We start from the raw sequence: 139939 nt of genomic DNA on the forward strand, positions 1-139939 counted from the left end.
ACTCCTAGGTGGGAAATTCACAAACACATGAAAACTGGAACTGAATGGAAATGGAGCTGAAGCCTTGCTTTGAATAACACAGAAACACATATTACCGTATGTATGAGAACAACTCTACGAAGACTTCTCTTCAGCAAAGATCTTTTGCAAAAATCTCTGAAGCTGGAGACTCTTATCTCCCTCACTAACTTTAAGCATCAGTTGTCAGAGCACCTTACCGATCACTGCACCTGTACACAGCCCATCTGAAATTAGCCCACCCAACTACCTCATCCCTATATTGTTATTTATTTTGCTCTTTTGCACCCCAGTATCTCTATTTGCACATAATCTCTTGCACATCTAGCATTCCAGTGTTAATACTATTGTAATTATTTTGCACTATAGCCTATTTATTGCCTTACCTCCATAACTTGCTACATTTGCACACACTGTATATATATTTTCTGTTGTATTTTTGACTTTATGTTTTTTACCCCATATGTAACTATGTGTTGTTTTTATTGCACTGCTTTGCTTTATCTTGGCCAGGTCGCAGTTGTAAATGAGAACCTGTTCTCAACTGGCTTACCTGGTTAAATAAAGGTGAAATAAAAAAATTAAAAAAGAATAGAATGACTGTGGTTTTGTCAAAACCCGCAATAATGACACATTCTTCTCATTTCATCATAAAGCAATTTCTGAGTCTGAACTATAAAATGACAAAAATGATTACTGACTTAAAGCTGCAGAAGATGAGCAAACCCCAACCTGTTTCAGACCTCATGCTGTTCAGCCAGCAATTACATGACTCATTCAGAGCCCACACCTCCCTCCATCACTCCTTCCATCCTCCCTCAGAAGTTGGAGCCAAACCAGCCTTTGATAGCAGCGAGTGCTGCTTTAATCCCAAACCACGTCAAAACTGCAAGAGACAATCTTTGCTAGGACACACAGAGAGAGCAAGAGAGAGAGCGAGAGAAAGAGAGAGAAAGAGAGAGAGACAGAGAAAGCGAGAGAGAGAGAGATACAGAGAAAGCAAGAGAGGGAAAGCGAGAGAGAGAGAGAGAGACAGAGAAAGCAAGAGAGAGGAAGAGAGAGGGAAAGCGAGAGAGAGAGGGAAAGCGAGAGAGTGATTACACACACACACCAAGTCCTCCACTAAGCGTTTGTGTTGCCTCCCTCAAGCTAGTGCCTGACCTAGCTTCACACGAGCACACACAGAGCCTGGCTCCCTATGGAGTTGTGTGTGCTATGCACGTGCCCACCTCAAGGGCTTGATGAGGAACGACTTTCACCATGATTAGAATGTGGGGGGAGATGGAGCCATCAGGCCTGCTGCTGTGTGTAATTGATGTGCTTTGATTTGCTCAGTGGTAATGGCCTTAGGAGGAGGGAGATCCAGGCCGGGCCAGGCTGGGGTGACACACTATAGGAAGCAAGGAATCTATTGACGCGGGTAGCCTAGGTCTGTGGCAGATGCTGTGCATCTAATGTAATTACTGTGATCAAGAACACTCTATAAATGGGCTGATAGTTACTGCTCATTACCGAAAGGATCACTCACTGCCCATTGTCATTCAATGTTCTTGGTGAACTGTGATTAAATTGTGTTTTCCTGTTCTTCTGTGGAAACACCCTGTCTTGTTACTGCCAATAGGATCAGATCATTATTGAACTTTTTGAAGGATTGCACTCCATTTCTTTATTTGTTAAGGAACACGCTACACGAGTACAGTATTGCAGCAGTTAGCCACATATAGCTATTCTCCATGTTACTTGTATTCCCTGTTTTGAAGATGTAGTGCTTTTGTGATGCTCCTTTAAGTCTGCCTGTCTCTACACAATATTACAGAAGCAGGGATCTTGTTAGTGTTTGCACGTCTGTGTGTGTGTGTGTGTGTGTGTGTGTGTGTGTGTGTGTGTGTGTGCGCGCATTAAGTTGAACGCCTGTGTGCTTATGACTTAACGTGTGATGCAGCTTACAGCTTGTCTATCACTGTGTCCGAACGGCCCTCAGTATATCAGTGTTTCCCCCATCCCAGTGCTCTGCATCCTGTGGTGGCGGCGTGCAGCGGAGGCTGGTGAAGTGTGTGAACACCAAGACAGAGGAGGAGGAGCATGCCCAGTGTGACCCTGAGCCCTGGCCAGAAAACAGCCAGAAGTGTAACCTGAATGAGTGTGACAGCGCTCCCGCTGGTGAGTAAACCAAACAACAGCTTTTCTGTCTTAAATAATGTATATCATAATATACGCCATTTAGCAGATGCTTTCATCCAAAGCGATTTTATTGTCATGCGTGCATACATTCTACGTATAGGTCATGGGTGGCCCCGGGAATCGAACCCACAATCCTGACGTTTCAAGTGCCGTGCTCTACCAACTCGTTTCATTTCCCAGAAAATGCTACAACTGCTCTGGATTTAGCTGAATGGGTTCGATAGATAGACAGGCATGTAGGCAGTCACGCAGGAAGGCAACCGGGCAGAGAGAGAGAGAGAGACAGACAGACAAACAGACAGACTCCATTACCAAGTTACGGAGTCCGGTACCAACGATGTCAGTACAGTAAGCCAATAAATCATGAGAAGAACATCACCACTCTCATTTCATGGCCAAATTGCTCTTTGCCGTCTTGTAGATTTGTGCAATACAAAGAACTAGTTTTTCTGGCGCACTTTGTCAGTGTTCAAGGCTGTGGCTGTTATCACTTCCATACTCATAATTGACATTTTCATGCTCTGTGTAGGAGAACTCTTATGTCAGAGTTCTTTCACGGCTATACATTTCATAAAATATTTTATTAACAGTCGTTTAGTATCTACAGGTAACTGCCTAAATAAAGGGAACACCAACATAAAGTGTCTAAATAGGGTATTGGGCCGACAGAACAGCTTCAATGCACCTTGGCAAAGTGTCTGGAACTCTATTGGAGGGATGCTACATCATTCTTCCACAATAAAGTAATTTGGTGTTTCGTTGATGGTGGTGGAAAACGAAGTCTCAGGCTCCGCTGCTCCAGAATCTCCCATAAGTGTTCAGTTGGGTTGAGATCTGGTGACTGAGACACACACCCTTTAAACACCGTATGTTCCTTTGAGACCCCTCTTTCAAAGTCACTGAGATCTCTTCTTCTAGCCATGGTAGCAAAATGTATGGGCAACTGGGCATTTTTATACATGACCCTAAGCATGATGGGATGTTAATTGCTTAATGAACTCAGGAACCACACCTGTGTGAAAGCACCTGCTCTCAATATACTTTGTACTTTGTATCCCTCATTTACTCAAGTGTTTCCTTTATTTTGGCAGTTAAATGTTGGTTGCAAACTCATAAGGTGGTGAAATGCAATATTGTGTGCTAGCCTGTGAGGCATGCCAGCAAACTCAATGTTTCCTAGTTAGTTGAGAAAGACTGACTCAACAGCCATGTCTGATATAACTTCAAAAAGTTGGATGGCTAACTACATTTACATCATTTAGCAGACTCTCTTATCCTCAGCATCTTACAGTAGTTAGTGCATACATTTTTGTACTGGTCCCCCGTGGGGATCGAACCCACAACCCTGGATTGCAAGTGTCATGCTCTACCAACTGAGCCACGCAGGACACATTCATTGATCCTGTTTTGTCATATACACCTCTGAGAGAGTGAGAGAGTGAGAGAGAGAGTGAGAGAGAGCGAGAGAGAGTGTGAGTGAGAGGCCATGCTCTCACAAGAAGCATGTTACAGTCCATGGAAAAATCCTAGTCAGAGGAAGGTGTGTTGACTTGCATGTGTACATCTTTGTGAATCCCTGGGGTTTAGTGGAGGGTCAGTCTGAATGCCATAAACAGCCTCCAGCATGGATTGGACGCTTCAACAGCTCTCTGACCCTCCTGTTCCTCCTTCCACTTCAGCCTCTCTCCGATGTGGTCACTGGCTTTCTCGCACCCTAATTGAAGTGTGCCACCTGCTCCCCACCAAACACCACCCTAACAACAAATGTGATCCTTGTGAGAAAGGCGGCTGGCTCTTCTCTGTCGTCTGGAAAGGAAAATAGAACCTAACTGTGCTAAAGATGGACCTTTAGTACGTATCATGCTAATGCAACATGACATATATTATTATTATTATATAGATAGTAAACATACTGTGAAATAAAATGGTCAACTGCTAATTAAAAGTCAACCAGTTTTAGGGCTGACCCAGGTTTTGTGCGCCTCAAGACTGTTAGCCCACTGAGCTAAAGCATTATCTTGGAAAGCTAACACACGTCTAACTAATCATGCAATTAGAGTTCACCGAATCACCTCTGCTACAGATGCGTCTAGAACGGTGGTTCCCAACCTTTTTTGAACAGTGGCACACCTTGATGGGATGAAGAATTTTCCGGCACACCTAAAATGTCCCTATTAATTTATTTAGTGGTAATGACCTCCATCTCATCTGATCCATACTGAAAATCATCTATTTTCTGTGACAAACGTTTTTTATAGATTTAAATTGGGTTTATTTGAACTATTTTCATAGTTCCTTAGTCATGATGATTAATTTGCGTGTACACCTTTTAAGAGCGTCCCGCAAATCCCTGCTAGAAATATGTATTTAGTTTTAAACCATTTGGGCTACAGACAAGTGGTTTTCTGCATTGTAATGCTGCAACCATGGACACAAAGCCATGCTCCGTTTGTTTTTTGTTTCTATGGCAGAGGCTGTAGTACAACTAAACCTAGTCCCTGTGCTAATGGTTCTCACAGGCTAAGGAAAATGACACAAATGCTCGTGATGCAGGCCCCACAAATGATAATCAACGTAACAACAGCCTTAGGCACTGGATTTGAAACAACCAAACAGATGTATTCATGTGCCATTCAAGTACAAAATTCCACCTGCATTCCATAGGTCACGTTTATAATTGAGTGTTCCAAGAAATAATCAAGATTAGGAAAGTTTTGCGGCACACCTGAGAGTTCCTCAAGGCACACCAGTGTGCCGTGACACCGGTTGAAAACCGCTGGTCTAGAGCTCCACATAGTGTCATTCATTTTTGGCCCAGTTTATCTCTGCTTCTCTCAGCCGGTAACACATATTACAACTTTAAAGACTTTATCGTCAAGAGATTATCAGCAACTCGTTTGACTTAAAATTAACTTGAACCAACCTTTTGTCTTATTTCTACCTTTCTAGTCACGTCCATCTCACTCCAGTCACACAGGGACCTTTGTCTTGCGGTGCATAATTACCTTGGTCACCCTTGAAATGGACTAACTGGCCTGTCATTTAAAAAACCCAGAGAAAATTGCCTTGGCAGTGCTTGTTAATTAAAATCTGATTTACACTGATGGGTGCTGTCACGGATGCCGCCGAGGCTGCTCCTCCTCCTTGCTCGGGCAGGCTTCGGCGTTCGTCGTCCCCGGAGTACTAGCTACTACCGTTTGATGTTTTCGATGTTTGTTTTGTCATGTCTAGTTAGTGCACCTGTTTCGTATTCTGTATTGATTATGTCACCTATAAGTTCCCCTATGTTATGTTTGTATCTTGTGTGTGTACTTCAATAAAAGATGTACGGTTATCACGCTGCGCCTTGGTCCGCTTCATCATGTAACGATCGTGACAGAAGATCCCACCACGACTGGATCAAGCAGCGTGAAGAGGAGAGAGGATGGACTTGGGAGGAGAAGAGTGAGAGTCTGGCGAGAGCCATGGAGGCCATGTTCACGGGGGAGAGACAAGCCCAAACATTTTTTAGGGGGGGGCTCCCGCCGTGGACGACGAGGCAGCGGGAGGCCGCGATAGAGCGGTTCAGCAGGTTAGCAGAGGAGGCCGCCAGGTTACGGGGGCCACTGGTCACGAGGGAGAAGGAGAGTGTGGAGGCACGGCGAGAGGAACTGGTTAGGCAGCAGAGGGAGCGGAGGTTTATGAGGAAACCCAGTCCCGCTCCTCGCACCAAGCAAGTGGTGTGTGTCACCAGTCCGGTCCGGCCCGTTCCTGATTCCCGCACAAGGCCAGTGGTGTGTGTTCCCAGTACGGTCAGGCCCGTTCCTGCTCCCCGCACTAAGCCTGTGGTGCGCGTCGCCAGCCCGGTCCGGCCCGTTCCTGCTCCCCGCACCAAGCCAGTGGTGCGTGTCGCCAGCCCGGTCCGGCCTGTTCCTGCTCCCCGCACCAAGCCAATGGTGCGCGTCGTCAGCCCCCGGTCCTGCCCGTTCCTGCTCCCCGCACCAAGCCAGTGGTGCGCGTCGTCAGCCCGGTCCGGCCTGTTCCTGCTCCCCGCACCAAGCCAATGTGCGCGTCGCCAGCCCGTCCGGCCTGTTCCTGCTCCCCGCACCAAGCCAATGGTGCGCGTCGTCAGCCCGGTCGGCCCGTTCCTGCTCCCCGCACCAAGCCAGTGGTGCGCGTCGCCAGCCGGTCCGGCCTGTTCCTGCTCCCGCACAAGCCAGTGGTGCGCCGTCGTCAGTCCGGCACGGTCCGTGCCTGTTCCACCGGTGCCTGGTCCGGCACCGGTCAGCTGCTCCACACCGGAGCCAGAGCAATCCGCTCCATCGGTGTCCAGTCCAGCTCCGGCCAGCGGGGCCAGACCAGACCAGGGGCGCTACGGGGGGTGTAGAGATAGAGTGGTGGTCACGCCCGGAGCCGGATCTGCCTCCGAGGCGGAATGCCCACCCGGCCCCTCCACTCAATCAATCAATTTTATTTTATATAGCCCTTCTTACATCAGCTAATATCTCGAAGTGCTGTACAGAAACCCAGCCTAAAACCCCAAACAGCTAGTAATGCAGGTGTAGAAGCACGGTGGCTAGGAAAAACTCCCTAGAAAGGCCAAAACCTAGGAAGAAACCTAGAGAGGAACCAGGCTATGAGGGGTGGCCAGTCCTCTTCTGGCTGTGCCGGGTGGAGATTATAACAGAACCATGCCAAGATGTTCAAAAATGTTCATAAGTGACAAGCATGGTCAAATAATAATCAGGAATAAATCTCAGTTGGCTTTTCATAGCCGATCATTAAGAGTTGAAAACAGCAGGTCTGGGACAGGTAGGGGTTCCATAACCGCAGGCAGAACAGTTGAAACTGGAATAGCAGCAAGGCCAGGCGGACTGGGGACAGCAAGGAGTCACCACGGCCGGTAGTCCCGACGTATGGTCCTAGGGCTCAGGTCTCTCAGTTGGCTTTTCATAGCCGATCATTAAGAGTTGAAAACAGCAGGTCTGGGACAGGTAGGGGTTTCGTAACCGCAGGCAGAACAGTTGAAACTGGAATAGCAGCAAGGCCAGGCGGACTGGGGACAGCAAGGTGTCAGCATGCCCGGTAGTCCTGACGTATGGTCCTAGGGCTCAGGTTCTCAGAGAGAAAGAGAGAACGAGAGAATTAGAGAGAGCATACTTAAATTCACACAGGACACTGGATAAGACAGGAGAAGTACTCCAGGTATAACCAACTAACCCCAGCCCCCGACACATAAACTACTGCAGCATAAATACTGGAGGCTGAGACAGGAGCGGTCCGGAGACACTGTGGCCCCATCCGAAGAAACCCGGACAGGGCCAAACAGGAAGGATATAACCCCACCCACTCTGCCAAAGCACAGCCCCCGCACCACCAGAGGGATATCCTCAACCACCAACTTACAATCCTGAGACAAGGCCGAGTATAGCCCACAGAGGTCTCCACCACAGCACAAACCAAGGGGGGGCGCCAACCCAGACAGGAAGATCACGTCAGTAACTCAACCCACTCAAGTGACGCACCCCTCCTAGGGACGGCATGAAAGAGCACCAGCAAGCCAGTGACTCAGCCCCTGTAACAGGGTTAGAGGCAGAGAACCCCTCCACTGTTGTGTTTGGTTGGCGCGGTCGCAGTCCGCTCCTTTGGGGGGGTTACTGTCACGCCCTGGCTCTGGGGACTATTAAATGTTGAGCCAGGGTGTGGATTTTCTATTGTTTAGTTTTCTAGGTTTGTGTTCTAGTTTGTGTATATCTATGTTGGCCAGGGTGGTTCCCAATCAGAGGCAGCTGTAGCTTGTTGTCTCTGATTGGGGACCATACTTATTTTGTGGGATCTTGTTCCGTTAAGGTTTGTTGTATAACCTAGGACTTCACGTATCGTTTCGTTTGTTGTTTTGTTCGTGTGGTGTACTGCAATAAAATATGTACGTTTATCACGCTGCGCCTTGGTCCGCTTCATCGTGCAACGATCGTGACAGGTGCTGTGACCAATTTAGGTCTCTCAGAAATATCTCCCCATATACTATCTTCTAAGGACATGTTTTTATGTGTTGAAATTTTATGTTTTCTAAGAAACATAATTATTAGACCAGTTTGGGGGCTCACAGGAGGTGCATTTAGACTTGTGGAAAGTTGTTTTCGTAGATACCCACTGGGCACAGACATCAATCAGTTCATCATCTAGTTTTGATTTACATTTGGTTGAGTTGTCAACTACTGTGAATTCAATGTGAAAACAACCGAACATGTTACGACGTTATTGGATTTAGGTGTTTTACATTGATGACTTTTTACAAGTCCAAATAGTTTTCCAAGTTGATTCAACGTCATCACATAGATCTTTTTGGGGGAAATGACGTGAAAGCAACGTTTATTCAACCAGTTTTTGCCCAGTGGTTAATAGGAAAGTAATACATAATAATTCCCTTCTTGATTCAAACATATCTGAGTCATTCGCTGATGTCGGGTGAAATCCTGAAATGATACCTTGATATTACAATGTCTTGCATTTGATTGACAGTTGTTACCTTGTCTAACCTTTTTACCGCTCTGTGTAAACCTATCTTCCAATGCCTGTCACTGTTGAAATTGCGGTAGAGGTGAAAGTCTTTTAAAGATGGGCTTCTCATCCAGAATACATATTTTACAGGGCATCATCCCGGTGCAACTACAGTTGATAATCCCTACGGCTTTTCGAAGACTGATATGTGTTGAAATTGATTTTACGAGGCAGTGCAGTAGCAGTTCATATGATTTATGTGCAGTAATTAAGCAAAGAACCTTGATACTAAGTCTTATTGGGAATAACACAGCCCTTAACCTATCCTGAAAGGATTTGATAGCTTGAGATGGAATGTCATCACTTCTCTGCATTTTATTATCAAGGACAAACCACAAGACAAAAAGGAGTGTGAGATCAGTGTCTGGGTTTTGTCTCTTGTGCTTGAGTTTGATTTGTAAGGTAGTGAGAGAGAGAGAGAAGAAGCCATCCACTCAGAGCAGGACCAGTGCCAAGACTGTGGTTAATGGTGGCCATTTTGGAAACCACTGCCACACAAATGAGTTGTTGCTTTTAAAATACTGGTTGAGTACCAGATTTGTTAAGTTAAAGCGATTAGTTCATCCACATTTCATTACAAAATGTCTTATTTGTTTCCTTACCCAGAAAGCAGCCTGGACAAAGAGAGACCGTAACCCACGCGTTTGTTTTGTATACGTAGCCACTGACAGCAACCGCTATCCTTAGCATTTTCTAACTAAAAACATAACATTTTAGTCATTTAGCAGATGCTCTTATCCAGAGCGAGTGTTAGTTCACAAACGTTTAAAAAAATTTGTGAGAGGGGCGGGTGCTGTGGGGTTATTAAAAAGATTTAGGGAACTATCCCTTTAAGCTCATGAATGTTATGACCAAGGTAGGAAAAGCTATATGGTCCGTTTTTTACTTAGCTGTATAAAGTGTCCAAGAGAGAGAGATACTGAAGAGGATAGCAAGGCGGACTGACTAATTACCCATCCATCACCCAGACTGGTGGTTTATTGCTACAGCTGCTGGGTTTGGCTGGTATTGACTTGTGTGTATCCTAAGGCTAACAGATTTGAAGCGTAATCCCAGAGCCCTGTTGAATAGGCTGCTATATAGACAGTTCAACCGCAGGTAATGGGAGATTTATGTTGTCTACTACTGTAGGAACGTTTTCTAAGGACATACATTGTTGCTTGTCATCTACCAGACATTGCACCATCCCGTCTGTCTGTGAGGGATACAAAAGAAAGGGAAGTCCAGGATTTCATCCCACATTTCAACCCTACATTTCAACCCACATGTCAACCCACATTTCAACCCACATTTCAACCCACATGTCGACCCACATTTCAACACACATTGTTCAGACCCTTCTTTGCAAAAAAATATGCACCTCAGTTTACCAGTCCCAAATTTTTTGGGATTGCGCTGGTCGCTATTGCAAATTATCTGATTTAAACACATATTCAGAACGGGTCCTCGCCATTACATAGAAAGTACAGTATGCAGACTGTTTGTTTTGTATTAACATCACGGTTCAGGCCTTGTGGTAATCAGGCTATTAATTACTCAGTTGTAAGCTATAATTAGTGTAGTTGTCAACATCGTGCTTGCTATGTTTTGATTTGGAGCTTCTGAAAGGGGTTGCTAAGCAGAAAAGATACAGTGGCTTGCGAAAGTATTCACCCCCCTTGGCATTTTTCCTATTTTGTTACCTTACAACCTGGAATTAAAATGGATTTTTTGGGGGGTTTGTATCATTTGATTTACACAACATGCCTACCACTTTGAAGATGCAAAATATTTTTTCTGGTGAAACAAACTAAAAATAAGACAAAAAAACAGGAAACTTGAGCGTGCATAACTATTCACCCCCCCAAAGTCAATACTTTGTAGAGCCACCTTTTGCAGCAATTACAGCTGCAAGTCTCTTGGGGTATGTCTCTATAAGCTTGGCACATCTAGCCACTGGATTTTTGCCCATTATTCAAGGATGGGTTCCGCTGGTGTACAGCAATCTTTAAGTCATACCACAGATTCTCAATTGGATTGAGGTCTGGGCTTTGACTAGGCCATTCCAAGACATTTAAATGTTTCCCCTTAAACCACTCGAGTGTTGCTTTAGCAGTATGCTTAGGGTCATTGTCCTGCTGGAAGGTGAAACTCCGTCCCAGTCTCAAATCTCTGGAAGACTGAAACAGGTTCCCCTCAAGAATTTCCCTGTATTTAGCGGTGTTATGATGAGTTTCTCAAGTATCAAAGAATCAAGGATGCAAGGATATACTTAGACATTCTGTGGAGATTTCATACCAAGTATTTATTGAATCACGAGCTCGTGGGTTCATCTAACAAACGGACATGGCTTTGCCCTTCGTCAGTTGAACTAACTTGAACAAAGACACACAACCTTATATACCCTTTATTACCATCTTCCTGGCATACATCTGGCAAGTCTCCATGGGCACTCCCTGTCTTTGATGTTCATCACTCTTTACCTCAAGTCACTATCCTAAACATCACTCATGCTATCCTAAACATCACTAATCTCCTTTGCATAATGGAATGTAGACTTCATGGCCCCAAACCACTCATCTCTTAACTCTTCCTCTGTCCTCACAATACTATGACATGACATCATTACAAGCGGCATCCATCATTCCATCAATTCTGACCAGTTTCCCAGTCCCTGCCGATGAAAAACATCCCCACAGTATGGTGCTGCCACCACCATGCTTCACTGTGGGGATAGTGTTCTCGGGGTGATGAGAGGTGTTGGGTTTGCGCCAGACATAGTGTTTTCCTTGATGGACAAAAGGCTCAATTTTAGTCTCATCTGACTAGAGTACCTTCTTCCATATGTTTGGGGAGTCTCCCACATGCCTTTTGGCGAACACCAAACGTGTTTGCTTATTTCTTTCTTTAAGCAATGGCTTTTTTCTGGCCACTCTTCCTTAAAGCCCAGCTCTGTGGAGTGTACGGTTTAAAGTGGTCCTAAGATACTCCAATCTAAGCTGTGGAGCTTTGCAGCTCCTTCAGGGTTATCTTTGGTCTCTTTGTGGCCTCTCTGATTAATGCCCTCTTTGCCTGGTCTGTGAGTTTTGGTGGGCGGCCCTCTCTAGGCAGGTTTGTAGTGGTGCCATATTCTTTCCATTTTTTTATAATGGATTTAATGGTGCTCTGTGGGATGTTCAAAGTTTCGGATATTTTTTTATAACCCAACCCTGATCTGTACTTCTCCACAACTTTGTCCCTGACCTGTTTGGAGAGCTCCTTGGTCTTCATGGTGCCGCTTGCTTGGTGGTGCCCCTTGCTTAGTGGTGTTGCAGACTCTGGGGCCTTTCAGAACAGGTGTATATATACTGAGATCATGTGACAGATCATGTGACACTTAGATTGCACACAGGTGGACTTTATTTAACTAATTATGTGACTTCTGAAGGTAATTGGTTGCACCAGATCTTATTTAGGGGCTTCATAGCAAAGGGGGTGAATACATATGCACACACCACTTTTCCGTTATTTATTTTTATGAATTTTTTTTAACAAGTTATTTTTTTCATTTCACACCAATTTTGACTATTTTGTGTATGTTCATTATATGAAATCCAAATAAAAATCAATTTAAATTACAGGTTGTAATGCAACAAAATAGGAAAAACGCCAAGTGGGATGAATACTTTTGCAAGGCACAGTAACAGCATCACCATTGTGGAGATTTCTTCTCTAACCATTCCCCTAATGGTCTGGAATGTCTGTTGCTATTTTGCAAGGCCTGTGGTGTACCAGACCACAGTTTGCCACCGTAAAAGCCTTTTTGTTTTGGTGGATGATGGTTGATCACAAGAATAAGAATGAGATGTTTTGGAGTCATTGGCTTTGAAAAGTCAAAGCATCAAGTGAATATGGGAAATGATCATGACGGCGGTGATGCCTCTGTCTTTAATTGAAGCCTTGAAGTCCATCGCCCACATGGGTTTGAGCCTGGAGCTCCAGTTCTGTTGAAACAGAGGAAGGTTTTGACTCATGGCCAAGTCCACAAAAACTCTTGGCTCTTGGCTGTGCATGTAATTCCATTTATATGGGCGTTGATAATGGCCCACTGTGTGTCAGTTTAATTGCTTAAGAATGTCTCATTATTCTTCGGCCGAGGACTAACACAGCTGATTGTGAGATAGGGACCTTGCGTAACTCTGTTATCAACCCAGATAAAAAACATTACTCCGACATAAATGTAACGTCATTCGGAGACAAATTATTTTGGCACCTTTGTGGTGTTTGCGGAATCTCTCTTGCAGCTCAATTCTGCTTTAGTGATCAATCAACAAGGCCTGCTTTTGCAGATTTTTTTCAATAAGATTTAGGAATGCAAAATATTTCCCTTCGAAACACTCAAGGCCAAGTTATTTTGCTCCTTTGTGCGGTCTGTGGCATTGGTACTCATATGCCCTGTGAAGCCAATTGGTTGGCTTGTAAGAAGCTTCTTTCTTTGTGTTTGCAGATATTTTATTATTTATGTTGGTCTGACTTTAGGATGTTGACTGGATAATTTTTCCTGTCGCAATATTGCTGTGGCATTTCAAATGTTTCTATCCCCAAATAATGATGTGGCATAAAACCATAATCTCTGTAATCCCATCTCGGAGAGCGGTAGATGTGAGACAGAGGTGATGCGGCACAGATCCTGTCTTAACTGCTGACATTCACAACTACCCAGAGAGGTGTTTCTTCAAATCATTGAGGCGTGTTGAGAATGGCAGCTATTTTGTATTTTAAAGCCTCTGTGTGGTCCATCTCCTGGAGGCTTTGACCTTGATATGTGTCCTTGTCCAGATGACATCATGGAAACAAACTTGATGGTTGAGGACGGTTGTTAATCACTGTTTATTGAGCTTGCAGCATAAACTTTGTAGCTAACAAGTTAAAACCATGTTTTTATGTTGCGCTGAATACTTTTTGGCTTTAATAGTGTTTTTTTACTGCAGCTGTTCAGTTTTTCCAATGGGGTGAGGGTGTACACTGTGTGTGTTTATGCATGCTGTGTTTGCTTGCGTGCGTTAGAGGTCTTCATGGATCCACCTGTACCCGAGCAGATCCAGAATTCTAAATAATGTCACGGGTCTGGGACGGATTTGATATTCTTGTCCGGAATGGCCCGTACAGTTCCAAATGGAGGGAGAGCGAGAGAGAGAGCGAGAGAGAGTTTTCACCAGAGTTGTTGTTGGCCAATCATAAGTCATCAAAGCAGCAATAGGCTACAGTCATAGAGCCTCGTGTGGCAGAAGTTAGGAGATATCAAATCAATGGAAAATGGAATTAAAAGTTAAAGGAGAAGGATGGGCTACAATGACCAAGAGCCAACAGGGAGGCTGCTACTTTATATTCTGAATGGAGTTGTTGCTATTTGTAACTGTAGGATGAGAAAGTACATGCAGCCTCAATTAGCCTAGCTAGCTAATGTTAGCTGGCTTACCTAGCTTCTCCCTGTTTGATGCAGTCAAGACAGGTACTACGTAATCATGTTTGATGATCAATAACCAAGCTAGGCCTCCTGTAGCTCAGTTGGTAGAGCATGGCGCTTGCAACGCCAGGGTTGTGGGTTCGATTCCCACGGGGGGCCAGTATGAAAAATGTATGCACTCACTAACTGTAAGTCGCTCTGGATAAGAGCGTCTGCTAAATGACTTAAATGTAAAAATGTAGAGCAGTACATCTCTCTCCCTCTTCTCGCGCGTTATCAGCCCTGGTTAATAAAGTTGCTTTTCTGCTGCTTCCATCACTCTGATCGGATCGGGTCTGGATCCGACCAGGTCTAGTTGTCCTCAGGTCCGTTCGGAACAGGTCTCTACATTATTATTTTTTATTTATGCATATCGGGTCCGGGTGGGAAATCTTCAGGACCATTTCCAACTTTTTGCACCCGTGAAGACCTCTAGCATGCGTGCATGCATGTGTGTTCATGCATGCGAGTGTGTGTCATGCCTATCCCCCAGAGGGAAGTGTGTGTACTGGGGCTTTACAAGGTGTCAGGTGTGTCACACCATCAAGGGCTCATGGGAGAGACCCAGTCGAACTCAGGATACCTTTCTTACCCAGAAACAGAAACATACAATCCCCAGAGTATGTCCATGTCACTGCCTGGCATGCTTGTCTTCAGGGCTGGTACTGACGGACTGGGGGGTACTGGTACCGACGGACTGGGGGGTACTGGTACCGACGGACTGGGGGGTACTGGTACAGACGGACTGGGTGGTACTGGTACCGACGGACTCGGGGGTACTGGTACCGACGGACTCGGGGGTACTGGTACTGACTGACTGGGGGGTACTGGTACCGACAGACTGCAGGGTACTGGTGGGTGCATGGTATTGGATCTCATTAGGGTTTGTTCATGCTACACAAGCAGCACTACAACACACCTAATAACAATAGCAACCTGAGGCGTCATAGATTGAAGAATACTGGTGTGGTGACCGTTTTATGGAACATTTGTAAAAGCTCTATCCTCCACTGAAGTGCTCCACACCAAGAGTAAAAGTAGGGCAATATGTTCATATGCACACAACATGGCCTCTCTGACTCAATAACAGTTGTGAGTGAACACCAGGTGTAGTGCGTCTGGTGTAGTGAATACGCTGTGCCTTGTCCTTCCATTAGCCCTGTATAGAGCCAGATATAATACCCCATCAGTGCTTCTTCCCTCAAATTGGACCAATCCACACAAAGCCTCAGTTCTTCACATTCTGGGCCTTGGATGAAATAGTACATCACAGAGAATTCATGTGGTTTCTCTGCCTGGAACACCCAGGAGAAAAAGCTAATCAGACGGACAAAGGCTTCTAAACATGTATAAACCGGGTTGGATTGGCACTGAGCAGGTCTGTTATCACACGTGTCCACCTGTCTGATACACGTGGTAGGGGACATTAATGGAGCTTCTCTGGTGTCATTCTGCTGTTGTCCCCTCTTTACCATGTGAATCATATAAGCAGACAGCGGGACTAGTCAATAAAGGGCTAAGAATAAAACAAAATAAAAGGCCATTTCCGTCAACCTTCGCTCTCATGCTTCAAACAGGAAGTATGTGTGTGCGCTACATAGTGAAGAAGAGAGATGTAAAGCAGGGAGAAAGGAGGGGAGGATGAAGGAGGTAAAAGATATGTGAGCCAACACATGATAAACGATTACATTTCTCTTCTATAATTCACAACAGGGAAATCACTGTAGGCTTCAGGCTCCCGAGTAGCACAGCGGTCTAAGCACTGCATCTCAGTGCTAGAGGCATCACTACAGACCCTGGTTCGATCCAGGCTGTATCACAATCCAGGCGTGATTACAGTCCCATAGGGCGGCGCACAATTGGCCCAGCGTCGTCCGGGTTTGGCCGGGGTAGGCCGTCATTGTAAATAAGAATTTGTTCTTAACTGACTTGCCTAATTAAATAAAGATGTAAAAAAATATATATATATATATATACTGTATATATATGCTTCAGGCTTCCCTCAGTATGCTTCAGGCTTCCCTCAGTATGCTTCAGGCTTCCCTCAGTATGCTTCAGGCTTCCCTCAGTATGCTTCAGGCTTCCCTCTATTATACTTCAGGCTTCCCTCCACTATACTTCAGGCTTCCCTCCACTATACTTCAGGCTTCCCTCCATTATACTTCAGGCTTCACTCCATTATACTTCAGGCTTCCCTCCACTATACTTCAGGCTTCCCTCCACTATACTTCAGACTTCCCTCCACTATACTTCAGGCTTCCCTCCACTATACTTCAGGCTTTCCTTCATTATGCTTCAGGCTACTCTCCGTTTCATCATCCCATCACTCTCTCGTCACTGCTTGACAATTAAAAACTGACTTCATTTTGCTTCCGACTTGGAAATGTTGAATCTTTCTGTTTATCATTTCATATCCTGCGATCAGATGATATTGCTGTTGAGTGATCCAGGAAATTGTTCTTCTTCTAACATTCTCTAAACTCACAACTTTGTACTATTTCATTGTTAACTCCTTTTGCACACTCCTCGACTCCTCCTCCTCTCTGTGCCTTTCTGTTTCTGTCCAGCACCTTGAAAATTGGATGTGTATATGTTTCCTATTTCACTACCTGGTTAATTACTATGGACAGTGATGGGATGCTGTCAGGCTGGGGGCAGGACTACCTGGTTAATTATTATGGACATTGAGGGGAGGCTGTCAGGCTGGGGGCAGGACTACCTGGTTAATTATTATGGATAGTGAGGGGAGGCTGCCTGGCCTGGTTTATGACTAGGGACAGTGATGGGATGCTGTCAGGCCTGGTTTATGACTAGGGACAGTGATGGGATGCTGTCAGGCCTGGTTTATGACTAGGGACAGTGATGGGATGCTGTCAGGCCGGGGGCAGGACTACCTGGTTAATTACTATGGACAGTGAGGGGAGGCTGTCAGGCCGGGGGCAGGACTACCTGGTTAATTATTATGGATAGTGTGGGGAGGCTGCCAGGCCGGGGGAAGGTAGAAATGCCTTGCAGCCAGATGTGTGAAGTGGGCTGTGACTGAGGCGTACTCAAAGCCTTCTGTCTCAGTGAACTCAACGAGTCTAGCAGAACCAGTGGCACAACCTCTCTGTGATGGTATCCCAATCTCACTTTCTCTTCTCCTCTAATTCTCACTCTCCTTCTCTTATTTCTGTCTCATTTTCCTCTCTTTCTCTCTCTCTCTCTCTCTCTCTCTCTCTCTCTCAACTCTCCCCCCCCTTCTCTGTCTCTGTCTCTCTCTCGCTCTGTGTGAAAGTTGCCAGCAGTGGGCAGCTTCCAAAAGTCTGTAATGAGGGTACTCTGGGGAAGCCCCTGACCAAGGAGAGACTCACTGATCCAGACAGACCGACAGGCCGGCTAGTAGCTCCTAACCCCACAGCTTCCTCTCCAAAAGCTCTTTCCCCCCGAGCACACAGAAACAGGTTCGGTATAAAGTTTTAGGTTTGAAGTTGGAATTGATAGATCAAGACTCTGGTATTTACTTGGGAGGGAAAAAAGGAACTTATAAACTGGGTGGTTCAAGCCCTGAATGCTGATTGGCTGACAGCTGTGGTATATCAGACCACACACCCCTCCCCCTGGGCCTTATGGCTTAAATATGCTTTGTCTGAAATGTCGTTGGGTTGTTTGGAAGATGAACATTCATGTATCACTGTTAGTTCCTCTACATAGACTATATGCATTATGTCATGGTTTAATCTTTTGTAATGGTCCTTGTTGATCAGTGTTCATTTTGGTAGTTATTTTAGATTTAGTCTTAGTTTTAATCTTAAAATACCTTTTAGTCTTAGTCACATTTTAGTCATTTCATCCTTCCTTAGTTTTAGTTATCAGTTTTAGTCGTCTAGTTTTAGCAACAGACATTTTAGTCACATAATCAGTGCATTTGTTTCAATTAAATAATGAATATTCAGGCTACCTCCAACTTCCATCACTTCATATCAAATTAAATCTCCATTAGTTTCACGTGGAATTCTCATCTCGTCACATTTTCGTAGACTAAAATTAAAAGCAATTTGTAATCGTTTTATTTTTTTTCCCCCAGGGCATCTCGTCTCGTTATCGGCATAGTTTTAGGCAGGAAAAGTAGGCAGTTGAGTATTTTTTCGTCATAGTTGTTGTTTGACGAAATCGAAACTGTTGTTGATGTAGCTTTAAACCAATGCGTCGTGGTCCTCTCCCCAGGTCCAACCTCTCCCTGGTCTACTGACCTGCATTTCCAATGTGAATGAGGTCATCCCATCTCTCCCGGAGTCAGGCCCCAGTAGTACGGTAATGAACCCTGGCTTTATATTAAGTCACTATGAAGACGATGCAGAGAAATGCACCCACTCCTCAAACAGTGCAGTACAGCGGCGTGGGACGAGAGTACGAGGTTTGAGAACAACAGGCTCCAGTTGCTTCAAATATACCCCCGGTGCTAAAATAGACCATGGATACTGCTGCTTCCAGTACAGTTGGAGAGTGGAAAGCCAGAGGAAGTCCAGGTCAAGCAGGCCTACAGGATGTGCCTCTAACCCCCCCCCCCCCCTCTCTGTGTACTGTCATGTTGTTCCATGTGAGGGGGTTGGATGGTTAGTGCAGGAAACAGTGCGGGATCGCGTTGCAGCTGTGACCTCTGACCCCTGTGATGTTAGGGCGCTCTGTGATCTGGGGCAACATGGGGAAATGATGTTGCACTGACTGAAGCTTCTGAGAACTGGGAGATTAATTGGTTTCTCTGTGGTGGAGCTGGATGTTAAGACAGGAGGGTAGTGGACTTGACTGAACCCTCTGTGGTGGAGCTGGATGTTAAGACAGGAGGGTAGTGGACTTGACTGAACCCTCTGTGGTGGAGCTGGATGTTAAGACAGGAGGGTAGTGGACTTGACTGAACCCTCTGTGGTGGAGCTGGATGTTAAGACAGGAGGGTAGTGGACTTGACTGAACCCTCTGTGGTGGAGCTGGTTGTTAAGACAGGAGGGTAGTGGACTTGACTAAACCCTCTGTGGTGGAGCTGGTTGTTAAGACAGGAGGGTAGTGGACTTGACTGAACCCTCTGTGGTGGAGCTGGATGTTAAGACAGGAGGGTAGTGGACTTGACTGAACCCTCTGTGGTGGAGCTGGATGTTAAGACAGGAGGGTAGTGGACTTGACTGAACCCTCTGTGGTGGAGCTGGTTGTTAAGACAGGAGGGTAGTGGACTTGACTGAACCCTCTGTGGTGGAGCTGGTTGTTAAGACAGGAGGGTAGTGGACTTGACTGAACCCTCTGTGGTGGAGCTGGTTGTTAAGACAGGAGGGTAGTGGACTTGACTGAACCCTCTGTGGTGGAGCTGGATGTTAAGACAGGAGGGTAGTGGACTTGACTGAACCCTCTGTGGTGGAGCTGGTTGTTAAGACAGGAGGGTAGTGGACTTGACTGAACCCTCTGTGGTGGAGCTGGATGTTAAGACAGGAGGGTAGTGGACTTGACTGAACCCTCTGTGGTGGAGCTGGATGTTAAGACAGGAGGGTAGTGGACTTGACTGAACCCTCTGTGGTGGAGCTGGTTGTTAAGACAGGAGGGTAGTGGACTTGACTGAACCCTCTGTGGTGGAGCTGGTTGTTAAGACAGGAGGGTAGTGGACTTGAATGAACCCTCTGTGGTGGAGCTGGTTGTTAAGACAGGAGGGTAGTGGACTTGACTGAACCCTCTGTGGTGGAGCTGGATGTTAAGACAGGAGGGTAGTGGACTTGACTGAACCCTCTGTGGTGGAGCTGGTTGTTAAGACAGGAGGGTAGTGGACTTGACTGAACCCTCTGTGGTGGAGCTGGATGTTAAGACAGGAAGGTAGTGGACTTGACTGAACCCTCTGTGGTGGAGCTGGTTGTTAAGACAGGAGGGTAGTGGACTTGACTGAACCCTCTGTGGTGGAGCTGGTTGTTAAGACAGGAGGGTAGTGGACTTGACTGAACCCTCTGTGGTGGAGCTGGTTGTTAAGACAGGAGGGTAGTGGACTTGACTGAACCCTCTGTGGTGGAGCTGGTTGTTAAGACAGGAGGGTAGTGGACTTGACTGAACCCTCTGTGGTGGAGCTGGATGTTAAGACAGGAGGGTAGTGGACTTGACTGAACCCTCTGTGGTGGAGCTGGTTGTTAAGACAGGAGGGTAGTGGACTTGACTGAACCCTCTGTGGTGGAGCTGGATGTTAAGACAGGAGGGTAGTGGACTTGACTGAACCCTCTGTGGTGGAGCTGGTTGTTAAGACAGGAGGGTAGTGGACTTGACTGAACCCTCTGTGGTGGAGCTGGTTGTTAAGACAGGAGGGTAGTGGACTTGACTGAACCCTCTGTGGTGGAGCTGGTTGTTAAGACAGGAGGGTAGTGGACTTGACTGAACCCTCTGTGGTGGAGCTGGTTGTTAAGACAGGAGGGTAGTGGACTTGACTGAACCCTCTGTGGTGGAGCTGGTTGTTAAGACAGGAGGGTAGTGGACTTGACTGAACCCTCTGTGGTGGAGCTGGATGTTAAGACAGGAGGGTAGTGGACTTGACTGAACCCTCTGTGGTGGAGCTGGTTGTTAAGACAGGAGGGTAGTGGACTTGACTGAACCCTCTGTGGTGGAGCTGGTTGTTAAGACAGGAGGGTAGTGGACTTGACTGAACCCTCTGTGGTGGAGCTGGTTGTTAAGACAGGAGGGTAGTGGACTTGACTGAACCCTCTGTGGTGGAGCTGGTTGTTAAGACAGGAGGGTAGTGGACTTGACTGAACCCTCTGTGGTGGAGCTGGTTGTTAAGACAGGAGGGTAGTGGACTTGACTGAACCCTCTGTGGTGGAGCTGGTTGTTAAGACAGGAGGGTAGTGGACTTGACTGAACCCTCTGTGGTGGAGCTGGATGTTAAGACAGGAGGGTAGTGGACTTGACTGAACCCTCTGTGGTGGAGCTGGATGTTAAGACAGGAGGGTAGTGGACTTGACTGAACCCTCTGTGGTGGAGCTGGTTGTTAAGACAGGAGGGTAGTGGACTTGACTGAACCCTCTGTGGTGGAGCTGGTTGTTAAGACAGGAGGGTAGTGGACTTGACTGAACCCTCTGTGGTGGAGCTGGTTGTTAAGACAGGAGGGTAGTGGACTTGACTGAACCCTCTGTGGTGGAGCTGGATGTTAAGACAGGAGGGTAGTGGACTTGACTGAACCCTCTCATGCCATGGCTTGTCTTCCAGCCCCCAGCTACAATAGGGGGCGAAAAACACTGAGGCGGATTGTTGAGTACTTTCCATGCGCCCATGTCTGTTCCATGATGAAGTACAGTAGGATTACTAAGGATTACTGTGTGTGCAGTGTCAGTTGGAACATTTGACACACAATCATGTACTTGTTCCTAACTTGTACAAGTCTGAACAACCTTAGTTCATCACGCTGTTTATTACCTCAAGGTTGGCTGTATACTGTTGTATTAGAGCAAGATGCTCTTTGTATGTTTTTGTGATTTGTTCGATATTCATCATTTAAAATGGATTAAAGTACATTGTATGTCTTGGATGTGTGTCTGAGATTGGAAAGATAGAAAATGTGCACACGCCATATTCTGCTCCCACATGCTTCAATTGACCTCGCTCCGCAATATACTGTCTTTATTCATTTTACATTTTAGTCATTTAGCAGACGCTCTTATCCAGAGCGACTTACAGTTACTGAGTGCATAAATTTTTTCATACTTATTATATTATTATTATATTATATATTATTATTCCTATCACTGTGTATTGTGGAGCTGGCTAATGGAACCATATGGGAGCAGAATATACTGCTACAGCCACTATCTGGTGCCGACGAAGATGGCGGCCTCGCGACTAGCTCTTAGGAAACTTTGCAGTATTTTGTTTTTATGTATTATTTTTTAAACGTTATTAGCTCAGAAAGTGTTTTGCATCATTACATACAGCCGGGAAAAACTATTGGATATCAGAGCGGCGGTAACTCACCAGCATTACGACCAGGAATACGACTTTCCCGAAGCAGATCCTTTGTTTACTCTCCCCAGGGCAACTGAACTGATTATAGCTGCTGACCCAAAACATTGCCGGCGGAGGAGAGGCACTCGGAGCTTAGGAGGCGCGCACAACACCCACCGCTTCCAAGTATCCTACTCGCTAATGTTCAATCTTTGGTTAACAAAGTCGACGAACTACGGGCAAGGATTTCTTTCCAGAGAGACATCAAGGCCTGTAACATACTCTGTTTCACGGAAACATGGCTCTCTTGGAAGTAGAAGGGAGGAGGTGTGTGTTTCATGATTAATGACTCATGGTGTAATTGTAGTAACATACAAGAACTCGAGTCCTTCTGTTCACCCGACCTAGAATATCTCACAATCAAATACCGACCATATAATCTCCCAATCTTCTTTGGTTATAGTCACGGCCGTGTATGTCCCCCCTCAAGCCGATACCACGACGGCCCTCAAAGAACTTCACTGGACTTTATGCAAACTGGAAACCACATATCCTGAGGCTGCATTTATTGTAGCCGGGGATTTTAACAAAACAAATTTGAGGACTAGGCTGCCGAAGTTCTATCAACATATCGACTGTTGTACTCGCGCTGCTAAAATCCTCGACCATTGCTATTCAAACTTCCGGGATGGTTATAAGGCCCTCCCCCTCCCTCCTTTCGGCAAATCTGACTCCATTTTGCTTCTCCCTTCCTATAGGCAGAAACTCAAACAGGAAGTACCCGTGCTAAGGACTATTCAACGATGGTCTGATCAATCGGAATCCACGCTTCAAGATTGTTTTGATCACACGGACTGGGATATGTTCCGGGTAGCTTCTGAAAATAATTTAGACGAATACACTGAAACAGTGACTGAGTTTATCAGGAAGTGTATAGCTGATGTTGTGCCCACTGTGACTATTAAAACCTACCCTAACCAGAAACCGTGGATAGACGGTAGCATTCGCGCAAATCTAAAAGCGCCAACCACCGCATTCAACCATGGCAAGGTGACTGGGGATATGGCAGAATACAAACAGTGTAGCAACTCACTCCGCAAGGCAATTAAACTGGCAAAACATCAGTATAGAGACAAAGTGGAGTCGCAATTCAACGGCTCAGACACAAGACGTATGTGGCAGGGTCTACAGACAATCACGGACTACAAAAAGAAAACCAGCCACGTCGCCGACACCGACGTCTCGCTTCCAGACAAGCTAAACACCTTCTTCGCCCGCTTTGAGGATAACACAGTGCCACTGACGAGGCCCACTACCAAGGACTGTGGCCTCTCCTTCTCCATGACCGACGTGATTTAAGGCATTTAAGCATGTTAACCCCCGCAAGGCTGCCGGCCCAGATGGCATCCCTAGCCGCGTCCTCAGAGCATGCGCAGACCAGCTGGCTGGTGTGTTTATGGACATATTCAATCTCTCCCTTTCCCAGTCTTCTGTTCCCACATCCTTCAAGATGGCCACCATTGTTCCTGTACCCAAGAAAGCAAAGGTAACTGAACTAAATGACTATCGCCCTGTAGCACTCACCTCTGTCATCATGAAGTGCTTTGAGAGACTAGTCAAGGATCATATCACCTCTACCTTACCTGTCACCCTAGACCCACTTCAATTTGCTTACCGTCCCAATAGATCCACAGACGATGCAATCGCCATCACACTGCACACTGCCCTATCCCATCCGGACAAGAGGAATACCTATGTAAGAATGCTGTTCATTGACTTTAGCTCAGCATTCAACACCATAGTACCCTCCAAGCTCATCATTAAGCTCGAGGCCCTGGGTCTGAACCCCGCCCTGTGCAACTGGGTCCTGGACTTCCTGGCGGGCTGCCCCCAGGTGGTGAAGGTAGGAAACAACATCTCTACTTCGCTGATCCTCAACACTGGGGCCCCACAAGGGTGCGTGCTCAGACCCCTCCTGTACTCCCTGTTCACCCATGACTGCGTGGCCAAGCACGCCTCCAACTCAATCATCAAGTTTGCAGATGACACAACAGTAGTAGGCTTGATTACCAACAATGACGAGACCGCCTACAGGGAGGAGGGGAGGGCTCTGGGAGTGTGGGGCCAGGAAAATAACCTCTCACTCAACATCAACAAAACAAAGGAGATGATCGTGGACTTCAGGAAACAGCAGAGGGTGCACCCACCTATCCACATCGACGGGACCGCAGTGGAGAAGGTGGAAAGCTTCAAGTTCCTTGGCGTACACATCACCGACAAACTGAAATGGTCCACCCACGCAGACAGTGTGGTGAAGAAGGCGCAACAGAGCCTTTTCAACCTCAGGAGGCTGAAGAAATTTGGCTTAGCACCTAAAACCCTCACAAACTTTTACAGATGCACAATTGAGAGCATCCTGTCGGGCTGGGGGGGGGGGGCGGTCTCACTACCTAGCATTACAGCAATATTAGAATTTGACTGGAGAAGGAAGCTTTGTGCACACTAAAAGCACACTGTAGACAGGATACCCCCACACCAATCGCTGCTGACAAAGGTGAGTCATGGTTAAAAATAAAGGTTTGCTTTTCGGTGACTCAGTTAGTGTATGTGGGTATCTTGTCTGCATTTATTCACAGGATTATGTCTTAGAAGATTCACCTTCCTCTCAGTCGCTACGCTAGCTCACCCAGACTCACCTTCCTCTCAGTCGCTACGCTAGCTCACCCAGACTCACCTTCCTCTCAGTCGCTACGCTAGCTCACCCAGACTCACCTTCCTCTCAGTCGATACGCTAGCTCACCCAGACTCACCTTCCTCTCAGTCGATACGCTAGCTCACCCAGACTCACCTTCCTCTCAGTCGCTACGCTAGCTCACCCAGATTCACCTTCCTCTCAGTCGCTACGCTAGCTCACCCAGACTCACCTTCCTCTCAGTCGATACGCTAGCTCACCCAGACTCACCTTCCTCTCAGTCGCTACGCTAGCTCACCCAGACTCACCTTCCTCTCAGTCGATACGCTAGCTCACCCAGACTCACCTTCCTCTCAGTCGATACGCTAGCTCACCCAGACTCACCTTCCTCTCAGTCGCTACGCTAGCTCACCCAGACTCCCCTTCCTCTGTCGCTACACTAGCTCACCCAGACTCCCCTTCCTCTGTCACTAAGCTACCTCACCCAGACTCACATTCCTCTGTCGCTACGCTAGCTCACCCAGACTCACCTTCCTCTGTCGCTACACTAGCTCACCCAGACTCCCCTTCCTCTGTCGCTACACTAGCTCACCCAGACTCCCCTTCCTCTGTCACTAAGCTACCTCACCCAGACTCACATTCCTCTGTTGCTACACTAGCTCACCCGGACTCACCTTCCTCTCAGGAAGGCGTGGGGTTTCATTTTTACAATGTCCCCACTCTCCGCCATCGCTCCTGGTTCTCAGGCAGTCCTGCCCCCAGAGCACCACTTGAGAATGAGGCAGAGAACAGGAAAGGAAGGTTTCGGTTAAGTCCCTCCACTCCCCTGCAGTGGGATGATAAAGCTATCAGGCAGTGGGACAATTAAGTCATTTCTAGTCCAGATGCTGAGAGGTTGGTTTTAAGAGACTATGGTGAACACTGGAGAACTGCTGAGATTTAGCACCTCTGAGATCTCTCTTTGTTTATAGTAGATCTCAAGACCATCTCAACTTGAGCCCCTGACCATGACTTTGTTACATAATGCTCCTGTAAAGATTTGTATATAATAGGTTACGATAGATTAATTCCATTGCACTTTTCCATCATTGTTGGCCTTGTTTTTAGTTGGCACTTTAAACCAAATTGGTTACAGATTCATCACAATGTTAATGTAGCACTCAAAAAGACGTCTACCTCCATCGCTTAATATTCATTTTTCAATTACATTTCTCTTTTCAATGCAAGAGGGGATCGATCATGCACAATATCCCAAGAAATCAACATCCTCATCTCTACTTCTAAGGACATATCCTTGTAAACAGTGTTGGGGGTAACGTTACAAAAGTAGCGCGTTATGTAATCCGATGAATTGTTATGAGTAACTAGTAATATAACGTTTTACTTTCCATGCAAAGTAATATTGTAAAGGAACATGTTACTTTTGTTAACGTAATGAGTAATATGTCATATACTTTTTGAAGTAACTAATCCCAACAACTGCCTTCAATTTATTTTCATAGTTATTCAAATCACTAAGATATGGCCTTGCATTATCAGTTGAAAACAATGTAAGATAAGATGAAAGATAAATCTTACTGTAGACTTGAAAAGAGAGTCACTTCAAGACCGTGTGCGAGCACAGTGTTGCTCATTATTGTTATTATTTCTGTTAGTTTTCAATAAACCTCAGGCAATGTTTTTATTAATTGAATAATATATTCCTTCTTTTCCATTTCATATTCTCTGATGTGGTTTTAATAGTGCTGCGAGAGAATAAATATTCTATAGAACTCCTGCCCTCATTTTCCCTCTGCAACCGTGGCTTAAATCTATTATTCCCTCAATACATCTGCAGGCGCTGAAAACGTTTCCATCCATTTTAGAAGGTAATCTACAGTCACAAGCTCTATCATTTTGCACCCAATGGGAATATTATTTGGTTATTAAACCCCCATGATATTTTTTTTATCTGGAATTTCTCAGGGGAATTATTTGAAGTGTTTTAAGTATAACTATATTGTTTTTCATCACTTTAATGTATCATTTTTATTTTTTTTAGCAGACGCTCTTATCCAGAGCGACTTACATTATTTTTTTTATTTTTCATACTGGCCCCCCGTGGGAATCGAACCCAGGGTTGTGGGTTCGATTCCCACGGGGGGCCAGTATGATAAAAACAATTATGCACTTACTAACTGTAAGTCGCTCTGGATAAGAGCGTCTGCTAAATGACTAAAATGTAAATGTCAAAATGAACATCGTCAGCAACAGACTCACTACTATCACTAAGATCTGGTACAGCCCTGAGGCCCCAGCAGACTTTAATTTCCCCTTTGTCTCTCGGTCTCAGATCATACCCCTATATGCTTTACATGTATATTTTAGCATAGGATTTGTCTTAATTATATCATGCATACAGATGATAGTGAGTTAGCGTTGTTAGCATCTCATACTAGCTATACCTTGTTTAAGTGGCCTTGGATGATTGGCTAACTCCTCAAAGGAGGTCTGTGACATTAGTGATGAAAGAATTCCTCATCTTCTTGTAAAATGCACAATAGCTGATTTGGCTGTGATGTTGATGTTTCTCATTATGTAACTTGTGAAAGGTCATTAAAATATTGTGCCTTGAGCAAATCGCATTATAATGAAGCAATACCGTTATAATGAAGTCTTGTTTCATTGTGTCAATTATTTAATTTTTTTTGTGATCCAATTGACATTTTAGTCATTTAGCAGATGCTCTTATCCAGAGCGACTTACAATTAGTGAGTGCATACATTTTTCATACTCTTATGAAATCGATATAATGTGAACCATCTGCTGCTTTGCTATCGGTATTTGTGGCTGTAGCAAGTCGTTGTCATGCTGGTTGGTCCCTCTCAGCTTCCCATATATGTGAAAACCATGCTTGCATTTGGGTTATTTCGCAATCACATAGTTACATTCTCAGCACACATGTAATGTGAACCATGACTCTGACAACAACATACTGTATCATATGAGCGTTGCTAGTGTCTGTGCTTTTGTACTGCTGCAAAGCTGTGATTTATGCTTTCAGATTTGTTTAAGTTGTCGTCCCCATGGTACACGTCTTTAATGAATTCAGACGTCCCAGTGCCCTGACCTGAAGGAGCCTGTCAAGCATTGATAACACAAACAACCCTCGTTAGCACGCCTCTGTGAGCGCAGGGTAATAGAGCATGAGCAGGAATGCCTATGAGACATCTGAACAGTGACCTTTGAACTTAAGGGGCTCAGTCGTCCTGGTGTGTTATTATTCAACCTTTAAAATCCATTCTTCATAATACAAAGTCTGATTTGGGTCACAGTCTCTATTGGTCATAGGTAGCAATTATCTTTTCTATTAAGGGAACTTAATTATGCAAAATCTGTTGTTGTCCTTATTATACAGAATTGTCTCACAGAAACTCTCTGTCTCTCTCTCTCTCACAGGGCTCACGTGTCTTCGTGACCGCCTCACATTCCGTTTCTGTCAGACCCTCCAGTGGCTTGGCCGATGCCACCTGCCCACCGTGCGGGCGCAGTGCTGCAAGACCTGTGGCCGGCGTTCCCGTGGCAGCGAGCGCACGTCCCGTCGCTGAGGTCAGCGATCAATATAGGGTGGACACTGTCACCCACGCTCAGTCGCACACACTCTTACACACACACACAGACATGGGCGCACACACACACAGATGATCAGGTAGCAGCTCTGGACCTGCAAAATTGCAGTATCCATCTTATCCATCTGTCGTTGAAGGGTGAATCTTCAGCTGGATACACACACAATTTCTCATTCAGGAGTCTACTGTCAAATTGGTAGCCACACTCACCCTGCTGTTCTGACTGCTTGGTCAGAGCTGCTGGGTCAGAGCTGCTCAGTGCTGTTGGGATAGAGCCACATTCTGGTGGTAGGAAAACCATACCTGAGCTGTGCTTGATTAGTTTGCCTGGTACAATGGAACCAATAGAATAGTCCCAAAAGTGCTAACATAATTTATATCAAGCGCTCCTCAAACAATAATTTACCACATAGTAGGATGGGACCACATGACAGAACACAAACTGGAACACGTGGTTTAGTCAGACGACTGGTTCAGCCAGTAGCAACGTCGACTGGAACACGTGGTTTAGTCAGATGACTGTTTCAACCAGTAGCAACGTGGACTGGAACACGTGGTTTAGTCAGATGTCTGGTTCAGCCAGTAGCAACGTGGACTGGAACACGTGGTTTAGTCAGATGTCTGGTTCAGCCAGTAGCAACATGGACTGGAACACGTGGTTTAGTCAGATGACTGTTTCAACCAGTAGCAACGTGGACTGGAACACATGGTTTAGTCAGATGACTGTTTCAACCAGTAGCAACGTGGACTAGAACACGTGGTTTAGTCAGATGTCTGGTTCAGCCAGTAGCAATGTGGACTGGACCAGCGTACTGATTTAGCATACAGTTGTTACACATTCGTTAACTACAAGAACACCTTGTAGCTTGGACAATGCTTTCTATTGATAGCAGCTGATGTAGCGACTAGGACATTAGCATAAGCAACACCCCCTGTCAAGTTGGTTCCCAGCTTGTGAATAATGCCTTATAAAACAGCTATGTAATGTAATTTGAGTTTCATGAATGCTTATGAAGTGCGTCAAAAAAACGCCAAATTCTTTGACAATGGTGCTGCGAAAATAACCTGGTGCTAGAGACGACCTTGAGCTTCAAACTCCGTCGGGTCAGGTGTTGGCTGACCAGTGTCTTATCTACTTGAATCCTTCCTTCCATTTTAGTATTTGTCTCTAAATTCTACCATTTTAGTATTTGTCTCTAAATTCTGCCATTTTAGTATTTGTCTCTAAATTCTGCCATTTTAGTATTTTACATTTTAGTATTTGTCTCTAAATCTCAGTAGAATTCAGTGTACAGGGGAATAGAATCATTAGAATGTCACTGTTAGCCGTTCATAGAATTACGGACGGCATAGAGGTTTTAGAAAAACAGCACAAGGGAGGAATATATGAATTGCTAATTTAAGTTATCAGTGTATTGCTTCTATAAATGAGAATTAGTAATTTTGTATGGCTCCAACAATGAGTATTTCTTCTGTCATTTTTATGTAGTGGGTGGCTGTAATATTTTTATTTAGGTAATATGCAAACACTTTACCCGCCTCTCCTAATGTATGCACTCAGATGTGTAATTATTACTAATGATGATGCATTGTTCTAAGAAATAATTTCCTGTCAAATGTTTAGCTTTTTTAATTAGTTCTTTCGGAATTCTTTTGTTTTTGAAGATACTCCGTTAAACAGCAACGTATTTTCATATCATGGCACTGATAAACCATCAATACTTACAGTAGTTTCAACTCTGAGCCCTTATTCTTACTCACCTTGGTTTTAACCACTTTATCTGACGATTTAGTTTATTTTGTTAATCTGTGACCACTGTGATATACTGTGGATGTGTCACTTTTGACTTTGAAATGTCATTTTTTTTGTTTGACCATACACATTAGAGTTCCCCATGATGATAAATCTTCATCAGTCCTTTACGTGTCTAGAGACTCAGAAGCAGTTTATATCACTCCTGATTCAGGGATCCATTTAGTCATGCAACCTGAGGAAATTAGGATTTACCACAAGGTTTGTTCTGACAGATGAATGATTAGTCTTGTAAATGTTTTGCTTTATAAATGATGTATCCTCTATGTACAGTCATATTTTTCCAGCAGCTTCCCATTCCTGTAGTGGTGGGACAGAGGTTATTCTGGGCTCTGGGCTGTATTGGCACCATCTGTAAGCTCTGTGGTGAATTAATGTTATGATGAGGTTGAACTCTGACTTCCACCTGAGGTTGATGGTGAGAAAACCAGGGCAGAGTAGCTGCCTGAGAGGCTTTGCGGCAGTGGATATGTGGCGTACTACTGTTCATGAAACAAAGTGTGTACAGTACCAGTCAAACGTTTGGACACCTACTCATTCAAGGGTTTTTCTTTATTTTTACTATTTTCTACATTGTAGAATAATAGTTAAGACATCAAAACAATGAAATAACACATATGGAATCATGTAGTAACCAAAAAAAGTGTTAAACAAATATATTTGATATTTGATATTCTTCAAAGTAGCCACCCTTTGACTTGATGACAGCTTTGCACACTCTTGGCATTCTCTCAACCAGCTTCATGAGCTAGTCATCTGGAATGCATTTCAATTAACAGGTGTGCCTTGTTAAAAGTTAATTTGTGGAATTTATTTCCTTCTTAATGCGTTTGAGCCAATCAGTTGTGTTCTGACAAGGTAGGGTTGGCATACAGAAGATAGCCCTATTTGGTAAAAGACCAAGTCCCTATTAAAGAGAAATGACAGTCCATCATTACTTTAAGACATGAAGGTCAGTCAATCCGGAAAATGTCAAGAACTTTTAAAGTTTCTTCAAGTGCAGTCGCAAAAACCATCAAGCGCTATGATGAAACTGGCTCTCATGAGGACCGCCACAGGAAAGGAAGACCCAGAGTTACCTCTGCTGCAGAGGATAAGTTCATTTGAGTTACCAGCCCCAGAAATTGCAGCCCAAACAAATGCTTCACAGAGTTTAAGTAACATACACATCTCAACATCAACTGTTCAGAGGACACTGTGTGAATCAGGCCTTCATGGTCAAATTACTTCAAAGAAACCACTACTAAAGGACAACAATAATAAGAAGAGACATGCTTGGGCCAAGAAACATGAGCAATGGACATTAGACCGGTAGAAATCTGTCATTTGGTCTGATGTGTCCAAATTTGAGATTTTTGTTTCCAACCGTCATGTCTTTGTGAGACGCAGAGTAGGTGAACGGATTATCTCTGCATGTGTGGCTCCCACCATGAAGCATGGAGGAGAAGGTGTGATGGTGTGGGGGTGCTCTGGTGGTGACACTGTCTGTGATTTATTTAGAATTCAAGGCACACTTAACCAGCATGGCTACCACAGCATTCTGCAGCGATACGCCATCCCATCTGGTTTGCGCTTATTGGGACTATCATTTGTTTTTCAACAAGGCAATGACCCAACACACCTCCAGGCTGTGTAAGGGCTATTTTACCAAGAAGGAGAGTGATGGAGTGCTGCATCAGATGACCTGGCCTCCACAATCCCCCGACCTCAACCCAATTGAGATGGTTTGGGATGAGTCGGACCACAGAGTCAAGGAAAAGCAGCCAACAAGGGCTCGGCATATGTGGGAACTCCTTGAAGTCTTTTGGAAAAGCATTTCAGGTGAAGCTGGTTGAGAGAATGCCAAGAGTGTGCAAAGCTGTCATCAAGGCAAAGAGTGGCTACTTTGAAGAATCTCAAATATAAAATATATTTTGATTTGTTTAACACTTTTTTGGTTACTACATGATTCCATATGTGTTATTTCATAGTTTTGATGTCTTCACTATTATTCTACAATGTAGAAAATAATAAAAATTAGGTGTGTCTAAACTTTTGACTGGTACTGTATATTCATCTCTTGTCGTTTCATCTAGCCTCTTAACAATGCCCAGCATTTTCAACAGCACTCAAACCCATCTACCGTACTTACAAAAGCCATTTAGTCATGCTTTTTTGTGTTCATCATTAGTACATTTATTTTGTAACATAAATGTTTGTTCTTTACATTTTGTATTTATACCACTTCAAATAAAATCTTTGAAAATAAAAAACCCAGTTTGATGCATTATTCTGCTGTGTTTCATGATAAAAAGCATATTCAATGAAAAGTATTTCCATTCAAACAACAGGGAGGCTGGTCGTCTAGTGTTTCATGTCTCTTTGTCTCCTGTCAGAAAGTCACAGATCTGAAACTCCAAATGATTTATGCATGCAGCTCTTCACTTGAGCCGATTCTGAACAGAAGCCAACGTCCTCAGAGGAAGCAAAGCACTGCTGAGGGTTTTTATGTACACCAGTTTATTTATTATTATTTTTTTTAACAATACAAACATCCACATACAAACGACAACATACAAGACACTCACAAACATCCCCAACATCACCCCTGCCCTCCCCAACATCACCCCTGCCCTCCCCAACATCACCCCTGCCCTCCCCGCCATCCCCAACATCACCCCTGCCATCCCCAACATCACCCCTGCCATCCCCAACATCACCCCTGCCCTCCCCAACATCACCCCTGCCCGGACCCACCTTCTCTGACCTCCATCTCCAGCGCCTCAAACATCCCCAACATCACCCCTGCCCGGACCCACCTTCTCTGACCTCCATCTCCAGCGCCTCAAACATCCCTAACATCACCCCTGCCCTCCCCAACATCACCCCTGCCCTCCCCAACATCACCCCTGCCATCCCCAACATCACCCCTGCCCTCCCCAACATCACCCCTGCCATCCCCAACATCACCCCTGCCCTCCCCAACATCACCCCTGCCATCCCCAACATCACCCCTGCCATCCCCAACATCACCCCTGCCATCCCCAACATCACCCCTGCCCTCCCCAACATCACCCCTGCCCTCCCCAACATCACCCCTGCCATCCCCAACATCACCCCTGCCCTCCCCAACATCACCCCTGCCAACCCCAACATCACCCCTGCCCGGACCCACCTTCTCTGACCTCCATCTCCAGCGCCTCAAACATCCCCAACATCACCCCTGCCCTCCCCAACATCACCCATTGCCCTCCCCAACATCACCCCTGCCCTCCCCAACATCACCCCTGCCATCCCCAACATCACCCCTGCCCTCCCCAACATCACCCCTGCCATCCCCAACATCACCCCTGCCATCCCCAACATCACCCCTGCCCTCCCCAACATCACCCCTGCCATCCCCAACATCACCCCTGCCATCCCCAACATAACCCCTGCCATCCCCAACATCACCCCTGCCCTCCCCAACATCACCCCCTGCCATCCCCAACATCACCCCTGCCCTCCCCAACATCACCCCAGCCCTCCCCAACATCACCCCTGCCATCCCCAACATCACCCCTGCCATCCCCAACATCACCCCTGCCCTCCCCAACATCACCCCTGCCCTCCCCAACATCACCCCTGCCCTCCCCAACATCACCCCTGCCCTCCCCAACATCACCCCTGCCATCCCCAACATCACCCCTGCCATCCCCAACATCACCCCTGCCCTCCCCAACATCACCCCTGCCATCCCCAACATCACCCCTGCCCTCCCCAACATCACCCCTGCCATCCCCAACATCACCCCTGCCCCCTCCCAACATCACCCCTGCCATCCCCAACATCACCCCTGCCCGGACCCACCTTCTCTGACCTCCATCTCCAGCGCCTCAAACTGCACCATTTGGTTTCTCTCCGTCGCACACGCACTTTCAACATTTAGATAAAGCATCTGACCTTTCCATTGTGTTAACGATGGAGGATTGGTTGATTTCCAGTTTTTAAGTATACGTTTTTTTCAAGATTGATGAGAAAAGTATCGTCCAACCCATCGGGTATCTCACTGCACCCTCCATATGTCTTGAAATATGCAGACGGACTAATTAAAAGTACATTTACGTTGTAATACATCTGACAGCCAACTTTGCCCACCATTTTAAAAAAAACACTTCACTCTTTTCCACCCAGCCTTCCTTATCTCAGACACATGGACTGGAGGGGGATTTACGCTTTTTTCAATTAAAAATAATTTAGATAAGTAAAGAAGTGGTGGAGTTTTGAAGAAAGGAGCCCCCTCTGAGATGTGCAATACAGAAGTTCAGAGTAATTTTTCTACTGTTGCTATGAATGAGCTGTTGCTATGAACAGCTTCATTCTGTAATCACATGGTGTTGTTTTGTGAGCTCTCTTCAGTAGTAAAGCCTTGACGATGAGCTAGTAACAGTTATTTCGTTTGTTAACCACTGACAACATTCCTAACCATTAATTCTTGTATGCAGTTAGACTCAAAAAGCCCCACCAGTTTGTATTAGCAGATCATTATGATTGCTACCCAGAGAATGCCATGCTTCGGTTCTGGCACTGTGGATTCCAATGAGGCTTCACTAAGGGTCTTTTACAGCCTGGGGCCACAGCGGCAGTTAAACCACTTCCATTGGGCCTTTGTTTTGTTATGGGTCTCAACAACTTGTTAAAGGTCTCCCTTATATAAGCACAGTGGAGCTAGTCTCTGCTCTTTCACAGAGGATCACTTTGCCTGTGTCATGATACCCACAAACACAGCTCTATTCAATCTGGAAAGCTGAAGCGTTGCAGATTCCGCGATGGGAATGTAAAGGTAATTTCCTATTGAGCCGACATATGCAGCGTTTACCGTGAATGCGGTCTCCGCTGAAGCAGGAACATTGCCTTTAAAATTTCAATCATGCTGAAAAAGCTGAATTTCTGCGATGCAGATGGAATAGAGCCCAGTAAGAGGTGGGGAAAATAATGTCTGGGTGGTGTCCGTATGTCCACAGTTATGTCCATTACTTCTGAATCAAAGGAAACATGCAATGCTAACATACACAGTACTGGGGTGGGTCGAAATAGGAGAGGCAGGAAAATAACAGCTTTGGTTGACCAGATTGAGAGCTTTAACAATGACTTTGAACTGTGTTAACAATGGCTTTGCACTGTGTCAACAATGGCTTTGCACTGTGTTAACAATGACTTTGCGCTGTTTCAGCCATGACTTTACACTGTGTCACCAATGACTTCCACTGTGTCAACAATGACTTTTCACTGAGCCAACAATGACTTGCATTGTTAAGCCATGACTTTGCACTGTGTCAACAATGACTTTGCACTGTGTCAACAATGACTTTGCACTGTGTCAGCAATGACTTTGCACTGTGTCAGCAATGACTTTGCACTGTGTCAGCAACAACTTTGCACTGTCTCAAAAATGACTTTGCACTGTCTCAAAAATGACTTTGCACTGTGTCAAAAATGACTTTGCACTGTGTCAAAAATGACTTTGCACTGTGTCAACAATGACTTTGCACTAAGTCAACAATGGCTTTGCACTGAGCCAACGATGACTTGCATCGTTTAAGCCATGACTTTACACTGTGTCAGCAATGACTTTGCACTGCGTCAACAATGACTTTGCACTGTGTCAAAAATTACTTTGCACTGTGTCAACAATGACTATGCACTAAGTCAACAATGGCTTTGCACTGTCAGCAATGACTTGCACTGTTTTAGCCATGACGTAACACTGTGTTAACAATGTTTTGCACTATGTCAACAATGACTTTACACTGAGCCAACAATGACTTGCACAGTGAATCCCTCCACAGCCTCATAGAGGATCTAGATACATTTTCTAACCTCTCTGGATTACAACCAAATTATGACAAATGTACTATATTACGTATTGGATCACTAAAAAATACAATTTTTACATTACCATGTAGTTTACCAATAAAATGGTCTGATGGTGATGTGGATATACTCGGAATACATATCCCAAAGGAAATAAATGATCTCACTTCAATAAATGTTAATAGAAAGTTAGCAAAAATAGATAAGATCTTACTACCATGGAAAGGAAAATACCTGTCAATTTGTGGAAAAATCACCCTGATTAACTCTTTAGTATTATCTATTTGCTTATGGTCTTGCCTACGCCTAGCGAACAGTTTTTTAAATTATATGAGAAAAAAATATTCTATTTTATTTGGAACGGCAAGCCAGACAAAATTAAAAGAGCATATTTATATAATGAATATGAATTCGGAGGACAGAAATTATTAAATATTAAAGCATTAGACCTATCACTAAAAGCTTCAGTCATACAAAAGTTATACTTAAATCCGAACTGGTTCTCAAGCAAATTAGTAAGATTGTCTCACCCAATGTTCAAGAAAGGCCTTTTTCCCTTTATTCAGATTACAACCTCTCACTTTCAGTTATTTGAAAAGGAAATAATCTCCCAAATGTCACTATTTCTAAAACAAGCCATAGAAAGTTGGTTGCAATTTCAATTTAATCCTCCAGAAACGACAGAACAAATAATGCAACAAATATTGTGGTTAAATTCAAATATACTAATTGACAAAAAACCTTTCTTTTTTGACAGAATGTTTAAAAAAGGTATAATCTTCGTAAATGATATCATCGGTAGGACTGGTGGAGTTATGTCGCACATGCAGCTGACAAAAACATATGGAAATGTCTGCTCTACCCAAAATTACAACCAAATAATTGCAGCCTTACCGCAAAAGTGGAAGAGGAAAGTGGAAGGGGGAGAAAGTAAGGAACTTGTCTGTCGGCCTTGCATTAAAGAACATAATTGGTTAAGGAAAACTGTGATAAATAAAAAAGTATATCAGTTTCACTTAAGGACCAAAGGATTGACAGCCGTCCCATATAGATTGCAAAATAGTTGGGAAGAGATCTTTGACGTACCGATCCCATGGCATAGTGTTTATGAACTGACAAGCAAAACGACACCGGATTCAAAAATTATTATATAAAATTCTTGCTACCAATAGAATGTTATTTATATGGGGGATACAATCTTCCCAGCTCTGCAGATTTTGCTGTGAAGAGACAGAATCATTAGATCATTTGTTTTGGTTCTGTCCATTTGTAGCTTGTTTTTGGACACAGGTCCAGGAATGGCTAAAGGATTGCAATATTTACCTGGAACTAACCTTGCAGATAGCATTACTGGGTGATCTGAAAAGTCATAGTCAATCAATCAATAATATAATAATACTTTTAGCAAAAATGTTTATTTTTAATTCACAATCTGTAGAAGCAATGAGAATAGAAAGGTTCAGAACTTTTGTAAAACATCACAGTACGGTTGAAATATATATGGCAAATAGAGATCCTATATGGATGGTGTTAAGAGATAGATGGGAGCTATTGAATAGAGTAGAAGGATGGGACTAATAACAAATAACAACAAATAATAACAAAGATAGCTAATAATGTAAGCATACTGTGTCCATAATAAGTATATAGGTTGTATGTTGGGAGCTTTTGGGAAAGAGCACAGTTAGAAAGATATGGCATATAGAAGCAAACCGGATGGACATCATGAAAATGATCGGAGAGGTTGAGAGTAGAATAAGTTCAGGAGCAAAAAATATATATATATATAATAGAATTATTGTAAAATTAACTCTGTCCATAAGGTGTAGATAGTAAGTATAGACCGGAAGTAGAGGCCTGGGCATTGTTGTTCACTAATTTACTCCAAGTAGGGAAAGGATGGTGGGGTTGAAAAGTAATAAAGGGGAGTATATATATAAAAAAAACGATTAAAAAAAAACATGGGGGATTGGAAGTGATGCAGACAATTACATTGATAGAAGATACAATCTATCTACAATATTAAGCTGATCCATCCCCCCCCCCCAAAATAAAAAAAATAAAAAATAAAAATAATGAAAATACTGCATAAATAACGACTTTGCACTGTGTAAAAATGACTTTACACTGTGTCAACAATGACTTTGCACTAAGTCAACAATGGCTTTGCACTGTCAGCAATAACTTTGCACTGTGGCAACAACGACTTTGCACTGTGGCAACAACGACTTTGCACTGTGTCAAAATGACTTTGCACTGTGTCAACAATGACTTTGCACTGTGTCAACAATAACTTTGCACTGAGCCAACAATGACTTGCACTGCTTAAGCCATGACTTTACACTGTATCATCAATGTCTTGCACTGTGTCAAAAATGACTTTGTGTTGTGTAAACGACAACTTTGCACTGCGTCAACAATGACTTTGCACTGAGCCAACAATGACTTGCACTGTTTCAGCCATGACTTTGCACTGCGTAATCAATGACTTGTACTGTGTCAACAATGACTTTGCACTGTGTTAACAATGACTTTGAACTGTGTCAACAATGACTTTGCACTGTGTCAACAATGACTTTGCACTGTGTCAACAATGGCTTTGCACTGTGTCAGCAATGACTTTGCACTGTGTCAACAATGACTTTGCACTGGGACAACAATGACTTGCACTGTTTAAGACATGACTTTGCACTGTGTCATCAATGACTTGCACTGCGTCAAAAATTACTTTGTGCTGTGTAATCAGCGACTTTGCACCGAGTTAACAATGACTTTGCACCGAGTTAACAATGGCTTTGCACTGTGTCAACAATGACTTGCACTGTTTTTGCACTGTGTCAACAATGACTTTACACTGTGTTAACAATTACTTTGCACTGCGTCAACAATGACTTTGCATTGAGTCAACAATGACTGCACTGTGTCAAGAATGACTGCACTGTGTGAACAATGACTTGCATATTTTAAGCCATGACTTTGCACTGTTTTAGCCATGACTTTGCACTGTGTCAACAATGACTTTGCAATGAGTCAACAAGGACTTTGCACTGTGTTAGTGTAACAGATGTACCAACCCTTTTACATTAGCAATGACTTTCCACTGTGTTAACAATGATTTTGCACTGTTAACAATAACTTTGCACTGTGTCAACAATGACACGTAACTAGTCCTGTTGATGCTGCTCCAGCTGATGACTTCATCACAATTGAACTCTTCAGTTTTGACCTACTTCAATTCGGGTTGCAGCAGGTATCTGAGGATTTCTTGAAAAGGACAGCAAACAAAATGTCAGACACCAAAACATTGCTATCTGACCATGTCACAAAGCTTGCTGTCAAAATGTGAGTTTAACCAACCCTAACCTTTTAATCAACCCTACCTCTATCTCTATCAACAGCCGTGTATCCCACAAACAATGCAAAGTGGTGTGATAATTGAAAACAAGCTTTCTTTTATCTTCAACCTCAAGGCTTAACCTTTACCATTTATCCACCTTGCTACCATGGTAACAGACACAAGGCTGTAAACCAATCAAAGCAAACAATGTCTGACTTTAGACATCAAAGTCTTGTGGAAGTGTACAGTTCCCAGTATAATCGGATTGCAACAAAATAAATCTACCTGTTTTATCTGTTTTATCTCTCCTGTTGCACCAAACATTTGTTTCTTTGTTGGTGATTTCCTGTTGAAAGATGTGGCTGATACAATCAACTACAGAACACATCTGGTTTCCAAATGTTACATAAGCTAGTGACAGGATCTGCTAACAGTTAGTGGGATGCAGAGGAAAGAAAAGTGTATTTTATTGTCTATTGAGTGTAGACAAATGAATGCAGATTGTATTTTCCCTCGGGTGATTGCCAGACTACACTGTTCACAGAAACTAATTTCATTAGAGAAACTCCACTATGACGCCGTTGCTGGTTGGATCTATCTCTGGCCTGAGGGCATGAAGTCCCACTCTGAAGCTCTCTTGAATTAGTGTCAGTCACTCAGCACCATACTAATGCCAGTCTCATCCTACCAGTCTTGAGATGGACTCGACTTGATTACCAATAGGAAGGGTCTCTAGGTGCACTGTACACAGCCTCAACACTCCTCAAGAGAAATATAGAGCCCTAGACATGTCTCCCTTCAAGCCAAGTTCAATCAATTCCTTCATTTTAAACTGCCATGAAGCCACATGAGATTGCTTGGAGGAGCTGGGTTCAATTTGATACTCAGACAGTGATTGTTGTTTTGTTGCTTTGGAAATGATTCTGCTGCCAGTGGAGCACAATTACAATAGAGCCATAACAAAAAGAAACATGAATCTGAATGGCTTTGTGTCTCCTGGAGGTTTAAAGTAATCCGTTATATTATGCTGTGTCTCTAAGGCCTGTCTATTGAGCTAGTTAATTTTTAAAAGTATGAATGTAGCCTATTATCACTTAAATGTGAAATCCATCTATGGAACTTAATACTACTAATTACCTTGTTGTCCTAAGTGTATTATGTAAAACTCAAGCATGTTGTTATGTCATCTTTTAACAACGGAATAGCAATTTGAGGGTTCTGCGTTGCAAATGATAGTGTGTATGATTGTACCACAACTTAACTTCATTGTTGTCACATTCAATGGTCAGTGAAAGAACCAGAACTAGAAATACCATTCACAACAAAGCAACCCCTCCACTAGTTTATAACAAGATAGGTACTCCGTCATAGAAGATTTCTCCATTGGTACCATAACTTATCAAGCCTGTGGTAACATAGCAGGCCATTCACACTGGTTGAATCAACGTTGTTCCCACGTCATTAAAATGAAATTACGTTGAACCCTACGTGGAATAGACGTTGAATTGACGTCTGTGCCCAGTGGGTTCCTGCCATTAGAATAAGTTGTAGTAGGAGACCCTACAGTGCCTTCAAAAAGTATTCACACCCCTTGACTTTTTCCACATTTTGTTGTGAATATATTGAGATTGTGTGTCACTGGCCTAAACATAATACCCCATAATGTCAAAGTGGAATTATGTTTTTAGAAATTGTTTCAAATTAATAACAAAATGAAAAGCTGAAATGTCTCGAGTCAATAAGTACTCAACCCCTTTGTTATGGCAAGCCTAAATAGGTTCAGGAATAAAAATGTGCTTAACAAGTCACATAAATGGCATGGACTCACTCTGTGTGCAGCAATAGTGTTTAATATGATTTTTGAATGACTACCTCATCTCTGTACCCCACAGATACAATTATCTGTAAGGAACACAGATTCAACCACAAAGACCAGGGAGGTTTTCCAATGCCTCGCAAAGAAGGGTACTTATGGGTAGAATATCCCTTTGAGCATGGTGAAGTTATTAATTACACTTTGGATGGTGTATCGATACACCCCCAGTCACTACAAAGATACAGGCATCCTTCCTAACTCAGTTGCCGGAGAGGAAGGAAACCACTCTGGGATTTCAACATGAGGCCAATCAATGGTGACTTTAATGGCTGTGATAGAAAACTGAGGATGGATCAACAAGATTGTAGTTACTTCACAATACTAACCTGTACAGAAAACAAATATTCCAAAACATGCATCCTGTTTCCAATAAGGCACTAAAGTAAAACTGCAAAAAATGTGGCAAAGAAATCAACTTTATGCCCTGAATACAAGGCGTTATGTTTGGGGAAAATCCAACACAACACATCACTGAGTACCACTCTTCATATTTTCAAGCATGGTGGTGGCTGCATCATGTTATGGGTATGCTTGTCATCGGCAAGGACTAGGGAGTTGTTTTTTTAGGATAGAAAGAAATGGAATAGAGCTAAGCACAGGCAAAATCCTAGTGGGAATCCTGGTTCAGTCCGCTTTCCAACAGACACTGGGAGACAAATTCACCTCTCATAAACTAAAGCACAAGTCCAAATATACACTGGAGTTGCTTACCAAGATGACAATCAATGTTCCTGGGTGGCCTAGTTACAATTTTGACCTAAATCGGCTTGAAAATCTATGGCAAGACTTGAAAATGGCTGTCTAGCAATGATCAACAACCAACTTGACAGAGCTTGAATAATTTTTAAAGAATAATGTGCAAATATTGTACAATCCAGGAGTGCAAAACTCTTAGATTTACCCAGAAAAACTCCCAGCTGTAATCGCTGCCAAAGGTGATTCTAACATGTATTATTGACTCAGGAGTGCGAATACTTATGTAAATGAGATATTTCTGTATTTCATTTTCAATAAATTTGCAAAAATGTCTAAACACATGTTTTCACTTTGTCATTATGGGCTATTGTGTGTAGATGGGTAAATAAAAATATATATTTAATCCATTTTGGATTCAGGCTGTAACACAATAAAATGTGGAACAAGTCCAGGGGTATGAATACTTTCTGAAGGCACTCTATGTTTAGAGAAGAGAAACAGCGCCCCTCAATGGCAAAGTTTGTACATGACATGGTAAATGATCATCTCTAAGGTAACAGGAAAGACATCATATGGGACCCAATGACCATAACTGCTGCCTCTCTCTCTAGCTCTCTCCCTCTCTCTCTGTCTCTCTGTCTCTGTCTCTCCTCGTGTTCTTGTCTTCTTCCATCAGTTTTTTCTAGTGGCCTTTAAGTGGTGAAATATTGTAGCTGTAAGTGTCGCCCCAAGCACTGGTTTTCATCCCTGAGCGTTGCTTTTGACAGTAAATCTGTGAAATCTATTCAGGGATTTTAGAAGTGAGACTTTAATGGTCTATAGGGTAATATCTTGTTTGACTTTGGGAACTAAGTGATGGTGGGTTGTCACTTAAGGCTATATATAAAGTCACCATAAACTGTTTTGCAATGAATGCCTTTTAGGTTTTAGCTCGTAGGCTATTGCAGTTTTAAAACGCATAGACAACCTGAACTTGTTTTCCTGGTCCATCGCACATTCCTGAACATAAACCAAATTACACTTCTCTGTTTCTGTTTTGTTTCAGTTTGATTGAATTTGTCCTCATCTCATTAACACCAGGTGGAGTATCTAGTCTCACGCTGAATTCATTACAAAGTTCTCAAAGGTATAATAATTAACTAACCCCTTACACTCCTGGGAATTGGCCTATATGGATAGGGCTACATTGAAATGTTTCTGAAAGATGGAATGCATATGCATAACCATGGTAACAATTAAAAGGCAACAGTTTTGCGATTGAAAACATTATTAGACTAAAGGGACTGAATCCAAACCTTACACTGTTCATTTGATGTGCATTTTACATTAACTGTACTTTTCGCCGCATTTGTTCATAACGAAATCTGAAAACACTCTGGATACGTTCAGTAACGTGATAAGAATATTCTTGGAAAATGTGGGGTAGGTGCAACATAAGACAAATTAATGACAGGAGTTTGAGTGAGAGGTCTAACTGGTGTCTCCAAGTGGACACAAACTTCTCCAAAATGTGCACATTTCCTTAAAGGAAAGATTCACCCATTTTTTATGTTATATCGTATGTGTGCATCTCTGAGCGATATTCTAGAGATTCCCAGAGTAATTTCATGTTTTCAAGTGTATCTGAGCTATTCGCTGTTCAAGCAGGCAGAAATACAGCCGGTATGATGAGTTTTACATTCTATGACGGCTCGGATATAAAAAACAATAGAACATCGCTCAAAGATGCACAGATATGATATAAGATTCAAAATGAGTGAATCCTTCCTTTTAAGGGATGCAAATATTCTGGTGGAAATGTTCCTAATGCAGTGTGCAGTGTAAACATTCCAATGTGAACCATCTGCTTCAAGCATGCAGCTGTTTAACATGGGAGATGAGAGCATCATTCGCAACTAACCGGAACACAGCCCTAGATATGGGGAAGGAGAAGTGTTGTGTTTTGTGAATACACTCTCAATATCACAGTTCTATTGTACACGTTGTGATGTTTTGCCGACAGCCTAACTCTTGTTAGATTAATTAAATGTCAGCTGATGTTTTAGCCCAAAGGCCAACACCTCTACTTTTCCAGCTAATCTGGGCACTGTGAAATAGATGCACTGTGTCAGCTGGTTTCAATAGTTCAATTGTGTCCAGATGAATGAGCATACAGTACTGCTCTTAGATACTGTACAACAACCACAATATGATGGTGGATCATTTCGGTCTTGGCTGGGAAGACTGCAGTGTGAAAAACACGAGGGAAGCAACATAGAAAATAGCGTGTTTACTGACATGCATGAGAAGTTCTCTATAGGTCTGATCTATGAAATGTTATTACTGTTCCATTTCTCCGTAGTTCAAATACTTAACCATTTAGTTATTGTGGTGGGTCATTCTTGAATTGCGGTGGAAATGCTGTCCCTCGACTTTGGCACCATGTAAAAATGACAAAAACATGACAAATACTGCATTTTCCATTTTATTTAACTGTTGTTCGATAAGAAAACATGTATTCGTCCTGTATACTGCAACACATCTATTTGTATGCATTGTAGAAACTACTGGGGGCCAGCAAATTGGCTTGTGCCACTGGTGATGTGTAGAGGTTTAGTGACGTGGGATTTAGAGCCAAGGCAGCAGCTACTCTTCCTGGGGTCCAAACAGACTTAAAACAGTTACATCACAACAAAACACAACAGCAGCCTACATCATACAAGGTATTACTTTAATGTAAGTCGGAGGTGTCAGGGAGGGAGAGAAGGATCTGTCAGTGATACACCCAAACCCATTTCTGGTGTTGTAATAAGGACACTACAAAAGGAAAACCACTGTCAAATACTTCCATTTTACAGAACTTTTATATTCCCACAAACAGCTCTTTAAAAAAATGGCCTTAAAGGGGCAGTCTGCAGTTGCTAAGTCAATGTTTGGATGAATAAATGAATTATATGTACCAACTGATTCTTGAAGAACATAACTTATAAATGCCTCATGAGCTTAGTTCAACTGTCATATTCCATCTGAACCCAACATATAAGCTTGTTTTACTCCAATGTTTGTAAATAAAGCAAATGTAAACAAACACTGTATAGCCTCAAAACGTGGTATCATGGATGGTGAGTCCTTTCATCCATAGCTTTGTCTATGAATTCGAGGGTGGTTACATTTCTCCATTCCCATCCCTCAGCTTTTTACCGAAACAGGGGCAGGGAAAATATTTTGGTATTTTTCAACTGCTGATTGCCGCTTTAACATTTTGGACTGACCAACCAGAACAATTCCATGCTTAGGAGAGAATCGACAAATAATAATACATTTTCATATACAGTTGAAGTCGGAAGTTTACATACACCTTAGCAAAATACATTTCAACTCAGTTTTTCACAATTCCTGACATTTAATCCTAGTAAAAATTCATTGTCTTAGGTCAGTTAGGATCACCACTTTATTTTAAGAATGTGAAATGTCAGAATAATAGTAGAGAGAATGATTGATTTATTTCAGCTTTTATTTCTTTCATCACATTCCCAGTGGGTCAGAAGTTTACATACACTCAATTAGTATTTGGTAGCATTGCCTTTAAATTGTTTAACTTGGGTCAAATGTTTCGGGTAGCCTTCCACAAGCTTCCCACAAAAAGTTGGGTGAATTTTGGCCCATTCCTGCTGACAGAGCTGGTGTAACTGAGTCAGGTTTGTAGGCCTCCTTGCTCACGCACGCTTTTTCAGTTTTGACCACACATTTTCTATAGGATTGAGGTCAGGGCTTTGTGATGGCCACTCCAATACCTTGACTTTGTTGTCCTTAAGCCATTTTGCCACATCTATGGAAGTATGCTTGGGGTCATTGTCCATTTGGAAGACCCATTTGCGACCAAGCTTTAACTTCCTGACTGATGTCTTGAGATGTTGCTTCAATATATCCACATAATTTTCCTTCCTCATGATGCCATCTATTTTGTGAAGTGCACCAGCACCTCCTGCAGCAAAGCACCCCCACAGCATGATGCTGCCACCCCCGTGCTTCACGGTCGGGAAGGTGTTCTTCGGCTTGCAAGTACCCCCTTTTTCCTCCAAACATAACGATGGTCATTATGGCGAAACAGTTCTATTTTTGTTTCATCAGACCAAAGGATATTTCTCCAAAAAGTACGATCTTTGTCCCCATGTGCAGTTTCAAACCGTAATCTGGCTTTTTTATGGTGGTTTTGGAGCAGAGGCTTCTTCCTTGCTGAGCAGCCTTTCAGGTTATGCCGATTTAGGACTCGTTTTACTGTGGATATAGATAATTTTGTACCTGTTTCCTCCAGCATCTTCACATGGTCCTTTGCTGCTGTTCTGGGATTGATTTGCACTTTTCGCACCAAAGTACGTTCATCTCTAGGAGACAGAACGCGTCTCCTTCCTGAGTGGTATGACGGCTGCATGGTCCCATGGTGTTTATACTTGCGTACTATTGTTTGTACAGATGAACGTGGTACCTTCAGATGTTTGGAAATTGCTCCCAAGGATGAACCAGACTTGTGGAGGTTTACACTTTTTTTTCTGAGGTCTTGGCTGATTTCTTTTGATTTTCCCATGATGTCAAGCAAAGAGGCACTGAATTTGAAGGTAGGCCTTGAAATACATCCACAGGTACACCTCCAATTGACTCAAATGATGTAAATTTGCCTATCAGAAGCTTCTAAAGCCATGACATCATTTTCTGGAATTTTCCAAGCTGTTTAAAGGCACAGTCAACTTAGTGTATGTAAACTTCTGACCCACTGGAATTGTGATACAGTGAATTATAAGTGAAATAATCTGTCTGTAAACAATTGTTGGAAAAATTACTTGTGTCATGCACAAAGTAGATGTCCTAACCGACTTGCCAAAACTATAGTTTGTTAACAAGAAATTTGTGGAGTGGTTGAAAAACAAGTTTTTAATGACTCCAACCTAAGTGTATGTAAACTTCCGACTTAAACTGTAGCATGTCACTGAATCCTGCTTTGTAAGCAAGCTGCATGCATGTAAGCTTATCTGTTGGTGAACACTAAGCCAGTCACAGTTGTAGGTGTGAAGAACCCCTGAGGATGTTTCTTCACACCGTATTATATACAGACCTTTTGATTTTCATCTTAGGAAAGCTTTTTATGTTTGTTTCTCTCTGTGCATCCCTGAAGCCTCATTCAAAGGGTACGAGAGGGACAATTAGTGTTTGGTATTGTGTTAAATACATAGATAGAAAATAGTGAATTTAGTATCTCAATATGTCACCTCAATCATGAACACAATAGGTCCACTCACTACATTATTGAAAAAAATACAAAACTGTAATTCTATTGGACGATCACGATATGTCACCTCATGTTTAAAATAGAACATCCGTACATGTGTACATATCTGAGCATACTTTAGAAGAAACGAATGCAGTTCTGTCCAGCTATTCTGTCGAGCTGATATGTCATAAGAGCAGGTATGTCAAAAGAGGCTGAGCTTTCATGAAGCTATCAGCATATGGAGGATGATCAGTGCCAGTTCGAAAATGAAATGCTTAAATGCTAAATAGGAATGTGAATATCATCAAAGCGTTTATATTTTCATATCAGTGTGCATGATGCCATAGCAATATAGCTAAGTTAAAATGATATATAAAATGGTTAATTGAAAATTGGAAATGGTTAACAGAAATTCTAAATGAAAATGGTAAACAGAAAATTGTACCTGCAAAGTGAAATTGAAAGTGGCTGTTTTTCATTTCCGTTTTAATTTTCAAAATGTATGCAAATTGCTTCCTGGAGGAACCAGGAGAGCAACACCACACCCCCATGTAGTAGTACATCCTAGCCATGACATGATTTACTACACCCCCATGTAGTAGTACATCCTAGCCATGCCATGATTTACTACACCCCCATGTAGTAGTACATCCTAGCCATGACATGATTTACTACACCCCCATGTAGTAGTACATCCTAGCCATGACATGATTTACTACACCCCCATGTAGTAGTACATCCTAGCCATGCCATGATTTACTACACCCCCATGTAGTAGTACATCCTAGCCATGACATGATTTACTACACCCCCATGTAGTAGTACATCCTAGCCATGACATGATTTACTACACCCCCATGTAGTAGTACATCCTAGCCATGACATGATTTACCACACCCCCATGTAGTAGTACATCCTAGCCATGACATGATTTACCACACCCCCATGTAGTAGTACATCCTAGCCATGACATGATTTACCACACCCCCATGTAGTAGTACATCCTAGCCATGACATGATTTACTACACCCCCATGTAGTAGTACATCCTAGCCATGACATGATTTACTACACCCCCATGTAGTAGTACATCCTAGCCATGACATGATTTACTACACCCCCATGTAGTAGTACATCCTAGCCATGACATGATTTACTACACCCCCATGTAGTAGTACATCCTAGCCATGACATGATTTACTACACCCCCATGTAGTAGTACATCCTAGCCATGACATGATTTACTACACCCCCATGTAGTAGTACATCCTAGCCATGACATGATTTACTACACCCCCATGTAGTAGTACATCCTAGCCATGACATGATTTACTACACCCCCATGTAGTAGTACATCCTAGCCATGACATGATTTACTACACCCCCATGTAGTAGTACATCCTAGCCATGACATAATTTACTACACCCCCATGTAGTAGTACATCCTAGCCATGACATGATTTACTACACCCCCATGTAGTAGTACATCCTAGCCATGACATGATTTACCACACCCCCATGTAGTAGTACATCCTAGCCATGACATGATTTACTACACCCCCATGTAGTAGTACATCCTAGCCATGACATGATTTACCACACCCCCATGTAGTAGTACATCCTAGCCATGACATGATTTACCACACCCCCATGTAGTAGTACATCCTAGCCATGACATGATTTACTACACCCCCATGTAGTAGTACATCCTAGCCATGACATGATTTACTACACCCCCATGTAGTAGTACATCCTAGCCATGACATGATTTACCACACCCCCATGTAGTAGTACATCCTAGCCATGACATGATTTACTACACCCCCATGTAGTAGTACATCCTAGCCATGACATGATTTACTACACCCCCATGTAGTAGTACATCCTAGCCATGACATGATTTACCACACCCCCATGTAGTAGTACATCCTAGCCATGACATGATTTACTACACCCCCATGTAGTAGTACATCCTAGCCATGACATGATTTACTACACCCCCATGTAGTAGTACATCCTAGCCATGACATGATTTACTACACCCCCATGTAGTAGTACATCCTAGCCATGACATGATTTACTACACCCCCATGTAGTAGTACATCCTAGCCATGACATGATTTACCACACCCCCATGTAGTAGTACATCCTAGCCATGACATGATTTACCACACCCCCATGTAGTAGTACATCCTAGCCATGACATGATTTACTACACCCCCATGTAGTAGTACATCCTAGCCATGACATGATTTACTACACCCCCATGTAGTAGTACATCCTAGCCATGACATGATTTACTACACCCCCATGTAGTAGTACATCCTAGCCATGACATGATTTACTACACCCCCATGTAGTAGTACATCCTAGCCATGACATGATTTACCACACCCCCATGTAGTAGTACATCCTAGCCATGACATGATTTACCACACCCCCATGTAGTAGTACATCCTAGCCATGACATGATTTACTACACCCCCATGTAGTAGTACATCCTAGCCATGACATGATTTACTACACCCCCATGTAGTAGTACATCCTAGCCATGACATGATTTACTACACCCCCATGTAGTAGTACATCCTAGCCATGACATGATTTACTACACCCCCATGTAGTAGTACATCCTAGCCATGACATGATTTACTACACCCCCCATGTAGTAGTACATCCTAGCCATGACATGATTTACTACACCCCCATGTAGTAGTACATCCTAGCCATGACATGATTTACTACACCCCCATGTAGTAGTACATCCTAGCCATGACATGATTTACTACACCCCCATGTAGTAGTACATCCTAGCCATGACATGATTTACTACACCCCCATGTAGTAGTACATCCTAGCCATGACATGATTTACTACACCCCCATGTAGTAGTACATCCTAGCCATGACATGATTTACTACACCCCCATGTAGTAGTACATCCTAGCCATGACATGATTTACTACACCCCCATGTAGTAGTACATCCTAGCCATGACATGATTTACTACACCCCCCATGTAGTAGTACATCCTAGCCATGACATGATTTACTACACCCCCATGTAGTAGTACATCCTAGCCATGACATGATTTACTACACCCCCATGTAGTAGTACATCCTAGCCATGACATGATTTACTACACCCCCATGTAGTAGTACATCCTAGCCATGACATGATTTACTACACCCCCATGTAGTAGTACATCCTAGCCATGACATGATTTACTACACCCCCATGTAGTAGTACATCCTAGCCATGACATGATTTACTACACCCCCATGTAGTAGTACATCCTAGCCATGACATGATTTACTACACCCCCATGTAGTAGTACATCCTAGCCATGACATGATTTACTACACCCCCCATGTAGTAGTACATCCTAGCCATGACATGATTTACTACACCCCCATGTAGTAGTACATCCTAGCCATGACATGATTTACTACACCCCCATGTAGTAGTACATCCTAGCCATGACATGATTTACTACACCCCCATGTAGTAGTACATCCTAGCCATGACATGATTTACCACACCCCCATGTAGTAGTACATCCTAGCCATGACATGATTTACCACACCCCCATGTAGTAGTACATCCTAGCCATGACATGATTTACCACACCCCCATGTAGTAGTACATCCTAGCCATGACATGATTTACCACACCCCCATGTAGTAGTACATCCTAGCCATGACATGATTTACCACACCCCCATGTAGTAGTACATCCTAGCCATGACATGATTTACTACACCCCCATGTAGTAGTACATCCTAGCCATGACATGATTTACTACACCCCCATGTAGTAGTACATCCTAGCCATGACATGATTTACTACACCCCCATGTAGTAGTACATCCTAGCCATGACATGATTTACTACACCCCCATGTAGTAGTACATCCTAGCCATGACATGATTTACTACACCCCCATGTAGTAGTACATCCTAGCCATGACATGATTTACTACACCCCCATGTAGTAGTACATCCTAGCCATGACATGATTTACTACACCCCCATGTAGTAGTACATCCTAGCCATGACATGATTTACTACACCCCCATGTAGTAGTACATCCTAGCCATGACATGATTTACCACACCCCCATGTAGTAGTACATCCTAGCCATGACATGATTTACTACACCCCCATGTAGTAGTACATCCTAGCCATGACATGATTTACCACACCCCCATGTAGTAGTACATCCTAGCCATGACATGATTTACTACACCCCCATGTAGTAGTACATCCTAGCCATGACATGATTTACTACACCCCCATGTAGTAGTACATCCTAGCCATGACATGATTTTAGGCTAGTGAAACCAACAGATCTCCTGTGCACCAGAAAAGAGTTGGCCTGCTAAGCTGAAGCCTAGGCATTGACTCGGAGGCCAATGCAACTATTCAGGTCTCATGCATATGTGATCACTGAACCACCTCAGTTACAATTCACCATCCTTTGTCGGCCCCCTCCTCCTCACAGAGATCCATCTGAGTCACACTCAACATGTGTTGGTTTCATGAAATAAAAGATCCCAGAAATGTTCCATATGCACAAAAAGCGTATTTCTCTCAAATTTCGTGCACGAATTTGTTTACATCCCTCTTAGCGAGCATTTCTCCTTTGCCAAGATAATCCATCCACCTGACAGGTGTGGCATATCAAGAGGCTGATTAAACAGCATGATCATTACACAGGTGCTCCTTGTGCTGGGGACAATAAAAGGCCTCTCTAAAATGTGCAGTTTTGTCACACAACACAATGCCACAGATACCTCAAATTTTGAGGGAGCGTGCAATTTGGCAGTACGTCCAACCGGCCTCACAACCGCAGACCACGTGTGACATTGCCAGCCCAGGACCTCCACATCTGCCTTCTTCACCTGCGGGATCGTCTGAGACCAGCCACCTGGACAGCTGATGAAACTGAGGAGTATTTATGTCTGTAATAAAGCCCTTTTGTGGGGAAAAACTCATTCTGATTGTCTGGGCCTTGCTCCCCAGTGGGTGGACCTGGCTCCCAAGTCAAAAACAAATCAAATCAAATTTTATTTGCCACATGTGCCGAATACAACAGGTGTAGACATTACAGTGAAATGCTTACTTACAAGCCCTTAACCAACAATGCAGTTTTTAAGAGAAGAACAAAATAATTAAAAAAGTGTTAAGTAAAAAATACAAACAAATAGCAAATAATTAAAGAGCAGCAGTAAAATAAAATAACAATAGGGAGGCTATATACAGGGGGGTACCGGTACAGAGTCAATGTGCGGGGGCACCTGTTAGTCGAGGTAATTGAGGTAATATGTACATGTGGAGGAGTTAAAGTGGCTATGCATGAATAATAAACAGAGTAGCAGCAGCGTAAAATATGCCCTCCCAGGCCCACCCATGGCTGGGCCCACGCCCAGCCATGTGAAATCCATAGATTAGGGCCTAATTCATTCATTTTAATGGACTGGTTTCCTTATATGAACTGTAACTCAGTGAAATCATGGAAATTGTTACATGTTGCGTTTATATTTTTGGCTTAGCAGGCTAAGATGTTGTTCTGGTGTACAGGACACCAGGTTCAAAACCTGTCATTACACTAGTCTAAAATCAATGCACACAGCTTCCTGGCGGCATGTCTAGGATGTACCACTGCATGGCGGTGTTGTGTTGCTGTCCTGGTTCATGCCGCCAGGAAGCTATTTGAATACATACAACAACAACAAAAATTGGGCATTTGGAAAATGGAAACAGGCACTTTCCATTTCACTATGCACATTGCATATGCCATTTTATGTGTACCATTACCTGTTCGCTTTACAGTTTCAATTTTTTTATTAACCATTTCCTATGTTAATTTTCTTAACGTTGCAATTTTATTGTGGCATGAATCATGCGCACTAATATGAAAATATACATGCATTTATCATTTTCACATTTGAATTTAGCATTTCATTTTCAAAGTGGCACTGATTATCCTCCATATCAGCATTGTGTCAAAGAACAATCCAATCAACTGCTTTACTGAAAGAAATCAGAAACATTCATAAACACTTCAGATGTCATGTTTTAATAGCCCGTGCATTTACTTTTACATTTCCCCATTTGAAGTCACATGTAGACATCATTTGGCAAGCAAAAGTGCTGTGCGTAATGTTTGTCCACTGTCAACATTGCTGCGCGCGTAAATTGTATAACTAGTCAAGTGGCACATTGTGTCCGGTATAGTGACAACGGTTTACTTTATTGCACTTTTGCGAAAGGCAACAGCAAGTCTGTCACTGCAGCGCCGTGTAGCTGCAAATCATACTGAGAGACCAGACCCCTCTCTTGTCAAACATATTTAGTAGGAGGGGCGGCGGCGGCGGTGCTATCTAAGTCCCCAGTCCCACTACTCCCTCCCCCTCCGCTCACATCTCTTCCAGCCTTCACACTTCAGTGAGGAAGGCTATGGAGGATGATCATTGATGTTTGATATTTCTGCGGGTCTATGCCAGACACTTCTATTCAACGCAATGATGGGTCCATGGAAAACTCTCCTCTACATTGCAGTCACTGCCTGCCTATTGAAGGGTGAGAAGTAATGCATGCCTTTTAATTTCATGTGCACCTGAGAGCATAAGCGTAGGTCATTATTATGTGTTGTTCTAAATGTTCATTAGATGTTTTAGTGGTTCATTAGATGTTTTATTCAGTGCTGCTTTCAAATAAAGTTGTTGGTCAACATCAGTGAATACATTTTCACAGTTGCTGTGCTGAACATACTGTATCAGTCCATGTTTTCAATGCATGTATCCTAGCAACCACTGTCTGATCCTAATCTAGCCATGCATTACTACTGTCTATTCACATGTTGATTCGCAGGACTGGTTCAACAGGCTTGATTCAGGCTGCTACTCAAAATCTGACATAAAAAGTTTTAAATTAATAAATCATATGACAGCTTATAAATATATGTTGTATTTGCATCTCCAACATCACTATGCAGATGGCTTTGGCAGGCACAATGAGAATGAAAAATGACTTCTGTGCCATGCATATACATGTAGTTAAGACCAGTAAGCCTAGTTAGTTATTCCCCATTAGAGCTCTGAAGCTTTGATGAAGCATGCACTCCATATAATAATGTGCGGACATGATCTGCATATTCAAGCCACTGAGAAATAAGTGAAGCAACAATTATATGTTGAGAAAATGATGAGAAACAACCTTTGTCATGCCATTACATCCTGAGTGACAGTATTACCCACTCCCCTTCCTGCCTGTGCTTACGTTGACAGCATATCTACTCTCTGTCTTTCCTTGGTCATGTTCAAGTTTGTTTATATATATGTAAATATTCAGAATACTTTCCGAATGCACTGTATACATGGAGTACACAGTGCAATGAAATGCTTACTTGCAGGTTCAGCTCTCGTCAGGTTCACCTCTCATCAGGTTCACCTCTCATCAGGTTCAGCTCTCGTCAGGTTCATCTCTCAACAGGTTCACCTCTCATCAGGTTCACCTCTCGTCAGGTTCACCTCTCATCAGGTTCACCTCTCAACAGGTTCACCTCTCATCAGGTTCACCCCTCAACAGGTTCAGCTCTCGTCAGGTTCACCTCTCATCAGGTTCACCCCTCAACAGGTTCAGCTCTCGTCAGGTTCACCTCTCAACAGGTTCACCTCTCATCAGGTTCACCTCTCGTCAGGTTCACCTCTCATCAGGTTCACCTCTCAACAGGTTCACCTCTCATCAGGTTCACCTCTCGTCAGGTTCACCTCTTATCAGGTTCACCTCTCAACAGGTTCACCTCTCATCAGGTTCACCTCTCAACAGGTTCACCTCTCATCAGGTTCACCTCTCGTCAGGTTCACCTCTCATCAGGTTCACCTCTAGTCAGGTTCACCTCTCGTCAGGTTCACCTCTCATCAGGTTCACCTCCTGTCAGGTTCACCTCTCAACAGGTTCTGCAGCAAAAATAGAAGAAAGTAAATTGGTAAAGAAAGAGTAATAAAAAAGAAAAAATGTCTGCTGAGGCACTGCATTTATTAAGACCTCCACTCTGGAGTCTCCAGTCTATTTGCAATACCTAATTGAATTCTCGGAGGGAGAGAGAGATCAAGATATTAAGAGAGAGGTAGAGATGGAGAGGGAGAAGGAGAGAGAGAACGTGAGAGGGGCAGAGAGAGCAACTAGCTCTCACAGTCTCACGTCAGAATTAGACGTTCATCCATGATTCTCAAATGTCAAATTTAGAAGTTATTGCAAACGTCAGATTTCAAAGTGTTTAAGGTTAAGTTTAGTCATTAACTCTGAAATCGTAAGGTTTTAACTTGAATAGTTAAGGTAAGGGTTAAGGTTTGGGATAGGCTTAAAACAAAAATAACTTTCTATCGCTGGATTCAACCTTTAGAATCAAAGGCAGATGCTTACGCCCTTCTGCCATCCTGTCCACAACGCCCTAGCTAAACAGAAACCTACTTGAAGGAACCAACGCTCACTGTTGCCCCTAGTGGCTGGTTTCCACATCATCTCCCAACGTCCTCAGACATGAATGGACGTCGAATACTGACTTGTATCACAGGTGACCTGGCTGGAGAGAGATGGAGAAGTAGAGAGATAAAGAGTGAAATATAGAGAGGGAGAGAGGGTGAGAGGGGTAGAGAGAGAGAGAGAGATGGAGAGAGGGATAGTCTTGGCAAGCTCTCTGCTTTATCCATCTAACTGACATTAGTGGGTCTCCTAGATTTAATCAAGAAGTCCAGGAGATGCTTTGTCTCTATCCTCCCCAGCCTCCCTTGGTATTGGCAAAAGCATCAGAAAGCTACTTTGTATTGCCGCGTCAGTAATATTACTAATGTACCCTGATGAATGACTGATACATCTTTACACAATAACACAGTGATGTTATCCCACTGATGGTAACACTGAAATTAGATTATGAAGAGGGTCCGAGATCCGGGGGGGAATCAGACCGGAGACAAAGAACAAGCTTTTATCTGATCTTCCAGTTCTGAGAGCCTCTATATGCGACCTGGGTAACTGATGAGGGACATAGATGTTTTTTTACAGAACTTAGAAAACATTTCAAAATAGACAGTGAACCCTTGAGCTCTCCTAGCAACCAAATCAATGGAGTAAAGTGCTTTTCCAGAGATGTCTCTGGGTGGTTGGGCTTTGGCTATTAGAAAGGAAGTAGGTGTCTAAAGCGCCTTCAAACAGAGTGAGACCTTTTCAGAGAATTAAAGAGGGAGGACTCTGAATGGACTGAATACACTGTGTTGTTATGGTCCATGCATAGCTGGGAGAAAACACCTGGGTCCTGTTCAGTGCAGCACACGTGACTAAATACTTTTGCAACGGAAAACAAAAATCTGTGATCTCATTGGACAATTTTAGGTAGTTTCAAAACGTTTTCTCTGTACTGAACACAACCACGGACATGCAATTCCAATGACTGGTACTGTAGAATGGCTTAGTAAGACACGTCAGAGAGTACTGAAGTACTGAGAGTTATAGGGTGTCGGTGTGCTTCTAGCTGAATCTAGCTGGAGATCGTTTGATGAGCCTCTTGGATCAATAAGCAAGCATCCAAATGAGCTGGACCAGCTGTCCACCTGGTGGTTTATAGTCTCTCTCATTCTCTCTCTCTCATTATCTCTCTCTGCATGCTGGGAGTGTTTGGTGCATGCTGGGAGTGTTTGGTGCATGCTGGGAATTGTATGAGCGAGTGGTATCTGGAGGAGTTAGATGGCCTGTGTTTTCTTTTTTGTTTCTTTTTCTTGGTGGTTTTCCTTTTTTTATGCATGATGAAGGTTTAAAAAAAAATTTGTAATAGAATTAGGTATATTGTATTTATTGTTGGAATTGCCCTGGTTTTGGTGGGGATGGCGACCCACATTGGGACGCCGTCCCTGTCACTTCGGCACGGCTTCAGGTGTGTTACTGAGGCTACTGTCACTGTGGATGAGTTTCTGGTCGCCGTAGGAGAGAAGGTAGGCTATGAAAATGTTGCTTATGCGTCGCGGATGAATAAAGCGGTGGTGGTTTTTCTTAAAGAAGAGCGTCTTGTCGATTGGATGGTTGAGCATGGCGTACTTCTTAAAGGTATGTTTATTCAAGTTACGCCGCTTTTCTCTCCGTCGACAAGGGTAACGATTTCGAATGGACCGCCGTTTATTCCCAATTAACTATTGGAGCGCAAGTTATTGCGGTTTGGAAAGTTTGCAAGTTCAATTAAAATTGTCCCGTTAGGTTGCAAACACCAGGCTCTGAAACAGGTTATGTCATTTCGGCGACAGGTGTTTATGTTTTTGGACTCACTGGAGCAGACTTTGGAGTTATCGTTTATCGTTATCGGAGGGAGGGACGCAGGTGGTCCTCGTAACGCCTGGGCCCACTGATGTAGGGAGAGGTGGGCTGACAGTGGTAAAGCAGGCACAAGCACCTGTTGCTGAGGAACAAGTTGTTTGTGTTGAGGGTACTGAGTTGCAGCTTGGACCAGAGGGGAACATAGCGTCGGATGTGCAGCAGAATATTGTTGTAGGAGGTAAGGACGGATCTCGGGAGCCATTTCCCCAGACTGGTAAGGAGATGCCCAGTACGAGTGATGGAATACAGGAGGGGGTTCAGGTGGAGCTTGTCTCCCAGGTAGTGAAGGAGATGTCCATTATGAGTAATGGGGTACAGGAGGGGGTTCAGGTGGGGCTAGTCTCCCAGGCAGTGGAGGAGATGCCCGGTACGAGTGATGAGGTGAAAGTGGGTAGTGTTGAGAGGGGAGTCAGGGGTCTGTGGCCTCAGTTGAAGAGGATCAGGAGAAGGATATGGACATTTCTGATATCACTGTTGATGGACCAGACTTTTGGGAAATCTGTTAAATTGGCAGATTTTTTAAATGTTGATGAGTTTGTGAGGTCAGCTGTGGTGTTACAGAAGCCGGTGGGATTAGACCAGTTGAGTGTGAAGAAGCGTTTCCGCTGGAGGAAATGTGTTACTGCTGTCACGGCAGCAAAAGGAAGTGGGAAACGTGGTCAGGTTAAGAGAATTAAAACAATGATGACTATCATGCCTCAAAGGGTGCTTTTTTCTCTTTGTCTGTTTTCTCATTGGACAATTTTAGGTAGTTTCAAAACGTTTTCTTATGAGGGTTCTCGTCCTGTATCCTGTCAACGCGCTGTGCTTTCATTGTTGCCAAAAATTATGCTCTTTTAAAAAACTGGCAACCTGTTGCATTGCTATGTGCAGAATATAAAAATTATATCTAAGTGTCTCACAAACAGGTTGAAAGAATATCTGGGGCTGTTGGTCCACAAGGACCAGTCTTACTGTGTACCTGACAGCTCCATTGTTGATAACTTGTTTCTAATAAGAGATGTTTTAGACATTTGTAAATTGTCTGATGTGAATGTGGGTTTGCTTTCTTTGGATCAAGAGAAGGCTTTTGACCGTGTGGACCACCAGTACTTGTTCAAAACAATGAACGCCTTTGGGTGTGGGGATGTTTTTTTTGTCTTGGATGAGTTTACTGGTGGTCCTCTGTAGCCATGGTAATGGGTTGGATCCCCGGGACTACCCATACGTAAAAATGTATGCACACATGACTGTAAGTCGCTTTGGATTAAAGCGTCTGCTAAATGGCTTATTATTATTATTATTATTATTATTATTATTATTATTATTATTATTACTGTATGCTGGTGCCTCATGTATGGTGAAGGTGGGGGGTGGTTTGAGCTGCCCCATCCCCGTCCAAAGGGGTATTAGGCAGGGATGCCTAATTTCATGACAGTTATATGCTGTCTTATAGGGGAAGGGTGCTGGTAGCCAATAACCTAGCCGCCTCTACCCTGTGGCACAGACTAATGATACAAGAGCTTCAGAGGAACTTTGTCAATTTCTTCTGGTCTGGACAACATTGGATTAAAGCTTCAGCCCTGTACCTGCCACTGCACCAGGGTGGGCAAGGCCTGGAGGACATTTCCTCTAGGGTTATGGCTTTCCGGCTTCAAGCAGCCCAGAGACCGTTGTACAGTAATGGCTCTAGCTGGGTCGATACAGCCTACACATTGATGAGGAGAGCGGGCTGTTTGGGCACCTTTTCCTCTTAAAGCTAGATGGGGTGGTTTGTCTGGCCTGACTCCATTCTATGAGTCTGTTATGCAGGCTAGGAGAGTTTTCGACATGTCCTGTAAGGGATGTGGCTTTTTTGAAGAGCCTATTTTTTATAACACTTTCATCCAGTCCTGTGCTATGGGTTCAGCCAGCCTATGTTCATGCCTGTTAGGTGTGGGGTGTACCAAGCTGGGTCATCTGATGCGGAGCTGGAGCAGATCGTTGGAGGAGCTGAGAGAAAGAATTCCTTGCCAGTACTTCATCGGCAGTATGTGACTGATACTTCCAATTCTGATCGGTGGACGGAGGGTCTGGATTATGTGTTCCCTGCGCTGAATGTTAGTGCTGCGGCGGAGGCATTAGAGGAGGACGTGGGGATGCTGCTTTACTTCGATACCCCGGAGCTGGGGGAGTTCAAGGAGGTGGGAAAGAAGGCCATGTACATAATATGTGTAAAAGTGCCCCATGCTTCTTCCCTGGAAGGGGTAAAATCAACGAGGTGGGCGGGTGTGTTTGGTCCAGCTGCCTCCCCAAAAGGCTGTTGGCAGTCTTTATATAAACTGCCTATTGATAAGAGGACAGCTGACCTCCAATGGAGGATAATGCATGTAGCCATAGCCACCAATATGCATCTGGTACACCTGGATCCTACTGTTAGGGAGGGGTGTCCATTCTGTGCTGAGTCTGAAACTCTGTCACATCTGTTCTTACAGTGTCCCAGGTTGGTCGGGATGATTGACCTGATCACTAGTTGGTTCTCAGCTCTGGGAGAGGTTTTCTCTTCCCAAATGTTTATATTTGGGCCAAAGTACAGGTTTAGTCGAAGGGGTGTAGTTCTCTTGCTTACAGTGAGGGGAAAAAAGTATTTGATCCCCTGCTGATTTTGTACGTTTGCCCACTGACAAAGAAATGATCAGTCTGTAATTTTAATGGTAGGTTTATTTGAACAGTGAGAGATAGAATAACAACAAAAACATCCAGAAAAACAAATGTCAAAAATGTTATAAATTGATTTGCATTTTAATGAAGGAAATAAGTATTTGACCCCCTCGCAATCAGAAAGATTTCTGGCTCCCAGGTGTCTTTTATACAGGTAACGAGCTGAGATTAGGAGCACACTCAAAGGAAGTACTCTTAATCTCAGCTTGTTACCTGTATAAAAGACACCTGTCCACAGAAGCAATCAATCAATCAGATTCCAAACTCTCGACCATGGCCAAGACCAAAGAGCTCTCCAAGGATGTCAGGGACAAGATTGTAGACCTACACAAGGCTGGAATGGGCTACAAGACCATCGCCAAGCAGCTTGGTGAGAAGGTGACAACAGTTGGTGCGATTATTCGCAAATGGAAGAAACACAAAAGCACTGTCAATCTCCCTCGGCCTGGGGCTTCATGCAAGATCTCACCTCGTGGAGTTGCAATGATCATGAGAACGGTGAGGAATCAGCCCAGAACTACACGGGAGGATCTTGTCAATCATCTCAAGGCAGCTGGGACCATAGTCACCAAGAAAACCATTGGTAACACACTACGCCGTGAAGGACTGAAATCCTGCAGCGCCCGCAAGGTCCCCCTGCTCTAGAAAGCACATATACAGGCCCACCTGAAGTTTGCCAATGAACATCTGAATGATTCAGAGGACAACTGGGTGAAAGTGTTGTGGTCAGATGAGACCAAAATGGAGCTCTTTGGCATCAACTCAACTGGCCGTGTTTGGAGGAGGAGGAATGCTGCCTATGACCCCAAGAACACCATCCCCACCGTCAAACATGGAGGTGGAAACATTATGCTTTGGGGGTGTTTTTCTGCTAAGGGGACAGGACAACTTCACCGCATCAAAGGGACGATGGACGGGGCCATGTACCGTCAAATCTTGGGTGAGAACCTCCTTCCCTCAGCCAGGGCATTGAAAATGGGTCGTGGATAGGTATTCCAGCATGACAATGACCCAAAACACACGGCCAAGGCAACAAAGGAGTGGCTCAAGAAGAGTCATGTTTTGCAGAGGGGTCAAATACTTATTTCCCTCATTAAAATGCAAATCAATTTATAAAATTTTTGACATTTGTTTTTCTGGATTTTTTTGTTGTTATTCTGTCTCTCACTGTTCAAATAAACCTACCATTAAAATTATAGACTGATCATGTCTTTGTCAGTGGGCAAACGTACAAAATCAGCAGGGGATCAAATACTTTTTTCCCTCACTGTAACTTTGTGTCAGGGGCAGCTAAATTAGCAATTTGGAAGACACAAAATAACAGTATTCGGGGACAGGGGTCTGTGGATGTGGTGGGAATGCTGGAGGGGATGTTGGCAGCGAGACAGAGGGTTGAGTTTGTCTGCTACAAAATGGTTAATAACATTGGGCTGTTAATGGGGTTGTTGTGTTTAGTTACTGTGGAGGAAGATTTGGTGTTGTGTTTCTAATTTATGTTTAACCATGTTTTTGTTTGTTTGAGTGTTTGTCTTGTGGGTTCCCAGACCAAATAAAGGTTTTTTTTTTACTCACACTCTCTCTCTCTCTCTCTCTCTCTCTCTCTCTCTCTCTCTCTCTCTCTCTCTCTCTCTCTCTCTCTCTCTCTCATTCTCTCTCTCTCATTCTCATTCTCTCTCTCATTCTCTCAGTATATTGGAGAGGAAGCTAAAAGGTGTATGGTCCATCTGCTGCTCATGTCTACAGCATTATCTCATTTTGCTTTGGGTCATGTATGTGACAGAGGTAGTGAAAGTGAAAGGCATTAGTAAAAAAGCATGACCATTTTTTACCACACTGTGGTTAACAAGACACGTTATTTTCGACTGTACAACAGGGACTACACACACATCTACGTACAGTCTATCGATCTTCAGAGAATACCAAGCACATTTTAAAACAGAGGCTGAAATGTGTACCTCTGTTGTGGTTTTCCCCTGGCAGTGTCCCTCCAAGGGGAGCCCCAGCGGAGGCTGTACAGGGATCTTATGGCCGACTACAACCCACTAGAAAGGCCAGTGTTCAATGACACCCACTCCCTCACCGTCAACTTCAGCTTTAGTTTGATGCAGATCATGGACGTGGTGAGTTACTGTGGTACGCAGGTTAACGTTTTAGCGCTAGTCCAACACCTAACAAACCTGATTCAACTCAAATCATGGGCTTGGTGATTAGTTTATTTGTTTTATCAGATGTGTTAGCGCTGGGCTGGAACAAAAATGTTCACCCCCTCGGGGGTTCTTCAGGAATGGATTGAGAAACACTGAGTTATTGTATTACCTGCTATGTCTTTATTCAATGATGTTACAAACTGACATGTTCATCTATCTCTCAATGCAACAGGATGAGAAGAACCAGGTTTTAACAACCAACATATGGTTGCAGCTGGTAAGACATTTTTCCATTTGCCTGTTTTAACAGGTTTAATTTAGACTATATACTATACTATACTACGCTACACTACACTATACTACACTACACTATACTACACCATACTATACTACACCTTCATCAATCTTGCAAATTGGTAAACTCAGGAACAATAACTAAGCCACTCAGTCCCACAAAACTGAGGGAAGATTGTGTTTATGTTTTATGACACTAAGCTCTCTCCCGCTCTCGCCTCATCAGCAAACTGTATGAATGTTGTGTTGTCTGGGCAACCTCCAGAGAGTCAGTCCTTCATAGTGCCAATTCATAGACCAATCCATAGACCTTATAGACGGATGTAACCTTACTCCAGAAATAGGCTACTATACTATCCCTCTGATTACTATCCATCGTCTTTGGCTCAATCCCCTGGTGGGGAAGACAATGCCACATTAAGAGGATGAAATATATACAAACCAACATCCATCTCTAGACTTGGATGTAATCTGTTTGAGCACGCGGGGCAGCTTGCTAAAGAAAGTAATTGAGACTGTGTGGATATTGTTCCACTTACAGTACACTCATAAGGTGGTGTACCCTCCATCTGTTATGTCTGCCAAAACTTATCGATTACAGCACTTATGACTGCCAACCTCCCATATAAAGAATGAAAACTGACAATACACATGAACATGTAGTTATTTGACTGGGTATGCTTAGTCATGCTCCCTACTGGGGCTACGTTTGGTGTGATGTGTCATGGCATATCAAACCTGACGTATGGAAACTTCACCTTGCTACACAAGGCTACAATCTAGTGTTGTTGACATTATAAACAGTCCATGCACCTCCTCTCACAACTCAAAGTACGATACAGGATGTGTAGGCTATTGTAAGATTCATGACCTTTTCAGACCAATCATTTCCAATCCTCCAACTCAGTGATGACGGTCACTATGTCCATGGCTTGTTTAGTCATCTGCATTTAGATTAGAGTTGGAATATATACAGGGAACTGCCAAAATAAAGGAAACACCAACATAAAGTGTCTTAATAGGGCGTTGGGCCACCACGAGCCGCCAGAACAGCTTCAATGCACCTTGGCAAAGTGTCTGGAACTCTAATGGAGGGATGTGACATCATTCTTCCACAAGAAATTCCATAATTCAGCGTTTTGTTGATGGTGGTGGAAAACGCTGTCTCAGGCGCCGCTCCAGAATCTCCCATAAGTGTTCAGTTGGGTTGAGATCTGGTGACTGAGACACACACCCTTTAAACACCCTATGCTCCTTTGAGACCCCTCTTTCAAAGTCACTGAGATCTCTTCTTCTAGCCATGGTAGCCATAGTTATGGGCAACTGGGCATTTTTATACATGATCCTAAGCATGATGGGATGTTAATTGCTTAATTAACTCAGGAACCACAACTGTGTGGAAGCACCTGTTTCAATATACTTTGTATCCCTCATTTATTCAAGTGTTTCCTTTATTTTGGCAGTAAATGTAGATCTTAGAAAAGATTGGAACAGCCTTAATCCCATAAAATGTAAACACCTTGATACACTTGTTTATTATAGACTGGGACAGATTCTAATCTGATCTGCTCACTGTGTTTATTATAGACTGGGACAGATTCTAATCTGATCTGCTCACTGTGTTTATTATAGACTGGGACAGATTCTAATCTGATCTGCTCACTGTGTTTATTATAGACTGGGACAGATTCTAATCTGATCTGCTCACTGTGTTTATTATAGACTGGGACAGATTCTAATCTGATCTGCTCACTGTGTTTATTATAGACTGGGACAGATTCTAATCTGATCTGCTCACTGTGTTTATTATAGACTGGGACAGATTCTAATCTGATCTGCTCTGTGTGTTTAATAAAGACAGGGTTCTGTCAGCAATACTCTTATACCACAGGAGGCTGCTGAGGGGAGGACGGCTCATAATAATGGCTGGAATGGAGTAAATGGAATGGTATCAAACACGTGGAAAACTTGTGTTTGATGTGTTCGATACCATTCCATTGATTCCATTCCAGCCATTACTATGAGCCCGTCCTCCCCAATTAAGGTTGCACTGGCCGCCTGTGCCTTTAGACATAACAAACAGTTATACAAACAGTTAGTCATGACAAACAGTTCAAGTTAACACTCCTACATTCCTTATCCCCTTTAAAGATGTTCCTTTTTAACAGCTTCTCAATTGTTGCTATGCAATGCCTGATTTCCCCGGTTACCACAAAACTTTGACCATTTCCCTGTTCAGATTAATCTGCATAGATGGATACTTTGTTTATCAACCCGTGATTAGGTTCACCAAGCGATGCAAGGCCACAGAACCTCCCACTAATCGATTTAGCTTGTCTGGAACCGTGTGTGGAGGAGGGGTGAGAATATGATGAGTGTATGATGTTTCTCTCCCCAGTACTGGAATGATTATTACCTGCAGTGGAATCAGTCTGAATACCCTGGGGTGACCAATGTGAGATTCCCTGATAGCCAAATCTGGAAGCCAGACATCCTGTTGTATAACAGGTTAGTACTATGCCAGTAATCTTGGACCCCGTAACCAATTCTTGCTCTAGATAGCTGGCCAACTCCATTTATATGTACTGTATGTCTGTTACAAGAGCTTAGCATTAGTATGGCCTATAATGTATTACAATGAGGCGGGAACAGGACTAATACAGTTTGTAAGACAGGTGTTGAGCTCATACATCTTGGACATGAAATGCTTTTGGACACATGTGATATCATATTGCCATATCATGACATAGTGTTGAATTGAGGAAATAAACTCTTATCCTAACATTGGAAATGTCCAATACACAGATTATAATACCTTATTTAGGAGCCAGCCTGATCTGGTCAGCTTACATTATCATGTGCATTTTATGTAAGGCTGGCCAGCGAGGCTATTCTTCAGGCAATAAAAGTCAGAATAAAGCAAAATAGTATTTCACCCAAAATGCAGTTTTCCATATGCTATTCTATACCATTAACCCTCATAGGCTTTCTTCAAGGACAATCACAATGATTAAAATGTAAATACGTGAAAATAAAATTGTAACAGCAGAACACCCTGCCTGTTTCTCCTAATGCAGAACACCCTGCCTGTTTCTCCTAATGCAGAACACCCTGCCTGTTTCTCCTAATGCAGAACACCCTGCCTGTTTCTCCTAATGCAGAACACCCTGCCTGTTTCTCCTAATGCAGAAAACAACTTTTTCATCCCTATTTGTCACTGTTCTATTGAACAAAGCCTTAGTTTCACCCTGGTCAATTACATTCCACTACAGTGGCGTTTTGCCTCCCGTGGAACGGCAACTCTTTTAACTTTCTCTCACCTTCCTCCATTCCTATTGAAACCCTTGGGAGTTAATTTGGAGGAGTGCATCGTGTGTTGCGAGAGACAGAGCTCTGACTAGGTCATCTCTAGGGAATTGTGGCTGCTGTTATGCTGCAACAAAATAACCACACTTCAGGTCTTTTATCACACGGTAACCCAGCAAATAATGAGACAGAGAAATACTCATTTTCGAAGGCAAGCATATCTTTTTAGCTTTTTAACACACACTACTGTGTTACAATTGATACAGCACAGTTTCTTTGCCATGTAATCCTTTGTGAGCAGCATGAATGGATGTGGAGATACATTATGGTAAATAGTCTGTGTTGCTCTAGTGTTTTATAGCCGTATGATTCATGATTATGTTTTTCACAGCTCAAGGTCATACTACCACACCAATAAAAGACTGTCGTGTTGCTGTCTGCACATTAATGCATTGGTTCCCAACCCTCTTGTAAGGGCCTGTCTGCACACATTAATGTAGTGGTTCCCAACCCTCTTGTAAGGGCCTGTCTGCACACATTAATGTAGTGGTTCCCAACCCTCTTTTAAGGGCCTGCCAACCGCTCCAGTGCAAGCACACCTAATTCCACTAGTAAACCAATCAGCACACCTAATTAAACTAGTCAACCAATCAGCACACCTAATTAAACAAGTCAACCAATCAGCACACCTAATTCAACTAGTCAACCAATCAGCACACCTAATTCAACCAGTCAGCCAATCAGCACACCTAATTCAACTAGTCAATCAGCAAGGCAATCATTAGTTGAATCAGCTGTGCTACTGTAGTGTTGGAATGTAACTCATATTTGGGATGGCTGGGCATCCCCAAGGAGCGGGTTTGGGAACGACTGCACTAATGCCCACTAACTGAACACAGCCATGTTCTGCCATAGTGCTGATGAGAGGTTTGATGCTACCTTCCATACCAATGTGTTGGTCAACTCCTCTGGGTCCTGCTCCTACTTGCCTCCAGGTAAGTCTAGCTCAAGTATCATCCCTGGATATCCATATTCAATACCTCCAACAATAACTCTGTATTCCCAAGTCAGTTCCACTGAGCCATAAAAGCTCACCTTCTATGATTTTGACCTTTTCCGTTGGCTCCGGGGTAAAGTTTCCCCTAGGTACAGATCTAGGACCAGCTTCCCCTCCCCCAATCATAGCCTTAACCATTAACTTCACTCTACTCCTGGAAAGAAAGTGTACCCAAACGCGCTTCAGCCCAGCTTGAACAAAATACATTGACCCGTTGAAGTGTCCTGGGGTAAGGAAGGATTTTTGGATTCACTCTACTCCTTTTTAGTTACCTTGAGGTCATTTCAAGTTTCGGGGAAGATGACGCCACAACGTGAGGCTAGTCTTGCTAGGACTATCTGACCTCCACTACACAAGCCAAAGGCCCAGTCAGTCATTGGATCAATATTGTGGTAGGAAGGATGTTTAAGCTTTCAAAGCACTGTATGTATTGTTTCGCCCAACGTCCCGAAACATAATCCAATTTCATCTTTGATATCAGATGATTCTGAAAGCTCTACGTTATGTTCAATTGACCGTCTGTTCTTTTAAAGGGGCAATCTGCAGTAGCTACATCCATTTTTGGGCGTATAATTGTTGGATAAATTAATTATATGAACCCATTGATTCTTTAGGAATATATCTTATAAATGCCCAATGAGCTTAGTTTAACTGTCGTACTTCATCGGAAACCAAAATATATGTTTGTTTTACTCCAACGCTTGTAAACAAACACTGTGTAGCCTCACGACATGGTTTAAACTACTATTTTGATATAATGGATGGTCAGACCTTGCATCCATAGCTCTGTATATGAATTAGAGTGGTTACATTTCTCCAGGCCCATCCCTCAGCTTTTTAGCGAAACGGGGCGGGAGGGCGCTTTGTTATTGTTTCAACTGCTGATTGCAGCTTTATAGATGTGTCCTTGAGGTTATGACAATGACCCATTCTCAACATTTAAACCCAGCGTGAGAAAGGAATGCAATTCATTTTGGTTGAGGGGGATTTTTATACAGTACTTATACTGTAAGTGAAATGAACCCAGTTAACCTTGTTTTAATATAAACCCCAATGTAATATTGTTCGGACATTTGATATCCATACAAAGCAGATTTAGCACCATTCCTGTCACTTGAGAAATATTGCTTGGAAATACATGTCTTTGTGTTATCACAAAATAGACTACTTCAATGTTGCACTGTTATTATCTGTCTATTTCTACACTTCTGGGAGCCTGAAATTGGTGCAGAGTAATAATAGTAAGAAGAAGAAGAAGAAGTTATTTCATTCCAACCAACACAAAACCACTCCAGTTTTAGCCCCACTTCACTGCAGATCAAATCAACGTATTTTTTTACTTTTCTAATTTGTACATCGTTTTTTTCTCCCACCCATACCCAAGAGACCCGACAATCCTCCTGTAACTTCCCTTCAGTCACTCAGGGTGCAGGTCTCATCATGGCTTAGTCCCAAACAGCACCCTATTACCTATGTAGTCCACATGCACTACTTTTGACTAAGCCTACATCACATGTAGGGAATAGGGTACCATTCAGGACACAGACACAGTCCCAGAAGATATCAAAGAGAACAGAAGGTGGTAGAATCTTCTCATATAGAATTGCCACATTCTACATTCTGTGGGTGTGAAAACACAGTGTTAAAGGTCCAATGCAGCCGTTTTTATCTCAACATCAAATCATTTCTGGGTAACAATGAAGTACCTTACTGTGGTTGTTTTCAATTAAAATGGTCAAAAATAAACAGAAATGGCTTCTTAGCAAATATTTCTCAAGCTAGGACTATCTGGGAGTGGTCTGAGTAGGGAGGGGACAACTGAAAACTAGCTGTTATTGGCAGAGAAGTTTGGAACTTTCTTATTAGTCTGTTAACTAATTTACATCACCAGGCGGTAAATTAACTCCATCCCACCGAAACAGGCTGAAATGTATTTTCAAACAGCTCTTCTGAAAACAGCTCTGGGCATTATCATAATTTTCACAGTATTATTCTGACCTCATAGTGTGGGAAATATATATAAAACACAGGAAAATCACGTTTTTGACTGCACTGGGCCTTTAAAATACCTTCTTCACTGTGGTTGGGTGTGGAGTTGATTTTTTTCCATTCTCTACAATCTTCAACACTGCCATTGTCTTATTACTTAACAAACGTAGAGAAAGCTTGTTTTATTCATTGTATTACTTCGTATCCAATGCATTGCACCTGTACACAGCCCTGTACACAGCCCACGTATCCACTGCACCTGTACACAGCCCATCTGAAATTAGCCCGCCCAACTACCTCATCCCTATATTGTTATTTATTTTGCTCATTTGTACCCCAGTATCTCTATTTGCACATCATCTCTTGCACATCTATCATTCCAGTGTTAATAATAATTGTAATTATTTTGCACTATAGCCTATTTTATTGCCTTACCTCCATAGCTTGCTAAATTTGCACACACTGTATATATATGTATTTCTGTTGTATTTTTGACTTTGTTTTGTTTTACCCCATATGTAACTCTGTGTTGTTGTTTTTATCGCACTGCTTTGCTTTATCTTGGCCAGGTCGCAGTTGTAAATGAGAACTTGTTCTCAACTGGTTTACCTGGTTAAATAAAGGTGAAAAAAAAAATGTTGATGTTCATTTGTGAAGTGTTTAAAATGCATTCTACATTTTAATTCAACATCAGTGCAGCTTGGTTCATAAGATTGGCTCTGTTCATTCTATTGAATAACATGCGTAGGATTGAGATTGGTTCACTCTGCTGTTGTCAGAGGGCTAGAAAGTAGGAAGATACTGTAGTGTAAGTGATGTCTGAGCAATCCCTTAATATACCGTAGTATTGGTGCTGTCTGAGAAAGCCCTTAATATACCATAGTGTTGGTGCTGTCTGAGAAAGCCCTTAATATACCATAGTGTTGGTGCTGTCTGAGCAAGCCCTTTATATACCATAGTGTTGGTGCTGTCTGAGAAAGCCCTTAATATACCGCAGTGTTGGTGCTGTCTGAGCAAGCCCTTAATATACCACAGTGTTGGTGCTGTCTGAGCAAGCCCTTAATATACCGTAGTGTTGGTGCTGTCTGAGAAAGCCCTTAATATACCGCAGTGTTGGTGCTGTCTGAGAAAGCCCTTAATATACCATAGTGTTGGTGCTGTCTGAGCAAGCCCTTAATATACCGCAGTGTTGGTGCTGTCTGAGAAAGCCCTTAATATACCGCAGTGTTGGTGCTGTCTGAGCAAGCCCTTAATATACCACAGTGTTGGTGCTGTCTGAGCAAGCCCTTAATATACCGCAGTGTTGGTGCTGTCTGAGAAAGCCCTTAATATACCGCAGTGTTGGTGCTGTCTGAGCAAGACCTTAATATACCACAGTGTTGGTGCTGTCTGAGAAAGCCCTTAATATACCGCAGTGTTGGTGCTGTCTGAGCAAGCCCTTAATATACCGCAGTGTTGGTGCTGTCTGAGCAAGCCCTTTATATACCGCAGTGTTGGTGCTGTCTGAGCAAGCCCTTTATATACCATAGTGTTGGTGCTGTCTGAGAAAGCCCTTAATATACCGCAGTGTTGGTGCTGTCTGAGCAAGCCCTTAATATACCGCAGTGTTGGTGCTGTCGGAGCAAGCCCTTAATATACCGTAGTGTTGGTGCTGTCTGAGCAAGCCCTTAATATATCATAGTGTTGGTGCTGTCTGAGCAAGCCCTTAATATACCATAGTGTAGGTGCTGTCTGAGCAAGCCCTTAATATACCATAGTGTTGGTGCTGTCTGAGCAAGCCCTTACTGAACCAGAACTGTCAAGACACACAGCGTCAAAAGATCCATGACACTGTCTAATCAACTCTGCTCCTCAGACACACACACACACACAGAGAGACACGTGCGTTTACCATGTGAGTACGTCCTCAACCTGTCAGTGTGGGTGATTACTGTTCTGTGTTCCTTCCTAAACTCCCCTCTTACTTTTCCCTTACTATAATACAACACTGGGCCTCCGTACCTCAGCATCCAAATCAAAATGGCTGGAAATAGCCCATTACTAGACTTCCTCTGAATTGATAGTGGCGTCGTGGATAAATTGCTCCCTAACTTCTCAAAATGAACTCTTGTTCAATCAGACAAACCATTATAGCACAAACCTCTATCAATGCTTTACTGCACAACAAAGCCATCGGGTAAGACCACAATAGTTGAGCAGTATGAGTGAACAGGCAGGCGGAAACGATGTAGAGAAGATCAGTGTTCAGAACCAAATTGAATTTCCAGCCGTCTGTCTTCGCTGGCCGGTCTCCATTGCATGTAAATGGGCATTCATTTTCCTCTGCCTTCTCTTTTATGGCCTTTTGTCTCCTGCCAGAGTTGTTTTCTCATCCCCATCCTCTCACAGTCTTCAGATGGTTTCATGCCTTTAATATAGCTGAAGATGGTTTCATGCCTTTAATATAGCTGAAGATGGTTTCATGCCTTTAATATAGCTGAAGATGGTTTCATGCCTTTAATATAGCTGAAGATGGTTTCATGCCTTTAATATAGCTGAAGATGGTTTCATGCCTTTAATATAGCTGAAGATGGTTTCATGCCTTTAATATAGCTGAAGATGGTTTCATGCCTTTAACATAGTTGAAGATGGTTTCTTTCTCATGATAGATTACTGGGCACTCATTACTATTTCTTTGATTTGATTTTACTGTTGTTGTGGTGTATATGACTCTGTCTTTACTGTTGTTGTGGTGTATAGGACTCTGTCTTTACTGTTGTTGTGGTGTATAGGACTCTGTCTTTACTGTTGTTGTGGTGTATAGGACTGGCTTTACTGTTGTTGTGGTGTATAGGACTCTGTCTTTACTGTTGTTGTGGTGTATAGGACTGTCTTTACTGTTGTTGTGGTGTATAGGACTGTCTTTACTGTTGTTGTGGTGTATAGGACTCTGTCTTTATGTCACGGTTTACTAAGCCAGAACCCAGAAGCAGACCAGGACAAGGTGAGTTGAAACGAAGGTGAGTATTTATTTAACAGATTCAAAAAACGATGTAGAATAATCCAGGGTACAGAGCGGACGGCGGAGGTGAGTTGGTGCAGTGGTAGATCCAAGAATGGCTCGGCAGCCGCCGACAACCAGGCAGGGGTTGGGTGAAGGTTCCGGGAGATTGACTGCAGATAGAAACAAAACGGAGGTAAGTACACGGCAAGCCAACAAGGTGCAAAACAACAAAACTAACGCTAGAAACTCCAAGGCTGATACACTGACAAACATACTGTTCATGGCTAACGATCCGGCAGGGAATGGATGTCAGGTCAGGGCTTAAGAAGGGTGATGATCAGGACCAGGTGTGCAGACCGCTGATGAGATGCAGGTGCGGTTAATCGGGAGATCTCCCGCCTAGCAACGTCGCCCGGAAACCAGGCCGGGAGCGTTCCCGAACCCTCAGGAAACTGGAGATTCCGAGCAGAAAAATGGCAACACAGGCAGGAACCGACTCAGGATGCAGGGTTCATGACAGTACCCCCCCCTCCGACGAACGCCACCGGGCGGACTACCCGGAGCGCCAGGATGGAGGCGGTAGAAGTCACGAAGGAGGTCAGCATCCAGGATCTGGCGCCGAGGAATCCAACTCCTCTCTTCAGGACCATACCCCTCCCAGTCCACGAGATACTGGCAACCCCGGCCCCGCCGTCTGGAATCCATAATGCGGCGCACCGTGTAGGCAGGACCACCTCTGATCATCCGAGGGGGAGGAGGAGGAGGCGGAGGGGGTAACAGAGGACTGAGGAGAACAGGCTTGAGGCAGGAGACATGAAAGGTGGGATGGACTCTGAGCGTTCTAGGTAACTTGAGTCGAACCGCCACAGGATTGATCACCTTCTCCACCACAAACGGACCAATGAACATCGGTGACAGTTTCTTAGACTCAGTCCGCAGAGGAAGATCCCGTGTGGCCAACCAGACCCTATCTCCGATGGTATAGGTGGGGGCGGGAATCCGGCGACGATTCGCCTGGAGCTGATACCGGTCAGAAACTCTAAGGAGGGCCTTTCTGGCCCGATGCCAGGTCCGGTGGCAACGACGAATGTGGGCCTGAACAGAGGGCACTGAGAGATCCTTCTCCTGAGAAGGAAACAAGGGAGGTTGGTAGCCATGCAGGCACTGGAAGGGAGACATCCCAGTGGCAGATGTAGGGAGAGTATTGTGGGCATACTCAACCCAAGGCAACTGAGAGACCCAGGAGGTGGGGTTGGAGGAGACAAGGCAGCGTAGCGTGGATTCCATCTTCTGGTTGGCTCTCTCCGCCTGACCATTAGATTGGGGGTGAAAACCAGATGTGAGACTGACTGTAGCTCCAATGGCCAAACAGAAAGACTTCCAGACAGCAGAGGTAAACTGAGGGCCACGGTCGGAAACTATGTCACTGGGCAACCCGTGGACCCTGAAAACCTCCCTAACCAGGATCTCGGACGTCTCAGAGGCCGAGGGAAGCTTGGAAATGGGCACAAAGTGGGCGAACTTGCTGAATCTGTCCACGATAGTCAGAATGACCGTGTTCCCCTCAGAAGAGGGCAACCCAGTGACAAAGTCCAGGGCCAGATGCGACCATGGTCGCCGGGGAATAGGGAGGGGGTGAAGTAGTCCAGAGCTGGGCCGGTTGGCACTCTTATTCTGCGCACACACTGGACAGGCAGCAACAAACCTCCGAGTATCTTCTCCCATGGCCGGCCACCAAAATCGTCTGTGAAGTAACGCCATCGTCCGGGCCACGCCAGGGTGGCAAGCCATCTTGCTGGCGTGGGACCATTGGAGGACAGCAGAACGAACCGACTCAGGCACAAACAAACGACCGGGTGGACCGTTACCGGGACCGGGCTGCGTCCGAAGGGCCGCCATAACCTCCTCCTCAATCCTCCACATAACTGCTCCCACGACACAGTTCCGGGGAAGAATCATCTCGGTCTTGGCCCCACTCTCCTCCGTCTTGGAGAACATCCGGGACAAGGCGTCCGCCTTGCCGTTCTTAGACCCAGGTCGGAACGTCAGGGAAAAATTAAAGCGTCCGAAAAACAAAGCCCACCTGGCCTGATGGGAGTTGAGACGTCTAGCCGATTGCACGTAAGCAAGATTCTTGTGGTCGGTCCAGACAATAAACGGTTGCTCCGCCCCCTCCAACCAGTGGCGCCGCTCCTCCAAGGCAAGCTTCACCGCGAGAAGCTCCCGGTTACCCACATCGTAGTTCCTCTCCGCAGACGAAAGACGACGAGAGTAGTAGGCGCAGGGATGGAGTTTCCCGTCAGTGGAGCATCGCTGGGACAGGATGGCGCCAACCCCCACATCAGACGCATCCACTTCCACGACGAACTGACGGGCCGTGTCAGGTTGAGAGAGAATCGGTGCGTTGGTGAATCGCCTCTTCAAATCCAGGAACGCTCGGTCCGCCTCAGGGTTCCAACTGAAGGTCCTGGTACTGGAAGTCAGGGCAGTTAAAGGAGCGGCCACACGGCTGTAATCCCGGATGAATTTGCGATAGAAATTCGCAAACCCCAGAAACCTCTGGAGCTGCAATCTCGTACCGGGCTGGGCCCATTCCAGAACCGCCCTAACCTTCTCCTGGTCCATCCTGATCTCTCCCCTGGAGATGATGTACCCGAGGAAGGATGTAGTGTGGGCGTGAAATTCGCACTTCTCGGCCTTCACGAACAGGCGATTCTCCAACAATCGCTGCAGAACCTGCCTGACATGCTGGACGTGGCTGGAAGGTTCCTTCGAGAAGATAAGAATGTCATCCAGGTAAACAAACACAAAGAGACCGATCATATCTCTCAGGACGTCATTCACCATACTCTGGAACACTGCTGGAGCATTGGTCAGTCCAAACGGCATCACCTGATACTCGAGTGACCCATCGGTGTATTGAAACCCGTCAACCACTCGTCCCCCTCTCTGATCCGGACCAGGTGATACGCATTGCGTAGGTCTAGCTTGGTGAACACAGTAGCACCCTGTAAGGAGTCGAAGGCAGAGCTCATCAAGGGCAGGGGATACTTGTTCTTGACCGTGATATCATTCAACCCCCGATAATCAATACACGGTCGAAGAGAGCCATCCTTCTTACCCACAAAGAAGAATCCTGCCCCCAGGGGTGATGATGAGGGACGAATGAGACCAGCCGCTAGGGACTCCTTGATGTAGGTCTCCAAAGCCTCACGTTCAGGTCGGGAGATGCTGTATAACCGTCCCTTGGGATAGACAGCTCCAGGGAACAGGTTTATGGCACAGTCATATGGTCGGTGGGGAGGGAGTGACAGAGCCCTCTGCTTACTGAACACTTCCCCAAATCGTGATATGTCTCGGGAACCAGGGACAAATCTGGGGGTCTAGCCTCAATCACCTGACTGGGAACAGAATGGGAACAGGCAGTCTTGAGGCAGTTAGCATGACACTCAAGGCTCCAACTAGTTACCTTGCCAGTCACCCAATCGAACGTGGGATTGTGTTCTTTCAGCCAGGGGTATCCAAGGACCAGACGAACATGGGAAGAAGGCAGAATGAAGAATGAGATCACCTCAGAATGATTCCCTGACAACAGCATCTTAACCGGTTCAGTCCTCATCGTGATACGTGCCAGACTACTGCCGTTCAGAGTGGTAGCTTCAATGGCTTCCGGTAATCGCTCCTTGGAAAGCCCCAGCTGTTCCACCACTTCGGCATCAATAAAGCTTCCATCGGCACCTGAATCGACGAAAGCGTTGATCGCTAGACTCTGATTCCTGTTCATGAGGGTAGCCGGGAAACGGGGTCTGACAGAGGTATTGAGAGGTTGAAACTGGCTCGCTAAAAGTCCTCCCAACTTTAGCGAGCCGAGCAGTTTGATGACCGCCGGGAACAAGTGGACGGGCCCCATTGCTTCTCCCTCCTTCTCTCTCGAACTCGGTTATCCACCCGAATAGACAAGGCTACCAAGCTGTCCAGGTCACTAGGGCTTCGGATAGGAGATCAACTCATCCTTGAGCTGCTCCGACAGACCCTGGTAAAAGGCCGCTTGCAGAGACTCCTCATTCCACCCACTCTCCACAGCCAAAGTCCTGAACTCGATCACGAAGTCGGCAACGCTGCGAGTTCCTTGGCGAAGCGAAAACAGGCGCCTAGCTGCGTCCATACCTCGGACGGGATGGTCAAATAGCTTCCTCATCTCGGCCGTGAACTCCTGGTATGAGGCCATGCAGGTGTCCTGTTGTTCCCAAACGGCTGAAGCCCACTCCAGAGCTCGACCACGCAGCAACCCAATGACAAAGGCTATCCTAGCCTTGTCTGTGGCATAAGAGTGGGGCTGTAGATCGAACACTAATCCACACTGCATAAGGAAAGAACGGCATCTTCCCAACTCCCCCTCATATTTATCAGGCGTCGGAACCTTGGGCTCACGGAAGGGCACAGCTCCAGAAGCGGCAGGCGAGATGGGTGAAACCGGTCGTGGATTCTCCACCGGCAAACTGAGCTGAGCCTGGATCTTCGTCAGACTGGTAGAAAAGTTCCGAACGGACAAAGCTATCTCCTGTAGCGCCGTGCTATGTTGTCCCAACATCTTCTCCTGATGGTTAATGGCATGGCGAACAGAGTCCAGGTCCGCTGGGTTCATTTCTGGCCGGATCGTTCTGTCACGGTTTACAAAGCCAGAACCCAGAAGCAGACCAGGACAAGGTGAGTTGAAACGAAGGTGAGTATTTATTTAACAGATTCAAAAAACGATGTAGAATAATCCAGGGTACAGAGCGGACGGCGGAGGTGAGTTGGTGGAGGTGCAGTGGTAGATCCAAGAATGGCTCGGCAGCCGCCGACAACCAGGCAGGGGTTGGGTGAAGGTTCCGGGAGATTGACTGCAGATAGAAACAAAACGGAGGTAAGTACACGGCAAGCCAACAAGGTGCAAAACAACAAAACTAACGCTAGAAACTCCAAGGCTGATACACTGACAAACATACTGTTCATGGCTAACGATCCGGCAGGGAATGGATGTCAGGTCAGGGCTTAAGAAGGGTGATGATCAGGACCAGGTGTGCAGACCGCTGATGAGATGCAGGTGCGGTTAATCGGGAGATCTCCCGCCTAGCAACGTCGCCCGGAAACCAGGCCGGGAGCGTTCACTAACCCTCAGGAAACTGGAGATTCCGAGCAGAAAAATGGCAACACAGGCAGGAACCGACTCAGGATGCAGGGTTCATGACACTTTACTGTTGTTGTGGTGTATAGGACTCTGTCTTTACTGTTGTTGTGGTGTATAGGACTCTGTCTTTACTGTTGTTGTGGTGTATAGGACTCTGTCTTTACTGTTGTTGTGGTGTATAGGACTCTGTCTTTACTGTTGTTGTGGTGTATAGGACTCTGTCTTTACTGTTGTTGTGGTGTATAGGACTCTGTCTTTACTGTTGTTGTGGTGTATAGGACTCTGTCTTTACTGTTGTTGTGGTGTATAGGACTCTGTCTTTACTGTTGTTGTGGTGAATAGGTGTCACGCCCTGACTCTGGGGACTCGTATTTGTTGAGTCAGGGTGTGTATTTTCTGTGTGGTATGTTCTATGTTGTATTTTCTAGGTTTAGATCTAGATCGTCTAGATCTATGTTGGCTGGGATGGTTCCCAATCAGAGGCAGCTGTCGCTCGTTGTCTCTGATTGGGGACCATACTTAGGTAGCCTATTGGCACTAGTGGGTTGTGGGATCTTGTTCCGTGTTAAGGTATGGTATGTTGTGTTGTGCTGCCTTGGACGTTTTGTTTGTTATTTTGTCGTTGTGTTTGATATTTAATAAACATGTATGCATATCACGCTGTGCCTTGGTCCGTCCCGTTCATGAACGAACGTGACAATAGGGCTGTCTTTACTGTTTTTGTGGTGTATAGGACTGACTTTACTGTTGTTGTGGTGTATAGGACTGGCTTTTCTGTTGTTCTGATGTATAGGACTGGCTTTTCTGTTGTTCTGGTGTATAGGACTGTCTTTACTGTTGTTCTGGTGTATAGGAGAGCGGCTCTGACGCTAGTCGGATGTGGCAGGGTTTGTAAACTATTACGGACTACAAAGGGAAACCCAGTCGCGAGCTGCCCAGTGACGCGAGCCTACCAGACGGGCTGAATGCCTTTTATGCTCGCTTCGAGGCAAGCAACACTGAAGCATGCATGAGAGCACCAGCTGTTCCGGAAGACTGTGTGATCACGCTCTCCGTAGCCGATGTGAGCAAGACCTTTAAACAGGTCAACATTCACAAGGCCACGGGGCCAGATGGATTACCAGGACGTGTACTCAGAGCATGCTCGGACCAACTGTCTTCACTGACATTTTTAAGCTCTCTGTAAGAGTCTGTAATACCTACATGTTTCAAGCAGACCACCATAGTCCCTGTGCCCAAGAAAGCGAAGGTAACCTGCCTAAATGACTACCGACCCGTAGCACTCACGTCGGTAGCCATGAAGTGCTTTGAAAGGCTGGTCATGGCTCACATCAACACCATCATCCCGGAAACCCTAGACCCATTCCAATTCACATACCACCCCAACAGATCCACAGATGACGCAATCTCAATTGCACGCCACACTTCCCTTTCCCACCTGGACAAAAGGAACACCTATGTGAGAATGCTGTTCATTGACTACAGCTCAGCGTTCAACACCATAGTGCCCTCAAAGCTCATCACTAAGCTAAGGACCCTGGAACTAAACACCTCCCTCTGCAACTGGATCCTGGACTTTCTGACGGGCCACCCCTAGGTGGTAAGGGTAGGCAACAACACATCTTCCACACTGATCCTCAACACGGGGGCCCCTCAGGGGTGCGTGCTTAGTCCCCTCCTGTACTCCCTGTTCACCCACGACTGCGTGGCCAAGCACGACTCCAACACCATCATTAAGTTTGCTGACGACACAACGGTGGTAGACCTGATCACCGACAACGATGAGACAGCCTACAGGGAGGAGGTCAGAGACCTGGCAGTGTGGGGCCAGGACAACAACCTCTCCCTCAACGTGAGCAAGACAAAGGAGATGATTGTGGACTACATGAAAAGGAGGGCAGAACACGCCCCCATTCACATCGACAGGGATGTAGTGGAGCGAGTCGAGAGTTCCTTGGTGTCCACATCATCAATAAACTATCATGGTCCAAACACACCAAGAAAGTTTTGAAGAGGGCACGACAATGCCTTTTCCTCCTCAGGAGACTAAAAAGACTTGGCATGGGTCCCCAGATCCTCAAAATGTTCTACAGCATCACTGCCTGGTATGGCAACTGCTCGGTATTGGGTAGTGCGTACAACCCAGTACATCACTGGGGCCAAGCTTCCTGCCATCCAGGACCTATATACAGTGAGGGAAAAAAGTATTTGATCCCATGCTGATTTTGTACGTTTGCCCACTGACAAAGACATGATCAGTCTGTAATTTTAATGGTAGGTTTATTTGAACAGTGAGAGACAGAATAACAACAAAAAATCCAGAAAAACGCATGTCAAAAATGTTATAAATTGATTTGCATTTAAATGAGGGAAATAAGTATTTGACCCCTCTGCAAAACATGACTTAGTACTTGGTGGCAAAACCTTTGTTGGCAATCACAGTGGTCAGATGTTTCTTGTAGTTGGCCACCAGGTTTGCACACATCTCAGGAGGGATTTTGTCCCACTCCTCTTTGCAGATCTTCTCCAAGTCATTAAGGTTTCGAGGCTGACGTTTGGCAACTCGAACCTTCATCTCCCTCCACAGATTTTCTATGGGATTAAGGTCTGGAGACTGGCTAGGCCACTCCAGGACCTTAATGTACTTCTTCTTGAGCCACTCCTTTGTTGCCTTGGCCGTGTGTTTTGGGTCATTGTCATGCTGGAATACCCATCTATGACCCATTTTCAATGCCCTGGCTGAGGGAAGGAGGTTCTCACCCAAGATTTGACGGTACATGGCCCCGTCCATCATCCCTTTGATGCGGTGAAGTTGTCCTTTCCCCTTAGCAGAAAAACACCCCCAAAACATAATGTTTCCACCTCCATGTTTGACGGTGGGGATGGTGTTCTTGGGGTCATTGGCAGCATTCCTCCTCCTCCAAACACAGCGAGTTGAGTTGATGCCAAAGAGCTCGATTTTGGTCTCATCTGACCACAACACTTTCACCCAGATCTCCTCTGAATCATTCAGATGTTCATTGGCAAACTTCAGACGGCCCTGTATATGTGCTTTCTTGAGCAGGGGGGACCTTGCGGGCGCTGCAGGATTTCAGTCCTTCACGGCGTAGTGTGTTACCAATTGTTTTCTTGGTGACTATGGTCCCAGCTGCCTTGAGATGATTGACAAGATCCTCCCGTGTAGTTCTGGGCTGATTACTCACCGTTCTCATGATCATTGCAACTCCACGAGGTGAGATCTTGCATGGGGGCCCCAGACCGAGGGAGATTGACAGTCTTTGTGTTTCTTCCATTTGCGAATAATCGCACCAACTGTTGTCACCTTCTCACCAAGCTGCTTGGCGATGGTCTTGTAGCCCATTCCAGCCTTGTGTAGGTCTACAATCTTGTCCCTGACATCCTTGGAGAGCTCTTTGGTCTTGACCATGGTGGAGAGTTTGGAATCTGATTGATTGCTTCTGTGGACAGGTGTCTTTATACAGGTAACAAGCTGAGATTAGTAGCACTCCCTTTAAGAGTTGTCAAAGACAACTCCCCAAAAAATGGTCAAAGACTCCAGTCACCCAAGTCATAGACTGTTCTCTCTGCTACCGCACGGCAAGCGGTACCATTTTTTCACTTCTTCCACACTCACTTTACGGAATTCAAAATTGCAATGCTTGTCTTTCATAATTTGATCAGTTATACTTGGATGTGTAGTGTCAGCGTTTGTTACTGTCATGTCCTGCCTAAGTTTTCTAATCTTGCCAATGAAAATATCATTAAAGTAATTGGCAATATCAGTGGATTTTGTGATGAATGAGCCATCTGATTCAATGAATGATGGAGCTGAGTTTGCCTTTTTGTCCAAAATTTCATTTAAGGTGCTTCAAAGCTCTTTACTATCATTCTTTATATCATTTATCTTTGTTTCATAGTATAGTTTCTTCATATTTTGATTCAGTTTAGTCACATGATTTCTCAATTAGCAGTATGTTTGCCAATCGGTTGTGCAGCCAGACTTATTTACCATTCCTTTTGCCTCATCCATCTCAACCATACAATTGTTCAATTCCTCATCAATTCACGGGGATTTAACAGTTTGTACAGTCATTTTCTTAATGGGTGCATGCTTATTAGTAACTGGAATAAGCATTTTCATAAATTTCTCAAGTGCAGCGTCTGGTTGCTCCTCATTACACACCACAGACCAACAAATATTATTTACATCAACAACATATGAATCAAATCAAATCAAATTTTATTTGTCACATACACGTGTTTAGCAGATGTTATAGCGGGTGTAGCGAAATGCTTGTGCTTCTAGCTCCGACAGTGCAGTAATATCTAACAAGTAGTATCTAACAATTCCACAACATATACCTAATACACACAAAACTAGTAAGGAATGGGATTTAAGAATATATACATATATGGACAAGTAATGACAGAGCGGCATTGACTAAGATACAGTTGAATAGAATGCAGTATATACATATGAGATGAGTAGTGCAAGATATGTAAACATTATTAAAGTGCAGCCTCTAATGTGCTAGTGATGGCTATTTAACAGTCTGATGGCCTTGAGATAGAAGCTGTTTTTCATTCTCTCGGTCCCAGCTTTGATGCACCTGTACTGACCTCACCTTCTGGATGATAGCAGGGGTGAACAGGCAGTGGCTCGGGTGGTTGATGTCCTTGATGATCTTTTTGGCCTTCCTGTGACATCGGGTGTTGTATGTGTCTTGGAGGGCGGGTAGTTTGCCCCCGGTAATGCGTTCGGCAGACCGCACCACCCTCTGGAGAGCCCTGTGGTTGCTGGCGGTGCAGTTGCCGTACCAGGCGGAGATACAGCCCGACAGGATGCTCTCAATTGTGCATCTGTAAAAGGTTGTGAGGGTTTTAGGTGCTAAGCCAAATTTCTTCAGCCTCCTGAGGTTGAAGAGGCTCTGTTGCGCCTTCTTCACCACACTGTCTGCGTGGGTGGACCATTTCATTTCCGTTTGTCAGTGATGTGTACGCCAAGGAACTTGAAGCTTTCCACCTTCTCCACTGCGGTCCCGTCGATGAGGATAGGGGGGTGCACCCTCTGCTGTTTCCTGAAGTCCACGATCATCTCCTTTGTTTTGTTAATGTTGAGTGAGAGGTTATTTTCCTGGCACCCCACACCCAGAGCCCTCACCTCCTCCCTGTGGATGGTCTCGTCATTGTTGGTAATCAAGCCTATTACTGTTGTCTTCTGCAAACTTGATGATTGAGTTGGAGGCATGTTTGGCCATGCAGTCATGGGTGAACAGGGAGTACAGGAGGGGGCTGAGCACGCACCCTTGTGGGGCCCCAGTGTTGAGGATCAGCGAAGTGGAGATGTTGTTTCCTAGCTTCACCACCTGGGGGCGGCCCGTCAGGAAGTCCAGGACCCAGTTGCACAGGGCGGGGTTCAGACCCAGGGCCTCGAGCTTAATGATGAGCTTGGAGGGTACTATGGTGTTGAATGCTGAGCTATAGTCAATGAACAGCATTCTTACATAGGTATTCCTTTTGTCCAGATGGGATAGGGCAGTGTGATGGCGATTGCATTGTCTGTGGATCTCTTGTGGCGGTAAGCAAATTGGAGTGGGTCTAGGGTGACGGGTCCAATCACTACAAAACGTATTGAATGACCTCTTATACACTATATTAGGCCCAGCCTTTGGAACTTTGGTTTTTCTAGATGTGGCTACTGTATTGTGATCACTACATCCAATGGATTTGGATGCTGCTTTAAAGCAAAATTCTGCAGCATTAGTAAAGATGTGATCAATACATGTTGATATCATTCCTGTGCTGTTTTTAACTACCCTGGTAGGTTGACTGATAACCTGAACCTGTCACGCCCTGACTCAGGGGACTTTATATGTTGAGTCAGGGTGTGTATATTCTTTGTTGTGTATGTTCTATGTTGTGTTCTAGTATGTATAGTTCTATGTTGGCTGGTGTGGTTCCCAATCAGAGGCAGCTGTCGCTCGTTGTCTCTGATTGGGGACCATACTTAAGCAGCCTATTGGCACTGTCTAGTGGTGGGATCTTGTTCCGTGGAAGGTATGATGTGTGTGCTACCTTGGACTTCACGTTTCGTTTCATTTCTTGTTTTGTCGTGGTGTTTATCAGTAAATAAACATGTACGTATATCACGCTGCGCCTTGGTCTGACCCGTCCTTAGACGAACGTGACAGAACCAGATTGCAGGCACTAGTTACAGTTTGAAGATTTTTCTTGACTGAGCAGCTTGATGAAAGCCAGTCAATATTTAAATCACCCAGAAAATATACCTCTCTGTTGATATCACATACATTATCAAGCATTTCACGGATGTTATCCAGATACTGACTGTTAGCACTTGGTGGTCTATAGCAGCTTCCCATCTGAATGGGCTTTAGGTGAGGCAGGTGAACCTGTAGCCATATTACTTCAACAGTAATTAACATGAGATCCTCTTTACAGGAATGTGGTTCTGAATATAAACGGCAACACCTCCACCTTTGGCATTTCTGTATTTTCTGTAGATGTTATAACCATGTATTGCTACCACTGTATCATCAAAGGTATTATCTAAGTGAGTTTCAGAGATTGTCAGAATATGAATGTAATCTGTTACTAGCAAATTATTGATTTCATGAACCTTGTTTCTTAAGCTACATATGTTAACGTGGGCTATTTTTAACACTTTTCTGGGATGCTTGATTGTTTTCATTGATTTACTGGGAAGCTTAGTAGAAGTAGACATGCTCATGTTGTTTAGGTTAGTGCAGGGGTGAGCTGCACACAGTGGACTTCCTACTAGGACACACCACCTCAGCGCTAACAGTATAACTTTGGTTCATAGGCACATGATTACTGCATACAATAGCTGTGGAATCAGCAGAGGCATTCAGGGCAGTAAGAGGGACATACATTAGGTTACTTACATTGTCTTCCAATACCCCTGGGATAATGTACATTTGCTGAAGCATTATGGCAACTCAGCGACACAATGGTAGGGATTAACTGAGCTGGACTTGGATCATTGATAAGTCATTAATAAGTAATTGTCTCAACGAAGCCTTATAATGCTGCGAAAGGATCCAGGCATCCAAATCATTTGGGTGGATCCCATCCTCCTTATAAAACAAGCTTTGTTTCCAGAAGGTATCAAAATTGTCAATAAATGTTACACCCACAGAGCTGCAGTTGTCTCGTTGCCAGTTATGAAGGGCTAAAAGTCTGCTGAAACGTTCAATGCCATGATTTACAGAGAGCACAGGGACAGATATTATGGGGCGTTTGTTGGTGTCAAGCAGAGAGACCCAATCAGTTCTTTAAAATCCATCTTCAGCTGTTCTGAGCTGCCCTTCATAATGTAATTGAATCCCATGTTAACTATGATAGACTCAATTTCCTGATGCAGGTTTTTAATGTTTGGCAGTAGCTTATTGATGTCCTGTACTCGTGCTCCTGGATAGCATGGCCCCGTGTAGCTCAGTTGGTAGAGCATGGCGCTTGCAACGCCAGGGTTGTGGGTTCGTTTCCCACGGGGGCCAGTATAAAAATGTATGCACTCACTAACTGTAAGTCGCTCTGGATAAGCACGTCTGCTAAATGACTAAAATATAAATGTAATAGCACAAAGTTTTAGCTCCAGGGACTGATAAATTTGTCACCATTGAATTGCCAAATACAACGGCCAGAGAAGGGGATGGAGAAATTGCCCATTCCTACCCCCCTAACACAATACGTTGAACCTTTCACGGGCCCACGGGAAGCAGGATAGCATACGCCCACTGCTCCCGGCGATAGGTCCAAACCTCTGTCTTTACTGTTGTTGTGATGTATAGGACTGTGTTTACTGTTGTTGTGGTGTATAGGACTGTGTTTACTGTTTGTTGTGGTGTATAGGACTGTGTTTACTGTTGTTGTGATGTATAGGACTGTGTTTACTGTTTGTTGTGGTGTATAGGACTGTGTTTACTGTTGTTGTGGTGTATAGGACTGTCTTTACTGTTGTTGTGGTGTATAGGACTGTCTTTACTGTTTGTTGTGGTGTATAGGACTGTCTTTACTGTTGTTGTGGTGTATAGGACTGTCTTTACTGTTGTTGTGGTGTATAGGACTGTCTTTACTGTTGTTGTGGTGTATAGGACTCTGTCTTTCATATCTTTATACCCTTTGAAAGTCATCTCTCTAGCTCTAACTTTCTTTGTTTATCTATTTCTATCCATGCCTTTCTCTCTCTCTCCCTCCATCCCTCCCATTTACCTCCATCTCTATCTCTCCCTCTATCCCTCCCATTTACCTCCATCTCTATCTCTCCCTCTATCCCTCCCATTTACCTCCATCTCTATCTCTCCCTCTATCCCTCCCATTTACCTCCATCTCTATCCCTCCCTCCATCCCTCCCATTTACCTCCATCTCTATCTCTCCCTCTATCCCTCCCATTTACCTCCATCTCTATCCCTCCCTCTATCCCTCCCATTTACCTCCATCTCTATCTCTGTTTCTATCTCTCCCTCTATCCCTCCCATTTACCTCCATCTCTATCCCTCCCTCTATCCCTCCCATTTACCTCCATCTCTATCTCTGTTTCTATCTCTCCCTCCATCCCTCCCATTTACCTCCATCACCCTTTCTTTCTCTCCTCATTCATGTTCCAACACAGGCATATTCAAGAGCACCTGCTACATCGATGTGCGCTGGTTCCCCTTTGATCTCCAGAGGTGTGACCTGAAGTTTGGCTCCTGGACCTATGGAGGCTGGTCTCTGGACCTACAGATGATGGAGGCAGATATCACAGGTTACATCCCCAACGGAGAGTGGGACCTAGTGGGTAAGAGATAGCGGCTGGCTAGTATTGGACAAGATATTGTCACCACAGAACCTGGGTTCTGATGGCACGGTTGTTTGGAAGACGATGCTGCCAACCCCAGAGTAGTGGGTTGGAGTCCTGTATGGGCCATATACCGGTATTCTTCTTACAGTATGTGTTTTGGATCAAAGTGTCTAAATTACAATATAACATTTAAATTGTTATTGCAAGAACTGTTTTGAACAAGCTTGGAAGTTTGGGATAACTCACAAATATGACCCAGACTATTCTTTTTTTTTATTTGAGTTTAACTTTCAAACTAGATGGTCAAACTATAAAAGCTAGATCCTGTATGTACGATTGATCACAGTCAAATGAAATAGGGGAATTTATTCAAAAGGCTTTTCCTCAGCAGTACAGATCTTTAGTGAAATTTGCTTCTACGGAATCCCTGGCAAATTGACTAATGTATTTACAAGAGAGGGGTTCTAATGAAATGACATCCCAGTGCTGGAAGCCAGTGGTAGGCTTTACTACTTTGAATATAGTTTTTCTTGCATGTTGGACTGCTTATAAAGAGATATGGCAGGCACTATTACTGTAATGGGGAACTGATGAAAACTAACAATACCATTTGATTCAGGGTCAAACTCCCAACACCCTTAACCTACTAAAGCTTCCTTATTGTGAAACACCATGAATTTACCTGAAATAAAGACATCCATTACTGCAAATAATTTCAGTACAACCCAAATTGAGTCCTCAAACTGTAATTGACTTCCTATATTGTTGTCTTCCTGGTGTATGATACAGAGGTGCCCGGGCGCAGGAACGAGCGCTTCTACGACTGCTGTAAGGAGCCTTACCCTGACGTAACCTTTACTGTGGTGATGCGTAGACGCCCTCTACTATGGCCTCAACCTCCTCATCCCCTGTGTTCTCATCTCCACCTTGGCCCTACTCGTCTTCCTGCTGCCTGCTGACTCTGGGGAGAAGATATCACTGGGTCAGCTCCGTGGATGGATGGGTGGATGAGTGGATGAGTGGGTGGGTGGATGAGTGGGTGGGTGGATGAGTGGATGAGTGGGTGGGTGGATGAGTGGGTGGGTGGATGAGTGGATGAGTGGGTGGGTGGTTGAGTGGATGGGTGCGTGCATGGGTGGGTATGTGGGTGGATGGATGACTATTATTGGACATTTAAACATAAATAGGTTATTAAATCAACACCTGTTATTAAATCAACACTAGGGGTGTGGGGTTCTCATGACAAATTCTAACATGAAAAGTACAAACATCATGATATTCACAGACATCACCCATCAAATCAAATCAAATTTTATTGGTCACATGCGCCGAATACAACAGGTGCAGACATTACAGTGAAATGCTTACTTACAGCCCTTAACCAACAGTGCATTTATTTTTAACAAAAAAGTAAAAACAACAATAAAAAAAAGTGTTGAGAAAAAAAAGAGCAGAAGTAAAATAAAGTGACAGTAGGGTGGCTATATATACAGGGGGGTACCGTTGCAGAGTCAATGTGCGGGGGGCACCGGCTAGTTGAGGTAATATGTACATGTGGGTAGAGTTAAAGTGACTATGCATAAATAATTAACAGAGTAGCAGCAGCGTAAAAAGGATGGGGTGGGGGGGGCAGTGCAAATAGTCCGGGTAGCCATGATTAGCTGTTCAGGAGTCTTATGGCTTGGGGGTAGAAGCTGTTGAGAAGTCTTTTGGACCTAGACTTGGCACTCCGGTACCGCTTGCCGTGCGGTAGCAGAGAGAACAGTCTATGACTAGGGTGGCTGGAGTCTTTGACAATTTTGAGGGCCTTCCTCTGACACCGCCTGGTATAGAGGTCCTGGATGGCAGGAAGCTTTGCCCCCAGTGATGTACTGGGCCGTACGCACTACCCTCTGTAGTGCCTTGCGGTCTGAGGCCAAGCAGTTGCCATACCAGGCGGTGATGCAACCAGTCAGGATGCTCTCGATGGTGCAGCTGTATAATCTTTTGAGGATCTGAGGACCCATGCCAAATCTTTTCAGTCTCCTGAGGGGGAATAGGCTTTGTCGTGCCCTCTTCACGACTGTCTTGGTGTGTTTGGACCATGATAGTTTGTTGGTGATGTGGACACCAAGAAACTTGAAGCTCTCAACCTTTTTCACTACAGCCCCGTCGATGAGAATGGGGGGCGTGCTCAGTCCTCTTTTCTTTCCTGTAGTCCACAATCATCTCCTTTGTCTTGGTCACGTTGAGGGAGAGGTTGTTGTCCTGGCACCACACGGCCAGATCTCTGACCTCCTCCCTATAGGCTGTCTCATCGTTGTCGGTGATCAGGCCTACCACTGTTGTGTCGTCGGCAAACTTAATGATGGTGTTGGAGTCGTGCCTGGCCATGCAGTCATGGGTGAACAGAGAGTACAGGAGGGGGACTGAGCACGCACCCCTGAGGGGCCCCCGTGTTGAGGATCAGTGTGGCAGATGTGTTGTTACCTACCCTTACCACCTGGGGGCGGCCCGTCAGGAAGTCCAGGATCCAGTTGCAGAGGGAGGTGTTTAGTCCCAGGATCCTTAGCTTAGTGATGAGCTTAGAGGGCACTATGGTGTTGAATGCTGAGCTGTAGTCAATGAATAGCATTCTCACGTAGGTGTTCCTCTTGTCCAGGTGGGAAAGGGCAGTGTGGAGTGCAATAGAGATTGCATCATCTGTGGATCTGTTGGGGCGGTATGCAAATTGGAGTGGGTCTAGGGTTTCTGGGATAATGCTGTTGATGTGAGCCATGACCAGCCTTTCAAAGCACTTCATGGCTACAGACGTCAGTGCTACGGGTCGGTAGTCATTTAGGCAGGTTATCTTAGAGTCCTTGGGCACGGGGACTATGGTGGTCTGCTTGAAACATGTTGGTATTACAGACTCAGTCAGGGACATGTTGAAAATGTCAGTGAAGACACTTGCCAGTTGGTCAGCACATGCTCGAAGTACACGTCCTGGTAATCCGTCTGGCCCTGCGGCCTTGTGAATGTTGACCTGCTTAAAAGTCTTACTCACATCGGCTACGGAGAGCGTGATCACATAGTCATCCGGAACAGCTGGTGCTCTCATGCATGCTTCAGTGTTGCTTGCCTCGAAGCGAGCATAGAAGTGGTTTAGCTCGTCTGGTAGGCTTGTGTCACTGGGCAGCTGCGGCTGTGCTTCCCTTTGTAGTCTGTAATAGTTTTCAAGCCCTGCCACATCCGACGAGCATCAGAGCCAGTGATGTCAATGGGAGATTTGTGTGGCGATTAAGCATATATTTCAAGCTAGGATTTTATACAGCCATCAAACTACATGCCAGGCAAGAGACCCTATACTCCTCACAAGGTAATGCACGTATTATTATAATTATTATTATTCTGAGTTTATAACTCAGTATTTACTCAATACTCACTGAGGGGAAACCAGCCACTGGAAGAAATATTCATGAAAAAGCTCCAGCAGTTGGTGATAAAGCAAATTCTTATGCACCTCTCAGAAGTCAGGCTTCAGTCTTCAGATGACTCTGCTGTATCATTCAGTGCTAGGAGAATCATATTGACAATCCTATTTCCATTTCTCAGAACCTGGCTGAGTGCTGACTTGGAGCTGTATAAGGCATCAAGGCATGCCGGGCGCATTTATGTATGTCTACACGTCTCATTGGAAAGATTAGGAGCCTGCAATGCAGATGGTTTCCTTAATTAACCCAGTGTTTCTCCAAAAGAGCTGTGTGTGTGTGGCAGCTGTTTGGGTGTCTAGAGGGGTGATGGGGAAGCAGGAAATGTGTTTGATGTAGTCAGTCAAACTTCAAACAAAGAAAAAAACCTCTTGCTGTAATGTCTGTAATTTAATACTGCCATGTTTATTTTTAGTTCAGTATTTACACACTATGCAACATGAAGGATTTATAAATCAAATTTAGTTGAAAGTGTGACCATCACAAAACCCCATCTGCCTATATAATCCAAGACTTACTGTATCAACCAACCAACACCATTATCTGTCAGCCTTTTTAGAAGTGATCAATGCACATAGGAAGATGTATTCAGTTTCAGTTCCTTCTGAGGAAATTGCCATGGCTGACTTAAAAAGAGCCAGGGACTATTGATCAGGGGAAAGAGAGACAGGAATATTCAGGCAGGGTCAACACTGTTGTTGTCCTTGGGTGTGCAGTGCACACACCTGCCAACATGATTCTGTGTCTCAAATGGAACCCTATTCCCTTTTATAGTGCACTACTTTTGACCAGAGCCCTATGGGTAAAAGGGTGCCATTTGGGACGCAACCGACAACCCCTGACAGTGAGTCACTGGTCAAGCCTCACTGATGCTCTACGATCTATCGGAAATTAAATCAGCGAGCTGTCTGCTCAGTTTAAGTCTTATTTTGGACATGCCTGGCTGATTTCCAGTGAGGCGAGTTGTGCTTCAACTCGCCGTTAATAATTATATTTCTACGGTCTGTCTTTATTTTTAGTCTAAATATATTTGTTTTATTTTCTTAGTTCAGCCATGCTCAGACTCTGAGGGGATTAGATATAAATATTTTCGACATTTCCCTTTTGCAATGTGTTAATTTATAACTTGTAATAGTATATGCCATTAAGCAGATGCTTTTATCCAAAGCGACTTAGTCATGCGTACATAAATTGTTTGCGTATGGGTGGTCCCGGGAATCAAACCCACTATCCTGCCGTTGCAAGCGCCATGCTCTACCAACTGAGCTACAGAGGACCTCCTCAGGATATATGGCTACTTTTTGTCTTAGATTGAAATAGCTACCAAGCGCCTTATTTACTGAGTTGGCTGGCAAATCATACTGAAAACAAGTTTGACATTTTAAGTACTCATGTGTACCATTCACATTTCCTGAGAGAGACATGGACCTCTGACAAGTAGGGCCTCAGAGATAAGGGGAAGTAGCTGTTGCTATGGTTACAGGCAGGAATACACAGAAGAGGAGTTCCTAGCGAGTGAAAGGTGTGCCAGTGTGCTTTGAGATACCCAGGAATTGACACCTAATCACTTAGAGATATTCAGCCCCCGTCCTATCCCTGGAATTCAGTGGCTTAGAGACCCAGCCAGCTCATTAGCAAGCTTCAGTGGGGATTGCGTTAAATCTCTACCCACAGGTGTTTGATGTTGTTCCCACATCTCCACTCAAACCCTGTAAGCCTCAAGGCAGTATGAGGATGAACCACAATAGTAGATGTTGCTATTTCAGATCCCTCTGTCATTGTAGGCTAAAACCCAGTGAAGCAGCACTGGATTCTGACAAAAGTATGAAACGGAAGACTGTGTAAATTAGCATAATAATAAAACGGAATACTGTTTGATTACATGGATGGAATAAAAATAGAACAGAGGACAGTGAAATGCAGACTAGAATAGAACAGAATACAATGACACGCAATATATCTTGGTGAAATCCAGTTGAACCCTTTGGGTACACAGGGATAATATGCTGCAATGTGACACAATACAGCAGATGATTCCACCTGAATAAATTATAGATTGGTATTCATAGCAAGCCATTTTGTAAAAAAACAACAACTCAGAAATGTGCAAAATAATGGTAGGCCTTCGTGTAAAATGGTGTTTGTTGAAATGTGTAATGTCTGTTTAAAATACCTTTTTAAGGATTATTTCGCATTCCAAAATAACCATACTGTTAATCACACAGACTACATTAACCCCTTCCTTTGTGCTAACTCATTTATGTTTCGTTCTAGGGATAACAGTGCTGCTCTCACTGACCGTCTTCATGTTGCTGGTTGCAGAGATCATGCCTGCAACCTCTGACTCAGTACCTTTAATCGGTAAGATTGTCTATTTTTAAATTGGAAATGACAATTGTAATGGGTCCCCTGTAGCTCAGTTGGTAGAGCATGGCGCTTGCAACGCCAGGGGTTGTGGGTTCGTTTCCCTACGGGGGGGCAGTATGAAAAATGTATGCACTCACTAACTGTAAGTCGCTCTGGATAAGAGCGTCTGCTAAATGACTGAAATGTAATGGCTGCCATTTTGAAAAGGCCAACAGTATAATTTCACCATCTTCAGGAGAGGAAGAACTATTGGAGGCTTGGAAGTGGCATAGTGTAAAGTTCCTAATCTTTGTATTATTAAACCACTCAATTGTGTGGGGGGCTATTTCTCAGCCTGAAATACATTGAGTGACAAATGAGAACCTCTGCTGTTCTGTCATTTATCCTCTAGTCCTCTGTCCACCATCTCTTGCTCTCTGTCTCTCTCTCTGTCTCTCTCTCTGTCTCTCTCTGTATTGTAGCTCAGTACTTTGCCACCACCATGGTCATTGTGGGTCTCTCTGTGATTGCACGGTTCTGGTCTTACAATACCACCATCACGATCCCGATGGAAGCAAGATGCCTAAGTGGGTGAGTGCATTTTACACAAACCCATTATGTGAAATTACAATGAAATCTTATTAGTCACTCACTATTTCTATATCCAGACTCCTCATTGTTGTGATTCTGCCAAAGAAAGCCTCTCAGGGGTAGGGTGCTTTCTAATAGGTCTCAAAGCCCTTTGCCTGGTAAGGGGGAAGTCATTCACTAACAATGTGTAGCACCAATCTGAGTGATGGACAGCAGCCATTTTGTGCTAGAACACTCACCACATTGGCTATTACAGTGGAGGGCTGAGGAATACAGTTGGACAATTAGAAGCAGGGGAGGATTAGGCAGCCATGATAGTGATCGTCACCACTGCTGTGCCATCGTGCCCCTGCAGGACACCTCGTTCAAAGGAGTCATGCAGGGAGGATTTGAGTAAAAGTTTCATATTCTCTCTCTTACTATCTCCAGTCAGTACGCTGCCGTGAACAGTACATTCATTCTGGTTTTACTCTCTGATTGTGTGAAGACTCGGGTGATCCTGCTCAACTGGTGCGCCTGGTTCCTGCGTATGAAGCGGCCCGGTGAGGACCGTGTACGCCCGGCCTGCCACAACAAGCATCCCCGTGGGAGCCTCACCAGCATGGACCTGAACGCCAGCGCCTCGGCCCCGCACTCCACCAACGGCAACATGCTCTACATCGGCCTGGAGAGCATGCACTATGCTCCAGCCACCACCTCCCCCGACTCCGGGGTCCTGTGTGGCCGTCTGGTGTGTGGTGGGGGGGAGGACGAGGTGCTCTTGCCCACGCGGCCCACCTCCTCGGCGGGGAGCCTGGAGCCCGATCTGGCCAAGATCCTGGATGAGGTGCGCTACATCGCCAAGCGTTTCCGCGACCATGACGAGGATGAGTTGGTGTGCAACGAGTGGAAGTTTGCGGCGTCAGTGATCGACCGGCTCTGTCTCATGGCCTTCTCGCTCTTCACCATCCTCTGCACGATCGGTATCCTCATGTCGGCACTCTAACTTTGTGGAAGCCATTTCCAAAGACTTCTTTACCTAAGAGCTTGAAATGTTCACATGCTTTATCCACTAAATACACTACATGGTTTTGAAATCTTACGGTTGCATAATCACATTACAAAACACATAGATTACTTATATCAAATGATTGAATATTTGTCTGTGATATAGAGATAGAACACATTATGTCTGCATAAATCTTCAATTTACAAGATGTACAGCTTTTTCACACTCAACTATTTCCCTGCAGGACGCAGCAGGACATCATATTAACATTGGATCTGGTGGAAAATCGTGGTGTATGTAACTGGCTTAAAGGAATCTAGGCATTAGATGTTATAGCCAACCAACAATGAAGAGTGATGCCTTGTATAGCATTATAAATACCAAGGTTACTTCAATTGAATCCAATGTGTTTTTGTCCACTTGGGTAATTGCTTATTGGCTACCCTTTATAACGCTCTCAGTTCAAAGTGGTTCAATCGTTTTCTCTTATGTGGTGTAAAGAACAATTGCTGGATACCTTCTGTTCAAGGTTTCTGTCAAAGTTATGTTGGTTTTGTGTTTGTAGATAGTGTGGCGGTATCTAGTGTGTTGTTTTCTGTGAATTGAAAATATCCATCGCAAAAATACCTTTTTGAGTTTTGGCAACTTTATTGCATCGTTATTATTATTATGTCTACAAGAATAAAACACAACACTCCATCAGTTTGTTTGTACCTGTAAATTTTTTAAACTGATTTTATTTCCTGTTTGTTTATTTACTGATCATTTCCATGCAATGTAGTGCTTGGACTTATAAATCATCACTAGAAGATGTCCTCCATCAGCTTGATCTAATAGAGCAGACGTAAGATAGTAAATGTAAATCTGGGACACTCAAATTGGTACGATATGTTAGGTTTGGTATGGTTAGATAAGACAGAAGGTTACATAAGGCAAACACAAAAGGAGGGTGGATGTTAGTAGTATAATGCGAACGTCTAGCAACACGAAGGTTGTATGTTCGAATGTCATTATAGACAACTTTAGCATTTTAGCTAATCAACTACTTACTACTTTTTAGCTACTTTGTAACTACGTAGCATGTTAGCTAACCTTAACCTTAACCCCTAACACTAACCCCTAGCCTAGCTAATGTTAGCCACAACAAATTGTAATTCGTAAACATATCATACATTTTGCAAATTCGTAACACATTGTACATTTTTGCAAATTCGTAACCTACTGTACGTTTAGCAAATTCTAAACATATCATACGAATTGTAACTCATAACATATCAACCGAAATGGATAATGGACATAAATTAGTCGGGTGCAAATGTCAGTCAAAGACATCCAGAAACATTTATTAAAAAAGGGTTTGTTGCCCCCCTTTTTTTTTTTGCTTTGTTATTTTTGACAGTTTTACTGTAGATGCTGTACATGGAATTTGAGGACTGATTATTGTGGTGCAATAATCTCTCCCCCTTTTAAAACTCTAAAACACATGGATGGAATTGAACCTGTTTTGATTGAAGCTTCTTCTTCTTCTATTCTATTATCAAGTATGTGTGCCACATCATCTATGATTTGTGGACTCTCACAAATAAATGTATTTAGGACGTAAGGGACACCAAAAAATGTATGCACACATGACTGTAACGCTTTGGATAAAGCGTCTGCTAAAGGCTATTATTATTATTATTATTTTTTTTTCTAGGTGTGAACTACAATGTGTCTTGATTTAATGACAGTTTCATTATCATTTACTAAGTATGTGGAATATTTACGCAGTATATTACAGTTAATGTTACTATACTTTCAGCACTTCAGTTCATCAAAAAGAGCCTACACTTTATTACATGATCACCTACACAACATATAATATTCATATTGTCTTCAAACAGCAGCAGCAAACCCGATATGGTGACCCCTCAGAAATGTAGTCGTTGCTTACATGGGTATTAAAGAGCAAAAAATAATTATCAGTAAGATATGGCATGTACTTTATAATAACTTTATCTTACTTTAAGCTACTTTTACAATGTTATGATTATGAATGGATAAAGCTGTTGGCTATCCACTTTTTGAAATACATAGGATGGAAACATATTGCTATAACGCTGTTGTGTTTCTTTCAATTGCAATCCATTTTAAGAATCAGACTGAGCATAATGATTCTGAAATACAGCTCTAAAATGCCATTGTTTACAACATTGGGATGCCATTTGTAGCCAGCAGCACATGATTTATTAAATATAAACCCCCTTTGTCAGATAGTTAGAGCTTGACTTGGGCAGGAGCTCACCGGAGCTGAGTACCGGCATATACATGTTTCTACTGCTAGAGCTCCTGTTCCTCTTATAGAATATTAGCCTAAAAAAGTATTGCAAGAGCTTCTGTTGCTCTTATAAAATATTAGCCTAAAAGTATTGCAGAGCTCCTGTTCCTCTTATAGAATATTAGCCTAAAAGTATTTTGGAGCTTCCGTTCCTCTTATAAAATATTAGCTCAGAAGTATTGCAGAGCTCATGTTCATCTTATAGAATTTTAGCTCAAAAGTATTGTGGAGCTCCTGCACCTAAATATAAACAGTACCGGCACCCAACATTAGTATTGGCACCTATTTCAGTCCAAGTCAAGCACAGCAGATAGTCAAGATTTCACTTGGAGCTTATTCAACAGAGCCATTATGCTAAGAAGGAAACTAAGTGGATTGTGCGAAATATATGCTGAGTGTGACAAACCACTAACACGCATTTCTTAAATAAATCTTTGTTATCAAAAGAGAATTTGAGCACTGGATAATTTAACGCTGCAATAATGCATAGGCACATCCCACTTAGTATTTTGGCAACCCTTTCCATAATCATGCTGGCAGTATAATGTTGAACAAATCAGACTTGAAGTACTGGAACTATGGCCCATAAAATACATTGTAAAGAGTATTTGTTATCTACTATATAACAATGACGTGCCTATAAGTTTTATTCTCCCTGCAAGGACAATGATGAAGTTGGAATTGTGTCTATTGATTTCAGATTGAGTCATAGGTGGATCTACGACTGACAAACTTCTGAAAAAATCTTTCTGATTAGGGCATTTATATAGGCCTAGTTACTTACTGTATAAACATTTTGTAAAGGCAGATTTTTAAAACTACATTATTTGAGGCTATTTGATATTCTCCGGTTAACTTTAGGCGAGCTAGACCTCTACATACTAATTTCTAGCGTATTTAATTACACCTAACTCAACTTTCATGGAAAGTAGGCTATGCCTATTGCATAGTCTCTGTAGGCAGACACGTTGCCTCCCAGGCTCCCCACATGCCCTAGGTCTTGGATTGAGAATACCTATTGCATGCAAGAGATACCAGTTCACTGAGATGTTCATTCCACAGAGATGTATAGAGGGCTCTAGAGCCCAAAAAGCCTGTTTAAAAATGGGCAGCGCCATTCAGGACTTTCAACATTTTTAGTAGTCAACTGTAGGACTTCCTATGGGTAAAGGAAGGATCACATAATTCCATCCAGGTCCTCAGGAGGGATCAGCCAAATAATTATACTCGTGAGCAAACATTCCATAACTGCAGGTGGCATTAAATTGCCAACCTTGACTTTATACCCGTTCAAATAACACACTCCAGGTGGCAGTATGCACCTTTCAGTTTGTTTACCGACTCTAGAAGTAGCCCTTTCTCTCACAGACGCCATAATGGGGCAGATACAACGTTGCAATCTCAATAGCATCTATATGGTTCATTCTCACAGAGGTTTTGTCTATTCCTAAACTGCCACCTAGTGACCGTAATGCTGAATCAAGCTTATAGGCAGAAGAGGGACGTGACTTGCTGTAATAAAGATGGGGTGGTAAATTGTTGTTGTACTGTATAATGGAAATGTTCACCTTACGTGTGAATTGATGATATGCTGACATTTTCTAATGTTTCGTATTGTATGTAGTCATTGACATACTTTTCTGTAAAAGTTAGGCGGAACCTTCAGTCTCCTTCAGTACACTGTTTCCGATGGGAAGGGATTATTTGTTGCACTCTGCGTGCGCATTTGTTATTCAACCGGCTTACAACAGGAGTAGGTAACATCCTTATCTTGAAATTGCCATATTAAAGTTGCTTTATCTTTCATAATGTCGGATGCCTTGCTTCGATGGTGTGTGGACCAGTTGCACCACAACTTTGGATTGGAGGCCAGTGAAGACATAGTCCAGTAAGTAGCTAACCTTAACTAAATGTTGATTTAAAATAGTGAGCTAGCCATTGCTAGATGTCTGTCTTTTGACAGTTGCCTCTCTCTTGTAAAAGTTAATACAATTGTCAACGACGTCATTATTACTATTAGGTCTGTGAACTTGTCAATCTTCCCAGTTCATTCAGCTAGCTCGATATGCAGCCATTTGCACTTGCCTGCCAGCTAGCTGGCTTTTCAGGTGGCCATATCTTAATGTCACGTCATCAAAATCATGGTCTACTAAGCCAAAGCGTAGACTGACGGACTGACTGACTGACTATGAGATGGACATAAATCAGGTTGACCAAAGTAGGCCTAGCTGTCATAGGTCAACATTTCAACAATGAACTCTACTATCTAGGCTAGCTATAAAAGCTTATCAATGCCATTGACATTCTTCTCACTCTCAACAGGTATATTCTGTCCATCGACAATGCGGACGAGATTGCAGAGTATGTTGGGGACCTCCTTCAGGGCACTGACGGAAGGAAGAAGCAGTTTATAGATGAACTCCTTGACAGATGGCAGCGGTTTCAGACACTAACTCCTGACAGCGCTGGGCTGTTCCCCATGAGCTCTCTGTCAGGAACAGGTAGGAGGCCTTCTTCAAATGCCATATTGACACTGACCTCTTGTCTCATTGACACTGACCTCTTGTCTCATTGACACTGACCTCTTGTCTCATTGACACTGACCTCTTGTCTCATTGTCATTGACCTCTTGTCTCATTGACACTGACCTCTTGTCTCATCGACACTGACCTCTTGTCTCATTGACACTGACCTCTTGTCTCATTGACACTGACCTCTTGTCTCATTGACACTGACCTCTTTGTCTCATTGTCACTGACCTCTTGTCTCATTGACACTGACCTCTTGTCTCATTGACACTGACCTCTTGTCTCAATGACACTGACCTGTTGTCTCATTGACACTGACCTGTTACCATATTGTTTAATATGTTTATTTTTTCAGTTGTAATATCTTTTATGAGTAATTTTTTTGTCAGGCTATATGGTTCCTAATACAGTATGCCAACTGTACGATGCGAGTGAGACTCAAGACTGTTGTGATGTCCATCCTGTCCTTGATAAGTGACTATCCAAACACAGTAACAATTACATGCATGAGAGGGAATGCTAACCAGTCGTATGCTTCTCTAGATGCTCCAGACATGTCCAAGGACTCCCAGAAGAAATCCAAGCGCAAAGGCAGGAACAAGCAAGAGGTGATGGCTGTTAGTCAAGCAGTGCCTGAGCCTGAGGTGGTGAAAACTCCCATCGACCTGATGAAGGCCCAGGAGAGCGGCAGCTCCTCGTCACAGAAGAAGAAGAAGAATACGTTTGTGAGCCTCCACAATAAAGAGGGCCAGGACAAGCTGGCTATCCTGCTGCCCGGGCGTCATTCCTGCGAATGTCTGGCCCAGAAGCACAACCTCATCAACAACTGCATGATCTGCGGACGACGTGTGTGAGCAGGAGGGATCAGGGCCCTGCATCTTCTGTGGCACCCTGGTGAGAAAACGACCATTCTGAGTTTGAAATTACCTGACCTCTAACTTTATGCTTGTTGTATGTTTCCCCAGTAAGTTCTTTCAAATTCAATTTGGCCTCTCAGAAGTATTTTCCCCTGGTTTCTCGTATTCTTCTATGAATTCACCAGGTATGCACCAAAGAGGAGCAAGAGATTCTGCAACGAGACTCCAACAAAAGTCAGAAACTGCGCAAGAAACTCATGGGTGAGACAAGGCAACAGTAGTATCTATCTACGTAGCGTAGTAGAGAGTTGTTGAATTATATAGTAATGTCTGTGTGCCCGTGTGTGTCTGTCTCACAGAGGGGGCATCGGAGAGGGACTATCTTCCACACCAAGAGGCTAAGATGAAGGCAGGGTTAGAAAAGGCCCTTCAACATAAAGACAAACTGCTGGAATACGACAAGAACAGGTTGGGATGTAGTGTGCATATAGTATTTAATGTGGTTTCACTCTTTCTCTGTTTAAAGACACATTCTTTATACTTTCTTCCTGATGCATTTGGAGGCTATGTCATTATATTTGGAGGCTATGTCATTATATATGGAGGTTATGTCATTATATATGGAGGTTATGTCATTATATTTGGAGGCTATGTCATTATTTTTGGAGGCTATGCCATTATATTTGGACGCTATGTCATTATATTTGGACGCTATGTCATTATATATGGAGGCTATGTCATTATATTTGGAGGCTATGTCATTATATTTGGAGGCTATGTCATTATATTTGGAGGCTATGTCATTATATTTGGAGGCTATGTCATTATATTTGGAGGCTATGTCATTATATTTGGAGGTTATGTCATTATATTTGGAGGCTATGTCATTATATTTGGAGGCTATGTCATTATATTTGGAGGCTATGTCATTATATTTGGAGGTTATGTCATTATATTTGGAGGCTATGTCATTATATTTGGAGGCTATGTCATTATATTTGGAGGCTATGTCATTATATTTGGAGGCTATGTCATTATATGCCGCTGACAGGAGTGACATTACCTTCTTCATAACTTTCCCCCAACGTTTAATCGACAGTACAGCGCGAACGCAGGTCCTGGATGACGAGTCCGACTACTTTGCCACCGACTCCAACCAGTGGCTGTTGCCTAGCGAGCGCGAGCACCTGAGAAAGAAGGAGGAGGAGCTACGGGGAGCTTCGCCACGCCTCCAGGAAGGACAGGAAGATCACGCTGGACTTCGCAGGCCGACAGGTGCTTGACGAGGGAGAGAGTAACAGTCATTACTACAAGAAGTGAGTGAATGACTTGAGAACATGTCAATGGACACCACAGGAGGTTGGTGGCACCTTAATTGGGGAGGATGGGCTCGTGGTAATGGTTGGAGCACAATAGGCTGAATGGGATCAAAGACATGGTTTCTATATGTTTTAATGACATTCCATTCACTCCGTTCCAGCCATTATTGTGAGCCGGGTTACATAAACAAGAGGAGGTGTTTAATACACCCTTCAGACTTTCACAACACAGTGGTAAACTTCATTTCTCCTGCTAATGTATCTACACTGTTACAGCTAGATGGGTTAAAGTGTGTATAGCTTTAAACAAGGCACCTAAAAAAACTTTATTACCACACTCCTTGGTGTTTTTTAGGTTTGACGAGACGGTCAAGGCCCTCAACACAGGCACCAAGGTGAAGTCTCCACAACGCCCTGAGGGACCAGCGGGGACGGCAGCACCTGCAGAGCTGGTCAACCCCAACATAGTACAGGCTGCACCAAAGGTAGGACACACACAGTATTTGCTCATAATGTTGTGGCGTGTGTATTTACCTTGGTAAATCCCTCTACAGCTGCAAACATTTTGTTATCATAATTCTGTGAATCTCTACTCATATCCTTCTCCATGTATCTCCAGTGGGTGGACGTGGGCAGTGGCCTCGGAGATCCCAGGATAAAGGTGTTGTCGGTACGGAGGGGGACGGCGCTGCATGCCCAGAGCGCTCCAGACTCCGGCTGCAGGACAAAGAGCTGCAGGAGATGGCCGACGGGGGCTGGTGCCTCAGCATGCACCAACCATGGGCCTCGCTACTGGTCAAAGGAATAAAGAGGTACAGAAAACTCTAATAATGGGCCTCGCTGTTGGTCAACAACATCCCTACTGACCAGGCTATTTGTCAAAAACATCCCTACTGGCCATGCCATTGGTAAAAAAACATCCCCTACTGGTCATCAGGAAGTACATAACACACTCTAACAATAGGCCCTGCAAAGGCATTGGTAGGAACAAAACACACAACAACAATGGGCTATGTTATTGGTCAAAAGCATCACTATTGGCCTTGTTATTGGTCAAAGGCACCAAAAGGCAGCCTTTTGACTAGACATTAAAAAGAAGAAGGGGTAAAACTGATGTATGTGGTCCTCTGTATCTCAGTTAGTAGAACATGGTCCTCTATCTCAGTTAGTAGAACATGGTCCTCTGTATCTCAGTTAGTAGAACATGGTCCTCTGTATCTCAGTTAGTAGAACATGGTCCTCTGTAACTCAGTTAGTAGAACATGGTCCTCTGTATCTCAGTTAGTAGAACATGGTCCTCTGTATCTCAGTTAGTAGAACATGGTCCTCTGTATCCAGTTAGTAGAACATGGTCCTCTGTATCTCAGTTAGTAGAACATGGTCCTCTGTAACTCAGTTAGTAGAACATGGTCCTCTGTAGCTCAGTTAGTAGAACATGGTCCTCTGTAGCTCAGTTAGTAGAACATGGTCCTCTGTAGCTCAGTTAGTAGAACATGGTCCTCTGTAGCTCAGTTGGTAGAACATGGTCCTCTGTATCTCAGTTAGTAGAACATGGTCCTCTGTATCTCAGTTAGTAGAACATGGTCCTCTGTATCTCAGTTAGTAGAACATGGTCCTCTGTATCTCAGTTAGTAGAACATGGTCCTCTGTAACTCAGTTAGTAGAACATGGTCCTCTGTATCTCAGTTAGTAGAACATGGTCCTCTATCTCAGTTAGTAGAACATGGTCCTCTGTAACTCAGTTAGTAGAACATGGTCCTCTGTATCTCAGTTAGTAGAACATGGTCCTCTGTATCTCAGTTAGTAGAACATGGTCCTCTGTAACTCAGTTAGGTAGAACATGGCGAATGCAATGCCAGGATAGTGGGTTTGATTCCCGGAACACCCGGACGTAAAATGCATGCACGGATGTGACTGTAAGTCACTTTTGGATAAAAAGCTGCTAAATGGCATATTAATATTGTATGATACTATGTGTGTCCAGGGTGGAGGGGGCGGAGCTGGTGCGTCCCACCGGGCCTTCCTGTGGATAGGCAGCTGCAGCCAAGAGGCCCACCCCTGAAGAGGTCACTCAGGTGGAGAACATGTTCCTTCAGATCTACAAGAGGTACACATGGTTACACACACACACACACACACAGGCTACCACTCTATCTCCCACTTTCTCTTTATCCCTCCCCCCCACACACACACTGCAATGAATAACAGATTATTAGGATGCATATAAACATACTGTTGACTCTCACCGACCACCCTTCTCCCCAGATCCTACGTTTCCTAAAGACTACCCCACCGGCTGCCTGCTGGGTTGTGCCAACATGACTGACTGTCTGTCTCAGGAGAATACAAGGAGCAGGTTAGTGTGACCGCGACTGCCTACACACACGCTTCTGGACACTGGGACACGTACGTACATGCTAGGACACACCTAGCACTTAGCTCTCTCTGAAGGCTATGTGATGCTCTCTTGGTTAGTGTAGGAACCACAGACACTTAAGACAGGACACACACCTCAGTCTGGCTGCGTGACACACCAAACACGTCTCAAGTCTTTTCCCCGCCTCTCAGCCAAGAAAACACTCAAGGGACAAACCGAGAGTCTGGAAAAATTTATGGAATTAACCGTCGCTCCGGAATATTGTTTTTGACTGCCGAGTGGCTCTTGTTCAAGTTGTGGTCATTCCAATTCAACTAGTCCATAAAACACGTGTTCAACGGCTGGCGTCTCCCAGAGAAACCATCGGCAGAAGGTGTAAAGTAACTCATTACAACTACTCTTGCTAGTGTCATTTAGTAGCTTTTCAGAGTACTTGTACTTTTGTTGTTGTTGTAATTTGACTGGTATTTTCCCCCAGAGAGGCACAGATTGGTGACCTAGGCTAGGGTGGAATCAACTTACTTACAGTGACATAATTGGCTTTCCCCTTTTCCTCACCAATGATATACAACTCCTCACCAGCAGAGGGCGCACTGCACCACTTCAGCATCAACCCACAGCCAGCCATTTTACACAGATTGGAGAGCTACAGCACAATCACCATAAAGCCAACCACTGCTGGACCACAACACACACCCCATATTACTCTCATCTCTGCCCTCTAAAACATCAAATGTGATCAACCAAACCCACATGGTATTAAGTTAACCCACGTTCTCATTACATCTAGAGCAGTTAGTTAGATGAGATGGAGGGAAGCGCTTTATTTCAGGGAGGCAGATTGACTATCATTCCCCCTTTGATGTATAATGAATCAATCGGGTGCTCTCCGGGGTCTTTAATCTTTTGCCTTCATGCTGTTTAAATGTCGAGATGCCCTCAATGCCTGTATGGCCCAGTAATGCAAAGGTACTACTCCACCACCCAAACGGGCTAGTGACTGAGGCTGCGCCAACAGCTCTTTGAACATTTAGTATTTCAAACATGGATGATTGAAAGTATGTCTGTTTTGTTTTAACAGTGAGGAATGGGGATCCTTATGTAGGTTAAGTTTAACAGAGGAATTGTTTGGTTAGGTTAAGGTTTTAACCATGAGGATGAGGATTGTTAAATTTTTAATATATAAATAGAGGACTAATGTGAGCAATAGGAAGTGCTTGCTCAAGGACACATCAGGGATTTTTACCTAGTCGGCTGGATTAGAACCAGCGACCTTTCGGTACTGGCTAACAACGCAAAATAATAGTGCCGGTTTGTGGAGGTAAGGTAAGGAATGATCCTTGTTGTTTTGGTTAGGTGAAGGTTTTAAATGAGAATGGGGATCTTGTTGTTTGTTAGGGTTAAGTTAAAAGAATGGGATGGGTTAGGTTGTTAAAAGGGGTGGTGTCGTCCCATGGTTCCTGTGGAGGTGTGTACACGAGAGGTTGAGGTTTTTTTGAATGTAGCTATTATGTTGACAGCTAAATCATTGTGTAAGAAGATTGTGTAACATGTGGGTGGGAAAGAGTTGGGTGATTTTAGAACAGAAAAAATACATGAGTTTGGTATTTTCACAATGTAATCCATTAAAGGGTCCTTTGTAGGAATAATATTTGTAATATGAGAAATGATTAATAAATGATTATAATGTATGAACATTTGAAAATATAAACATGAATATTGAAAATATATATTTTTAGATTTGGATTTTTTATATATATATATATACGAAAAAAAAAAATCACAACATGTAAAGTGTTGGTCAATGTTTCTTGAGCAGAAATAAAATGAAATGTTCATACACACAAATAGTTATTTCTTTGCACAATTTTTGTTAATCCGTTAGTGAGCATTCAAATCATCACTTAGGGGTATATTAGTGATAAACAGCATGTCATAACAGTGCACATTGTGCTGGGGACAATAAAAGGCCACTTAAAATGTGAGTTTGTCACACAACACAAGAGATGTTAAGTTTTGAGAGAGGGTGAATTGGCATGCTGACTGCAGGAATATTCACCACAGCTGTTGTCAGATAATTTAATGTTCATTTCTCTACCATAAGCCGACTCAACATCGCTTTAGAGAATTTGGCAGTAAGTCCAACCGGCCTCACAACCTCAGACCACGTTTATGGGTTGTGTGGGCGAGCACTGGTTTGCTGGATGTCAACATTGTGGACAGCGGTGGGGTTATGGAAAGGCATAATAGGATATACGAACACACCACTAAAGGGAAAAAGTTGAGATAACAAAGGATTTGAGATCCGAGGATTGAAAGCATACTTCATGCTCAGCATGATAATGCACTGCCACATGTCTAAGGATCTGTACACAATTCCGGAAGCTGAAAATGTCAGGTTCTTCCATGGCCTGCATACTCAAAATAATGTCACGTATTAAGCTTATGTTTGTGATGTTTGGGATGACATGGTATGAAAGCATGTTAGTTCCCGCCAATATCCAGCAACTTTGCACCTTGGCATTGAAGAGGAGTGGGACAATATATCTCCACAGGCCACAATCAACAGCTTGATCAACTCGCTTTTGCTAAGGAGATGTGTCACACTGCATGAGGCAAATGGAGGTAGACCTGATACTGACTGGTTTTCTGATCCACGCCCTTGCCTTTTAAGGTGTGAAACAGATGATGTCGTATTCCCAATCATGTGAAATAAGATTGAGGGCTAATTTATTTATTGCAGTTGACTGATACCTTTATAAAAAGTTGATCAGAAACGAAATGTATATGTTGAGTATGATTTGTTAGTATATATTGTTGAACATAATATATTTATATTGGCATGCCAAAGTTTCAGGAGTGGGATTCTGCACTTTAGAGTAGATAATTTGAAAGCATTACTAGTAGATTGAATGTGAAAATGCTCGATTTGCAGGAATGAATGATAAATTAAAAGGAGGGTGTGATTGGTTAATTGATAGCTATGCCAATTAAGGTATATAAATGGCCATAACTTTAAAACTAGCAGAGATCCCATTCTGGGAAACTTTTGATAAGTAGATAATGTTAACCATATATAGAAAAGGAAATCAAAAATTATGTATTTTCGATATTCATGTTGATATTTTTCTCAATTATGCTTTAAGATAAAAGAAAAGAAAATCCTAAACTCATGGATTACATTGTGTGAAAATCCCCCAACTTATCATCATAATCTAGTTTTGAAAGAACCACCCTTCCTCTAATTAACCTCGTCTTGGTTCTTATTTCCGGATGCGATCAAGACAGTGAAAAAGACCAGGATGTATCTCTACCACCCCCTGAAGCGGGTGAGTATCTGAGAGGGGGGAGGGGACTAGACAATGGCAACAAATCACTGTTTTTTATTTTTTCACTTTTACAATCGAATTATTAAAATTAGTTTAGCTGGAGGACTAATAGGTGGCACATGGGAAACAGATAACCTAATACGGGAAATGCCCAACCTTGAGCCCCGCAAAGGTAGTGATACGAATTTACAGGATATATGAATAGGAATCTTTCCCTTTGTTAGTCTTTCTTTTCTCTCTATTCAACCTTTTTTTAGGGAAAAATCAAGTGTGTGAGGGGGACACCTCTTTCCCATCTTTGTGTGTGTGTGCGGGTGTGTGTGTGTGGGGGGGGGGTGTGTGTGTGTGAAGAGAGAAAAGCATAAATAAAAAGCCCATTTTCAGGTTAGAGAAGGGAGAGGGAGGATAAAGTAGAGACGCTAACAGGACTAAAAAATATGTATCATCCCTACGAGCAGGAATAAATACTAAGGGAGGTGGGATGTTCATTACCAACACACTAGCATTTATAGCAGGTGTTCCATGTTAGGTAATGGGAGTTAGTGTGGGATAGGGGGGGGCAGCCCCAGAAGATGATATAGTAGAGATATTTCCTGGGGTTAAACATATTAAAACACTACAAATATAAAACAAAATATAAAACAAGGGGATTTATGTATGTATTGTTGGGTGGGAGTATGGAGAGATATTATCACCATATTTGCAGTTGAAGTCGGAAGTTTACATACACCTTGAGCACAAATACATTTAAACTCAGTTTTTGACAATTCTCTGGAAAATGTAAAAATTCCATAGGGTAGTTAGATCACAAAGAACGGAAATGTAGAATAATAGTAGTAGAGAAGGAATTTAGCTTTTTTTTATTATAGGTAGAAAATAACAGTTAATATTTGTAGCATTGCGTTTTAAATTGTTTAACTTGGGTAAACAACCGACCCACAACCCACAATAAGGTGAATTTTAAAGAGGAATCGAGTCAGGTTTGTAGCTGCTGCACACGCTTTTTAGTTTTGACCACACATTCTATAGGATTGAGGTAGAGCTTGAGATGGCACTCAATTAGAGCCTTGATGTTGTTTAAGATTTTGTATTAACTATGGAAGTATGCTTGGGGTAGTTGGTCATTTGGAAGACCCATTTTGCGAAACAAAATTCGACGATGTCTTGAGATGTTGCTTAATATATCACATAATTTTCCCTCCTCATGATGCCATCTAGTGAATGCACCGTCCCTCTGCAGCAAAGCACCCCCACAGCAGATGCTGCCACCCCCGGTAGGGATGGTGTTTTTCGGCTTGCAAGCCACTACATTTTTTCCTCCCAACATAACGATGGTATTATGGACAAACAGTTATTTTGTTATAGACCAGGAGTGACATTTCTCCAAAAAGACATAAATCTTGTCCCATGTGTAGTTGAAAACCGTAGTCTGGTTTTTTCATGGCGGTTTTGGAGCAGTGGTTGCTGAGCGTTAGGTGGATATGTGTCGATATAGGATATTTTACTGTGGATATAGGATACTTTGGTACTGTTTAATTCACAAGGTCTTTGCTGTTGTTTTGGGATTGATTTGACTTTTCGCACTAAAGTGAGGTAGAATAGAGAGAGGAGGGGGAGGTGGGTATGGACAGTGGAGAGAGGGGATGGACAGGAGGTGGGAGAGGAGGAGGATGGAGAGGTGAGAGGGAGGAGGATGCACACAGGGGGGAGGGTGAGGGAAGTGAGAAGAGGGAAAATATGGATATGTATTTGCATTATGTTTGGGATATGTATTTGCATTATGATGGTATTTGATTAAATATGTATAAAGGGTTTATAAGTAGTATGGACAGGGTTGGAGTGAGTTAACAGACAAGGTAAGGAATGGGGTTAAGGTGTGTTTATTATTAAGGACAGAGAGAGAGACAGAGAGAGAACAGGAAAAAAAGGGAATTCGATTTTGAGTATGAAAGGGAATAATAGGGTTATGAGGATTGAGGGAAGGAGTAGGTTTGAAGTGAAGCTATAATTGCTGAAGTTATTAACTATGCAGCAAGCATCAGTTAAGGATGGTGAATGAAAAAAAATCCCCGTCTGATGACACGTGCTGCCTTATAAATAGAATAATAGAAATTATCATTCAAGTCAAAGATGGGTTAATGGCTGGATTGACGGCATTGCAAGTTACAAGAAATAAAATATGATGGGATTGGATAAAATGAATTTAAATAATATTAAAAATATTTGAAATACATAGAAATTAATTGCACTCGACAATATTAGGGAGCCTCTGGAGTGTAAATTAGTTATTATGGCAAATTAGCCAGGTTAGAGGTTAAGCTCATAAATATTATATTTTATGCGAGGCTGCTGCATTGAGGGGGCGCTGTTTTAGGTAAATCAAGACCTTATTTGCTTGTATGCAAGGGAGCAACAAATCATCAATGGCAGTTATAGTCAACTTACGGGCGCTGTTGTTTTATGACACTGCTGTGCCAGTATATATAACCATTAGTAAGTACATTCATGTAAGCTCGCTAATCTGTACCCCACACATTGACTGAAACCAGATATAGCATTGTTTTTGCTACTTTTATATTTTTTTACTTAGGTTAGTAAATTTTTTTTAACTTTTTGAACTGCAGTGTGGTAGTGGGTATTATGAAATGAAATAATTTATAAGGATATTGTTTGATATAACAATCCTTCCCTTTATTAAACCGCAGTGGTTTATTGATCCCGCCCTCCCTCTCCCCTCAACCCCCTCCCTCCTCACCCTCCTCAGATCAGCTGAGAGAGACTTTCATGATGGACAAAATGCATTTCTAAATTTGGTGGATAACTTGTTTACATCACTTTTAGTGAGATATTTGCTAAGATAATCCATCCTTCTCGGACAGGTGTGGTATATCAAAAGCTTGATTGTACAATGATGTTATACAGGTGTGCAACCTTGTGCTGGGGACAATAAAAGTCTCTAAAATGTTTAGTTTTGTCATGACAACACAGTGCACAGATGTTTCAAGTTTTGAGGGGAGAGGTAATTGGTATGCTGACTGGTGGAATGTCATGCATGAGCTGTATGCTGGGGAGAAAATGAAATGTTAGAATTTTAACATAAGCCACCCAACTGTTTAGGAGAATTTGGAGTAGTTATCCGGCCCCTGCACAACTGCAGAGACTCACGTGTAGGTTGAAGCTGATGTTGTATATATGTATGTGTCTGTCAGAATAGACAGAATTAAAGATGGAGAGATGATCACAGTTGGTGACATTATTTCATCATAGGTAGAACTAAAGATAGAGAGATGACCGTTGGTTATGACTATTTCATCATAGACAGAACTAAAGATGGAGAGATGACTCGCTGGCTGTGGTTGGCTGCACTATTTCATCAGTGACAGAAATAAAGATGGGAGATGACCATGGCTGTGTGGCTGCACCCATTTCATCATAGACAGACAGAACTAAAGATGAGAGAGATGATGTTGGCTGTGTTGGCTGCACTATTTATCATAGGACAGAACTGAAGATGGAGAGGATGACTGCCTGTGTTGGCCGGGGAAATTTATCATAAAGAATTAAAGATGGAGAGATGACATGAGGAAGACATTCATCATAGACAGAACTAAAGATGGAGAGATGACCGTTGGCTGTGGGTTGGCTGGCATTATTTCATCATAGACAGAACTAAAGATGGAGAGATGACCATTGGCTGTGTTGGCTGCACTATTTCAACAGACATGAACCAAGATGGAGGGAGATGATGTTTAAATAAAAAAAATATATTACAATGCTACAAAGTATTAGAATCACATCAAGTTATTTAGACAAAATAGATGAACATAATGTGATATGTTTCTAAGCACGCACTTGCATACATTCTCTGTGTGGTGTGTTTTTTGTGAGATTCACTGTAATTCATAGCTAGGACACTCTGCAACAAGCTCCAATACTGTCATAATGCACACTCACAATTCGCCAAATAGATTGGATGATCCAAGCGCTAATAAAGCAGCCCGATTTTTTACTCCATTCCCTAGTTTAGCCTTGCCTTTAGCGCTGTGTTAGCGATCGCAGGGCAGGTATTCTAACTGCAGCATGGTTAGAAGGAGATTAGAAGAAAAGCTAGCTGATCTGAATGTATTGATTGTTGACTGACCATGAGAGCCGGGTGTGTATACACTTGCAATTTGTGTGTCAGTTAGAGTTTACAGTGTGTGTGTGGAATGTGAGGAAGAAAGAGTGTGTTTGTCTTTATGTAACTAATGCATCATAAGAAGATTAAGTAGTAGACATTCATATGTTACAATATGAATAGCTACTTAGTGTGTAATTAGGTAATGGTTTTAAGAATAAAGTAGCATAACTAACAAGTCATGTAGCTTTTATAGGTATTATTAGTTATATTAGTGATATGACTTTATTATAATAGTAAAATGGTATTTGGGATTTGGCTAGAGCTGACCTCCATGAGTGGCTCTGTCAGTCCTATAGTCCTAGAGCTGACTCCCTCTCCAGAGGGGTTTTCTGAATTTGTATATCCTTAGAGCTGAACTCAGAGTGCTCTGTCGTGTTCCTATATGCTTTCCTAGAGCTGACCTCAGAGGTCTGTCTGTGTTCCTATAGCTTAGAGCTGGGACCTCAGAGTTGGGTTGTCTGTGTTCTATAGGTTTAGAGCTGAACTCAGAGTGGCTCTGTCTGTGTTCTATAGCTGCCTCCTAGAGCTGGACTCAGAGTGGTATTCTGGCTCTGTGGTTTATACTTTGTAGAGCTGATTCAGAGTGGCTCTGTCTGTGTTCTATAGCGTGCCTTGAGAGCTGACCTCCAGAGTGGCTCTGTCTGAGCTCCTATAGCGTTCTAGGAGCTGACCTCCAGAGTGGTGGCTCTGTCTGTGTTCCATAGCGTGCCTAGAGCTTGACCTCCAGAGTGGCTCTGTCTGTGTTCCTGCTAGCGCTCTAGAGCTGATTATCAGAGTGGCTCTGTCGGGTGTGAAGCTTAGAGCTGGGACTCTCAGAGTGGGTGTCGTGTGTTAATTGAGAGCTGACTCCAGAGTGATTTTTGTTGTGCTATAGGTTAGAGCTGACCTCCAGAGTGGCTCTGCCTGTGTCTCCTATAGCTGCCTCCTAGAGCTGACCTCCGGAGTGGCTCTGTCTGTGTTTCTATGTTGGGAGCCTTCCTAGAGCGACCTCCAGAGGGCTCTGTCTGTGTTCCTAGAATAGCTGACCTCAGAGGGTCTGTCTGTGTTATAGCTGAATCAGAGTGGCTCTGTCTGTGTTCCTATAGCTGACCTCTGTGAGTGGCTATGTCAGTGTTCCATAGCTGAACTCCAGAGTTGGGTCTGTTGTGTTCAACCTAGAGCTGACCTCCAGAGTGGCCTGTGTATATAGTGGGTAGAGCTGAACTCCAGAGGTTGTGTGTTATAGGCTTAGAGCTGGACCTCCAGAGGGTTGGCTGTGTCTATAGGGTTCCTAGAAGCTGAGACCTCAGAGTGGCTCTGTCTGTGTAAACGTTCCTAGAGCCGACCTCCAGGAGTGGCTCTTGTCTGTGTTCAATAGCGTTCCTAGGAGCTGACCCCAGAGTGGTTGGTTGAGGTCCTGAGTGAAGCGTTCCTAGAGTGACTCCAGAGTGGCTCTGTCTGAGTTAAGCGTAGAGCGACCTCAGAGTGCTCGTCTGTGTTCCATAGCGTTGCCCTAGAGCTGACTCAGAGTGGCTCCGTCTGTGTTCTTTAGTGAAGCAAAATGCCTGAGAGCTGACCTCCAGAGTGGCCTCCTGTCTGTGTTCCATAGCGTCCTAGAGCTGACCTCCCAGAGTGGGCTCTGTCTGTGTCTATAGCTGCCTCCTTAGAGCTGGGACTCCAGAGTGGTCTGTCTGTGTTCCTATAGCGTTAGAGCTGACCTCCAGAGTGGGTCTGTCTGTGTTCCTATAGCTGTTAGATGACCTCCAGAGTGGCTCTGTTGTGTATAGGCCTGGGAGGACCTCCAGAGTGGCTCTGTCTGTGTTCCATAGCGTTCCTAGAGTGCACCTGCAGAGGGGCGTGTGTAGTAGTGCCTAGAGCGATTCCAGAGTGGTCTCTGTCTGGTTTATAGCTGCTTCCTAGAGCTGACCTCCAGAGTGGCTCTGTCCGCGTTCCTATAGCTGTTTCTGTAGAGTTTGACCGAGTGGGCTCTGTCTGTGTTATGAGGAGCCTGTAGAGCTGCACCTCCCCCAGAGTGGCTCTGTGTTCGGTATAGCGCTCGTAGAGCTGACCTCCAGAGTGGCTCCCTCTCTCTCCTTGTAAGTAGTGAGGCGGAAACCGACTGGATGCCTTGCGCTTCCATGTAGGGTAATGCAATTATTTATATGCTGAAAAGTGCCAGACATACACACAGGGATATAGAGACAATTTTTTCCCCCTCTCGTTTGTTGTTGTGTGAATTTCAGCAGCCCCGCTGTTTTCTGCCTATAACCCCCCCCCCTCCTCACCAACGGAAAATATAGTTTATGTAAGCTGTGAAGGGGATGTGGTAGTAAGAATTAATTCGGACAGTTATATTTTATGGAGAGGTGGTGGGGGAGAGAGGAAAGCAGGCTTGAACACCACCCCAATTGTAGCCGCGCAAACACACACACACACACACACACACACTCCCCCGGTGGCAGTTTGCATGGCAGAGAGAGGAACAGCATGATTTGCAGTGGAGATGAGAAATATCAGCAGTCCCAGGCTCTGAGTAAATTGGTTGAATACTTACTAATTCTCACTACTGTTTTCAGAACTACTTCATTACATGCCTCAGTTTAGTTATGAGACAATGGAAGTAGGTGGTAATGAATCTCTGTGGTGGTTTTTGTTGTTAGTGATGAACCAGACATAGTATATGAAGGATCACTGAGGTGTTGCTACTGTTTCCTACTAGATATCCAAAACAGTACATAAATGAGTTTTTTTGATGTTTTAAAAAACTCAGTTTAGAAAAGACTATTATAACAATAAAGAGAAGTAATTGAATTCCAAGATGGGATTATGGATTTGGATGTTGAAATAAATAAACTAATTAGGTAAATGACTGTCAGTACATTTGTTTTTTGATTCGAGTAATGAATATTTATATACTGTATATTTGACTGGTAAATATTAGATAATAATAAAAAGCAATGAATCTTACAAATTTATCAATCTTCATATGTTATTTTATATACCCATCTCCTTTAAGATTTAGTGCATTGTTTATTTATTGTTGAAGAAAGGGGTGAGATTGGCCTAATGCCTCTGTTAGAGCTGTTTCTAGATTCTGGCCTAAGTCTCTGTTAGGGGGTTTAGATTTTTGGAATGTTAGGGGCTGTTTTAGACTCTGGCAAGGTATGTTTCTAGACTTGGCCTAATATGTCTGCCAGCGTTTCTAGACTTGGCCTACTAGGGGGATGTTTTTAGACTTAAACCAAAGACTGGCCTGATGCCTTGTTAGGAGCGTAGACTTGGCCTAATGCCCTATAGGGGTTAGATTGGCAAATGCAGGGGCTGTGGAGATTTCAGTGTGGCGTAGTTGGGAGGTGTTTGGAGAGCATTCTTGCTTGTTGGGACGGGAGGAATAGGGTAGGTATGTTTATGTGGAGGGTGTGCCATTGAGAATGAACTCTGTGCTGGAATGATAAAAATAGCATGAAGTTGAGTTTTTGAGCTGGGTTATTGTATTAACTGTGAGGCTGGTCCTGGCTACCCAGGCTGGTCTGTCACCCAGGCTGGTCCGTACCAGGCTGGACTTTCTGCACCAGGCTGGTCCTGACTACTCCAGGCTGGTCCTGTTGCCCAGCGAACTGGTCACCCAGGCTTGGTCCCTGTCACCCAGGCTGGTCCTGTCAGCCCAGGTTGGTCCTGCTGCCCAGGGCTGCTTGGCCGGTTAATTGTGATCAGTGGGTTAAGTGATCCAATTCTATCTGCAGCTGCCCGCGGGTGCGCGCTGGCACAACATCATTTCAGCTAAGAAGACAGGAAGTATGTAAAGCATGAGTGTAGTTTTTGAAAAGTATATAAGGGATGTGTAATGGAGCAGAGAAATCACCTGCGCTCAACTCTGTACAGGCTCAACAAACATCACCATAAGGAGAGTGAGTGAGTGAGTGAGTGAGGAGTGAGGAGTGAGTGAGAGAGAGACTCAAAATCCACACCGAACAGCACAAACATCTATACCACATAACTTATCACCTCTGGCCGACAACCTGATATCACCTCCACTCCGGAACAAAGCTTTATCCCATCCGGAGAAAGCTCCATATAAAATTGGACAAGCTTAACAATTTCATAAATTCCACAAACATAACCTCACTGACACAGCTTCTCATCACCTCCACGACACAGCAACCCATCCAACAGCTTCTTCCCATACCACCACTGTTTGACATTTCTCCTATACCACCTCCACTCCGACATTGCTTCCCCTATACCACCTCCAATCTCGACACAGCTTCATAACCTCCACAACACCATCACCTCCACTCCGAACGTACAGCTTCTCCTATACCACCTCCACACCCACAAGCTCCTATACCACCTCCACCCGAACACAGCCATTCACTCAAAAAACATCACCTCCACTCCGACACAGCTCTCCATCACCTCCACTCCGATTACACTTCTCCTATACCACCTCCCAACACAGCATACCACTCCACTCTTAACAACAGCCTGGAGAGGAGCTTCTCAGTAAAACCAAGAGGCAGAACCTGGACACTTAGTATTTATTTTCCATATTAATAAAAAAATGAACTGGTCCATAGAAAATATATTAGTAACTTAACAATATTATTACTAGCAGCTATGGTACATTATTATTTTTAACTAGGTATGTTTTGTATTTTACATGTACAGATTCAATTTTTATTTTAGGAGTGAGAACACGGGAGAGAAAGAGAGCCAACCACTTCTACAGGGCTGAAGTGAACACAGATGGGGGACTTTTCTTCCAGCCCCCACTATCAAAGAAAACAGAGAGAGGAGCAACCCCCCATTATTCCTCCCATTATGAAATCAAAATGGCATGAAACGGTTTGTTAGGTTGATTGAAATCCAAATTTCATGACAGTATTGCCACTAAAAGAGGGATTTGTGGTGGGGATAAAGGGAGATTGTGGAGGAAAATAACAAGGTATAAGATTTGGAGTTCTTTTTGAAGTCTGGTTTTGAAAGCAGACATGGTGTAGTGTCCTGGGGAGAGGTGTGTGTGTGTGTGTGAGAGAGAGAGAGAGAGAGAGAAGTAGGGAAGCTAGGTGAAGAGGTGTAATGAATGAGTATGTACGATGAGATCCAAACCCAGATGTAGGTGCAATGATTGATTTTGAATGTTTTACACTGTATAGGTCGAATTTCCTCAGCATTTAGGGCTAAGTGCTATTTGGTAATTTTTTGTAAGTGCTATTTAGTATAGGTTTACAAAGACAATTTTCTAAAGTACAAAGTTATTCCTTAAATAATCAAAAAGAAGAGATAACTGAATACAAATATTTATACAGAGGTAGGCTTAATACAGTATTTTCTTTTTTGTCAGAAACTCCTAGTAGATTTCAGACAGAGAGCGAACTGTATATATGTATATAGACATAACGGGAGGAACTCCAACACTAAGTGTTGAGTTAAAAACAGGAGTGGGAGGAGTACGTTTTGAATAGAGGCCACGCAGAGGTGAAGTTAGTAAACATGGCTGGGAGAATGGGACTTTCGCTTAAGCGAGGCAACCTGTGGAAATCTTTCCTGTGCAAACACATGACTTCATTACACCTGAATCACTAATCGCTGAATGGCTAGTGAATTTGTCATGGCATGAGGCGATTGAATGCATGTTTGGGCTGAGGTAAAATAAATAAACAGATGCTTGCCCACTTGGTATACTGCAGGAGAGTTTTTAAAGGCCAGCGCCGTCAAAAATAAATGTTGGTTTATATATTTGTAACACTATGAGGTTGGAATAATACTATACTGTAAAATTATGATAGTGTAGTTTTAAGTAAGAGTGTTGAGTGAAAGACAAAAATGTAGATGTTTTGGTGGGATGGAGTTTTGGCTGATGGTGATATTACCAGAAAAAATTAGTTAATAGATAATACAAGAGTAGACTCTCTGCCATAATAACAGCAGTTTTATTTTCTCCCACTAGAACACTCTAGACAGTCTAAAGGGCAAAAGTATTGGTTGATAAATCTTTTGCTAATAAATTGTTTTTTTTTTGACCATTTCATTGAAAACAAGATAGAGTTATAATAAGAAAGATTTGATAATGAGATAAAAATATGACTTGCATTGGAACCTTGTTAAGCTTAGTATTAAAGTGAATAATAAAGTGGTTTTTAGTGTAAAAAGCTGAGGGATGGGTCTGGAGAAATTAACCATACACTCTAATTCATGGGACAGCGTTATGGATGCAATAGGACTCACCATCCAGATATCAAAATGATAGTTTTAACCATGTTTTGAGTTTTAAGAGTGTTAATATTTTATACTGTATAATAAACATGAGGCTATATTTTGGGTTCTGATGGTGGATAAAATAATTATGAGGATTATAAATATTTAAAAGATTATGGGAGACTAAGTTAAAAGTTTTAGAACACCTACTCATTCAAGGGTTTTTCTTTATTTTTATTGTTTTTTAATTGTAGAGATAATATGGAATCATGTGTAATTCAAAAAGTGTTAAACAAACAAAATATATTTTATATTTGAGATTTTTCAAATGGACACCCTTTGCCTTGATGTGGTCCTCTGTAGCTCAATTGGTAGAGCATGGCCCCTGTAACGCTAGGGTAGTAGGTTCGATCCCGGGACCACCCATACATACAAATGAATGGGCATGATCTGTAAAAGTATTTTGGAAAAATAAAATATTAGTAATTTTTGGATCAACACTTCATGTGAGGAAGGAAAACAGGTTTAAAAATTTTTGAGCAATCAGTTGTGTGACAATAGGGGGTATAAGAAGATAGCAGGTAAAAGACAAAGTCATATTATGTGGCAAGAACTGCTGAAGATAAGCAAAGAGAAACGTATAGTCCATCATTACTTTAAGAATGAATCAGATAGTGTGGAACATGTCTTGGGTCCCGAGTGGACGTTAGCGGTCTGGGCTGCACTGCATCTCAGTGCTTGAGGCGGCACTACAGATCCCTGGTGACCTTCCAGGCTGTATCACAACCGGGCCGTGATTGGGAGTCGATAGGGCGGCGCACAGCAGCGGCGATGTTGTAGGGAGAGAAAAAGCAATGAATTTGCAAAGTAAATAAAGTAAAATATAAAAAAAAGAAAAAAATTTAAAGAATTTTGAAGTTGAAGTGTAGTGCAAAAACCACTGAAGCACTATGGATGAAACTGTGAATCAGGCCTTTGGTCGATTTGTTGCAAAGAAACCACTACTAAAGGACAACAAAGAAGAAGAGACCATAGGGTCAAGAAACATGAGCAATGGAAGACGGTGGAAATGATGGTGGAGCAAATTTGAGATTTTTGGTTTGCGGTGGGAGAAAAGGTTAAGTGGTGTTATGGGTGTGAGGGGTGGTTTTGCTGCTGACACTCTCTGTGATTTATTTAGAAAAATTAATCAGCATGGCTACATCAATTGCGAGGATGAAAATTGGGCTTAGTGGGACTACTTATTTGTTTTTCAATCAGGATAATGACCCAACACATCAGGCTGTGTAAGGGCTAATTTTACCAAGAAGGAGAGTGATGGAGTGATAGAGATGACTCCATAATCCCCTGACCTCAGCCAAATTAAGATGTTTGGGATGAGCGGACACAGAGAGTGAAGGAAAAGCAGCCAACAAGTGCTAGCATATGTGGGAACTTTCAAGACTGTTGGAAAAGCATTCCAGGTGAAGTTGGTTGAGAGAATGCCAAGAGGGGCAAAGCTGTATCAAGGCAAAGGGGGTGTGGCTATTTGAAGAATCTCAAATATAAAATATATTTGGATTTGTTTGACATTTTTTTGATGATTCATATGTGTTATTTGAATATTAAATGTAGAAAATAGTAAAAGAAAAAGATGAGTAGGGGTTTAAAACTTTGATCGGTAGTGTAGCATTAATGTATAAGGAAAATAAATGTATGTAGAACTAATGATTTCCACATTTTAATATAATTTTAGTATTTAGCAGACGCTTATAATAGCGATGACAGTTAGTGATTTATCTTAATATAGCTATTGGTGAGACAACCATCAGTTGGTGGAATTTTCTCAATAAAGTAATCGTCAGCAGAGAGCTAGTAGGAAAAGGTAAGTGCAATGGTTTTAAGGCGGCGGGGTGTAAAATTTATATGTATTTAAGATACTGAAGAAGTTTGTCTGTCGGCCTTTAAAGAACATAATTGGTTAAAGATAACTGTGATGAATAAAAAAGTATACAGTTTATTTAAGGACTCAAAGGATTGACAGCCGTTCCATATAGATTGCAAAATAGTTGGGAAGAGAATTTTTGACGTAATTTATCCATGGCATACTGTTTATGATAACGCGAAACGACGCCGGATTCAAAATGTGCTGAATTTTTCTATTTAAATTAAATCTTTTTACCAATAGAATGTTATTTATATGGGGGGATACAATCTTTCCAGCTCTGCAGATTTTGTTGCGAAGAGACAGAATCATTGGATCATTTGTTTTGGTACTGTCCATTTGTAGCTTGTTTTTGGACACAGGTCCAGAATGGCTAAAGGATTGCAATATTTACTGGAGCTAAACCTGCATATAACATTACTGGGTGATCTGAAAAGTCATAGTCAATCGATCAATAATATAATAATACTTTTTAGTGGGAAAATGTTTATTTTCAATTTACAATCTGTAGAAACAATGAGAATAGAAAGGTTCAGAACTCAGAAAAACATCACAGTACAGTTGAAAAATATAGGCAAATAGAAATCAGCTATGGATGCTGGTGTTAAGAGATAGATGGGTGTGGTGTTGAATGAAGAAGGATGGGAATAATAACAACTAACAAATAACTAATAAAATAAGATAACTAATAATGTGGGCATACTGTGTCATAATAAGTATATAAGTTAAATGTTGTGAAAGATATGGGTAGAAGAAACCGGATGGAATCATGAAATGATCAAGGTTGAGGGTAGGGGAAGTTCAGGAGAAAACAAAGAGAACATTGTAAAATTGACTGTGTCATAAAGAGAGAAATTGGTGAGAGAAATTGGTGAGAGATTTGATGTAACTACTTTCCCCATCAACAGAGAAGACTCAAAGGGTAAACCTCACACTGACCGGAGGTCGCTCAGAGTCGGACTGCAAAACACCATCTACTAGTGTGTTTCTAGAGGTTTCCTACAACAAGCCACCACTGTGGAATCCCCCTGTTGAGCTTTAGAGGGGTGTTCAATCACGTTGTCATCACATGCAGTCATTAGTCAGTTCAGGCGTTGATCAGGATGTGTAATAAGCAGCCCCATCACCTCTCCTATTTAGTCAGGAACTATTAATAAACGCGACAACCACCCACCCGCCTGGTCTGTCTGTCTTGCTTGACTCCCCCTAAAAGCCCTGGATTTGTCCTGTCCTTCATGGCTCCTCTGAAGAGAGACGGAGGGAGTGTAGAGGAAAAAGAAGCGTTGCCGTGGGAAAGCGCCGCCGTCCTGACTCGCAGAGATGCAATCTTTACACTATCTGATAGATTTGCTGAGGAAATTGGATGAGCTGATCACCCGGACAGATTAAAAGATGACTCTTTGTCGTGGAAAGGCCAGTCAATCCTTCCTACCGTCACCTGAACAACCAATCAAAGGAGGTGAGAGAGGTTTTTTTTTTTCATTGCTCCATGCTTTGCAGGAGTGTTAATTAACCAAAAAAAGTATTGTATACTACACCAGACAGGTGCGTGAAATGTGTTGTTTAAGGGGATCCTTAGTAGTAAGGCTTAACCTGAGCAAATTAGGTTTAAAATGCCTTGCTCTCAAGAGCAAATCTTTAGACTTTTAACCTGTCGGCTCGAGTTAAACAGCAACCTTTCGGGTTACTGGATCAACTCTCATACTGTTAGCTACCTGCACACCCTATCCACGTATCTACAGCACTGTACTGTCTGGAGCTAGGGCCTGAAAGGGATGTTATATTGCAGAAAATATTCAAGCTGTCACGGTAGAGAGGGAGTGATTGCAGCTGTATTAGCAAGCTACAATGATACGATTGGTAACACTTTATTTTATGGGTCATAATAAACCATTTAGTGATTTCCAAACAGTTTGCCTACCATTTATAAATCATTATCCCACACGTGTAAAATGTTAGTAAGTTTAGTTATTAAGACATGTATATATATATCCTTAAACATCCTGTGTGGGGTGCTTGTTGTTTTACCAGGTACTGCTGGAATGTTACAATGGCATGCCTATCCTTTTGTGAGAAATTAATCATTTTCACACAAAACATTTATAAAGTATTTTAAAGTATAAATAGCACTCAATTTAGATTTAGACTGCAAAATAAATAATAATGATTAGGTAATGGTTTTATAATGTGGGAGTAATGATAAAAAAAATGGTGAACACACTTCTTATAAAATGTAAATGGTTTATTATGGAACCTCATAATAAAATGCTATAATGATTTAATTTCACATCCACCCCCTCCCTCCTTTCTCAGAAGATGTCGTTATGAAATCATGATACATAGAACAGATAAAGATTACGTGTGTGATTATGATGTTTTGTAGCGTAACTCTCTTTGCCAAATGTTGGTGTCTGTGTTAGTTTCATAGAATGTATGACAAGTTATAAGGATAATGCCTCCTGACAGATGTAGAGATTTAATTTAAAACATATTCAACTAAGTTATTACTGTTTCTAAAACTGCCATAATCCTTTATGCCAGGCTATATATTGCTTTCTTAATGCCTATGGTATTACTTCTGAATATAACAGGTTCTATCTACCTGTAGTTTATGTCATTCCTAATAAGGATATATTGCTGTCACAGCAATAAAGGTTAGTCTAAAGTGTCACCACTCCTGTCTGTCCTTAGGAAAAGCAGCACTTGACTGTTTCTGTTCCTAGGGCCCCCCCAGACCTGCGAGGAGTCTGCTCTGACTGTTTTCTTACGTGAAGACCTGGCCCCAGTTTTCAGACCTGCAGGAGTCTGCCTGACTGTTTGCCGTGCTCGTCCCCAGTTTCTCAGACCTGCGAGGAGTTCTGCTCTGGACTGTTTCTGGGTTCCTGTGCTTCTGGTCCCTCAGTTTCCGCAGACTCAAGAGGAGTCTGCCTCTGACTGCTTCTTGCCTTGTGGCTGTCCCCCAGTTTTCAGACCTGCGAGGAGTCTGCTCTGACTGTTTCCTGTCGTGGTGTTTCTGTCCCCCAGTTGTCAGACCTGCGAGGAGTCTGCTCTGACTGTTTCTGTTTGTGTTTGTGGCCCCAGTTTCCTCAGACCTGAGAGTTGCTCTGATGTTTCTGTTTGTGTTCTGTCTCAGTTTCCTCAGACCTGCGAGGAGTCTGCTCTGGACTGTTTCTGTCTTGTGGCTCTGTCCCCCTGCGTTTCCTCAGACCTGCGAGGAGTCTGGCCTGCCTGCTGCACCAACCTCAGGAGCTGGTGAGAAATCTCTCATGAAAGGAAGACAAGATCTGTAAGTCTGCGGCTCATGTCGCACAGTAGATCCTAAGGAATTTGCTGAGCTTTCTGTGGGGGAAGAAAATTGGCCACAAGCTCTTGCATGTACACACACACATTCACACACACACACAATATATACACACATTCACATACACACATACTGTATAATACACAATAAAACATACATGAGTTGGTGAAAAATGAACATGATTTGCACAAGCTCAACAAAATGTATGAACACACACATGCTCACAAAGTCTCTGGAAGAGCAACCCAAAAGACAAGATTTTGCTGTCAGGTTGCCCAGGGGATGTGGGAGGCTGAGCTAGCTTCAGTGTTGCTGTCAGTGTATGGTGTGATTTATAATAGGTCAGAGCACATTTCCCCTGCCGTAGCTGGGACTGTAAAATGATGTAACTCGATTTCTTTTGTTAATATTTCACAAACTCCTGAGACATGATAATGTATATGCGCCTCCCGTTCCTGGGTCCTTCAAGATGGATCGCAGGTCTTTGGGAGATTCAAGGTAAAGATTAGCACTGGCCTTTATCAGAAGGCCATGGTTGGAGTTGTATTGCAAAGGGGTGAAATGGAGCAAAAGCCTTGAGGGTTAAGGTATATTATGCTCATCCATTCTAAACAGGTGCTACTTGAAGAACATTTTGGATGCACTCATCCTCAATACATTGAATAATACGTTATTACTCTTTATATTGCATGTAACCTATACGATATCCTTCTAGTCTGACAGTTATTTCTAGCACACTATTGGACCAGTATTGTCCCCTTTATATCAGACAGTATTTTACCAGAATTTCCAGCCTCTGAAGGCTCAAAACCATCTCCAGGGAGACCACCAAGAACCCTACACAAGCGCTTGGGGAGGGGAAATACGTACTCTCTCTTCTCTCTGTCACCTCTCTCTCCCTCTGTCACCCCCCCCCCCCCCCCCCCCCGTCCCGTCCCCTCTCTGACTCTCTCTCTCTCTCTCTCTCTCTCTCTCCCCCCCCCCCCCCCCCCCTTCCGCCTGGCCCCTCTCCCAGCACACAGGTAAGGAGGCCATGCCGCCACTGCTCAGGAGGCCTGGTGGAGTGTTGTTTACCCCTCCAGCCTGTGTGAGAATGGGTCTGCCTCTTGTCCAGCTAGCTGCCTCAGACCTGACAGGGCAGTGAGCAGTGGAAGGCTTAGGCCAGTGCTGACACTTCACTGAAGGTTGCTTATTTAAAGGTCTGTTGAAACTATATAACAAACAGTTTAAAAATGACAACTATTTACTATTAAACTATTTAATTAATCTGTTACTATTAAACTATTTATTAATGAAAACTATTCACAATGAATCTATTCACTATTAGTTTACTACTATGACTACTATTTTATGACTAAACTATTTAGCATTATAATGACTTATAAGCAGACCTTCAAATAAAGTGTTACTATTCTCTGCACAGTAGTGACATTTAGAAGAGGAGAATGATGGGAATTCTTCATTGTAATGGATGGATGTTTAATGTAAAATACACTGGACAGAGCCCATTGGGGTGTGGATGGATGTTAATGTAAAAATACATTTGACAGAGCCCATTGGGGGATGGATGTTAATGTAAAACACACTGGACAGAGCCTACTTGGGGTGGATGGGATGTTCACTAAAATAACGGAAGAGCCCAAGTGGATGGATGTTAATGTTAAACAGACTGGACAGAGCCCATTGGGGTGTGGGATGATGTCTAATGTAAAATACACTGGACAACAATTTGGGGTGGAGGATGTTAATGTAAAATAATAGACAGAGCGAGAGAGGAGTGGGGTGTAATAGGAGGGTTTGCGGTGTCTGTGTGTGCGCTTAGAACTAGGGATCTCTGATTGTACCCATTCATCCACACACTGCAATGACCCCAGCCAACTACTCCCTCTCAGCGCTGAAGGGAGTGAAGGTCACCGTGGCTGTTCAGAGCTATCAAACAACCTGACAAGTGTCTCCCCTCGCCGCTCGCCCCCCTCTCCCCCCCGCATCCGTTTCTTCCACTCCCCCCTCCCCCCCCTCCCCCCCCCCTCCTCCCCCCCCCCCCCTCACTCTTTCTCCCTCCTCTCATAAGATTCTGCAGAGTGTGATCCAGACTCCCTCATCTGCTGGCTGGCTATGCACATGTTCTAGTCTCTCCAGTTACCAGCCTGAAGAGCTTAACTGATCTCCTTAAAGAGTGGTGAACCCAGTCCATCCTTAACACCTCTCCGTTTCACTTTGTTTCATTAGGACACTATTCACTTAGCTTTATGTGCTTGGATGACATTTGAGGTGAAAATCTGGTCTGTTTATCTCTCGCTGCTTTTCAAACACACACACATCATATAAGTAGCTAATCCGATTTTCAGACACTTGGTTTGCGATTAAATGTATGGATTTTTACATGCGGGAAGAGAAATGTACCTGTTTATTTGTACATGATGTCAGTGAGGTGTGAGTGAGTCTGTACCACTAACAACGCTTTGTTTACCGTGGTTATGGCGTGTAACAACGAGGCCCTTCAGCTGGTCTTGTCACAACGCATTTGCATCCATTTTCGTGAATACATCGACAAGCACAGCAGTATGTATGACTGCCATCCCCAGGTTGACAACATACATTTGGAAGAAGTGCTGCAAAAATATTCATCCCCCCTTGGCAGTTTTTATTTTGTTGATTACAACCTGTAATTTAAATTTATTTTTATTGGATTATGTAATGGACATACACAAAATAGTCAAATTGGTGAAGAGAAATAAAAAAAATAACTTGTTAAAATAAAATCTACAAAATAAAAACGGAAAAGTGGCGTGTGAATGTATTCACCCCCTTTGCTATGAAGCCCCTAAATAAGATCTGTGAAAAAATTACTTCAGAAGTCACATAATTAGTTAAAAAGTCACCTGTGTGCAATTAAGTGTACATGATCGTACATGATCTCAGTATACACTGTTGAAAGGCCCAGGAGTCCGAATACACTAAGAAGGGGCACCACCAAGCAAGTGGATCATGAAGACCAAGGAGTTCTCAAACAGGTTAGGGACAAAGTTGTGGAGAAGTACAGTTTAGGGTTCGGCTATAAAAAAATATCAGAAACTTCTTGAACATCCCACAGGGCACCATAAATATTTTTTAAAAAATGGAAAGAATATGGCACCACAACAAACCTGCTAGAGAGGGCCGCCACCAAAACTCAGGACAGGCAAGGAGGGCAATAATCAGAGGCAACAAAGAGACAAAGATAACCTGAAGGAGCTGCAAAGGAGATTGGAGTATGTATAGGACCACTTTTAAGCCGTTGCACCGCAGAGCTGGGCTATGGAAGAGTGGACAGAAAAAAGCCATTGGCTTAAAATACAATGTAAATAAGCAAACACGTTTGGTGTTCGCAAAGAGCATGTGGGAGACTCCCCCAAACATATGGAAGAAGGTAATGGTCAGATAAGACTAAAATTGAGCTTGGCCATCAAGGAAAAGCATGTCTGGTGCAAACTCAACACCTCATCACCCCGAGAACACCATCCCCACAGTGAAGCATGGTGGTGGCAAGCATCATGCTGTGGGGACTGATTTTATGGCAGGCACTGGGAAACTGGTAGAATTGAAGGAATGATGGATGGGCTAAATACAGGGAAATTTTAGAGGGAAAACCGTTTCAGTCTTCAGAGATTTGAGACTGGGAGGGGTTACCCTTCCAGCAGGACAATGACCTAAGCATATGTAAAGAACATTCAAGTGATTTAAGGGGAAACATTTAAATGTTTGGAATGGACTAGTCAAAGCCCAGACCTCAATCCAATTGAGAATCTGTGGTATGACTTAAAGATTGCTGCGACCACCAGCAGAACCCATCCAACTTGAAGGAGGCTGGAAGTATTGACTCTGAAGAATGGGCAAAAATCAAGTGATAGATGTGCCAAGCTTATAGAGACATACCTGAAGAGACTTGCAGCTGTAATTGCTGCACAAGGTGGCTCTACAAAGTATTGAATTGGAGGGGGTGAATAGTTATGCACGCTCAAGTAATTTTTTTGTCTTATTTTTGTTTGTTTCACAACAAAACATATTTTGCATCTTCAAAGTGTAGGATGTTGGTAAATTAATGATAAAAAAAATATAATATGTTGTTAAGGAATAAAATAGGGAAAAATGCCAAGGGTGAATATTTTTCAAGCCACTGTAGTTCGAATAATCCCACTGAAGTGAAGTAGGGGGATTTGCCAGGAACATCTAAAGTTTGTTTTACCACGTTGAAAACACGTGCCATTGAAACAGAGAAAGCCAGTTAGATTATCCAGCGTCCAGCTTTTTTCTCCTTGCATTATTTAACTCCTCCTCATTTTTTTTTATATCGGGAGAATCGAAAAGAGGTAGGTGAGAGAAGAAAGTTTTTGGTTATTTATTTATTAATGGAATCCATTTAATATTTATGCTTTTTCCAGAACTATCTGGCTGCAGAGGGTATTTAAGGGCTCGGGGAGTCGACTGGACTGGGGAGCTAATAGGTTTTAGCTCATTGAGCTCTGTGGATGAAGGGAAGGTGACAAAAAAGAGAGGGAGGTAGAGAGAGAAAGAGAGGGAGGGTTTGTGGGTCAGTAAATGGGAGGCAGGCCTGTAAGGGAAGGTGGTTATAGATGTAGCGGTTAATGGGTAGAGGGAGAGAGGAGGAGAGCAGATAAGCAGAACAGGAGGAGAGAGGACTCAGCAATGTTCTAATAATTTACCAGGACCCAGTTTCAAGCTTGCTTCACAGTCCCCCAAAGAATATCCCCATCACTTTTTCTACATCCTTCCCCAGAATTTATTTTATTTATAGCAGGCAGAGAGAGCTCTTAAACAATGGGACTCAATGATAGTGATACTTAACAGAACCAATGATAGTAGCTATAAAGAAACAAATGATAGTAACTAACAGAAAAAATGATAGTATAATAACAGAACCAATGATAGTGCTACTAACAGAAAACAATGATAGTACTACTCTAACAGAACCAATGAGAGAACTACTAACAGAAACAATGATAGTACTACTAACAGAACCAATAGAGGAGTACTCACCAACAGAAACAATGATAGTACACAACAGAACCAATAGAAAGTACTAAAAGAACAATGAAGTTATAAAACAGAACCAATGAAGTACTACTAACAAATAGAACCAATGATAGTACATCAAACAGAACCAGTGATAGAGCTATAAAGAACAGAACCAATGATAGTGCTACTTAACAGAACCAATGATAGTACTACTAACAGAAACCAATGAGAGTATATCAACAGAACCAATGATAAAGATACTAACATAACCAATGAGAGTACTACAGAACTAAAAATACAAAAGCATTAATAGAAGTAATGATAGTGCTACTAACAGAACCAGTGATAGTGCTACCACAGAACCAATGATAGTATATCAACAGAACCAATGATGGTGCTACTTTAACAGAACCAATGATAGGGTTACTCTTTAACAGAACCAATGATAGTACTAATAACAGAACCAATGTCGAGAGTACTACTAACAGAACCAATGATGGTGCTACTCTAACAGAACCAACTTGATAAAGTGTACTTCTAACAGAACTCAATGATAGTGCTACTATCAGTGGCCCAATGATACTACTAATAACAGAACTAATGATAGTGCTACTATCAGTACCAATGATAATACTACCAACAGAACCATCGATAGTGCTACTAACAGAACCAATGAGTATTACCAACAGAACCAATGAGAGTACTACCAACAGAACCAATGATAGTACTACTAATGATAACCAATGATAGTGCTACTAATAGAACCAATGATATGCTACTAACAGAACCAATGATAGTGCTACCTAACAGAACCAATGATAGTGCTACTAACAGAACCAATGATAAATACTAACAGAACCAATGAGAGTACTACCAACAGAACCACAATGATAGTGCGCCAACAGAACCAATGATAGTACTACTAACAGTTCAATGATAGTACTACTAACAGAACCAATGATAGTGCTACTAACAGAACCAATGATAAAGTAATAACAGAACAAATTGATAGTGCTATAACAGAACAGAACTAATGATAGTACTACTAACAGAACCAATGATAGTATCAATAGAACCAATGATAGTACTCACTTAACAGAACCAATGATAGCACAACATGAACAGAACCAATGATAGTGCTACTTTAACAGAACCAATGATAGTGCATACCAGAACCAATGATAGTGCTATAACAGAACCAATGATAAAAGCAATTTACAGAACCAATGATAATACTACATACAGAACCAATGATAGTACTGTTAATAACAGAACAGAACCAATGATAATATCACTAACAGAACCAATGATAGTGTGCTACACAGAACCAATGATAGTACTATAACAGAACAGAACCAATGATAGTATACTAAGAACAGAACCAATGATAGTACTACTAACAGAACGAACCAATGATAGTACTACTAACAGGAACAGTGATAGCGCTAGTACTAACAGAACAGATAGAGAAAAAAAAAAAAGAACCAATGATAGTGTATAACAGAACAGAACCAATGATAGTACTATAACAAAAAGAACCAATGATAGTACTACAACAGAACAGAACCAATGATAGTACAAAACAGAACAGAACCAATGATATACAAACAGAACCAATGATAGTGCTATAACAGAACTAATGATAGTGCTACTAACAGAACAGAACCAATGATAGTGACTACTAACAGAACAGAACCAATGGATAGTACTACTTCAACAGAACCAATGATAGTGCTACTAACAGAACCAATGATAGTGCTACTAACAGAACAGAACCAATGATAGTACTACTCTAACAGAACCAATGATAGTGCTACTAACAGAACCAATGATAGTAATATAAAGAACAGAACCAATTATAGTACTACAACAGAACAGAACCAATGATAGTACTACTAACAGAACAGAACCAATGATAGTACTACTAACAGAACAGAACCAATGATAGTGCTACTAACAGAACCAATGATAGTACTACTAACAGAACAGAACCAATGATAGTAACTAACAGAACAGAACCAATGATAGTAAAACAAACAGGAAGTGATAGTACTATAACAGAACAGAACCAATGATAGTACTACTAACAGAACAGAACCAGTGATAGTACTACTTTAACAGAACACAATGATAGTGCTACTAACAGAACAGAACCAATGATAGTACTACTAACAGAACAGAACCAAGATAGTACTACTAACAATACAGAACCAATGATAGGACTATAACAGAACAGAACCAATGATAGTACTACTAACAGAACAGAACCAATGATAGTGCTACTAACAGAACATGAAAAAAAGAACAATGATAATAAGAAGAAAAAAAGAAAAAAAAAGATAGACAAACAGTGATAAAACAGAAAACAAAATTAAAAACAGAAAAAAAAAGATAGTATAAACAGAACCATGATAGTGATAACAGAACAAAATGATAGTGCTATAACAGAACAGAACCAATGATAGTATACTACTGAGAACATAAAATGATAGTATATATGAACAGAACCAATGATAGTACAAAAAAAGAAAATGATAGTGAAAAGAACCAATGATAGTGCTATAAGAACAGAACCAATGATAGTGATAAGAACAGAACCAATGATAGTGCACAAAAATAGAACCAATGATAGTACTATAACAGATAACAATGATACACTACTAACAGAACAGAACCAATGATAGTACAAACAGAACAAGAAACAAGATAGAATAAAGAAAAACAAGATAAAAAAAAAAAAAAGAAAATGATAGTGATAAAGAACAGAACAATGATAATGTAGAAGAACAATGATAGGACTAAAAAAAAAAAAAAAGATAAAATGATAGTAATAAAGAACAAAAAAAATGATAGTGAATAACAGAACAGAACCAATGATAGTGCTACTAACAGAACAGAAACAATGATAGTACTACTAAAAAAATATAAAGAGACTAACAGAAAAAAAAATAGTATATAACAGAAATATAAACAAGATAGAGCTATAAGAAAATATAGTAAAAAAAAAACAAGATAAGTAAACAGAACAGAACCAACTGATAGTGCTACTAACAGAACAGAAACCAATGATAGTCTAAGAACAATGATAGTGTACTAACAGAAGAACAATGATAATATAAAACAGAACCAATGATAGTATAAACAGAACAGAACCAATGATAGTACTACTAACAGAACCAATGATAGTGCTACTAGATTCAATGATAGTGCTACTAACAGAATACAGAACCAATGATAGTACTACTCTAACAGAACCAATGATAGTGCTACTTAACAGGAACTAATGATAAGAACTAAAAAAAATAGTAAAACAGAAACCAATGATAGTAGTACCTAACAGAACAGAACCAAGATAGTATACTAAAGTAAAGAACCAATGAAGTACACTAAAGAAAGAACAATGATAGTGCAAACAGAACCAATGATAGTACTAATAAAGAACAGAACAATGATAGAAAAAGAACAGACCAATGATAGTAACTAAAGAACAGAACCAGAAGACTAACAGAACCAATGATAGTGCTATAACAGAACAGAACCAATGATAGTATATAAAAACAGAACCAATGATAGTAACAAAAGAACAATGATAGAAAAAAGAATAGAACCAATGATAGAATAAAGAACAGGAACCAATGATAGTACTACTAACAGAACAGAAACCAATGATAGTACTATAACAGAACAGAACCAATGATAGTGCTACTAACAGAATAGAACAATGATAGACACCAACATAACAGAACCAATGATAGTGCTAAACAGAACAGAACCAATGATAGTACTATAACAGAACAGAACCAGTGAGTAGTACTTAATAACAGAATAGAACCAATGATAGTACTATAACAGAACAGAACCAGTGATAGTACTACTAACAAACAGAACCAATGATAGTGCTACTAACAGAACAGAACCAATGATAGTACTACTAACAGAACAGAACCCAATGATAGTACTATCAACAGAACAGAACCAATGATAGGGCTATAACAGAACAGAACAATGATAGTGAATACTAACTAGAACAGAACCAATGATAGTGCACAACAGAACAGAACCAATGATAGGTATATAAAGAACAGAACCAAATTTCTGATAGTGCTACTAACAGAACAGAACTTTCAATGATAGTGCTATAACAGAACAGAACCAATGATAGAAGCAGAGAACATGATATGTGCTATAACAGAATAGAACCAATGATAGTACTATAACAGAACAGAACCAATGATAGTACTATAACAGAACAGAACCAATGATAGTACTACTAACAGAACAGAACCAATGATAGTACTATAACAGAACAGAACCAATGATAGTACTAATAACAGAACAGAACCAATGATAAAAAAACAGAACAATGATAGTACTATAACAGAACAAACAATGATAGTCAAAAGAACAAGAAAAATGATATAAAACAGAACAGAACCAATGATAGTACTAATAACAGAACAGAACCAATGATAGTACTAAAGAACAGAACCAATGATAGTGCTATAACAGAACAGAACCAATGATAGAACTCTAACAGAAAAAAAAGAACAAGATAGTATATAAAGAACAGAACCAATGATAGTATATCTAACAGAATAGAACCAATGATAGGACTACTAACAGAACAGAAACCAATGATAGTGCTACTAACAGAACAGAACCAATGATAGTGCTATCAACAGAACAAATGATAGGCAAACAGAACAGAACAATGATAGTACTATAAAGAACAGAACCAATGATAGTGCTATAACAGAACAGAACCAGTGATAGACTACTAACAGAACAGAACCAAGATAGTGATAAAACAAATGAAAAAACAATGATAGGGCACTAACAGAACAGAACCAATGATAGTGCTACTAACAAACAGAACCAATGATAGTTAAAAGAACAGAACCAATGATAGATATAACAGAACAGAACCAATGATAGTATATAACAGAAAGAACCAATGATAGTACTACTAACAGAACAGAACCAGTGATAGGACTACTAACAGAACAGAACCAATGATAGTGCTACTAACAGAACAGGAACCAATGATAGTGCTACTTGGGACAGAACAGAGAACCAATGATAAGTACTACTAACAGAACAGAACAGTATAGTACTAAACAGAACAGAACCAATGATAGTACTATAACAGAACAGAACCAATGATAGTGCTACTAACAGAACAGAACCAATGATATAGTGCTAATAACAGAACAGAACCAATGATAGTGCTACTAACAGAACAGAACCAATGATAGTACTATAACAGAACAGAACCAATGATAGTACTACTAACAGAACAGAACCAATGATAGGACTACTAACAGAACAGAACCAATGATAGGGCTACTAACAGAACAGAACCAATGATAGTGCTACTAACAGAACAGAAACAATGATAGTGCTACTAACAGAACAGAACCAATGATAGTGCTACTAACAGAACAGAACCAATGATAGTGCTACTAACAGAACAGAACCAAGGATAGTACTACTAACAGAACAGAACCAGTGATAGGACTACTAACAGAACAGAACCAGTGATAGTGGACTATTAACAGAAAAGAACCAATGATAGTGCTACTAACAGAACAGAACCAATGATAGTACTTACTAACAAACAAACCAATGATAGTGCTACTAACAAACAGAACCAATGATAGTACTTACTAACAGAACAGAACCAATGATAGTACTACTAACAGAACAGAACCAACGATAGTGCTACTAAAGAACAGAACCAATGATAGTAACTAACAGAACAGAACCAATGATAGTGCTACTAACAGAACAGAACCAATGATAGTGCTACTAACAGAACAGAACCAATGATATAGTACTACTAAAAACAGAACCAGGATAGGATAATAACAAACAGAACCAATGATAGTACTACTAACAGAACAGAAACCAATGATAGTGCAATAACAGAACAGAACCAATGATAGTGCTACTAACAGAACAGAACCAATGATAGTAATTACCAACAGAACAGAACCAGTGATAGTACTACTAACAGAACAGAACCAGTGATAGTACTACTAACAGAATAGAACTAATGATAGTACTACTTACAGAACAGAACCAGTGATAGTACTTACTAACAGAACAGAACCAATGATAGTAGTCACTAACAGAACAGAACCAATGATAGTACTACTAAAGAACAGAACCAGTGTCCAAGCTGCTTTACATCCTCCTCTCTTTCTCTCTCCTAATCTTTCCGACTCTTTCCCCTCTGTCCTTTCCCCCCCCCCCGGGTATGGATGGGCTCAGCGCTGTGATGGTAAGGGGTGTGATTAATATCCTTGATTAGGAAGAGATGACCCGGGTGTGGGGGAGTTAGGCTGGCCCTGCTAGAATTCATCGCACTTAAGGCTGCGATTTTGGGTTAATTTAGGGCAGAAATAAGGATAATCGCTGGTTTATTTTGGGAGTAAGTAGGCATGAGGAGGTGAGGATGTTATTATGGACTATTTTAATGACTGGTAGGTGAGAATTGAGTGGGAGTATGGTGTAATTTTTACAGATTCTGTGTCATTGTTTAGAATTGTGTTGTTATATTAAAAGGACGCGAAAAATGGGGAATGATCATTGGAACGGATTAGATGAATGTAATAATGTTGTGGTATGTATTGTATTGTGAGGTACAATACTTAACCCTACTATTTAATGACCCACATTTTTAAAAGTAATTCAATCCATATGTGTGTTATATAGAGGTGTTTTGATTCACGCGTAGTCTGGAAATGTTCATGTACAAACAGCATTTGATGTTATTTACAGCTGACCGTGTTGGCCCCATTGTGGTAGCCAAAGCATCAAAATCCAGACTTCTGTAAACTGTTTACCAATATGCTCATCTCACCACATCTGCCAAAAAGATCAACATTACTCAAGTCCTTCATCAGCATACTGTCTCTAACCTGCCACTCCTGAATACGAAAAAAAACATGTGGCTACTTCTGATTCTCACTCACTTAAAGCCTCTTCTCCATTTTGAGAACACACAGACGCAATAGCTATTGTTGTCATGGAGACAGCACAGCCCGTGTTTAACGGGCAATTTTTTTACAGTCCAAGAGAAGACTGTGCAAACAGTGAGCTGTGTATGCCCTGTGCGGTTGAGCAGTGATCCAGGAACGCGCCTCGGTCCACAGCTCCCCGGGACTCAAACAGACCGGGACTCCAGTCCTCATTATAACAGTGGGAGAGACCACCTGAGGACGGAACATAAATAATGCAGAGAAAACCCGAAGTGCCGCCGCCACCACCTCGTGACAAGCTTCCCCTCAACCACATGGTTGAACCCCTAGCCCTGGAGGGCATGGTAAAGACATCCCTTACAACACCATACGACACCGTTATGACACTCTCTTCCTTGAGGGACGGCTTTTCTACTTCCTCTCCACGAGGGCTCTATATGGGGTTTCATGGGTGTGGGCAAGGGAGCCAGTAGCTTTGGCTCTGAAAAATAACCCGCAGCAAAAAAATTGAATTTTACTTTAATTGATCCTAATTTCCTCCGACAGTCGCAGTAATGAAAAGTCTGAGATGAAAGAGTTGAAATTCCAATTAAGAGGTAATGACCATGGCGAGTCGATGGTGATATTGGTCTTTCCCTGCTGTGTATTTTCCCCATCTCCCGTCTGTATGTTTAGCTTGGTCTCTCTTAAAATGTGGACTGTTTCCTTACTTTGTTACCGGAGGCAAGGGCCCTTGACTCACTGCCCCCAGCCTCTGCCAAGACAGCCTTTTTTAAGCTGTGATTAAACATTCTACGAGAGGAAAGGGGGGAGCGATGGAAAGCGAGACAATGCTATGGTGGAGAACAGAGGCTACATTCGGAGAGAAGCAGCTGCTATCTGATAGCGGTTGGAAGGTCTCCTCAGTACTCCGCATGCCACCATGAATATTGCATTATCGGCTGCAGAGCCCTTGTGTTTGCCTCCCGAGAGAGGAGAGCAGAGCAGCCATGGTACTGGGGAGTACGAGTCATGCCCACACTCCCAGGCCGGCCCACATTCAACTCGCACAAGCAGAGCTCTCAGACCAGCTTTCCATCAGTAATAACTCCCAGACTGACTCCCAGACTGACTCAGAAAGGACCTGTCTCTGAATTGTGTAACAGAATTATATTAAAAGTGCACCTGCAAAATATGTCTGACATTTACTGGCATTTACAGGACGCGTAACGTTTTCTGCTGGTGTTTTTGCTCAAGCAGTGTCTTAAAGGCCCCTTTGAAATGAATAAACCACATATTAGGCCTTGTGATGACCCGTCCCACTGATTAGCTAAAGAAACAAAGCTATGGTAAATAGCAGTACCGAGGCCACAATTATGTTCATATAAACTCCACAGCAATAAGGTCAATGATGTGTAAAGTGAAGCGGCCATTTGAGAGGTTAGCCTAGCTGACCTGTTATTAGCCATTAGCCTAATTCCTGGCCTTTAAACACAAACACCTGGAGGCCAGGGGCGGTCCTGACCCTGAGTTCAGCCCCCTGTTGCTGAAGCCTCACAGAGCTCCCTCCTTCCCATCTCATCCTCCTCCTCCGTAGAGTTTCTTTAGTGTTTCACCGACTCCATTACCCTGCGTAATGTGCACTTAGCCTCCTACAATCTCAGTGCGGCTAACATGTGACTCCAGTGCACTTTGCATCTTCTCTCGATTTGAACAGGGGACATCCTCTGAGAATGCCAATTTACTGATAATGGAGAAGAGGCATGTGTTCCCTCCTTGCTATCACCTTCCGGCGCTGCACTCTGTCACACCCCCGCTGATTCTACAAATTGTTTTAATTCTGTTCTATTTCCTCGTTGCTGTTTCCACTCTGCAAGGCGTTATTTCAATGCTAATGAGGCACAGCAGCGAGCAACGGTTTGTGAGGGAAGATGGAAAGATGGTGATATGGTAATACAGACAGTTCAACACGAGATTCTCTTCAATAAAGCTGAAGCGCTACACGCTGTTATGCTTCGGGTCAGTGTGTTTACTTCCGCGCCGTTCTTCAGTTTTTCCTAGAACCCATGAGACCTGCAAAAGGAGGACCAGTCCAATTGAAGAAAGTGCGTCACTTTCTCAAGACAAGCACTTAAAAACAGTTCAATAGTTCAAACTAACCTTGAAGAGGTAAACAACTTGTTCTGGGTTTTGTTGAAGGCATAGGTTTTGCCTGTCCATATGTGTTACCTCGAGGGCTTATGTTGTCTCTATGCATCATGTTTGCTTAGCACTGCTGCACTTTGCCCACTCCCACTGTGAGCACACGCCCAGAAACTAGCCATAACTCTCTCTGGAGTAGTCTAGAGATGTGATGATATGTCCAAGCTCTGGTATAGGTTTGGAATCTCCACTTGTAATGGCGGCAGGTATCCTAGTTGATAGTCTAGCGGCAAGCTCGAATCCCCGAGCGACAAGGGGAACATTCTGTCTGCTGCTCTTGGATAGCAAGATACTTAACCCATTGCGCAGACCCGGCCATGACCGCACTCTCAGACGGTGTCTCAGGGGAGTTGGGATATGCCAAAAAATACATTTCCATTTCACACATGCCTGTATATGTACATGTGTGAAATAGGACAAATATAAGCACCCACCTAATTATTATTATTATTATAAGCCCCCAGCAAATCAGGCCAATGTTTCTGGCATTCCCGATCGCTAATTAACTGGAACCAGCAAAGCTTTCCTCTGAATCTCGACTGGGTCGTGTGTCTTCCAACAGTTCTCATGTACCAGTTTAGTATCCCACCAGAGATGTAGCGCAGATGGAGACCGTAATCACTGGGAAATATCACATCTTTTTCCTCCCATTTTGACAGTTCACATTGAAGAGATGTACGGCCACACCAGGCTGTGCATCTGAAAATAATTCTCCTTCGTCTTGATTTGTAAGAACAAAATGTGGAGAACCCAGAGGGGTTCTCCGCTGAGTCAGCGATGAGGGAGAGGAGATGTCAAAGACGCTGTGGCTCTATTTCAAACCAGTTCCACCTGCAGGGCTTTCGCTAAGTATTTCCTGTTGTTTAGCTCGCCACAGCAGGCCAATGAAAAGAATGCCGTGACAAGAGCTAAAGCAGGGACTAACTAAACGGATTCACGCGTAACTGTGAGCAAAGTTGGCCCCAGATAGTAGTAACGTCTGTTACAAATGACTTATAGATCTATGGGAGAGACCAGTCCCTGCTTTAGCCTCTGGGAGATCACTGCAGGTGGTTCAGCTTCAATGTTATGTTATTAGCTTCAATGTTTTGCTGAGTTCTCTATGCGGAATCAAGGAAACCATTTCTTCAAGGCCTTTTTGCTAGTAGTCAGTGTTGTCACCACCTTTTTTATTTTTTATGATATGGATATGCAAACAAACTGATCTCAGTCGGCAGAGCATGGCACTTACCATGCCAATGGTCTTGAGTTCCATCATGGGAGCATATATAAAAATGTATGCATGCATGACTGTAAGTTGCTGGATAAAAGCGTCACTAAATGGCAATATTGTGCACTATTCCGAACAACTATAGCATCCTGTTTCTTTCCCAGATTGTGCATTATATCATTATTATTATTATTATACTATTAAGTAGCACAACTTCGCATAAAGTTTGATCATAAAAAGAAATATATCAACTGTAGCCCTAAAGACTATTTAGATTCACTACACTGTGGGGTGAAGCTAGTTGTTGTGTTTTGACCAACATGTTAACTCTGCCAGCGCCTGTTCTAACCACCTTAGCCCAGGATCAGGGACCTGAGCAGGATAATCCCTCGTCTGGGCTCCACCCCACCCACAACCCCATCCACGTTGGGCCAGCAAGCTGTCTTTGTGCCATGGTCCTGAGTTGGGCTGGTGTGGTGGGGTGCCTGAGAGCTACATATTAGAAATGTCATAGAAACAACACCCCCTCCCTTTATGGCTATGGCTAACCTTTCTAGCTAGAATCCTTAGCTACTACATCCACTTTTGGACTTAATTATATATACCCATTGATTCTTGAAGAATATAACTTGTACAGTAAATGCCCCATGATCCTTAGTTCAACTGTCGAACTCCAATCAAAACCCAACATATAAGCTTGTTTTACTCCAATGTTTGTAAACAACGAAATGTAAACAAACTACTGTATAGCCTCAACATGGTTAAACTACTATTTTGATGTCATGGATGGTCAGTTCTTCCATACATAGCTCTCGCTTCAATTTGAGAGTGATTACATTACTCCAGCCCCATCCCTAGTTTTTTTTAGCAAAACAAGGGGAAAGGGAGACGCTTTGTTATTGTTTCAATGAAGGATTCTAGCTTTAAAGCTAGGGCAATTAGCTCTGCAGGAACGTCAACAATTTGAACTGCTACACCGTGGGTGAGGAATGATCCGGTACTAGACCCTGCTCCAATATTTTGAACGGCTTCCTTTCTTCCTCCCATTGTTGAAGCAATCACTGATCCAACATTATTGGATTGGTGAAAGCTACATAGTGGAATACTTGCTTTCACCCATACTATCAGGTAAGATCTGTGAATACATGAAGAAATATACTTTTGGGGGAGGTCTTTAAATAGCTCGGGACCGTGTGAATTTGCTTGGTTACCGTACAATAACCTACACACAAACCCCATTGATGTGACTTGTAGACAAGCGCTATCTTTCTGAAGCAGGCTAGTTGCTACACTCTTAGAAAAAAAATTGTGCTATCTAGAACTGGAAAAGGGTTATTCGGCTGTCCCCATAGGAGGACCCTTTGAAGAACCCCATTTTGGTTCCAGGTAGAACCTTTGAGTTCTACCTGGAACCCAAAAAGGGTTCTCCTATGGGACAGCCTCAGAACCGTTTTTGGGAACCCCTTTTTCTAAGGGGTGTAGTTAACCTACAAATCATACAGTGTCTGCAGCAATTTTCTTGTCCAGAACTGTTCTTGGCTTTCTTGGTTGCAGTGTGTTGTTCCAATATTAGAGTGCTATCAAGACTGACGTACAGTACATGGGAATAGATTACAGAGAGAACTGAAGACAGAGGGATTTTAGAGAAGGCAAGGTGAGTTTAAAGACAAATGGCAATAATAAAGAGAATGAGTCATAAGAGTTCAGAGTATTTCCGTTGTATGAACTTTGTTAATAGTCAAGGAATTTAAAGCAATCGAGGAAGCTGGAACAAGCTAATAATTAATGTATCCATTGAATTTCAATTGTCAAAAAAAGGGACATTTGTTCTCGGAAAAGTGGATGTAAGGCAGGTGGAAGTGGTTATATAAGATATGTCTCTTGAACTTCAAATAGTTGTGGCTTTGGAATCTGTTCAAATTCCTCACAAAGAATTATAGCTTTGAAGTCGGCTGAGTAAATATAAGCCAACTCTTAATGTTTCAATAAATAGTTTATTTGGAAAGGTGGCTGGGGGAGTCCAATAATCCTGCAGCCTATGTTTTATTATTAGTGGCATGCATCCCCTCTGTGCCATGCACATTCATCTCACTCATTACTAGATTCCTCCTCCTGGACTTTTCAGCAGGTATTAAATACGGCGTCGTAGCGATACAGTATTGCGATACTCCATTAGTATCGTAGAAACAAAACACAAAGTGGATTTAACTTCTTTAGAAAAACAGCTCTAATGTTGGAAACAAACATCATTATGTTGTCATCCAGAGTCACATGTATTTATTTTCCAAGCTATAGCACACAATATTTTACATACAGCAGGTTTTTAAAGGACCAAAGCGTTTGGTCTGCTTTCATTTTTGTCATGGATTTTTTTTTGCGGTACTGGTATCGTCACAGCCCTAATATTAAACAATGTGAAGACAAATGCACTTTCACATTACAAATTGGTCCTCTATTCTTTATAAATCCATCAGTCTGTTTTGTTTTTAGTTTTTTTTAAATGTCAATCATCTTTAGGATTATGAAATGTAATGTTTGATATTTACATTTTACATTTTTTGTCACTTAGCAGACGCTCTTGACCAGAGCGACTTTACAATTAGTGCATTCATCTTAAGATGGCTAGGGTGAGACTATCACATATCGTATCAGTACATTTCCCCCTCAATAAGGTAGTTATCAGCAAAGTCAGTGCTAGTAGGAAAAGGTAAGTGTAGGGTTTATATATATAAATATATATATATATATATATATACAGTTGGGAGAACAATTATTTGATACACTGCCGATTTTGCAGGTTTTCCTACTTACAAAGCATG

At 43.0% G+C, this 139939-nt stretch overlaps 2 pseudogenes; both read left to right on the plus strand.

Annotated features, from left to right (window-relative positions):
* The first annotated feature begins 53671 nt into the window (after positions 1 to 53671).
* Positions 53672 to 93455, plus strand: LOC121548162 (annotated as a pseudogene).
* Positions 93456 to 97277: 3822 nt separating this feature from the next.
* Positions 97278 to 121681, plus strand: LOC123486196 (annotated as a pseudogene).
* Positions 121682 to 139939: the final 18258 nt, after the last annotated feature.

This window comes from Coregonus clupeaformis, unplaced genomic scaffold (genome assembly GCF_020615455.1).
Source record: "Coregonus clupeaformis isolate EN_2021a unplaced genomic scaffold, ASM2061545v1 scaf1059, whole genome shotgun sequence".
Classification (NCBI taxonomy): domain Eukaryota; kingdom Metazoa; phylum Chordata; class Actinopteri; order Salmoniformes; family Salmonidae; genus Coregonus; species Coregonus clupeaformis.